The sequence below is a fragment of the Spea bombifrons genome, chromosome 9 (assembly GCF_027358695.1).
Source record: "Spea bombifrons isolate aSpeBom1 chromosome 9, aSpeBom1.2.pri, whole genome shotgun sequence".
NCBI classification, from domain to species: Eukaryota; Metazoa; Chordata; class Amphibia; order Anura; family Pelobatidae; genus Spea; species Spea bombifrons.
The window spans coordinates 38,870,898-39,015,076 of NC_071095.1; the positions used below are offsets into that span (position 1 = coordinate 38,870,898).

General features: G+C 41.3%; 5 protein-coding genes across 8 annotated transcripts; 2 read left to right on the top strand and 3 right to left on the bottom strand.

Annotated features, from left to right (window-relative positions):
* Window positions 1-4,479: 4,479 nt before the first annotated feature.
* Window positions 4,480-8,120, bottom strand: LOC128504683 (THAP domain-containing protein 1-like). 4 transcript variants are annotated; one of them, XM_053474833.1, is made up of 3 exons: window positions 7,999-8,120; window positions 6,870-6,955; window positions 4,480-5,554 (listed from the first exon to the last, which is right to left on the bottom strand). In XM_053474833.1, the coding sequence occupies exons 2-3, from the start codon at window positions 6,935-6,937 to the stop codon at window positions 5,002-5,004; spliced, it is 621 nt and encodes a 206-aa protein (XP_053330808.1). In that variant the 5' UTR covers window positions 6,938-6,955; window positions 7,999-8,120; the 3' UTR covers window positions 4,480-5,001. The 4 variants fall into 4 exon arrangements, with proteins under 4 accessions (XP_053330808.1, XP_053330807.1, XP_053330809.1 ...); XM_053474832.1 differs by having other exon boundaries at window positions 6,870-7,021; window positions 7,999-8,085; XM_053474834.1 differs by lacking the exon at window positions 7,999-8,120 and adding an exon at window positions 7,700-7,893.
* Window positions 8,121-8,519: 399 nt separating this feature from the next.
* Window positions 8,520-36,858, top strand: ARID4A (AT-rich interaction domain 4A). Its single transcript, XM_053474304.1, has 24 exons — window positions 8,520-8,580; window positions 9,671-9,728; window positions 11,878-11,988; window positions 12,247-12,312; window positions 13,553-13,643; window positions 14,101-14,180; window positions 14,268-14,362; window positions 16,272-16,401; window positions 18,423-18,502; window positions 19,783-19,856; window positions 22,186-22,346; window positions 26,064-26,136; window positions 27,544-27,638; window positions 27,729-27,826; window positions 28,016-28,244; window positions 28,377-28,633; window positions 28,777-28,974; window positions 29,605-29,689; window positions 29,794-29,995; window positions 31,187-32,329; window positions 33,115-33,219; window positions 33,723-33,932; window positions 34,013-34,159; window positions 34,814-36,858. Exons 2-24 carry the CDS (start codon window positions 9,723-9,725, stop codon window positions 34,915-34,917), a joined length of 3,840 nt encoding a protein of 1,279 aa, XP_053330279.1. The 5' UTR covers window positions 8,520-8,580; window positions 9,671-9,722; the 3' UTR covers window positions 34,918-36,858.
* Window positions 36,859-40,745: 3,887 nt separating this feature from the next.
* On the bottom strand, window positions 40,746-43,290 carry TIMM9 (translocase of inner mitochondrial membrane 9). Its single transcript, XM_053474477.1, has 4 exons — window positions 43,148-43,290; window positions 41,708-41,775; window positions 41,295-41,390; window positions 40,746-41,148 (listed from the first exon to the last, which is right to left on the bottom strand). Exons 2-4 carry the CDS (start codon window positions 41,744-41,746, stop codon window positions 41,014-41,016), a joined length of 270 nt encoding a protein of 89 aa, XP_053330452.1. The 5' UTR covers window positions 41,747-41,775; window positions 43,148-43,290; the 3' UTR covers window positions 40,746-41,013.
* Window positions 43,291-46,648: 3,358 nt separating this feature from the next.
* Window positions 46,649-107,615, top strand: KIAA0586 (KIAA0586 ortholog). The gene is made up of 31 exons (XM_053475267.1): window positions 46,649-47,234; window positions 47,562-47,620; window positions 47,992-48,073; window positions 49,412-49,481; window positions 49,625-49,799; window positions 50,264-50,500; window positions 51,882-52,029; window positions 52,328-52,501; window positions 54,053-54,164; window positions 55,402-55,549; window positions 57,194-57,420; window positions 57,523-57,595; window positions 58,654-58,926; window positions 59,810-59,978; window positions 60,268-60,459; window positions 61,631-61,818; window positions 62,440-62,547; window positions 66,553-66,633; window positions 69,022-69,206; window positions 70,540-70,658; window positions 71,916-72,091; window positions 72,362-72,521; window positions 72,824-73,043; window positions 73,134-73,501; window positions 74,340-74,410; window positions 76,607-76,741; window positions 76,888-77,065; window positions 77,410-77,534; window positions 78,376-78,463; window positions 96,599-96,664; window positions 106,918-107,615. The coding sequence occupies exons 1-31, from the start codon at window positions 46,712-46,714 to the stop codon at window positions 107,034-107,036; spliced, it is 5,049 nt and encodes a 1,682-aa protein (XP_053331242.1). The 5' UTR covers window positions 46,649-46,711; the 3' UTR covers window positions 107,037-107,615.
* A 23,946-nt stretch (window positions 107,616-131,561) lies between these two features.
* On the bottom strand, window positions 131,562-134,225 carry LOC128504424 (DC-STAMP domain-containing protein 2-like). The gene has a single exon (XM_053474452.1). It carries the CDS (start codon window positions 134,223-134,225, stop codon window positions 131,562-131,564), a length of 2,664 nt encoding a protein of 887 aa, XP_053330427.1.
* Window positions 134,226-144,179: the final 9,954 nt, after the last annotated feature.

A 144,179-nucleotide genomic window follows, 5' to 3' on the forward strand; every position in this document is an offset into this window, starting at 1 on the left:
TGCTAGAGCCAGCTCAGCCGAAAATAACATGAATATCATCTCTGAATTACTTTCCAAGCCATCGTGATTGCATAAAATCCACCAAGATATCACTTCTTTGTCTTTACCTGAACATCCTGCTTCTGTGCCGGCGGCAGCGCCCGACTCCTTGCCTCACGCCGGCTAGCCAGCAGTGCATGGAATTCTCATGTGATGAGCGACGGTGCGCCCCTCATTACACGAGAATTCCATGCACTGCGATCGCTGGTTTGGGGACACTGGTGCGCATGTCTTTCCTCCATTTATTACATTTTTCATACTAAAGAACAGTCTAATGCGTGAATGTAACCGCTGAAGAGACTCATTTCCATTTGGGGGTACGCTTTGTATGGGTGCGTTCCTTAAGAGAGGGGGTTTAACATATAGCAGAATTATTTTTATAAATGTGTCCCAATTCCTTGAATACTAAAGGGTTAAAAGCCATGTAAGATTATAAGGCACAATGAAATAGGCCAATATTCAGGCCAGCGACATATTTAACTGGCACTTAAGGAACTTTTAACCGCGGAAATAGAACTTAAAATCGGTTCTTTCCCGCACCTTGATGTCAAACACGCACAGTGATCACATGACCTAGAGAGCCCCGGGAACTGGGGGAGGGTAACCGGCAGCAATCACCAGGCCGGCAGCATTCCCTCCGCATAACAAAGGGGGCTATCAGGACCCCTGATTTACAATTACCCAATGGGCTGGTTACAGAGGTGATCGCTGACCTCTCCAACTGGGTTATGACATCATACCCTAGCAGCAGAGGTGGAGGCAAATTAAATGTCACCGGCTGCTTGGCCGATGTTTTCTGCTGTCACACGGGCGTGGGGATGTTAATTGCTTCCGACTCATCCTTGTTGGAGTCACACGACCCAGAGCGGTGTCCTCTTCAGCTTTAAGACAGAAGCGTCTGTTGCAGTTACTGCCGGCTATTCCACATACCGATGATAGCTGCGAGTGACGTCACATCTTAAAACAATTCCCAACAAAGGGCTTGGCCACGTGGCCCCTCCTGGAGAATTTGACTTTGGTATTGTAACTATTCAGGGATGTAAACACGTCTCGATGGTTATAGAACAACTTCCGACCCTGTCTTCCTCTGACGGCAGCCCTCGTTTGAGGCGCAGAGTTTGCATTCGATGTATTCTGCTTATTTTTTTATAAATGAAAACGACCTTTCATTGCTCTATAAAGATTACCGAGTCCAGGAAACGTTATCATGCTTCATTTATTATAATTCCATCTAGTTACAGGCAAAGCAGCAGGGCATATACACAAAAAATATGCATTTAATTCCTAAAAATGTATAATTGCTGATGGTATTTAAGGGTAGTATTTTTTATTTTAATGATGTTGACAAGTAGGGCAGAATTTAAGTGTTTTGTTTTTGGTTATTAGACCCCACAGCCTGTATTTTCAGGAAGTCCAATTTAAATGTCCATTCAGTAAAGTGTTTTGTTTGACTTCTCCATGCATCACTAAGGGCCAACCTCACTGAGCTTCTGCCCTGCATCATGTATAATTCATCCAGATCTCTATTATACCGGACCAGCCGACCCTCTGGCCTCTGTTGGCTTTTTATAATAAGTAGTGAAGTAATGGAGTTGAAGCCCCGACTGCCCTGTCAATTATCTTTTAGTGAATAGAAGCCCCTTTTATCCCAAGTAGAAAATAAGAAACCCCCCAGGGCCAGGATCGCGCATGCATTTCCTTCGTAGAACATACTTTGCCTTTAAAAAGGGACACTCTGGTGTCCAGGGGAACAATCAACAAATAGGAAAGTACTTTGTAAATACTATCAAATCCATTGTTCAGGTTTGAAAATAAGTGTATCTACCTTATGGAGAAGCTGCAGCTGACTGGGGGCAAGCATCACATTTACATAAGGGGGGGGACTTCAGCGATCACACGTGTTAAAATGCATAGGATGGCCGGAGTGTCCCTTTAATTTTGGGTCTGGAAATAAAGCAATAGCTTTAGCTTGTCTTTTTGCTCCAATTGTAATCGATCGTTATAAATATTTGAATTCATAAAACGTTTATTTTCGCTCAGCGAGGCGGAGTTCACAGGGAGATAAAGCTCCAGTTCCCTGGCCAGCCCTGTACCATGTATAGACATAAAAAAAAGCACATTACATTCCTCTGTCTTGCGACTCTGAAGCTGGAGAAAGTATATATTACAACAAATGTCTTCCATAACAAATATTTTCTATAATAGATCCTGAGCTTGCTAATCAGACCTTGTTTAACCTATAACCTTGAAGCTAAAAGTCACATGACCACTAGTAGCCACCTGACTTATAAACCGCTCAGAGCAGTAACCAACACCCTGCTGGAACGCTATCATCTAAGAGGGTTTGACCACAGACCATAACTGAACCGGCCAAGACGGTAATAAAGGAAGCAGGCAAACATATTACTGCTTAAAACCAGTAAGAGCCGCCACACACCGGCCATGTGGCACGCTGGGAGAGTGCCCGGTGAGCCTCAGGGGCAGACTGAGTGGTCCGGCGTGCAGTCACCGGGTGGATGTGCCCAGGAATAAAAACTTAATGCATGGCCACGCATGTACAGCCAGAGGCCTCACCTGGTGGCCCTGGACCAAGAGTGCCAGTGCTGGCTACCGATCCAGAGGCCGGGAAGGCTAAATACAAAGTGACAATTCAGGCGCTAACACAAACCATTTTCTCAAATTAACTTTGATTACTCAAATTCAATATAAAGTTGGTTTGTTTTTTTTTAGACCAAAATGTAGGAAATTATACGGTGTTACACAAAAAAAAGCCCAAGAAACCTCCACTAAACAAAAAAAGTTTTAATTGTGGATTGCCGCGATGATTTTCTCTGTAGTGATCTGCTTTATCCTGATCGGATAAAATACAGATTATTTATATCTACACAGATAATTCATCTACATGGCAGACAGTAAGTTTAGGGTCATTTTGTCTTGGCTGGGATGGAAAATAGTTTTTATTTTTAAGCAGGTTCTCCCCAGCTGCTCGAGGTCTTAGCTGAAGGAGAGTGCGTTCTCCACAACTCCGCCTTTTTAACCTGTTTATTTTATAGAAGACCTTTCTGAACGTTCCCCAGCCAGCACAGTGTTTGGTATTACGCCATCTACCTGCTTGCAGTTCAAATCCTTCACTACTATCACCACCATCCATGTATACGGTACGGGGGGGGGATGTGTGGCTATGGTTTCAATTAAATTGGAAATCTGGGCAGCACTCTTAATATGGGAGAATGTCAAACAAACCCTCACCTTGCAGCCTCTATACGTATCGGTGTAAGAATCACTGTGTGCTTGTAGAGAAGGGAGATGCTCTGTGTATGTCTGGCGTTACGATATTCGATATTTTTGAACGTATTATAAATCAGTGTTTCTTCAAAATGTAAGGTGGGCCGCTACACAGGAAGGGAGCGCGCAGGATGGCATCAACACCGCAAACCAGTTACAGATTCTACTCCTAGACAGACTATGGCCATGCGTTACTCACAGGCACGTTAATAGCGCGTCGATATTATTGACATCTACATAACGGGTTTATTTACAAAAGAAATTCTGATGCAGTTTCTAAAGTTGGGTTTTCACCATGAAGCTGCTCGTCCCTGAAACAGCGACTGGACCCTAAACAAGTCCGTAAATACCTCCCGTAATTCCCAACTGTTTGAATACCCCTTAAGCTGTATTATTTCGTACCAAGAATGGGGTTTATGCAGCAATGCAGTCAGCAACAAGTACGTGTACACACACACACAACTTTGGTAAACATTTCATATAACTGCCATTTCTAAGGCTCCTGTTGTGCAGAGAATATAGAATAAAATCAGCAGCAGATAAAAGAAAAACCCCACACAGTATTTGTAGCTTTTGAGATTTAATACATCGTAAAGCATTCCATAAACCGGAAAAAGAGGGCAAAGCCGAGAAAGCTGCCCTCCGACACCCTGCAGCCGGGCACAAAATCCACCTTTCTGCCCGGATCTCAGACGTCCATCTCTCGTAAGCCTTCCGGCCAAAGACAAGTTAATTACTTCCAATACTATGTAAGAGGCTTTGCAATTATCAAGGAAAGTTTCACAGATGCCAACATTTAATGGACATCTGAGAAAGAAATGGGGAAAAACCCAACTCGGGCTTTCCTTTCCAGCCTCACCCGCCACGCAGCCTGGATTCCAGGACCCGGGAACATCAACCCTCTAAGCCCGAGTCTCACAAGGTCAGCAAATCACAAATAACCGGTGACCACAAACTGAAACCAAACAGACAACCCGTACGTATTTTAGGATAACCTAATGGTTTGCACCTTCTCCTCTACAGTTGGTGAGTGTTCAGGGCAGCAAGTGGAATGCATTCTTCAGCCAAACTAGCCTTGTATAAATAACAAAACAAAATGTATTCCAAGCATCCGTCCTATCCCACAGCAGGAAAGAGATACAGAAAATCAAAGGCTTTTCCTGACTTGGAATGAATGGGATTTATCATTCTGGGTGATGTGTCCCAAACACTTGGGAAGCAAAGTGTTAAATATGCACAAGCTTGTTTACAGACGGCAGCTTCCTGCTTCGTTGAAGACAGTCAATGCTTTCTGGCCCTCCCCCAGCGAGACCTCTTGTAACTCCGTACGGCAAATCCATCCACCGCACGCCCATCAGATCCAAGCACTGGGTCACACGGCCCCAGCTACCGGGACACGTGCCAAGAATGGCCCTGAACACCAGGCAAGACTGTGCCGCTGCAGGTCACTGCGGAGCCTTAACGTGCCAGGAACCAGACTCCCGACTTCCCCCAGAGAAACGCTGCTGCTGCTCAAGGACACCCAACCCTGCGGTGTAAAGCCTTGGATTGTGTTAAAGTATAGAGCTTTTTACCCTCTACCGACATCAGCTAGAAAACAGAATGGCAAAGTTTACAAACCTCCCATTAGAATACCGGAGCCTGCGCTTCTAGAACCCGATCAGATGCCAAACAACCCTACTGAAAGTCAGCCGAAGGGATAAAATAATATATAGGATGCTCCGAATCGGCCAGATCTTTTCTCAATTGACTTAATAATAATTTCATGGTCTTTATTTTGTTTCTTTGCCGAAGTACTTGTTTCTGGAGTCTTTTTATTTTCTTGCGCATTTTGATGGTGGCGGGACTTACAGCAGGAGCAGGGACAGCGTTCTCTTTATCGTTCGATACAGCAGAGTAAGTGTGGTCGGTGGACGCGAGCGTCGGCTCCGCTGGCTTCGGCTCTCGGACCGGCGCTGGCGGTTCCGGTACGATAATGAAAGGCTCGGCTGCAAGGATTTTCTCGTTTCTCTTTTTCTTGGTTGAAGTCTTTAAAGAAGGCGGAAAGCCGGGGAAGATAGACGGCACGGCGTCCGTCCGGAGATAAGGACTCGATGCCCCCGGGCGAAGCATGTAATCGGCCTCCGTAAAGTGATCGCTACAGAGTCTACTGTAAATCGTAGGACTCCAACTCTGCCGGCGGACCGCAGCAATCCATTTGGAGAGCTTCTCGGGATTTTTAATGGGAAACCTATCAGAGATCCAGAATATAAGTTAAAGATATATAGTCTAAGGAAACGAAATACAAGCCGCAGCGTTTACTCAGCGGAAGATATTCTCTCAGATACGTTTTAGATTATAGCACTTTTACAAGCTACTCTGGCATGTCGTGCCCATCCTAACAGTTTTGTGAAGACGCCTGACAGGAAGAAAACGCGTGGAATTAAATATAAAAAGAACCGCAGTTTGTCCAGGAGCGACAGATTGCGTCACACCGTTCCCTGCAGAGCGATCAGGAGAGTTGTCAGCAGTTGGGACGCTTCTCATTACAACTGAAGGGACATCTTGAAAGCCTTTTTTTGGAGTCTCTCACTCAATGAACAAAAGGGGCCACTAAAAAAAAAAAGTTATCAAACTTAACCGGGCCAACTCCAAAACCGCAGTTATAGTTCATTGCACCCGCGTATAACCAGCAGCGGTTTCTGGTTTTGGCAAATGACCTTTGAGGGCAGTGAAGTTGCTGAATGGGCCAGGTGGTGTTCTAGCCAGCCCATTTATTGAAAGGTCTGTTCGGCTGGCACACCCCACCACGGCTCTTCCCTGCTTGGTTTAAGCAGGGGGGGGGGCAAAGTGTTGTCGTGTTAAGTGTTCTACAGCACCGTGGAGAGATGCACAACACAAGGCAGCAATGCCCTTAGGCAAGCCTCTGGCAGCCCCTCAAATAAATGAGTCGCGGCATGAAAGTCCTGTAGAGGTGGCTGCTGGGATGAAGAATAACACGTAGAACTATGTTTTCCCAAAATGCTGCAGTATTAGTTATCGCATTAAATGTTACAGATGAGTTAAACAAACTGAAAGCACAAGATAGCCACCACACCTGTGATAAAGTGGCATGTGGAGGTCATCTACAGAACATGGTGGCCCCTACTCTGAAGGCACTAGCCCAGGTTAATTCCTTTCCAAATGCAATGGGGCGATTCTGCAGCATTCTCCACATGCATTTACCCCCCGTCCCAGCTAAATGACAATACTTACTTTAAGCAGCCAAACAGAAGCAAGAATAGTCAACCCACTCAGGGAGGCAACTGCAGCTTTTGCATCTGGTTTGCTTAATAATGCGTGATAAGGTACACAGGGTACTTTAAGAAGCACTCTATGGCAGGGGTGTCAGGGGCATTACCCTCTCTGTTAAAGATCAGACCAAGCAACAGCGAGGCCTGATGTTCTTCGTAAGTCTGTTCTACTTTGTAAGCCGTACCCAGAAAGTCCTTATTTCTGCCGAGGGAGATCATAGGGGAAAAAAAAAACAAAACAAAAAAAAAAAACACAAACGCTCGTAACTTTACCTGAAGAAGTGCTTTCCACATCCTTTAGACAAACGATTCTTGCAGCCGTACGCAGCACACACGGTCATGCTTTTCTTCAGGCGAGTCTAAAAGGGCAATTATAGAGGAAATAAGCCACAGTCACTGCGCAGATCATCAACGCAAACCCCAGCCTGGAACAGAAAGCCACAAGGGGACGTTGGCTGACATTTATACGCTAAATGTGTATAATTATAATATATATTTTATACACACATACATCCACCAATATCCGAATAGCAAACTGTAAAGCTTAACTCATGAAACAATGTTTCCCAGCCCTGTCTCTGCACCATCTTCCCCCCAATCCATCGCACTCATACCTTATAACAAGCTGGGTGGGTGGGGGTTACACCTAAAAGGTGACTGCAGTGCAAAGTTTGAGAAGTGGCCTTATCGCTATAGCAACCAGCATTATGGAGCAGACTTTGAAATAGTAACCTTTGACCCCTAGGCTGTTCTTTATAAAGTACCGAGTATTCTGTATATGAAGCGACCCTAAAGTTAAGTGTCCACAGCAGCCAACAGGAAATGTGAAATAATCACTATGGAAACAAGCAGGGAGACACCGCTGAAACACCTCACGCTGCCTGTTCTAAAGCAGTTAATTAGCCTGCCAGCTTCACACTACAGAGGGGTGACTATTACAACAAACATCCAGCGACAGCTTCTCGCCTGCAGTAACTCTACTGTAAACATAGATGGCGCTGGACCCGGCCCCGCTGTCTGTCGTCGTTACAGCAGCGCCAGCAAATGGACTCCGCGGCCAGCAACGTCACAGCCTTCACATGACCTTTGAGGAACTATCTTACCGAATACTCGATTAGACCCCATTGACCAGTTCTTCCCACATGGTTATGTTGCGATGCTAAGCGCTAGAGCAACCGTCACCGACTGCACACGGAGAAAAATAAGAGCAAGACTCCGGCACCAAGCAAAAGCGTCACATACAAGCGGCCATTTGCCCGAAGACCGTGATTCATTAATGTCCACGCACTTGTCTACACCAAAATGGCTCCTATAACGGAGACGCTGTTTCAAAGAGGCATTTAGAATAAAACGAAAGCCCACAGTAGGCGAATATTGACACCGCGCGAAAATGCTCACGTACCGTTCACAGAACGATTCCAGATCACCCACGTCTCCTCTCTGTGTAATCATAAAATGGGAAATATCACCTACAAAATGGCGCTGGGCTCCTTGGCAGGCGCACGCGCATATAACAGAAGCGCGCATCAGACTCCGCCCCTTGCGCAGCCTTTCAGCTTGCTCTAAACTCGGCTTAGTTCCGTTTCCAGGAAACAGAAAAACCAATGGGAAAGCGAGGGTGGGTTGTTCGTTCAAGCATTTCGACCAATCACCTCTTTCTGTTTCCCATCCGGAGCGCTGAAACCCAATCATACACAGACAAGGGCTGTCTTCACCTTCTGCTGCCCAATTGACAATGACAGCTTAGATTAACCAATGGGACGACCCGGTAATATTACCTGCAACCAGAAAGGCCTATCAGAATTAAGCACTTAGACGCCAATAGACGCTCTCTAAACAATGGCCAATCCGATGCGGAGAATTCGCTCCATTGCATGACTATACACCAATGGGATTCCGAGAAGGATTGGTTCTGCTCAACAGCTTGTTATTTCGTTTATTGCTTGCAGTTCCGTGCAAGTGGGGAGTTGTAGGAGCCGAGTGTGTGAGTGGAACTTTTAACATATTCTTTACCTTTCTAGTCTGCTTTTTGCTCGTTGGGGGTGAATGGGAATGTCAGGGTGGTAGTGGGGGGTTGGAGGCGGGATTTTGGGCTCGGGGCATCCGGCCGAGCGCTGACTTCTCAGCCCAGAGTTTGAAGGTATGTGACGGGGATATGAATTGAATGTCAGGCGGCGGTGGCCAACCTAGCTTCGTTTAGGGTTTTAAAGAGATCAAGGAGGCCCTGTAGGTGTCCCTGAGCCACCCTTAGCCTGGGTATAGACTGTCTCTAAAGAGCCTCCTTGGCGTATTTGAACGTTGAGAAGGCTAATGGTAGGGAACGGGGGGGGTCTCGGTGATGAGATGGGGGGGCAGTTGTGAGGTAATGTTGTGGTGAGCGGGTAGAAGGGGTGGTTAGAAAGCTCCGGTGCCGTGTTAGATCCCTGTATGGGCACAGCTCGCCTGCATATCTGACTGGAGGAAGAGAGGAGTGGGGGCTGGAAATCAACTTCCACAAAAGAGCTAAGTGAGAAGGGGGTGTAGTCTTGGAACCCCTGAATGAGGATGGGGGAGCGGGAGGCAGCCGGACAGGGACGGGGCTTTGCCGAGTCTGCTATGGTGCGGGCGCCCGGAGAGGAGACACAGAGAGGACAGCAATGGCGACGTGACACACCGCCGCCTGGATGGGGCTGTCCAAGCGGGAACCTTGTCTCATCTTCTACCGCAGAGCTGCCCGGAGAAGCCGTCCTTCTGTCATGTCCAGCCGGGCCGATGCCTTTCCTACACGGCCTGCAGACAACGGGGACCCTCGCAGCGTGCCGGAAGTGACCCCCAGATGTCACGGGGAGCCGTTAGGCTGAGGCGCTCCTGGAGGGGCCACAAAAGCTGCTTCTCCCTGGGCTGCTCTGCATTAACCATTTCTCTGTCTAGAGGGGTTTGTTCTGCAGCCCCCCCAACCCTCCTAGCATGGACCCCCCAGTCCAGAATTGGCTGCAATGAGGAGCTTTTGCTGCTCCATCAGTGTGTTGTGTCTGTGTTGCTGCAGCTCACCGTCTCATGCTGTCCTTTTCTTTCTTTCTTTCTTCTCCATGCAGTTGTGGTAAAAGACAAATCTTCGAGCTGGAATCCCTCAAATAACCTTGGACGATGAAGGTAAGCAGTCCGGCTTTCCCCCTGTTCCTGCGATGGAAGCCACACGGTGCCAGCAGCCGGGGGAATGTCTGCCGTTGGCGCACAGATCCTCCATGTACATTTATTTATATATATATATATTGCACGACGCAGATACTTGGCGGCCACTTTTAACTCTTTCCGTTGAGTTTTTAAGCCTTTTATTTGCCGTTAGAAAAGTACTCCTCTGAGAAGGCTTTGTAGCGACAATTGGCTGTTAGTTTCCGTTGCGGTGGTTGTGTTTGTGAAGAGATGCGCTATATGTGCGTAAATATGTGTGTGCTATATGTGCGCGCGTGTATGTATGTATATATAACTGGTAGAATGTATTTAATAAGCGGTGTACTTTGTTTTAAGTTGTCGGACTGTTGTCATCTCTCTGTTTCTGCATCACTGCGGCCCGGGCCGTTTATTATTAGTTCTCGGGCTTCAATGTTTGTTTGATTTTTGCAGGTGGTGAAGGTAGATTATTTTATTTGCATTTAACACAAACAATTTTACAGCTTTTTACGATACGTATTGTATGCTATGGCAGCACTAGAGTAGATGTAGTAAGATGAGATGTGTATTGGCTGGGTGTCTTAAGCAGGGTTAAGAAGCAAGTTATGGAGCCGCTACCTAAAACCTAACTTATTGCATATGTGTTTCCGAGGGCCGTTAGATGGATCTGTCTGTAAATAGCGGCATTGTGTCTGTTGCTTACAATCGTTTAGTTCGTCTGTTTTTTATCAGATTGTCAGACGGTTAAGTCCGTAACTCCTGGCCTTTTTGCATCGTTGGTATGATGACAGTAAATGGGTTTAATACGGTGACATCTTTTCTCATATAGCTAGCTGTGCTTTCTTTAAGACTTCTTGCCCTTGGATTTGGGAAATAAACAGCCCCTTTGTTACACTTCTTAGTAAGTGCATGTGTTTGGAACATGACCTGAATGCCTTAATAAGGACATACGTACCGTTTGGGGAAATAGAGGCAAAAATAACCATTTCTGTACGGTAGCGTGCGTGTGACCGGCTTCATATCTCCTATTTCTGTGTTCACAAAAGCTCACTGCCGCATCGTCGTATTCATATATATATGTGTGTGTGTGTATATATATCTATAAATTGGTCACTTTGTGCTTGTTGGTATCTGGATGTTGTTATTTGTAATCATAAATAAGTTTTCGGCTACTGTTTTGCTTCCGTTGGGTACTTTGTATTCGTTTGTTTTTACCGCTTTCTGATGTTAAATACACAGCAACATTTACATGGCAAAGAATGGCGTGTAACGATTGTGCTGCGCACGTTTTGTTTTCGTCAAAGCCTTTCCTATATTTTTTGTATTGTATTAAAGCGGTAGAAGCATTTTATAAGTAAATGCGGATCTTGTGGAAATTATCATATCCAGCAGTAAGTGTCTGGTTTTTGTGTCCCCCTCACTGTGTTTACTTTTATTGGTTGGCATCGGTGTGATTCCTGTTTTGTGGATATATGTATAGAAAATGTTCTTTTAAGTTTCCTACCCTAAGAATGAATTGCTTCCCCCGGTATGTAGTTATAATCACTGAATATGAGCAAGATGCTGCTTGTGTGGCAGATTCCGCATGTGTTTCAGTAGGATTTCAGGCGCTGTTGGTAATTGCAGATACACATGAACCCGTCCAGCTAACAGGGGTTATTGTATTGTTTGGGAATAACTTGCTACCAGTATTTAGGTAAAAAAGTTCTATGACCCTTCAATACTGGGCGTATAAAGTTTTATACCATACAAAACTCGAATGAAGTGCCTGTCAGTATCAGAAATATCATTAAAGATCGAACTTCCAAAGAGGGTCATCGGTACCAGGATACTGAAAAGTAGTCAACCCTATAAATTGTGGACAGTGTGTCCAGATCACCTCATGGATTATAATATATATATATATATATATATATATACATATACATATACATATACATATACATATACATACATGTGTACGGCTTGGCAACATGCTGGCATCTTTGGGAAAGTACCTTGGTTTCTTCTGAATATGATTAATCTCCCCCTGTTAATAAGCCATTCTTATACTCTTGTCAGAAATGCGTTGAGAATGCTGTCACAGAATGAAGTTTTTCTCCCCGTATAACGCGTCTGTTTGTCTGTTTAGGCAGCAGATGAGCCTGCCTATCTTACAGTGGGAACCGATGTCAGTGCCAAGTACCGTGGTGCCTTTTGTGAGGCGAAGATCAAAACAGTGAAGCGCTTGGTGAAAGTTAAGGTACATTGCAGATGGTTCATAAATATTTTTAATCAAGCCCCCCAGTAACCCCCGGCTCTGCAGAAAACGGAAGTTTATTTAAGATTAAACCACGTTATTTGTCAAAGCTGACCGAAGTAACCCGCCACACTTTCTGTGCTGGCTTCTGTTGGATTTATGTTCATCAAACAGAAACGTGCTTCTTGTCTCCTAAAAGTTCCCGTGGACTTCTGGTTATTACCGCTGTTATAGACATGGTTCTCATTTGTCTTGTTTTAGGTTACCTTGAAGCAGGATAATTCTACACAACTGCTGCAGGATGACCAAGTAAAAGGTCCTTTACGGGTAAGTTATGCGCTGCTTCTCTTTACTGGAATTGACTGAAAACGGGGTGCGCTCGGTCTTTGTAAATATGGTGTGGTTATTTTGAACTTTAATTTCTTTCATATGATATTAATCACAGAATGAAACGCTTGACTTGACATCTTATATCTAAACTTGTAGCACAGTTGTTGGAACGATAGGCAGGATATTTGTTACCAGTCTATATAATATGACGGTATTTTTTGTCATACAGAATATTAAATGGATTTACTTTAAGAAAGATGTTTAAGTTTTATAAAAGCTTTGACCTCTGTTATAAACTACACACAAGTTACGTCGGGTTTTTTTGGAACTTTTACTCCCAAAAGTAAACGTGCTTACAGATTAACTTCCGACATTACAAAGTAGAGGAGGTATGGCGAAGGTGGCAGATGTAAGTACATGGGAGTCGTATATAAGTGAGTGTTAAAGTTGCTCTTCTCTGTATGCGTGGTCATTAGCCTTTATACATATTGTAGTTGCGGTTGAGATTTTTATATTTTTCAGTTATTTCCAGCACAAAGATCTGCAAAACTTTTTTTTTTTTTTTTTTGAGCAAATCTACTTTTTATAATTATTATGCTGTGGCCAAACTATTACATTGGTGCGATGAAAATTGAGTGTCTCCCTCTATAACATCGTGCCCGTACGGCTTTGTGTGGTTTGATAGATGTGTGAACTCTCTATGTATCTGCGTCTCAACATCACATATGTTACTGGACTTCTGTCTCATAGTAATGTTTCCTTTACTGGGTTGTTCGGAATCTTTTATAAAGGGTTAACGTTGCTCATTACATTTTGTGCCCGGCTGAGTCTTCTTGTAGTGACACTTAAGGTCATGTCATCTGGTTGTGTTATTTTTATAGTTCTTACAGTGTAACGTAATTGTGAAGGTTAATAATTTTGGGGAAAGTACACGGGTATTGTATTTTACAAATGTCACCGTGTTCTAGTAACAAAGCTGGGTTATTTAAATCAAACGTGCGCTACGGTCTGACCTTCTCGTAGTATTACAGCTTAAATTACTAAAAGATAGTGAATTCTGTTGCTCCTAGTGGGTTAACCTGTTGCAGTACCTGATGCATACAATGTTAACGTATAATAATGATAATTGTGCAAATATTGATAAAATACAGCGTGTATTGTTCATAAAAACGTTACATCCATTATTCACACCAAGGACTGCGTATTCTGACATTTTATGTGATGTTGCTATCTGTAGGTTGGCGCGACCGTTGAAATGAAAACCCCCGATGGGGCGTTTCAGGAGGCCGTTATAAGTAAACTGACCGATGCCAGCTGGTACACCGTGGGTGAGTAATGGCAAAACCTCACCAAATGATTGAATGATCCACTTCTTTATAGTAGAGTGGGAATAAAGTGTATTCACTTTACTATAATTTTGTTTAAATTTGCCCCATTTTGTGATGTAGACCTAGCATCTCATCAAAATACATTGCTGGAGCAAAAGCTCATGTCTTCTCCTCTAAAGGGACACTCCATGCACCTAGTGCACTTTGGTGCATATAATAGCGTTACTGTACACTTGGATCAGTCTGGTCATATTTAATATCCCTTCTAATAGATTAATGCGGTTAAATCCAGTTTTTTCGGATTGAGTAAACGATATTCCACATCTCGTTGGACAGTTTGTGGTTTTTTTTTCTCTTGAGGTGTAAAGTCTTAACACTTTATTTGAGGAATGAGTATTTATTTGGCTGCATGTTCTTGATATTTGTTTGTTACTAATGTAATCTATGCTTAATACAGTTTTTGATGATGGTGATGAAAGGACTTTAAGGCGTACATCATTGTGCTTAAAGGGCGAAAGGCATTTTGCTGAAAGCGAGGTAACTATATTTATACAGTTTGACTATTTAACATTGGTTATAATTTACTGTAGAGTAAATGATAATCTCTGATTTTCTCCCACATAGACCTTGGATCAACTCCCGCTAACAAACCCAGAGCATTTCGGCACTCCAGTCATTGGGAAAAAATCCAACAGGGGAAGAAGATCCTCCCTCCCGATGTAAGTAATGTGTTTTACAAGTCTTTTTAATTTGTTTTCGTTATATAAAAAAAAATTATGCTGCTCATTAAATATCTGTTTACTTTGCAAATGTTTGAAATGACCTTACCGAATGTTACAGTATGTTAATCTGACACGTTCATGACAATTGACGACAATTACAATAGGCACATTATATAGCCATACCTTTGGATCAGTCTGCCAGAATATAAATGCACAAATATGACTCCGGCAATGGAGAGAGAGGGCATCTATCAGTAAAGCAGAAAGACAAACAATAATAGGACAGACCTTAAGGCAGGAAAAAAAAAAAGGCTCCCGCTTGACCCTTTTCAAGCTAATAACTGTAATAACCATATACATGGTACAAAGCATTGTATGTTTAGATTAAAAAAGATTACAACTATGGATGTTAACCATACTAATGTACGTTTCAGCTAATAATGCAAAACAAAAGCCAGCCATGTGTTGTGTTTAGTACAATATCTTGCCGGTATTCTAGCCCCAGTTTAAAGCATCTTGGGGTAAGTTGAGTAACACACTGTTAAGAACTATCCCTTGATAAAGGTATCAGACATTGACACCTCTATTTACCCCAGGTAGTTGAGAGAAGGATTCTTTAGTACCTTGACCACCTATGTCTTTGTACAGCATTGTTTAAATAAGCTCTGATTTGTAATTCCTTGTTTTATCCCTTTTTTGCTGGTAGTGCACCTGATTTTATGTAGGAATATTAATTTGCTGATGTTTTTTTTATTTTTTAAACCTAAATAAATATTTACACTGAATGTAAACTTCACAGTCAACATTAAAAATGTCGTCCTCATACACGATTGTTTCCGAATAGGTTAAAGTATAAGTTTGCGTGTACCTGTGCTAGTAATGCTTTCGGCTGCACCCTCTTCCTTATTGAGAACAGCAAAACGGCACAGAAGAAAATATTTACCCGCGTGCCGGTGACTATTTAATTACAAAGTAGCCATGGTGATTACTCCCTTGTCTGCAGTAACCTATTATATCGGGTGTAATCATTGGAGCAATTTCTGATAATGTTATAATTGCTTCCCGTTAAATGGCGCTGTTTGTATGTTTTAGGTTTTTTTTTTTTAAGATGCTTCAATCATTATTAGCAGTTTAGCTCTGCCAGTCTATTACTTAGAAGTACGTTGAAATCTAAAAAGGAAGCCGATCGGGGTAGCGGGCAAAACCGGCCTTAAAGGTTACAAAGCCAGCTCTAAAAATCCTCCGAAGAAGCCCCTTGAGGGCGAAACGCGTCAGATCACTGGCATTTTTTTTTGCAAATTGTATATTATAGCAATTGTTTTTTATTTGTTGAATTAGGTATTTTAAATATTGACACAATACGCATCTATTAAATATAATTTTATACTCTGTCAGCTGTTTTTTGTCTTGGAGCTAGCGCATACACCATGATTTCTAGGTTAAAATCCTACCTTTAAGGTTCTGTACGCTACAACGCATGCATTGGTGCGGAGCGATGCCGTTGATGCAGCGATCATAACTTCTTGAATGTTCACACGATCTGTATCATTATTTCTTTCTCTTAGTCTTTTGCCTGCTGTTAATCAGTTGATTGATTTTGTGAGAGTAGAGGAAGGGAGAGAACTTCGGAACTGGTTTAGATATTTGATCTGCATCGTAGATCTTTGCTATTGAGGAGTCAAATATTATCACTGAAACAATTAGACTTATTGGCATATAATCATATTTATAGGGAATCGCCACGTATACATGAAATAGGGAAATGACAGAGCTAACTTAATACATACGAGGTTAAATGCGTTGAAGCATGACCTGCGATTGAGATGACTTCCACCAGCGAGGTGTGACGCGGTGCCGTACAAAGCAAAGACACAGATTTTCATTTTGTTTTCTTTCTTTCACATAGGACTGAAGACGAGAAAGAAGAGGAGAGCAGTGAAGAAGAAGATGAGGATACAAAACGCCTCAATGACGAGTTATTGGGCAAAGTGGTTGGCGTGAAATGTAGTTCGTCAAAAGAATGGTTTCCAGCGCTGGTGAGTGCCAGGCTTCGTAATATTCACAGTCTTTATATATAGGAGGAATGGACAAGATGTTAACTTAGATTAGCTCCGAAGGGCTCTCCTTGTATAGAATTTGTCTATGATAAGCTTATAACATGTGCTTCGTTTCTCTTTTCATACATAATTGTAGCACTTCTGGTACTAAAGAAAGGGTTAATGGCGCCATGGAGGGAGTTTTCTAAAGTAATACTATAAAGCATGATGATATATCCAGCTCTGGGTGTGCAGAAAAGGGTCTGTGCTCCGGGGTCTATCTGTAGAGTGTCTGCTCACCTTGCTGTTTCTATGTATTTGCTTTTATTCTCTCTAAGGCTGTTTCTGAAATCTTTGCCGTGTGTGTGTGTGTTTGCACCTAAACAGAAAGGGAAACCCCAAATTGTTAGTCCCTTTTGTAATCTCTTTGGTGTGCTGTGTGCGAGATCTGCCATCCTACTGCTTCTTCTTAAATTTCTGCCATTTCCTACAATGTTTATCAAAGCTTGAAACTTTCAAAAACGTTCTTCTTGTGCCGATTGCGTAATCCTTGCTGGCGAGTGAAGGGAATTTGACGTTCATGAAATATGCTGGTTTGTTCAATTCACTTTTTCTCTTATTGAGGGAGCCTGATGGCGGCATTCTCCCCGGCTTCCCATCGGAGCCGCCAGATTGAAAGAGAAGAAAAAAACCCTGTGAACCCGACTTGCTTCCATAAGAAGTAGATTTATTGAAAATCTGAGAATATCAATGTGAACGTCATTTTTTTTCACAAAGCAACATAAAAGTCTCAATGAGCTTCTCGTGATCTGGGACACTTTTACACGTTGGCCGTAACTTTCCATTACAAGTTACTCTAGAAATAGAAGCCGGTAGATGTCGATGGTCACCCTGTATTTGCATTGGATTAGTTCGCTAACTAGTTGTTGTGTTTGGTCGCTTGCACTCGTGTCATGGTGGTTTTTACGCGGAGATCTTTGGTATATCTGTTAGAGCTGCCAAGTCTTTTTCTTTTCTCATGAATCATCTGGAAAAAGCCCCGGTTCAGCAAAGCGGAATTTCTTTTTGTGTTTTAGCTGAGAGGTGAGAAAGCTGATGCCATTGTCACCGGACAAGCCAGTATAACGAAGGGTCACTGATGCCCTTTTCACATGCGGACGCTACGCTTGGGCAGATTTATTGCATAAAAACCATTCTCTTTTCATGAGGCATCTACGCCGGTTTGTGTTTTCATTATGTAGCCCATGGAAAGTCCACATCAATTGATGGATTGTAACTCCTATCACAACGAACTTGGCAATTGTAAATAATTCAACCAACCAGAAAGCAGCAGCACATGGGACTAAAATGATTAGTGAATATCTAGTAAACGGTGACATTTGAAGTAAGATCGTATGTAACAAGGTGCATCTCCGGGCTGCGCTCGTGCTTCTTTTTAACTTGATTCAGCAGTTTGCAGCCATTGCTTTGTTTCCCTCATTTCACAAACACGGCTCGTTCTCTTACGTGGTAACAGCTGTCATTAAACAGGAGCCGGGTATCTGCCGCCATGTGAAGTTGTGTTCCCCGCGCGGCCGCGTTCATCGGATAATAGGGACTGATCAGCCCAAAGTGTATTTCTGGAAAATACAAACAAATCTCCGTCTTCGTTTCGGTTGGGAATCCGCTTCTCTCGGTGTCCTGCAGCTCCACCTAATGTGGGAAATTTAAACTCCTGGAAAGGCGAACAAGAGATTAGAATTAGGGCATTTCTGTAATAACAAACCTGTTCTGTGTAGACTGGCATCGGCTTTGTTTGCACTGCGATGATCGCATGATCGGGGTAAATACTTTTTTAGTGTCTGTATTGAAAGTGCAGCAATAAGGGGGGGGATAAAATGCTGCAATTACGGAAAAATGCATTAGTGTGATGGTTGTATGAGAAATCAGTGCAATGGTCAAAATATAGGTAATGTTGATGTATTTAAGCCTAAGGTTCGGAGCCTTGCTTTCTATATAACAGACATGTTTCCTTATCTCAGGTCGTATCTCCCAGCTGCAGTGATGACACGGCCGTGAAAAAAGACCAGTGTTTGCTTCGATCGTTTGCAGATTCAAAATTGTAAGTTTTTTTGTTTTGTTTTTTTTTAAGTTAGAATAAATTTTTCACAAACCTGAGCGAGGAATTTGTATCATTCACAAGTGTTCTGGTTTCGTCATTTTCTGTGACATAACATTGCTTTAAGCCGATTTGTCATTTTTCTCAGGTCTCTCAGGGCACCGTAAGAGGTTATGTTTCCATATTCAAGATAGACCATATATGACTTAGAAACCATAGAAGCAGCCCTCTTAACTTTGGTTTATTACTCCTCTGCATTGTTATCTCTGGCACATTAAGGTGCTGCTTGTCGTCAATGGGGTTAATACACTACTAGGAGAGTTGTGGTTTTAAAGCTCGCGTTGCTATTCGTTATGAAGTGCCAGTCCTATTGCTTTCTCCAGGGTGAAGGGCTGAGCCGGTCCTGTAGAACGTAAAATTCCATGAGTGAGGAATCTCCCTGATATAGTTAATACATCATGCAGGCCAGCAAAACCTTTCTTGCAGCACAAGCTCATTGGGATCTGACCGTCGTAATGTATAGTGAATGCAGGGAGCTAAAGCAAAAGTATCCTGCCATCTCATTAACCCTTATTAGTTCAAGCAGCATTTCCTCTTTAACCCCTTTGTGACCAATGTCATACAAGGTACATCATGAAAAGTGTTCCTAGAGGACCAATGACGTACCTGGTATGGTAGAAACCCTTCCACATCGCCACTCAGGTTCATGTGTTCAGATATGCCCTTCTGAGCTCTACTTAACCTTAAAAGTGTAGCGTGTGGCCGCTGCGCTTCTGTGATCAGGCAGTTGCCGGCCTTAAATTGCCAGCACTGGCCCTGTCTACTGTTTGTTTGGCTAGCATAAAAACATTAGGTGAATTATTGCTTTTCCTTAAGGAGCCCCCAAATCTTTCACTTCTGATGAGCAGTAGTGAAGGAACCAGTTTTACCCTCCCAGCGGCATTTCGTATTTATATACTGCGTACTGTCACTGGGAACGTTTCTAAACTCCCTAATTACTGAAAATGTTATGTTTACTGCTTTATTTAATGCGTGTCATAGGTACTTTTTCGCCTTAAGTATGTTTTCTGTCACGTGAAATGGTCGAGCTTGTCTATTTTCATTGGTGGTAGGTGTCTTGGTGCAAGAAAATGTGTCCAAAAGGATAAGTTGGGAAGACAATCCTTTTCCAAACTTATTAAAATATAAAACATTGCGTTGTTTTAAGTAGTGTTTAGTTTACTTTTTGTGTGTATTTTTTAGTTAAATTTACTGATGTAAAGTTAATGTTATATCTTTTTAAGCCATTCAATTGCAAGAAAAGACATCACTGAACTTGACGTTGATGCACTGAAGTCAGAATATTTTGGCAAGCCGGGTAAGTGGATAATCATTCCTTTGTTGTGATGAAACGTGTTTGTCTTGCAGAACTCTACAAGTAGAATAGTGTGAACAAATGATTCAACGTTTACATTTTGTCACAAACACGCTGGTATAGCTTTTATTTTTCTCTCCAAAATATTAGGAAACTGTATGTAAGCATCAGATACTGGTTTTATCGTAACTCCTTTGCCCGCTTTCCATGGAGTCTGTCGTCCGTATGGGCAGAGCTTCTGGTAGTACGGGGGCCGCAAGAGTCCTGCGAGGATCTGACGGTGCAAATAAACCTTGTCAGTCCCTGTAGGGATGCATTCGGGGTCCTCTGAGCTTTTGCAGTTCTCCGCAGTCGAACGCTTGTTATTTACAAAGGAGACTCTACTCATCAGCTCAGTTGTAGTAAATCGTTTGGTTGCACAGCTGCTGCCCCCCCCCCCCGATAAACATCTTTGGGAAACCTAAAGGAATAGACATTTGCTTTTGGAAACACCGTCCCTTTAGTTTAAAGTGTTTGAAACACATTCTGGAGCGCCTAGGCTTTACCTGAGTTGCCTTGATGACCTTTTTTGATGGTCCTGATCAGCGCTATACACCAGTTACAGAAACATTGCACTGCGTAAGACGTTTAAATACAATTATACACCCCGAAGCAGCAGGTTATCGGGTTGTTTCATGGATTCATAAAAGAAACGTACGTTATTTACAAAGCATGAGCACAATATGGCTTGTGAAGAAAATGCTTATATAACTTCATGGCTCAGTTTTAAACTATCGCTTTGAATAATGCAGATTAATGCAACAAATTGTCCCCCCATCACCTGGTTGGTTTTCATGTCTTAACCAGCCTTGGTGGCACATGAGGAAATCCGTGCGACCTTAACATTGGTGACTAAAACGATCGATAAAAGCAAATGTGTCTGTCTCTCTCTCTCTCTCTCTCTCTCTCTCTCTCTCTCTCTCTCTCTCTCTCTCTCTCTCTCTCTCTCTCTCTCTCTCTCTCTCTCTCTCTCTCTCTCTCTCTCTCTCTCTCTCTCTCTCTCTCTCTCTCACACTCACTCACTCTCTCTCTCTCTCTCTCTCTCTCACACTCACTCTCTCTCTCTCTCTCACACTCACTCTCACTCACTCTCTCTCTCTCTCACACTCACTCTCTCTCTCTCTCTCACACACTCACTCTCTCTCTCTCTCTCTCTCTCACACACTCACTCTCTCACTCACACACTCACTCTCTCAGTCACTCACTCACTCACTACTTTGTCCGTTTTATATGTATACCATGAAGGCCTCCATGTGCTTCCTCTTGCTTGGTAAATCTGATCTCCTTCATGGTATTGCATTTTAGCCGGTTCTTCCTTATGGATGAAACACAAGATTTCTGTGGTCGTGCCGCAGTAGGAGCGACCTGCATGTTAACAGGTGACGTGTGTGTCAGACCCGGCTGTGCACCTGCTGTTCACTGAACAGGTGGAGGGCTCGTGGAGCGCTGCTCCTTCCATGGGGTACGAGTTTGCTTCACTGATCCCGGAAGAGGAAAAAAAACAAAACAATGGAGATTAATTAAATAAGGAGGATTAGGACCCCTGGGAGTCGGAAAGCTACTGTTCAGTCGTGTGGGAGATCCCAGCACCGGATGTGTCAGCAATGTGAAAAATAAGCTTTTTATTGCTGCATTCATATGGACCAAAACAAGAACGTTTTCTGATATCATGCCAGATAAAGATAGTTCGTGGGTTAGCAGATGAGGCCATTGAGATAAAGTATTGGATTCTATTCTAGGCAAACTACCCTTTAATTTATCTCTCCTATAGTACATTGTCAGTGTCACATTGATGTGGAAGTCTGTATATGCAACCCACTAAGTACATACATACATACATACATACATGAATACATACATACAGCCTGGAGAAAGTGCTGATCGAAGCGAGCCATACCCACGCTACCTGCAAACAATCAGTAAGAGGTCCTTGTTGAGATTAACCTGAAACTCCAGACTCATCATGTTTTATAGCGGCTTATATAAGACATTTGCGAGTATATCGGTTTCTGGGGTTATCGTAACGACCTGTTCTATACGGAAAAATGCAGACTATGTTTAGATTTTCTGGCGAGATGGTGGCAGACTATGCCATATGGAAATGTTAATTCTAAACACATTGGGTAAAATAAAGCACATCTTTACTTGTCGTGTATGTAACGTAATTACTTTGCTGTATTTATGGAAATATGTAAAAACGAAGTATTTTTTGACATGCCATTTTTTTTAATGGATGCTGGTCGTGGGGATGTGCGATGTATGTATTCACCCGTTCATACTTGTTCTGTTTTAGGTGTAACAGAAGCCGTTGCTTTCTTAAAGTCAAGAACTGTCCCAGACGCTTGGAAAATGGACATGAGCGAGATCCTCGAGTCCTCCAGCAGCGATGACGAAGATGGAGAGGCGGATGTCAGCGACGGCGAACAGAATAAAGATGCCGACGAAGAAGCTGAGGTCAGTTATTTTGGATTCTTATCCCTCAGCTTAAAGAGATCCGGCAATCGCCGTACGTACTTAATTCTATGTATTGCTTCTTTGTGAATAAAAGCAACAAAATACCTGATACACGCAAACTTGAGACTGCAGGATTCACCATCATCTGCCACTCGCAGGTTTTCATTGACTTAAAACATAAAGCAGAAACCCTGGGTATTTTAGGTAAATTTAAAGGGACAGTTGTGTTTATTACTCTCTTGACCCGGCTCTGCCTACATGTGAAGTTCCTGACCACCAACATATATTGTTCTGGTTGGTGGTTGTCGCCACCGATGGTTACCGAACCCTGACGCTCAGGAGTGTGGGGAGCACCAGGGCGATAGTGAATAAGCAAATGTCAGGCTTCAGTGAACACTGTAACACGTCGTACCCTGTAACACGTCGTACCCTGTAACACGTCGTACCCTGTAACACGTCGTACCCTGTAACACGTCGTACCCTGTAAGCGAAGCTGCCGTATGGAAGATACCCCTGTGCCCAATTGCAGTTTGATTTGTTTTAAAGATTGATGCGGCTTTTTCAATAAAATCTACAGATTTCTACACCTGATACAAGCCAAGGTTGCAGCTATTGTGTGTCATTGAAGCAAACAAAGTTACACATCCCTGCTTCTCTGAGCTTATATTCTATTTCGGTGCCTTATTGCTTCTTATGTGTGATTGCTCTGTAAAGATATCGTTTTAATTCCCGGGCGTTCTATTGTGGACCTTTTTAGAAACCAAAAACCTTTCTAAAAGGGCAAATAAGGTATTCTAGAATCAAGCGAATTCTGTTTTTGTGGGATAGGTCCGTTTAGAGATGTAACCGCGAGCCGAGTCTTGCCGGATGACACAATGTGACGTGATATTTCATGCCGTTAATGTTGTTCAGGCTTTGCGTGTATTTGACGCACTCTCTATTCTCTCTGACGTGATATAACGTGTGCACATTGATCAGGGCGACCGCAGAAAGAACCGCGGGTGTCCATGTACGCCATTTGTATCTTTACACCGGGGACATCGGATTATTTTCTGCTCTTCTCGTCATGTCTGAGTCAAATGTCTGCAGCGTTGGTGTTGCTTTCCCCTATGAAGTTTAACCAGCTGGGTGCCAGAAAGTGTGCGTCACATCATTCTGTTGCCCTCCTAACTAGGAACTTTTAATAATAAATAAAAGGTTAAACGGGCTACGGCTCGCCTCATCCAGGGGCCGGCACGGCTAAACTTCTGCTGACCTGAAGAAATAGGACTGCCGACCGGTGGAGCCGGGGGGTGTTTGGGTGTGTGAAGCGTTTGTTGAAGTTGGTATCATTTATTGGGCAGGCGTAGAAGACTATGTAAAGTCATGTAAGCTTTCGCCACCTCGGAGGTCTCGCTAATTCCGTCTGTTAGCCCCCAAAAAAGTATCGGCTTTGATGAAATATTCCAGGAGCGGAGGAATGAAGTTTCAATATCTTTTCACTCTGCGTATTCGGAGCTGTGAGGGGTAACAGGTGACTGTATTTTGTTGATAAGTACAAAACTTTCTGGGCTGTGAAACCTTTTAATTGATAATAAATGTAAGAAATGTTTGCGGATGTTCCGCGACGTCTCAACGTGTCTGCGGGACTCGGTCTGATGTCAGCTGACCGCACGATGCGTGTGAATGGCAGCGCTCGTCTCTCTTGTCGTCTCGAACATGTTTCTGCTACCTGCTGGTCTCCGGTTTGTGGTGTGCAGTCAAAGGTCATCAGTCCGTTTCCATTCGGCCCCAAAATTACCACCCGGCTTAACGTGATAGTTTTGTCTGTATGAGCAAAAACTATTAACTGTTTGAATGCTGGAGTGTTGCACTTGCCCTTTTTGGGCTGAGAAAGCGTGATATTCTCTCACAGCAGCCGGATATCATTGAAAGCAGGCTGCGTGTCGGTTGCACGCGTATGTGGTGTCGGTGGCCCACGTTACGCGTCGCTCTCATCCTTATTGTGTGTGACTCTAGCAGAGAAAGCTTTTTCTTACATGGCCACTGATAGGAATTTTTTTTGTCTATGGGAAAACACAACACCCCCCCCCCCCCCTCTACTCGGGGGCTGCCTAGAGTGTTGCTATGGAAACCTGGTGCTGGGTAGGAGCGCGCATGCTCTGCCTGGACAGGAAGGTTGAGCAGAGGCTTGGCGAGCTGCCAGGGGAGGTTCGCCAGATGCTTTGAAGCGGGGCTGTCTCTTTCTTTTCTTCGGGTAATGTCTGATTTCTCCCGTAAGGGAGGGAATGCGTGTAGATTCCCCGCACACGGCAGGCCTGTGTGAACGCCGCACACGCCAGCCTGCTTAGCTGGGACACGCATGATCAATTCCTCTCTGAAAGGGAACGCCGTTGGTAGGTAAGCATTGTGTGATGCTATTTGCGCCGGGCCCGTCGGATGCTGCAGGCAGCATGGCTTCAAGGCTGCTGCTTCGTCTGTGTTTTGTACCGGCTCCTAGGGACCGTGACATGGTCAGCGTGCAGTGCGATCTACGTATCGTTTAGGAGGAGTGATGGCGAGAGGGGCTCTCATTCTCTGGCCATGGATTCTTTTTGTTTGTTTTGAATGTAGAGATCCGGCTCTGAAAGATCGGCCAGGACAGAGCTGGGTGGGAGCCGGCTCGATATGTCTGTCTCCGCTCTGCAAATAATCAGACGGCGAGGAGCCTTTCGTGATTGTGCATTCGCGCAATACAGGGCCGGCTGAGAGAAGCAGAAAGCCCTTTATTTATTATTGTGTAGCCATGAGGCTCCACGGCTGTCAGACGATTTCTCCATTGTTTTCCGGCAGAGAAATCTTTTTGTAGCGCGCAGGCATTCGCGTTCAGCGTTCATGTTCTGTCTGTAATGTGCTACGTTGTAATGTGTCGCTTTTGGGCGACACGGTTCCTGATCGTTTTAACATCCTTTGCGGTTTCGCAGTCCTTCACCGAATTGCTTTGCTGAAGGTGTATGTAATTTACGTGTTCAGCACAGAGTTATACTGGAAAACTGCACTGAACCGAATAGCGTTTTCCAAACATATTTCAGTTTAAATGTCCGTCTGAAAGTTGTTGTTCTGAGCCGTAAGCAGCCGTTCTCCTGCGTCGCTCTTCTTATTCTGCTTGTCATTGTCAATGAACGTCTCCTCTTATTACTAATCGCTGATTTGGTCTCCCTGAGAAATCCCGTGCGAACGTTGTACACGGCCGGCCATCTTACACACGCGGCCAGCCTTCACGTCCACGAGTCATTCCGGTGCGCAAAGGCTAGAAGTTTCAATACTTTCAACAGTGTTTATAAAGCATCAAATCTCCGGGTTTTAGGAGGGATAATTGCCCACATAATACAACTGATCCAGATAAGAATTAAAGTACTAAAAAAATATCAGCTCAGAGTCTTTTGTCGGACTTTATGTTTCAGCTAACGGCTCACTGACTACTTGTAAACACCGAGAGGAAAGAAACCTAATTTACAGTCCGGGATCATCCAATAACCGCTCTCTCTCCCCAAATCATCCCCCCCATAATGGCTTGTATAAAAAAAATAAAAAGAAAAGGTTTCACTACCTGCAGTCTGTTTTTTTTAAATCTTTTATATATACCCCCTATATTTACCACTTCCACTGCGGGTATGTGTTTGCAAACTCTCGCTAACTCGTTATCGCTCCTCACAAGTTACGGACTGCAAAATCCAACTGAGATTCTTTTTATTCCAGCCTGAAGAAGAGGCCGACCCGGAGGAAAGGGACAACTTTCTTCAGCAGCTTTACAAGTTTATGGAAGACAGAGGTACAGTATAGTTTGTTTTAATGTTTAAATACTCTCCTTCATGTGTCAATGCAATCTAAAGGTACAATTTTAAAGTAATTGATGGAAATGTGTAACTGATTAGTGGAGACTAAACGGCTTTATTTCATATATTTAAAGTTCCAGTTTTCCCTTTTTATGCAAAGATTGAGCCCCCCCTTTTTACTCCCCTGCCGATGGTCCCCACTTTCTAGACGCCATTGCAGAGCAGGACTGTCATCACAGAGCGGGCCGCGTCTCTTCCTCTGGTGGCGATTCTATGGACCGCCGGCTTCTGTATGTCGGAGAGCGGCTTTGCATTGAAGGACCGGGAGGAGGCGGCAGCAGCACTTCTGGGAACAATTTTTTTAATGCTCTGTTTCTGTCTGATATTTTGTTTCCAAACCTTCTATAACAAACTTAAACCTGTTCATGTTTTTAAAATAGGTTATTCCGTGGTGTTGATGCAACGCTAAACGTATTTTCATTCTTTAAATGTGTTTTGATGATTTATCTTATTTGTAAGCTTATGAGTATTACACAGATTACCTTCGGCTGTTGACATGCTAAAATTTCGGTAGCCGTTTAGAGCAAAATTGAGGGGATTTCAGGTGACTCTGACCAAGCTGCCAATGGTTGTTTCATGAAGGTATGGATAAGGAGACCTATCATGAACCTGATTCCGGTTTTTCTACTTTTGCAGCGGCTGCCTCCAGGCATCAGACTGTAGGCTGTCCCTACCCACTGACTTGACCAATGGCCCATGCCACAGGGGTGCTCGCCTCCCCAAGGCAGTGACTCGTTCTGTAAGTTTGGTCGGTCTGTGTGGGGGCCCTAAAGTTTTCACCTACCCTCATCATTTTGGGGAGAAAGTCCCTGCGTAGTTCACACTTCCTATCTTCACAACTTTCTTAAGGCTGATCTCCTTTTGTAAGGGAGCCGTGCAGAACGGCTGGCTGCAAATCCTCATTGTGTCATCAACAGAAGCAAGAATACTTCCTACATCACTCTGTAGCCTGAAACGGCATCTTTTTTTGTTACTTTGGTTTTTCCTCCTCGAATAGTCGATTGAATGTGTCATGCGCAGACACGTTTAATATATCCGCTGCTTAGGTTTCAAGTTCACCTCGAAAACATCCTCTTTGTGACCAGCTCCTTATCCATCGAATTAAAATGGCAGTATTCTTTTGGTGATTAAAGGTTGCATGCCAGGGTCTCCGAATTACTGCTTTAACGAACGTGGCCGACTTTTACTTACTATTCAGTTATGCATTTCTGCTGCCCTGAAGATGTCCGATTCTGGTGCAATAACTAAATAATCCATAACCCGTCATTCCTTTCCTTTACACGCGTGTTTTATTGCACATGATCATAGCATTAACATGGCTTTCCCCCGAATATTTCTGCTAGGTACACCAATCAACAAGCCACCGGTGTTGGGTTACAAGGATCTAAACCTGTTCAAACTCTTTAGACTTGTGTATCTTCAGGGAGGTTGTGACAATGTAAGTGAAACTTCAATTATATTTATGTTTACTAATTTTGTTATAAAAACTTTCTATATGTTTTAACTTTTTTTATTTTCATTTCTGAAGATTGAAAGTGGCGCTGTCTGGAAGCAAATTTATATGGACCTTGGTATTCCCATATTGAATTCCGCAGCATCCTACAATGTAAAAACCGCATACAAAAAGTGAGTATTTTTTTCTTATACCTGCCAAGTCTCCCAATCTCCCTCCAGCTCGCTTTTGTCCTCTGCCACGCAATACATCGATCTGCTGCTTCTGTGGTCCCTGAAAGTTAGTTGGGTTCTAGACTTGCTTGCTTTTAAAACTTAAACCCGTATTAAAAAAACTAAATTCTTCTTCTTTTTAACAAAAAGGTACCTTTATGGATTTGAGGAGTATTGTCGTTCTGCGGATATTCAGTTTAGGACTATTCATCACAATGATCCTAAACCAGTAGAAGATAGCGAGCCCGAGGAAAAGCCAATGGAGAGCAGTGAAGGGAAGGAGGCCGCTGTACTTCCATCAGATGTGAGCGTTAAAGAGGAAGATGACTCCGATTCAAGCAGTGACCTTGGAAAGGAGGAAGCAGAAATTAAGTCTAGGGTATGGCAGGAATATACTGAATACATGTTTATTTACTAACACAAAGCCATGATGACACCTTTTCTGCCATCCATATTTATACGTTTTTATGCAGGCAAAATAAGAAATAACAATGTGTTCTTCCAAATCCAGGGGAGACGGAAACTCATGCCCGGTGTCATTCCCGTGACAAAGGATCCCGACGATGCCGATAAACGAAAGGACAGCAACAAGGAAAACAAAGACGACGAAGACCTAGAAGATGCAGAGAAAATTGAGGAGAAGAAGGAAGGTGAAACAACTCCTGGGTGTAGGATGTTGCCGTGCAAACTGAAAGGCGAGCGAAAAGCCAGGAAGCAAGATGAGTCCGAGCAGGAATCGGACGAAGATGATGAAAAGAGATCTGAAATGTGAGTCCGGCTATCACTATATTGTCATTAATTGAAAATAATTTACAGGTAATGGTAAGCTGGTCAGCATGCTAATCAGACATCGTTTTTTTAGCTGGTGATTTCTAGGGTATATAACCACCTTTTACTTTTACCGTGTACAGAAGAGAGGAGATGGAACATAAAGGAGATACAGAAGAAGAAGAGGACTCTGAAGAGAGAGATTGTCTAGCGGGCACCAAAGTAAAGGTGAAATATGGCCGTGGAAAAACCCAGAAAATCTATGAAGCTAATATTAAGAGCACTGAAACAGACGGAGGAGAGGTCTTGTACCTGGTGCATTATTACGGTTGGAATGTAAGGTAAATATGTAACGCGTCTTACTTTGTGTTCGGTTAGATTGGTTGCAGACTGGGTTTGGCTAAAACCTTTGAGGCGTAGCTTTAAGAAAAAAAATCATACATCAATTAAGTGTCACATCCCATTTATAAACCGTTACCGCTGTATTGAACCTCCGGCTAATAGAACTACTAGTGTGCTGTTTCCTTTTGGTGTCTTTCTTTTTCAACCTGGTATTTGAGTTATGTAATGTTTTCAGCCAGCTGTATATTGGCCATTTCTATGTGTTCTAGCTCAGTTATCTTAGCCCAATCTACTGGACAAACACCCCGACTCGTACTGCCTCTGGGTAACAATGCAATGGCTCATTGTTAGTCTGTTTCCTTAGAGACTTTCCCACAGGGTGGGCGATTATCTGATATCTCCAGGACAGCCCCCTGTGTATTACAACAGACTTTTTACATTCATAGACAGTAATAGACTGACATTAGGGAATGCTGGCTGTAAATTTATCACAAAATCGCATATTCTACCGTTGGGATGTTATGACGAGGAGTACGCAGGAAATAAAACCTTGGCTTACTTCTTATTACATGCCTTGAACAAATGCATCTTTTCCATAAATGAATTAATTGTGATGTACCTTTTTTTAGGTACGATGAATGGGTAAAAGCTGACAGAATCATCTGGCCTTCAGACAAAGGTGGGCCGAAGAGAAAGCAAAAGAAAAAAACAAAGGTATTTCAGTTTTTTTATTATTATTGATTTGAATATCTAAAAACTAATTGCAAAGGACGCAGTCTTGATACTTTGGTAAAACCCATTCTTGTTTCTGTCTGCAGAATAAAGACGAGAATGAAAAGGAAGAAAAAAAGGACGAAGAAAAACAGAAATCAAAACGAGGGCGTCCCCCTCTAAAGTCAACTCTTCAGTCTAACATGGCTTGTGCCGGATCAAAAACACCAAGCAGTGAGAGCAAGACCTCCACAAAGTCCTTGCGAAACAGTTTGCCTGATAACTCCTTCCTGTCAAATGGATTAGAAGGTACAGTATGTACGGGCTGACGGACCCTCACTTACTTGTGTGATGAATAGGAACCTCTCTTTGAGCTGATAGAGGACAGTAAGAGGACAGTTGGTTGATGACATGCTGGTTGACTAAGGTTGTTCCAGCAATGTTTTATTAGTTTTTGTGTTTTTAAATCTAAAATAGGAGCAGATCAAAAGTATTGGCTCATGAAAATCTATCTGGATTTCCTAAAGTTAGGAGTGCACCAAAGGCAGACAAATAGCAGTTCAGGACTATATGATTCTGATAGAGGCTCAAACGGTGCGCCCCCCCCATAGTTTTCAAACTGAAATGTTAGGGGGGTGGCTGGGTCATGGAGCCTAAAACCTAAATCTGTTGTGTAAATAGATTAAGAATGAGTTTGAGTATGTCTCTCATACAGTTTGACTTCGATTCTGATGAAAAGACAACCATATCATCTTTTTGCGATTTGGACAGAAACCCTAGAGAAGCCTCTTGGCTTGTGGAGGAAAAAGTGGCCGTTGGCCGACGTCTTAACTTGCTGTTTTGTTTTAGGAAACCTTGTATTTCTAAAGGTTACTTTTTTTTAATAAAGTATATTAGCTTTGGGATATCCATCATATTAAACCTAGGTTAGGAAACTAGTTCTGCCACCTAAGATCCAGCATTAGACCTGTCCGTCTAAGAGGGGACCTGGCTGTAGGAATGATGGGAGAGAAGTTGGCTGGACCAGCAGCTGCACAGCTCTTTGGTTTTGGCCTTTATTGTAGGAGCAGGGTTTCTTTTTAAATAGTTATTTAAGTGTCTAATTTCTGAAATTACTAAGCTGTTTAAAGCAAGTGTTACATTGTCATTTTACTGGTTCTTGTCCTGCACATCATGTGACGTAACTACAGTATGTGACGCTGCCATGTACGTCTTTTTTTTTTTTTTAACATGGCAAGTTGAGACTGAGGTACCAATAACTTATATATGATCAGCTTTTCTTATTAATGCTTCTTAAAATGATGGAACCTATATTTTTAATATTAGTTAACACATATGTTTTGAGGATTACTGCAAAATGAGTGGGGTTTAATAATTAACTTCTTCCTTGCCAGAAAGCGATCTCCTGAAATGATGACTGGCATTCATACACAAAGGTCATCTTTGGTCCTCAAAGTAATGATATCTTAATAACATTACGCATTTTTATTTAAATCATAGACTCAAGCACATCAGAGAGTGAATCAGAGGAGATATCTGAAAAATCACCCATGAAAGAGGAGATTTTGCCAAAGAGTGCAACAGAATCTGAGACAAATGACAGCATCATCGAGAAAAGCTCTGAGGAAGAGGTTATTTCTGTATCAAATGAACTGGAAACAAGCCCAGCAAAACCAGTAGAAACCTTGAAGCAAGAAGTCGAGGAAAGCGAGGAAATTGTTCAGATTTATGGGAAACAAACAGAACAAATAGAAGAAGTGAAAAAGGAGGGAGACAATCTGCCAAAGCCTAAGGGGAGGCGAAGTAAAACAAAAGAGTCTTCTCTTGAGAACACAAAGAGTTTGCCGGCCATGCAGGAAGACTTGTTTGCAGAACTCAACGTGGAGCCAGAAACAGTAGCCTTTCCTTCAATGGAGTTGTTACAAAATAAGGACATTTCCTTCACTACGAAGGAGGTGGACCTTCCCGTTGAACCACTGATAACCGAGAAAAAGGCTATGAAGAGGAAACCACTGGAACAAGCCTCTCCAGAGAAGAAGGTGCGTACTGAGTGTGAGCTAGATTTGCCAGTCATTGTGGCAGAAGAAAAACCTACTGAAAGTAACGAGACTCAGGAACCCTTTCATGCTGTTGTCGTCGAGGAGCAGCTCCAGAATGTCAATGAGGATATGCCCGCCTTAACGGCTGAGCTGGAACACGTGCACTGCCCTCGGACCGGGGAAACGGAACTGCCACCAACCGAAGTAACCAGTATCCCATACAAAGAAGAGCAGGATACCATGCCAATGATTGGCCCGGAAACGTTGGTTTGTCATGAAGTCGATTTGGACGATTTTGATGAAAAGGAAAAGGTAGAGGACATTGTAATAGAGAAAGCTGAGCCTGAACCACAAATGGTCCATCCGCCTGTACAGTCCGCGGCGGGCCAGCCAAACAATTACTCTGCGGCCTCCCCCTTTGCTCTTAGCCACGATGAATCTCACAGCGTAAAGAGTGAGAGTGATATAACTATTGAAGTGGACAGCGTGGCAGAGGAGTACCAGGAAGGTCTCTGTGAAAGTGAATCTGCGAACGGGTTTGAAGCTAGCACCACTTCCAGCAACTGCAGTGTAGCTGTGCCAGAAGCAGAACTGCGCGAGAAAGGTGAACTTTGTGTGTATGTTTGTTTTGGTGGCGGTGGTGTTATTCACTAGGATCAGTATGGTGCAGAAAGCGCTTTATTTCTCTATGAACTATTAAAACCAAACAAGTCGTTAGAATGATGGTTTCTAAGAATGATCTTATTTGTGAAAGGTAATGTTTCTTAAAATATTGCAAAGAATACGCTTCATTTTCACATTAATTCTAAATCACAATACGATGTTTCTTAAGGAGACACTCTGCCGGCCAATATCTGCCAGTAACAGCCATATTCTGATCAGGTTTCCCCATTCTACTGGAGAATGCCTTAACTTAATCTGTTTATCACATCTATTGATATGTATCTATCATTTATCTATTTAATGAACTGGGGCAAGTTCCCGTTTAGATCAGTTCTTGTTAATCCTACAGTACCTTCTAAATAGAGGCTTTAAGCACTCAAGATCCCCTATAGGAATTATGAGTATGTAACAAATCCAAGCTTTTTAAAAAAAACATTGCAATTAATACGAAGCAAAGCACTTATTACCTGGATATGGGATGATTGAGGTGTGCACCCGATAATTTGAGGGAGAGTACGCATTTCTCATGTCTGCATAGTATATGCTGTTATGGTCAACTACTGTTGAAGTTATGTCTTCCGTCACATATTAAATACTACTAACAAAACTAAAGTTTAAATGACACTCAGTCCTGCTTAAAAATTGTAATCATATATACAAAGGTTGTTTAGCATAATTAAATATATGGATGACATTAATATATAAATTTATTTTGTCTAACTTTAGGTATTAAAAGGGTGAGTGAAAGCAGTACCGGGTCACTTGCTAAGAAACAAAAACGGACTCCAAAGCGGCTTAGTGCGTCCTCGAAGGGTGACAAAAATGGAATAGGTGAGCTTTCTGTGATGATTGTGACAACATGTCCTTCCACCCAGGGATAATTTCTAAAAGTCACGACCTTAACCCTATTGAAATGCTGTGACTAGAACTGCGAATGTGCCGTGGTTAAAGCAGATCCGTGTGGAGAATTGGGAGGAAGGCGGTGATTGCGCTTTCACACGAAGGCCATTGGGTGTTGTATACATTTCTTTAACAAATACACAGTGATAAAAAAGTTTTGGTTGTGATCTGTCGAAACTTTCAATGCCAAAAATATGCAACAATCCAAAACATCATATAGAGGGCAAAAAACACTTCACACGGCTGTATTTCAATCGACGGTTTAATTTGACACAAATTAAGTTTTGTTTTGGTTTTTTTTTTTTTGTAACTTTATAAAGCTGTAATAATTCACAAAGCGGTTCCAAAAGTGCAATAAACATTAAGCTATACTACCTAACTTACATTGAAAGAGAGAGTGCTTGATTTGATTTTTTTTCTTTTTTTTTTCTTAGGACAAAGCAGTGACAGCGAAGACCTTTCTGCACTTGATAGTTCAAGTAAATGCACACCTGTAAAACACATAAATATTCCTAAACCACAGAAGATGGCAAGATCCCCGGCCAGGGTCGCCTCTCCGCATGTTAAAGAAACCGAAAAGGATAGACATAGAGAAAAACACCAGCATTCGTCATCCAGGACATACAAGTGGACTTTGCAGCTAAGTAAGGAACTTGTCAATTAGATCGTTCTTGTTTTCTGTGTATTTGCTGTCCCTGCTAACCTCGTTGTCCCCTTTTTATAGGTGAGCTGGATAATATGAGTGGCACGGAGAAAATTGTTTTCCTCCAAGAAAAACTGCAGGAAATAAGAAAGTACTATATGTCTCTGAAGTCTGAAGTAGCGACTATTGACAGGAGAAGGAAACGGTTAAAAAAGAAAGACCGAGAAAGTAAGACTTTGTCCCTCTCTTTGCTTCTTTCTCTGGGTGCATCCATAGCTTTTGATTTGTACAACTAGCAATTTATAGCATTTTACAGCAAGGGCATCCTGACATGATACAAGGAAAAAGTACTCATGGAAGTCTTAATGCAAGTCTGCTGCCCCTTCCAGTCAAAATGTAAAAATTGGTTTTTGGAATAGGAGCAAAAAAAATTACATTTATTTTGAAATACAGAAGCAAGTGGTTAAACATTATTGGATCTGTCAGTTTTCCCATTCTGCGGTTCTGCTTACTAAATACACCATTGTGGGTTTCCGTTAGAAACCCACCCATATGTATACCACCAGGAGTGACCGTATTAGCCTTTTCTCACTATTGAAGGACTTGAGGGCTGACCAACAAAACCAAACAGTTTTGAAATGTATAGATTGCAGATATTCCCTTTGGTCTCATTTCTGTATTTTAAACATTTATACAGTGCTATAAAACCAAATCTCCAAAGGAAGTATATTTCACCCAAAGGGATACATATTGCATTTGATTTTGGTAACATATCCATATAGTGTTTGTGCCGCAGTAGTGCTTTATGTCTTCAACTGAACTTGTGTTGCCGAAGACACGGTAACGTTCGGTGACTTACAACCTGTATCCCTTTTCATCCAGTGTCCAACACAGGAGCATCCATGTCTTCGGCCTCCTCGGAAACAGGAATGAGCCCGTCGTCCTCTTCTCCTCCACAGAGCACACTCGCTTTAGAGTGCAGGTGATACCCAACGTCTCTTCTTCCCAGCAGTCTGCTGCCACGGACACGAACACTTAACTCCCTCTCCTTGGAATACAACCACGTAAAGCACTCAACCGGTTTGACATTGCCAAGATTTTTGTTCTTTCCAAATTCCCTCTGCTTGATTTCAAAATATATATATATATATATATATATATATATATATATATATATTTACACATTTTACGTTTTATTTTATTTTTTTCTCTTGAATTAAATTAGAAACTAGGAGATTTAGCAGTGTGCCACAATAGTTTCTTGTTTTGTTCCAAAACTAAGTGACCATTTTTTTATTGAATTGACAAATGTCTGTCTGAGTACAGTATCGAGAGACCCATCAATTACCCACACAAGGAAAAAAAAAAATAAGCAAGTGCGTAATCCAAATGTCGGAGTGCTAGAAAAAAAACTTCATAGCAGCTGCACTTTTTTGTACAGGGCTGCTTTTTAGCCTCTGATCTCCATATATTATATTATTATTTTTTTGGAAGCACTTGCTATTAAGAGAACTGCCAAAGTCCAATGAGTTCAGCAGAGTGCCCAGTTTTAAAGCTGTAAGCAAGACAAAATAAATTGTTAAAGGGTCTGTAGTTGACTGAAAACTACATTTAAACGATGTCTTCCACTTTTTACAGGAATTTAGAGCACACAGTTATGCAAATATTTTAATGTTTATTAATGTTTACAGTGGAATTGTGAATACGTTTTCAGTTGACTATCTTATCCTTGACAAATATATTTTGTCTTTTTCTAATGTAATTTCAGAGTTTTTATTTTGTTACAAAAAAAAACAAAAAAAAAGAAAATTATATGACAACAGCGAAGTTATTTAACAAGATTTCTAAAGATGATTTTTTTTTTGTAAAATAAGGTATTATCTTGCAACTTGTTAAATATATTTATTCAGACATTGGATGTTGTATTTTTATGTATTTTTTAAAATATTAATAAAATTAAAAAAAAAGTAATAAATAAGTGAAGGGTCTAGATTAGTTCTCTATTCCAATACGACTGTAGCTCTTAAGATGATTTCTGCGCTCCACTTCACGACACCGAAAAGCTATTACCACATTTCTTTGGCAGTCTTCGTACCAAACTGTTTGTCTTTTCTTTCTCTTCGGTCGCAAAGCCCTTTTGAAGTAGAATTTCATTTTTGCTATACTGCCGAATGAATTTATCTCCAAGGTTGAGATGCAGCATTAGAGTAAAGCAACTATGTTTGCAAGGTCAATGGGATGTTCCATAGGCCAATACAATTGTAAATAGTCCTGAAACCTGTATTTAAAACCGTTTTTTGCATATACGTTGTGTACAAAAGTGATTTTTTTATCAATTTTTATTCATGTTTGTACATTAAAAGGGTTTTTTTACCCCTTTTCTTCTGTGTTTAATATGCTGTAGACTAATAGACCAATGTTTCTCAATCATCTCCTTGAGCTGCCCCACTCATGCCGTGTCTTGGGGGTAAACCGGCTTAATGACGCATTCACGTGTAAGATCCGTACAAATGTGTGTTTTTGTAAACCATCGTATAATATGAGTGTCTCCCCTTTGCTGCTAGGTGGGCCAGCGGTCTTGCAGGCGCATCTGGCAGCAAGGGGTTACACTGTTGGTTTGGATGGGGTGAGCAGAGAACGGGGCGAGAAACTTGCCCTATGGTGTATATCAGAATATTGTGTTCGCAGAGCTGAACGCTAGCTATGGGTAGTTACTAAAAATCTATGTATTTTTCTTTTTTTTGCTGCATTGTGAACTTGTGAGTCTGATTCCTTCCAGCACAGATTTAACTCCTTGGCTGCCATGGGAGTTAAAGAAAAAGTACTCCTGTAATATGCACTTTTTTCTGTCTTTCTTAAGCAACGCGGAGTTGTGTATGTAAACAGCGCTCGCTGAAGAGCTCAATAAAGGCCATGGTTTAAACTTAGCTATTTTTGCTACTTCAATTATTTTATTCATGTTGACAAAAGAATGCTTAATCATCAGAATGTATTAACTTTAGTGATGCGCAAACATTTTCTGTGATTCTGTGATTAACATGCACCGTAGCACGGAGTCTCCGGATTGTCAGGGCATTGGCACACATTTGATCTTGGGGGTTACAGTCCTCCAAAGTTACCCCAGGTGATGGGGCAAACAAAACAAAATCTTATTTAAGAAATACACCAATGTTAGTTCAATTAAGGAGTCCCAATCTCTAGCAAGAGAGAGAAGAGGGGGAACGTAATAGCAACAATTAAACAACGTACAGGTTGAAAGCATTCAAAGGAGGAGAACTGTTGGGGCAAAAGGTTTAATATACAACTACAGGGTCAGGGACTTGGATGGACCGTAATGAGGTTTTTACTTATCAGTAAAGTAAAACGTACTTATGTTACAGCTAAGCGTCTGACCTTGGTGGTTAATACAGTGGGGTGATGGTAGGCGGTAATACAGAGATTTGTTAGTGATTAAAACAGTAATGAAATTTAAGGTTAAAAGCCATTTTTTTAAATATTAGTATAATATTTTTTCAAAAACAGTCCTAGTATTTGCATAATTTTGTACAAGTTCCAGTTTTGCTATCTTCACCCGGTTTACTAGACAAGCCACCTGATTGCTTATTATATTGTTTTGTGGTAAACAATTGAATGACTCTTAGTAACCACGCAGGATAATCACGTAATAATGTAAGTCTATGAAGGAGTGGATTTCGTTCCCATGAAGAATTAGCGAAGCGTGGTGTTTGAGCGAGGACCTTCCTCGCGATTTGACACGGCTGATAACAATGGCCGCCTCCAGGTCTTGCACATCAATGAAGTTTATGGGCACAAAATGAAATAAAACCTACATTAATGCACGCATGCGTTTCCACATTTAAATATGCATGTGATGGGCATATAGCTATCCGGAATATCAGTAAAGGTTTGAGTCTTAACACCGGGTGGGCAGAGTGGATCTTTTCTGCCTTCAAAGTCTGTTTATTTAGGTGCTTTCAGTTAATGTGATCACCTCTCAATAGTTTCTATTGTTAAGTATAAAACCTAATATTTATGTAAACAATTGGGTCCATGATAACAGTTTATCGCAATAAACAAGAAAAGGATTATACCTAGGACTAGGTTTGCAGCTATCTTTTAGCTACCCTTAATATGTACATTTCGAGGTTAAAAACAATATCTAAAATGGTAATGCATAGAATTCTTCAGGTCATCTCATAATGTCTCCAATAAGTGACATTGTTGGAATTTATTCGCTAAACGGGTGAGTTGTGGTGGGCTGACAAACCTCACAGGAATCTAGTTGGTAATTTTTGGTAAAATTTCATGAAAAAAGTTAATTCTCGCCTGCTTTCCACGGTTGGGTGAATTCCTCCAGTGAAGTCAGATGGTTATTGGCTCGCAGTATTTGTGATGAGCTAGTAGAAGTAGCAGAAGACCATAATTGGATTCAGCAACTTAAAGAATGGCGAATGATTTAATGATCGGTTACGTCATTCAGGTCTGTAACATCTTTCACCAAATGCGGTTTCCCTACGTTTCCCGTGATCAGTCGGTGAAGGATGTATTGAAATTCTGCTGTTGGTCCAAGTAGATTGTTTGTTTCCTTGGTGTTTTCACATACTGCGATTGGATTGTGGCTTTTGGTATCTGAAAACGTCGGCTTCGCTGCTTCCATTTCTACCCTTAACTTTGATTAAAGTCTCGCTGCTGCAGGAATCCCTTTCTAAAACCCACCTCAGAGCTTCATTTTATTCCATAAAACATCAAGGAGGAAAGGATCCATATCCAATGAAGCCTCGTCTGCTGCCCCCTAGTGGAAGAAGTCAAACATACAATTCCTGTAAATGTAAAAAGAAGAAACCTAAAACCCTTTAACCCCTTCATGATAAAGCCGGTACATGTACAGGCTCACAATGCATTGTTATAATGCGTGAGGGAGTTGAAATCATAACTCTATTAATGATCCTTTTTGTGACCAAAATATCTCTACAGAAACGGGGTCTCTGGGACTGTGTGCAATACTCTAGGCGAGGTCTGACCAGAGATCTGTAAAGTGACAGACAGGGCCGGCCCTACAATGGAGCTGACTGGGGCAATTGCCCCAGGCGGCACTTTAGAAGGGGCGGCACTTTGCCGCCCCAAGCGCCTTTTTTTTGTTTTTTGAAGCGGAGGAGAGAGAGAGAGAGAGAGAGGGGCACCGAGTGGTTTTCGCTTACCCGCTCGGCGCCTCTCTCTCCTCTGTGGCGAGTCTCCCTGTTTGGTCTCTGTGCCGGCTTGTAATGCCGAGCACCGGAAGTGACGTCGATTTCCGGCGCTCAGCATTACAAGCCGGCACCGTGGCAGAGCAGGGAGACTCGCCGCAGGACTGTTTAAAGGTAAGTACCGGGGGGGGGGTAGATTATGGCGTCGGCGAAGTTTAAAATAAAAATGCCACGGGTGGCATTTTAAACTTCGCTCCAGGCGGCGTTAAGTCTTCGGCCGGCCCTGGTGACAGAACCCATTGTTCCTGCTACTAATGTCTCGCTATACAGCCCAGCACCCTGCTTGCTTATTCTGACACTTCTCTTCTTTTAGGTCCTCAAAAACAATTGTGCCCCCGCCCCAGTGAATTTTGCGTTTGGATCTTTACATCCCAAGTGCGTGGTTCTATGTTTATCAACGTAAAACAGCTGCCACGCTCTCAACTATTTATTTTAAATTATTGGCTTATTTATGAATGTTCTGAGGGACAGTGTTAAATATTAAGAGTTGAGATATAATGTACTGCTCTTCCCTAAATCATCATGACCAAGATGGGCATCGTTTGAGTAAGGATTGTGCGGCTGCTCCAAAGCATCAGGGTCCCCAACTTGCAGACTTTGTACCTACAGCGCAAAAAGGGGCGAAATTGGAACCTTTTGTGCAATCTAAAGGTGTTATTAGGATATATAAAGCTGTGTGTGCTGTGTCAATTAAGGAACGCAAATGCTCCTGTATTACTTTCAAACCACAAATTAAAATCTTATAGTTCATGGGATCCTGAAGCAATCGCCTAGTTCGTAAGAATTAATCATTACGGGTACAGTATTTCAATATTCAGCCTCTGCTGTTTACTGCATATAGACTGTCTGCTTTAGTCTTAGTGAATTTGTAGCAAAAGACTCCATCCTTAACATCAGGCAGTGTCTGTGTTTCTCTAGGATGGCATTATGATAAATGTGGCTCTTGTACAGTTGCTCTGGTTGATTTAGAGCAGCGGAATTACTCGCAAATGGAATCTATGGTGAGACGACAAAGAAAGAGTATTAAAGTTTGAGAGCTTGGGCTCTGATCAGAGACAATTGTATGGAGAATCCATCCGTCCAACAGCAATGAACAAACGGTGAAGTTTAACTTTGCTTCCTCTCCGATTAACCAAGCATTTAGTGCAGGGCTACACTAACCTCAAAAAACCATGGCCCAAACAATATAACAGACACCCATCCATCCTTTGTATTGCATGTAAAACTTCTACCGGGTTCATACATATCCCACAAAAAAACCTTCTGAAATTGTACCCCAAATATGAGTCTTATGTTATTTGTTTGGGTCTAGAATTCACTATAATTGGTTATATAAGCCTTCAATACCTTAAAGGTCCCTTCTTTAGATAAGACATTTGAAGAAGCTGATGTACTGAAAGCATTTCTAACTCTTTATCTTAATCAGGGAATGCTTGCCAAACTAACGAATCACAGGCTTTATGGTTGCTGGTTCATACTGTGCGGAATTGTGTGCGGGTCGCAGATATTTTACACAATGAAACACTACGTGTTAAATACGAAGGTCAGTAAGGAAGGAAAAAAAGAAGGGCTGAGGCATAATTGTCTTTTATTGCAACAGAGGTTGTAACCTCTTAAGGTGAATGTATATTTGTGATCCCCAATCCCGTTTGGTGTTGCCCAAAGCAAAGGGCTTAAAACAATCTGCGTCTCTGCTGTCTCGGCTCGGCTTGCATATTTGATCTTTCAGACGTTCTCTTCGCGTTGGAAGTAACATGGTGCCTCTCAGCGGTTCTCTTTTCTTTGCTGGGAAGCTCATGGCAGAGCTTGCAGAGCGTAATGGAGCACAGGCCACATTCATTACCGCGGCTGACCAATAAGTCCTGCTTTGGCAGCTAATGCTTCGTTCTGCTGTATATGGTACTCTTGGAATCTCATGGATATCCTCTGCGTCATTTTCAGGTATTTCTGTAGACAATGTTCTGAGCAGGTCATCTAGAAGTGAAAAAATTTGTTATGTGCGCATTTATTTCCTCACATACAATGACTTAAAATAGTCTACTATCTCCCGGAATTATCCTTCACAAGCCCTGGACAACATAATGTTCCCACAATGGGTTAACAGCATGGCTAAGCGGTACCTCCTCAGGTTTAACTTCTCGTGTTGTAAAATCTTTCACGCAGTCCAGAAAACAGTTTTCCGTTAGTTTATTGTATGTTCCAAGAAATTCTTTGAACTGTTGACAAAAAAAGACAGAAATTGGTTTCGGTGACTGCAAATACTAATAATCTCTATTTCCAACACCACCATATAAAGGGTAAAGAAGACAAATTATTCTGTGTGTACTTCACTACTGGTGTAACGTCAGAGTAACTTTGGGTAGCATGTGAGTAATATGAGCCACCTGACTCCATTGCTGTAAAGCAACTGCATACGTTATTTATTATGAAAAATAAAAGGAAAATACAGAACAAATCATTAAAAATAAACAATTTTTTTTAAAACAAATCTGAGATATATAGTTTTGTTTTTTTTGATGACAAGATTGCTTACCTGTTTGATCTGATCCGATTCGTTTATCTGAGCTGCCATATTTCTTACTGGTGTTAAAAGGCAGGATCCTGTTAACAAAAATGATTTATTTTTAAATGTCAACGGACAAGTAATAATTGTCTTGCTCACTAAACCACCAATCACACATGTGGCTTGATTACATTGCCTAAATGCGCAGAGTTGATTGGTCCTTTTCGAACGCCTATGCATCATTTGGCTAATGGCCCAATCAGAGATAAATCTGCATTTTGCTATAAAGTTATGCAAGGAAACGGCATGTGGAATACAGACAGTAACAGACGGAGATGAATTCATTACTAAGGACAAGTGCTAAATCTCACACAGGAGATGCTGTTGTCGGGGACAACGGTGTGGGACTCCATTCATTAATTCATTCATCGTAACAACGGGCAAAGAAGGACCTGCAAGTTCCAAATGTGTTTGTTTTGGACACTTCTGCAGCTTTCCAGGGGTTCCTGTGTTATCCCGGTTTGACACGTAAACCAGGCAGCTATATGAAAACGTTACACTAGAGAATGCTGTTCGCCTGTCTGCTGGGGTGAAAAATACACTAAAATGACTAGAGCATCATATGTATATATCTATGTTGTGTTAAAATGTGTGGTTATGTGATGGCTGCTGTTCCTAGGGAACGATGACACCCTGTCACTAATAGAGAAGATTGGGTAGACAGCAGGCAAGAGAGACTAGTACCACCCGATCCACAGATTACATGCTGGTCACTAGGCCACCAGGTTCAGGGGCACTGAATAAACTGAATATCAAAACAGGCCCTAAGTAGTAGGTTACTACTGTGTAAATACCAATGTGCATTTTAAGCAGAGATATATATATACACACACAATTTAATAATGGAAGATGATTATGAAGTAGATCTATTTAACATGTTAATGCCCAATGTGTAGTATAGCCACATATCTGTAAACATATTGTTATGACCTTGAGACACACACAATTAGTCATTTTGAGGTCAACCTTATGTGCCTTCCCAACACTGATGTGCACACTATATATATATATATATATATATACAAATCCATAGGAATAGAACGTGCAACATTGATGTAATAAAAGTAACAACACAAGCTTTTAAATACCTGAACATACATCATGGTATATGTCATGGTGTACATCAAGGTTTCTAATGATTCTTTGTTATTTCAAGTACCCCAATAACCAAGAATATATTAACTGGGGGGGGGCAGTGTGATATTTTATAAGACATGCATCAGAGGCTCCTCTCCTGTGTGCTGTGCCACAGTAAATGTGCCATTCATGTCCTGTTTAGTTGGTGTTCTTTGGCTTTTCGAAAACGCTTATTAATTTAAACTCCATTTAAACATATGACCTTTCCCTGCCCTTGCCTTCTAGCCCCTGTACGTTTAATAACAAAACCAGCGTCCTCCATTCAATACTCACAGGTCCGATCGTATTCCGGTCTCCTTGTCCGGCCGTAGAAACACGTGGGAGGGGCGAACACAGCACTGAATTCTCAGAAGCACTTTCGTCAGACTCCCATATTCTCATAAAGCAAAACAAGATAAAACGGGAAGAAAATAATAAATGCTGTTTCTCCCGCAACACATTAGTGACGCTGCCCCTACGTGGCATTAGGCATTTCTGTATCTATTGTTTTTTACATTAATATCACACGGTATTTTCTCTCTTACTCACTTATAAGGTTTACTTCAGGTTGCCAAGCGTCGCTTATGCAGTTCTGTCAACAGCCCCGCTGAAACAATACTGTAGGCGAAGGTTCCTTCCAGGCTGAGTTCCTCTGGAGTTGGGAAAAATGCAAATAGTAGTGATGTATAAAACGTACACAGGGCCGGACTGAGAATGAAAAGCAGCCCTGGAAACATCTGGAGGCCAGCCCTATACAGTTTATCTCGCAGTCGACCTCTTGTACCCACACGCACCCCTTATACATACCCGATTTACACTATTTGCCATACAAATAACTATGAAACATTATTTGTATTAAAATGCCAGAATGCAAAAGTGTTAAAAGGCCCTAATTAATGGGAGTTATACTGTACCACCCTCAGTGTCTGGCTTTTTACTTAATGATGGGAGTTATGTTGTCTCATCATCAGTGCCTGGCTTGCTATATACTGATGGAAGTTATGGCGTATCACTGTCATTATTTGGCTCAATATATAATGATGGGAGTTATGTGGTACAACCATCAGTATCTGGGTGGAGCTAAATTATGCTAATTATGTGGGTTGGGTTGATAGGGTGGAGCTTTGAAGAAGTGGGAGTGGTAAATTTTCAAGTACGTTATTGATAGCTGTGCTGGAAAGTAAAAAAAAAAAACTATGATATACACGCACAAATATTTGCAAAACATTTAGAAATGAACACAATTCTGATTTCTTTATTTCCAGCAACCTCTGTGAAATATGCAACCAAGTGTGTCTGCTTTAGACATCCTATTTCAACGAAATAATGCGTACTTATCTCTGAAGTAAAGACAGGGATTGAAATATATGGCTGAACCAATGTCCATTTTTTGCGTTAACAAAGACGTTCAACCTAAAAAGAAATGCATGTTGTGCTTTATCACTGCGGTGCTCTGCCCAGAACTAATGTTCCTGCCCAGGCGAAGCGCACCGAGTCTCTCATATGTGCCAGCGACGTCAGACGCAGCGTGAAAAAGAGTGCGGAAATCCTGCTGCATCTCCACAACGACCGTACGGCATAAAAGGTCGCGAGGTGAAAATCATAGGCGCCATTTAAGTTACATCCAGGGCTGGCTTTAGGTGTTTAGGCGCCTGGTGCGTCACACAAGACACACAACCCCCTTTAACAGAGGATATCGATGTTTCTAATCATTCCCATGAAGTATTCCTCACCAATCGTCAAAGAATGTGTGCAAAGATCGAAACCTTATATGAATTTAACCCCCGGAAGAAGTCGGACGTTCCTGGCGACACTCGCAGGGCATCGGCTCATGATTCTATGTTTGGCCACTGACCCAACGTCGAAAGTCTGTATATTGACTACATATGTGGAGTCCGGTTTAGATCTTTGCGCATGTTCTTTGACGATTAACGAGGAATACTTCATCCTTACCTGTAGGAAAGATCAGACACATCATTATCCTCTGTTAAAGGGGCAGTGTTAGGGTGACCACATGTCCAGGATTGCCCAGGACAGTCCTGCAATGGGACTTTAAGTCCCGGGCAGCCTCAATCCGGGACAATGCATTGCCCCAGAACGATGAGTGAAGGCGGTCTCAGCCAATCAGGAGCGACTTCTCAATTCTTCTGATTGCCTGAGAGTTCAGAAGCCCCTCCTTCACACCAACTCAATGTAAAGCTGTAGGCAGCGACAGTTTGTGTGACTGTGTTTGTCTGCTACTGTGTCTGTGTGACTGTGTTTGTCAGTTTGTCACAGTGTCTGTTTGTGTGACTGTGTTTGTTGTTTCTCACTGTGTTTGTCAGTTTGTCATAGATAGTGAAGAAAAAAAAACGGACTTTCAACACCATCCTGATTTGGTTGGGACCTTTTATGTCCAGGTGCATATGCATAACTCACTGGTTATGCCAACTTATTTGTAAGTTTTCTGGCTTTTACATTAAAGATATATAAGAAGATACTGCACCAGTTTGGGTTTAAAAGAAGAATTAAAGTCACTTTGCCACTTTTCACCTTGAGCCGTTTTTGATGAGTGCAACTTTTACACACACATACCATTTAAGTTAGAATTGAATTGCACTATTGTGTTTTATTATTATTATTTATTTAATTATTATTATTTTCCCACATGTTCATGCGCCCCATTGCTGATGTATCAGTTTGTCACAGTGTCAGTTTGTGTGACTGTGTTTGTCTGTTTGTGTGACTGTGTTTGTATGTTAATGTGTCTATGTGACTGTGTTTGTCTGTTTGTGTGATTGTGTTTGTCTGTAACTGTGTCTGTGTGACTGTGTTTGTCTGTTTGTGTGACTGTGTTTGTCTGGTACTCTGTCTGTGTGACTGTGTTTGTCTGTTACTGTGTCTGTGTTTGTCACAGTGTCTGTGTTTGTCTGTTACTGTGTTTGTCTGTTTGTGTGACTGTGTCTGTGTGACTGTGTTTGTCTGTTTGTGTGACTGTGTCTGTGTGACTGTGTTTGTCTGTTACTGTGTGACTGTTTGTCACAGTGTCTGTGTGACTGTGTTTGTCTGTTACTGTGTCTGTGTGACTGTTTGTCACAGTGTCTGTGTGACTGTGTTTGTCAGTTTGTCACAGTGTCTGTGTTTGTGTGACTGTGTATGCAATGCCTGGTAATAAAGGAGTCAATCCTCTGAATCTGCTCATGCCTGGTAGTAGAGGGGTTAACATGCTATATCTACTAATGTCTGTGCCGATTTATCAAGTCCCCCACAATTCAGATGAACCGGGGCACACGCCGCAAATATATATCGCACGCCACCCTCTAAAACTGCCAATGAATAATGCCACTGCGGCTGCAAAATGGACCCCTTCTAACACCTTCATACATTATTAACACCTTTTCACTTATACCCCTTTCACCAGGTGGGCCACTTATAACCTGACACCTATGAACTGCCCACTCAGCCCGGCAATATGTATAATTCAGACACTGCATTCAATGTGCGTGAAGGCTATGTGTTTTACATGCTGCAGCATGACCCGCACAGTGTACAATTCATAAGTGTTAAGTGTTTAAATGGCCGAGCTGACAACCTGCACCGCCAATAGCGTAATCACATATTTAACTTATACGGAGAGTAGCCAGCTCTTGTTTCCGCCCGGAACGCTGTACCAGAGGGACATGGTAACGGTTGTTGCTTGTCACACCGTTACAACAGGTCCGTCTGCATTTGTTTCCCCCTCCCTCTGCTGTAGTTGTTATCGCGCCGGCAGAGGCGGGAAACGAGAGTGTATTTGTTCTGTCAGAGGTTCGCGGAGCCCAGGATATAGTATTATTCGGGGATTCGGGTAAGGGACTCGGGGCAGCAACGGGGACTAGAATGGAAGAGGAATCCTCAGATAGGAGCCTGGACTCGCTGGCCAGCACCACAGCAAGCGACGTGCTCATCCGCTCCACCAGCGTCCACAGAGCGGGGGCGCAGTCCAGGGGAGCTGCGGGCAGCCCTGGCCAACTCTTCGGTTCAGGAGCTGATGGAGGGGGGCAGGATGCACCGACCCGACTCACGGACAGGGAGAGCCAGGGGACTGGTACGCTCGGTGGAGCGCTGATGGGTGGTGGACAGAAGGAGCACAGACAGACAGGTGTGCCTGTAGGAAGACACCTGCGAGGTGAGACTGCGCAGTCTAGCATGTCCACGGCGACGCGCAGACCCTCTGAGAATACCATACCCCGAGGATCGCAGGATTCTTGCCTCGGCGGTAACGTCGTCCAGATCTCGCTTAAGAGACTGCGTGAGGTGGCGGCTCCCTTCCAAGACTTTGCATTCAGGAGACAAGATGCTTCTTACGTTCCTCCGGCTTTACCGGCCATCAAGTATCCCGCCGTCACTTATAACATGGAAGGTATAGCCGTTAACGTTAACCGCTTGTTGAAATGTACACTTAGTTATGCTACGCAGACAGCTATATGTATGTCAGCGCTTTACAGCTATACGTATTCATATATCATTTTATTTTACTCACTCTGTCTAAAAATCAGACTGCACTTCGATCATTTTTATGGAATGAATATATAAAAAAAGCCCGTCTGAATATTGTAGAAACAATCCGTCTTGTGATACGTCCGTGAATAAGATGCGCTACGTACACCGTCCCTTGTTTGTCATTAAACAGCATGGATTGTCTTTTAGTTTCTTCAATTTTTTTTTTTTTTTACGCAAATATGTTTAGATGCTGAAAATGTTACTGTTACGAAGAGAAATTCCGTAAGAAAATCATCACCGCCAAAGGTATGAGACGTCTTAATATTATAACTTGTTCTGTTTTATGCATGATATATACAAGTAAAGTTTTAGTAACAGCCTTCATTGTCATAAAGCTAATATTTGTTTTTCATGTTTCCCTTATAAACGTCAGAATAAGTTCACAATTCTCATACAGGGATGAGAAATATACTCATATACTTGTTGTAGGTTAAGTATTGTACCAGTTAGTAGTAGTAGTAGTAGTATGTATGTGTATATATATATTATATATATATATATATATAATACATATATATATATGTATTGTAGTGTAACTTGATTACTGGTTATAGTGAGAATAATTGGTATGTAAACGGCTTGCATGTCAATAGGTTTCTCTTCTTCTCCCAAAAAAGGTTTGCGTCACAAAGCATGCTCAAAACGAGCCGCACGTTAACACCGCCGCGACGGAAGTGAAAGAGGGTAGCAAGTGGAAGAGTAAGTCCTCTGCCGTCCACGGGAATGAATACATTTTATGGTGCACCAGTTACTGTTGGAGTCAAAATATACTGGACGGCATCCTGTTGCGCATGGAGATGTGTTTACTCCTCATGGACAGCAGGCTAGAGTTTTGTACAAGTCTATCAGTCACGTTGGTTTTTTAACAGAATATTATGCCCATTTTAATTGTTAAAGAAAACAAATCTTAATAATTCTACATTGACACATATTCACAATAAAACCAAATGCTTCTATGCCACATTTAACCTCATAGTCATGTGAGTTCCTACAGAAATATCATGGAGGCCTGACTCCTGTTTGCAGCTTTGCGTTTGTTACAATGTCATACAAACATTTTATGACATTGTTAAGAGCAGACAACATATTTTCTACCCATGTTATCTTGTCTGGTGCAAAGACATTAATCGGTCTTTGATCTTGTCTTTGGGAGCCAAATACATGCCCCGCGCATGTTTCAATTCCCTCGCTGTATGAGCCTTTACCACTTATGATGCTCTATTTACCTACCGCTCTCTCAGCAAAGTACAACTGCCTGATATTACCTCTAATCTGATTTTAGATTATCAATGCTGCTTCTTACACTTCTCCTTCTCAGAAATAAACCTCCCTCCTACACTGTCCTAATCCATACAGACCCACATGGGCTCAGCAATAAATAATACAAATTACAATTAATATATTTTGTCAAGAATCCTTGCTAAATTCTGATTTCCCCCATTTTATTAAGAAATATATAAGTGATATAAAATATATAAATATATTTCCACAAAGCCTTGAATATAATGAGTTTCAAATTTCCCCGGACTTCTAGGGGGATTTAATCTGTAGGAGAATTTAGGAGCATCGCCTGTGCCTGAATTTGTGGCACGGTCATCCTGACTTAAAGGTGCAGTTCCATTGGAAATTAATACTTTTTCTCCTTAAGCATAATATCCCGTGCTGTATACAGTAATGAAACCTGGTTTAATCTCATTTTGTTCCTGCAGATCTGGAGGCTGCCGTTGCTGTCAGTTATTTTTGGATGACTGTTAACTGATAGACTTTCTTTAATCACAGATTCTGACTAGCTGACTAGTGCCGAGACATTCTATTTTTTTTATAGACGTGGTATGGCAAGGAGTCAGAGTGTTTTTGTAGTCGATCGAGCTAAGGTTGCACAACTAGATCACATACTAGTGGCTAATAAGCAGCTGCTGGAAAACATATTGGGCAAAAACTAGGACTGTTTTTAAAAGGAAAATGGCACAATATTTTTATTCTGATGCTAGTAAAATTAGGGTATATCACGCTCTCTCTGTCCTTCTTTCCTTCTAGGTAAAGATGTCCAAATCTTACAGTTTCCTTCGGGTCAAAAAGAAAATTTTCTGAATGCTTTAAACAAAAGGTACTTTTTTTTGCTTCCATTATCTTACCCAAGTTCCTAAGATAGATATATGCTTATTAACATGGAAAATGATGTATAAAGTGAGATACTTACTTTTCTTGATGTTGTAGTTTATAATATGAATTATATTTTGTTTTATGCAGAGCACAAAGTGCCCCTTCATGTAAAGAAGTCCGAGTAAAGTTGCTTGAAGATGTAGCCGCGCGTAAAGCGCCATGTGCTCGGGATACAAGACCAAACCGCTGTGAAGTAGATTGTGCCAAGACAATTGCAGCTGCTACTGCTGCCGCCATAGCTGCCACCGCGCCTGTGCTAAAGGTAATAGTCTAGCTGTTTACATGTGAGTGTAGACTATTCCACCATTTACTATGGTGATAAAACCATCTTTGCACCAGAACATGTCTTCATGACTATGATATTCTAGTATAATTAAGATGAACATACTCGATTTTCGTTTTTTTCACATATAGAGATCATATGTTTATTATGTTATATTTCTAAAATTACATGAAACCGGCTCAATTAACAACAAAGAAATGGGTGGCCTGCAGTGTGAATGGGAAGAAAGGTTGTGTGAAGAACTTGAGTGAATGACATGCAATGCAACTGAATTCTGAACAGTTTCAAACATACGATGGGTGATTACTTAACATTAAACGCTGATATAGTTTGGCAGACTGCATGTTCATATTATTATTTATTGTTTTATATAGCGCCATCAAATCCCATAGCGCTGTACAATGGGATGTCTGAAGTCATCTGTTTGCTCTCTTGGGTTTTAGGCTCAAAGCGATATGGAGACCCAAGCGAACTCTGTATCCCAGCTGCTCAACAAGCTCCAGGAGGCAGATAGGCAGCTGCAGAGGCTCACCGAGCAGCAAAGCACGATCCAAAGTCAACCGCTAGAACGGTTATATCATCATGACAGAGTGAGAGAGCTGGAAAGCCAGCTGACCAAACTCACAGAACAGCGGCTCCAGCATCTGGAAAAACTACAGCAACAACAAGTTGAAATGCAGGTATTGCTTTGCTGTGTGATCTCACGTTCTCCTCTCCCTCCCACGTTCTTAATGTGATGTTTTCCAAATTCTGCACTTTACATTTCTGTACACTTAATACAATTATGAAGGGGTATTAAAATAATCTTAATGTGTCTTTTTAGGATCTCTGTGATGATTTCTCTCCACAACTCTTCTCTAAAAGGCCAAGGGTTGCTACCTATAAAATGATCAAAACTAGTAGTTTGCTATCATTGAACACTTTCTCTCGTATTTCCCTTTTAAAGCCTTGTTTGATGCTAATGTCCTTTGCGTATTAGTGCTAAATTACGTTACTACAACACTATTTTAATACTCAAAGTATTTTTTCATTAGACATGCTCTTTAAAGCGCCAACACAAATTCCTGCTTCCAATTTCTTGTTACCTAAATGGAAGGCTTTATTAGGGTCATCTCGTGCCTGGAAGAAACATTACTGCTGCTTGCTAACATTCCTCTCACCGACTGCCAGCTACCTGTCAGGCTGTCAAGAGCTGGCAACCACATCACATTCTTCTTCTTTGTGTTTGACTATTGATTTGACTCCAGTGTTTGAACTGCCCGTTTATATACTTACTTTTCTAAACCTCACTTGTGCTAATATGCTTTGTCTGACACTTCTGTAAAAAAACTTAGATGCAACTGTCCCAATAATTATTTTTCATTACTTTTTTCTATATTGCTTGCTCATCAGCACCTTTTAAAGTGACCCAAAATAGTCTAACATCGTTCCTTCCTACACATTTGTTTTATGCCTTGGCACGGACATGGAAGCCCATTTGCAAAATAAGTTAAGGACTGCATCTTCCCTCATCCTTATTCAAATGCGGATAGTTGGAATTATAGTCTACACCTGCAAGTCTCAACTATTTTCAACAAAGTATCCCTAGTAAAAAAAAAAAAAAAAAAAAAAGTTATTATCCTTTAGTTCAACTAATATCCATCCTACCAACTCTTTCATACTAAATTAACATTTAAAATCATGCTGATAATAAAGTACCTAGGATCCCTTCAGAAGTCAGCAAGGGGTACAGATCTCATTGGTTGAAAAGCTTTGGTTTAGGACAGTTGTAGAAGTGATTAATGTTATTTGTATGATCAGTCATGGTTTTTCTTATTCATTAACATGAAACCTGTTTGATCTGCCTTTATATAATGTATTTTCTGATTGACTTTGGATTTCCTGATATTGAGTTTATGAATTATTTCAATCATCTGTTTGTATTAGATTTGCTCAGTGAGATGTAGCTGATCTCTAGTATGTTTAAGGTGCTGCCTGGCCATTGATTATAATGACATTTTACTTTCCACTGACTGATGGGTAGATTTCAGAACACCGCTAAACTATATTTCTATATTTCAGTCCCATTTTATGAGCTCTGCTTGGAAGGACTGCTTGTGCCAACACAAAACTACAAACCCCGGATCCAGCCATGTTTCCAGAGCCGCTCCAGAACATTTGCCTCTCCATCAACCCGCGAAGCCTGCTCCTCCAAGCCTCATCGAGCAAGGTTCGTTATTAGTATACGGCCTATTAGTTCAAGCACAGCTATTCTTTATTATTGTGAAGTTTCCTGTCTGGTGTCTTCTATCAAGCAGAACATCATGAATACACACAATTCAGACTGTATTTAAAAATTATTAGTTCTGTATGTAAATAAGAATTCACTAGAATTGTATCTTAGCCAGCTGATTAAGTCTGTATAGTATCTGCCTACTGTCTTTTTGTTGGTAATATAGCTTCTGAGTTCATGCTCATCAGATATTTTGGTTTTCAAAATCAATTAAAAATATTACTTATTTTGAAAGGTGTTAACTTGCCCCCGGCCAAAGATATTTGCAATCACAATGAGGTATCCCCATTAGAAACTCCAGCACCACGCAAGTGTGCTCCTGTGCCGATTGCCAAAGAAGCACTGGTTCCACAGAAGAAATCTCTTGAAAAAGAAAACGTGGAGAGTTCTAAAGAGCTGGCAAGTTTGGGTGAGTGAAGAACGTGAATAGACCTAAAATCACGTGTTGTGTATAAAATAAACAAGTAATATAAATTAATACTTCCCTAATAAGACTGCAGCAGCCCAAAAACGAACACTCCTCCTCAGGGTGTAGAAATTCAAACGAACCAAACAATAATGGGGCGCAGATACATATAAGGAAAAAAACAAATAAAACCAATAGTGTAGAGTGTAAAACCAATAGTATGTGCGAATTAAATGTTGCACTCACAAAGAAAATTGATGATTCAGTCCCATCTATGTTGAATGCAAAGTGTCTTTAATATTCTTCGTGGATTCTAAAAGATAAACTTAAAATAGTGTAGTATCCGAGAAAATGGTTAAAATTGCCAGTAGAAGATACACTCACATTTAGTTCGTGCACCAAAAGTGCTTGAAGAGTGTCAATAAAAAGTCCACCGGTTTTGAAATGTAGAATAGTCCAAGAAATATCCTTCTAAACGCGTTTCGCCGACTTGGCTTCTTCAATAGAAGTGTAATCGATCAGATAAGAGTGTCGCTACATAACAGTTGACGTGCTTGGTGCGCCCCACTTTAGCTACTACAGTAATGGAAGGGTTTACCTGGATCTCTGTAATATAATACAGGTTTGTGAAGCTTAACAAAACTGAGCAGAAGAACTCCAGTCCCCTTCCTGATCGCAGCGGATCACCAACTGTGTCTTGACTTCGAGTCTATCAAAATCGGATAGAACCTGATACCCCTCCTTTAACTTTGATTGAAATGAGGCAAAAATGGTTGACAGTTCAGCATAGTTCAGATGCACCAGCCCGGTGAACGTCTGCACGATGTGCTTAGACAGTCTCCCGTGCCGGCACCCAAACCCCCCCCACACGTGGAAAGTGCTGGCAGGGAAGGCTGTCTGAGTGTATCGGAGAGTAGATGTTGATGGTCGCGCCTTCTGATGTGACTGGAAATCTTACCCTGTGATTGCAAGGTTCCACCTGTGTCTAAGTCTTTTTGGTGTGGGTTCCCGTGGGCTTCCTCCACCCTACGTTTGTATTTTTAAGATTAATTTTGAAATTACCATGTAGATAAAACATAATTAGTGCGTCTCATTTTATGAGTTTCCTCTTGGAAAGCATACTGGTGTTTCTATACGGATACATATATATTTGTCATTGATTCTGAACACTTGAATTGAGTTCTGCTAGGTAGTGACGTGGTGTCTGTGCAGATATACCGTGGAGTTTCTTATCTTTGTGTATTTTGTCTTGAAAAAGGCTCCTCTTCGGAGACCGAAACATTGTCATTGGACATTTTTAATTATTGGAATAAAAGAATTGCGTTATAAAAGTCCCGTGGGTGCTCTGCTTTCTTGTACATATCCCTAATATTATCGTAGCCAATCCTACCTCATTACCTCATTGTGCATAAAAATAAAACCTCTAAGGGAACATTTACCTTCATGCTCCAGTTCTTTTAGTTAACACATATAAATTCTGTTCTTCAGTCCCAGCCTAACCTTGTACATTTATTCTATTCCATTTTTAACAATCCTATTTTTTTTTCCTTGCAGGACAAGTACATTTTCTACAGCAAATCCTCAATGATGGCCAATCATCCTCATTCTCCAAACCACCTAGTAATGGACATAACCCTGCAAGCCAGTGGCATCGTGGGAACGACAGGTAAACTGTTAGTTGCTGGTTCTGTCGTCAATTGTCACTAGTCCGTCAAATACAACATCTAACTAATTATTAGCAGGGAGTTTGGTGGATTTTGTTCTCTTCTTGCACAAAGCTTTATTAAAAAACATTGAATAGTATCGCCGAAAACAAATATTTCTTATAAATCTGTGCCGTACTAAAGTTAAGAGTCAGACACTAACGCTAGGAGCCAAAATGGTTGTACCCATAGAGTTCAATACAGGATAGAATGAAAAGTTAGGCACCTGTATCAACTATGGCTGTTTGGACCCTGTGATATGTCTTATCTTGTTATATCGCTTCTATTTGTTAACTGCCCCTGTGGACTAGCCAGACGTGATGGGGCACAAGCTGAGCTTGGGCCGTGCAAGACCTTGGCAAGGTTCCTTGTTCAAAAGCGAACTTGCCGTGTGTGTCTTCTGAGCCTCACACAGACCCAGTGACACTAGATGGTACATTTCCCTATTTTTTTGACCATTTCTACACCTCCCACTGCAATCCGATCTGTTCACTGCCGTTCCTCTACTATTACTTAATGCAGCTGCCCTGTAATAATGTGAAATGCGTCAGGTTGCTGATTTATATTTCGTAAGCACAATATTTTTAAGAGTTTAAGATTCTGTTGGTAATTATTGACCTCTGTGGTCAATTATTTCTTTCCGTGCTTTATATAGAAATATAATTTGATTAAATAAAGTCTGGATATGGAGTTTACGATTACGCAAGCATTGTATCTATGACGCCTGCTAGCACTGTCAATTTATTTTGAGTAAGCATATCCAAGATATGTACATCTGCCCCCCCCCGAAACACCTGTAATAAAAATGAAATCCTGAATTGTTGACACGTATTGATCGATGTCTGGGTTGCTTACTGTAAGTAGATTCTGCTATCAACAGTAAGACAATTATGTAAAATAAAGCAATGGTTAAGTAATTTCACAGGAACTATTGAGTCAGGGCAAAGGGTTGTGAGCCAGGAATATGAAGTAACGGAACATACTCATGACAAAGGTCCCATCGCCTTTTCATCTTCCTCAGCCGAATACATTTTATGCTTTGATCGTCATGTCACCTGCTTTTCATATCGTTGGGAACATGCCAGCTCTGAATAATCAAATATGATCTTAGGCCTTAAAATCCACAAGGCTTTGGTATTTCTCCCCAATTTTCCAGGCTATAATAGAAAGAGTCATCCATTTTTTACATTTCTCCTACAGTTACATCCAGGTCACACCTGACCCAGTCGCCTCCAATACAAGCGTCTGTCGTCACTCAGACCAACCCCGAGATGCTGCCGCGCAAAAAGCTAATGAGGTTTTACATGATTTGAGCGCATTGAAAAGGGAAATGCGTAGCGTGATGCAGGTGAGGAGCGTCCGCTGGACATATAGCGGAACATTATATGCAGGCTTTCTTGCAGTACGGTGTTTAGGTTAAAAGGACCCTTTTAAAGAACCTTTTTGGGGGTGGTATATATTGCCTTACAAGGGTCAGTAAATGATCATATCATTCCCATGTGAAATTATGCCTGGCTAGTTCCTAGAATATAGTCTCTACAACCAAATTTATCATTTTGTCTGCCAGGCAAACTGGAGTAACACCGGCCATTCCTGCGCAGACAGTCCCATAGACCAGGGTGGCAAACCCTTACCAAATGCCACCATTCTGCCATAACTTTAGTGTTTCTGTATACATTGTTGACTCCGTACCATTGTGGGCTGTAAAGCAAAGCTATTTAAATAATGTGTATGAGCCTCACTTCTGTAGAGGGGGCACAGCTTACTTGGACCCCCCTTGTGGCTGTACTTGGAACATACATATATCATACAACTGATTGCTTGTAGCCCTGCATAATTTGTCTTTGTACTGTGGTGCTGCGAAATGCGCTAAGTCTGTGCACTCTGTTTTATAGGAAGCAGAATTGTGGCGATCTCACAGGGATGACTTTAAGGTATGGCTGCAATCGCAGTGACGGAATGTGTTCTGCTTGTTCAGGCTGCACTTCAACTGAAATCTTCTGTATGGAAAAAATAAAAGAATTCAAGTGCAAACCCAGGCGTTTTGTGGGAAGGATCTCCCCTTTTATAAATGTCAGAAGGGCTGCACACATTGAGAACGGGGGATTCTGTCCCCCCGAAACGTCTGTGTTTGTGGATTTTGCAAACTATGAAATAAATAAATGAGAGCCTCACAATTTCACATTATCCTATTTGCGCTTGAATTATTATTTTTTTTTCTTTTCCTTATTGGATTTGATGAGTTGTTGTGGGAGCTGCGGCACTGTTTATCCTATAGCTGCACAGGACATTACACCTTTGTCAATTTATTTAGTAGGGTACATACTTACAATTAAGAAATCTTCAGTGACTTGAACGTTCTAAAAAAGTGCAATTTTATACATTTATTCTCTTGCCATTTCAAAACCACATTGCTTTCATTCATCAAAATAAAAATGTGTTTTACGGTTGTGCTCAATAAAAACATTTTTATAAAGAAAGAAACTTTCCCTTTAGATTAGAATAGACCCGTGAATATGCCTCCTTGACCTTCAACCTCTGTGAGGCAGGGGCCTGCTCATTCAGTAAAGAACATTAGGTGTGGTGTGTGTGTGTGTGTGGTGTGTGTGGGGGTGTGTGTGTTTGTCTGTGTCAATGTACACAACTTTTCCTGAATTGATAAATTAAATATGACTGTCCCACATGTAAGCTTGTGAAACAGACTAAAGTGTCAACATCAGGTAAAGGAGGAACTTTAAATAACATAATTTTACAGATTTCTGTGACGTCTTATGCATAGCAGCGACCCTTTTACATTGGGAAGCTCTTAACCTAATTGATATTTACACAAAAATTGCTGGCATCGGGTGGAGGGGAGAGAGAGTTTGTAAGTGGCTTTAGGTTGGTAGTCTCTGGGGTCTTTTTCCTTAAAAGTACAAACTTGAGCTGAACTATTTCATATATATTTGTGTGTGGTCACACTGTTTTTGTCTGCTTTGTCTTCTGGTTGTAGCCTAGACCAGTGTCTAGCTCTTCCTACCAATCCAGAGTCTCAGAGAAACCTCAGCCATCTTTGCCAAAGGCTGCCACACCTCCGAGATCAAGATTTAAAGAAGCAAAACGGATCTTACGGGAAGTGCAGAATAATGAGAAAGTCTTTGAAGAGAATTTGGAAGCGATTGCCCGAGCCAAAGATGGTACTGAGGTGTACTCCCTTATCAGTGCTATGACTACAGACAGGTAATCTCCCGGAGAAACAGAAGTCAGTATTCTTTTTTTTAGGTAATATTATGTTTGCTCTTGTTTAAGAATCATAACTGTACAGTTTTGTTTTGCCTTTAGCAATGTTGCAGAGCAGATGCGCATTCGGAAGGCTGTTGATGAGTGGATTGTACAAATCAGCTCAGAGATTCAGGCAAGTGAGGCTTTAGCCTACAAATGCATGAATAATTTCCAACACAAATGTCCTTCATACACTGTTCTTTTCAGGTTATCCTGCCTCGTACCGCTCATCACTGAATATAAAGTCATTCCAGACTCGCCAGTCTTGCGCCACTGTTTACCTTAAAGAGTAGCGGTCGCATCTACTATAAAACCAACCCTGAATCTAGCCCTGAAGACCATATCACTTGTAGGAAGTTCTATCACACTTTCTTAACCTGTTATAACGGGGGACCTTATCAAACCCATTGTATGTGATACCTCTGCCTTCATTGAATAGCTTTTTGTGTCATGTGTCGCTTCATTCTTTTGTTTGAATGGAATGTGTTTACATGTCATGGCTTTCAGTTGTGAATATGTCCAAATTCTTATATTTATTAACTAGAAAGATGTAACCTGAAAACTTGACATTGATTACAGATGAATGCCGCCTAGCCAGGTGACTGGATAGGGATTCCTGTAAATGATGACTTGTATATCAGAAGACACCCTGGCTGTGCGGATTAGTGAAATTTATAATAAAAACATCTGTAAAGGTTTAAGTTTCAGGCCATTATAAATTGCAACACTATCCTCATACTATGTAGAAATCAAGGTAGGAGTTCATCGCTGCTATTGTATAGATGTTCGTAGATCATCTCACTAAAATATGCATTTTGTAGATGGTGGCATCTCTTTTGGACCCCTATAGCTCGCTGCATATCGGTGCTTTCCAAAGTATATACCAAAGTCTTTTACCTAAAGATTCTTGATTGATAAGGCTCTGCTGCTAAGTATTATTGTAAACCACCATTTTTGCCAAGCGATTACATAATCCGCCAGCGCTTTATAAATAAATGTAATGTAATGTAACCGTGATATCAAACATCACAAATGCTTAACTCTCTTAAAGCCCGGTGGATTAGGATGGTTGAAAATCCAAACCCTGCGTAGTATTAGGCTGCAATTTATCCATAAAAAACACATTTATTGCCTTATTGCAGCGTTTTTTTTCCATTAATTTCCTCAACATATATCTCAATGTTTCTATAGGATGAACTGTCTGCCAAGGATTCCAGAAAAAAAATGTCGGATAAGAGAGAGAGTGTGTCGACACAGAAAAGAAAAGCGGTGGCAGATGAAATGAAGAATATTCGAGAGCGGAACATCAAAGCTCCAGGAAAGAATACATCAAAGTGTACGAAGCTTCCATCCAGGGCTCCAGCCAAGACTTACTCTAAGCAAAGCACGGACAGGATCTCAGGAGAGAGTCCGAGCAAAGAAGTGGTTTTCCAAACTTTGCAGAAGAAAGATGAAAGGTCAAAGGTCAGCCCTTCCAAGGTTTCACAAATGAACAGTTTCTGTGTGTGTAAATGGCTGGAGTCATCCGACCCATGTTTTCTTTCTCAGTGCCAAGGCCTACTTCATACAATACATCTTTGATAACAAACCTTTTTTTTTTTTTTTTTTAAGGAAAATAGCTATGTTTGTTGTTGCAGTAATATATCTGCAGTACTAGGATGAAACATTATGTGATATATCACATTTTCCTTTTAAATTCCAGGAATTCTATCTGTTTCAGTCTCTCATTGTTCAAAAGTAGTCCTATTATCCTAGAACTTATTTGACACTTGATGGACCTTTTTATTCTGTTTAGCTAGAAAAAAAAGGTTTACAAATTGAGGACATAACAGTCTGCCTGTTTTAATCATGAGCAAAATACTACCTAGAATGTAGCACACAGCCCTTACGGCTGTAACTGGGCTTTGTCATCAGATATATTGGTATACCAACTCTGTTTAAAGCAGACAATAGTACAATGATGACACAAGGGGGTGATCACGAAGAATAGCGACCCCCGGGACATCTTCCACTTGATTCCTGGATCCTTAATTTATTCAAGGCCTGCCAACCCTTCCCTTTCAATACACCCGCTGCCATGTCTTATTTTATTAAATATATTTTCTGGGAAAGATCGCATTTAGCAGATGCAGCAACAAAAACCATTTCAAGTGTACTGTCCTTTCTGCTTCCAAATGTCACTCTTTGCAAAGCATATAAGGAGATATAAACCACAGCAGCTTGTTCAAAACTAAAAAAAAAAATTAAATGCAAAACCGTTTATTTCAAACCATTTTGATATTCAAAGTAGATTATCATTTTTGAAGACTGATTAGCTCAGGTCATAATTTTCTATTGTGTTCTATAGGAGCCTGATGATTCTGCTCCACTGGATGAAGATACTATAAGCAGAATCTATGGGAGACCCATTTACCAAGGGCACCGCAGAACTTTGAAGAAAGCACCCTACCTTCGATTCAGCTCCCCTTCCCCCAAATCCAAACCCCAAAGGCCCAAAATCCTGGAGATTGTAAAGGGTCAGTGAAAATGTATTTAGTCTACTCTCTTCTTTTTTTTGTTTGTTTTTCTTCTATACCTCTCCTTCTTAGGGGATCATAGCAAAGTGTGAACAATGAAATGGTTGCCCCTTGGGATGAAATGGTTGACCCTTTTACACAAATATTATTATATTTTATCCAAAAACTACTATATGTATTATGTATCTGATGTTTTAAGGTCCTCTTTTAGAGTGCAACTTTATCCACCTTCACTCATATTCTTGGAGTAATTGATTTGATGTGTATTAATGGATTGTTTGTTCTCCAGGAGTGAAAGTGAAGTCCGCAAAAGTCCAGACAAGCAGAACTGAGTACAAGATGGATGTAACCAAGCCAAAAGCACGGGAATTGTTTGCACCAAAGCATATAGAGCCTCAATATGTGTTCATCCCCGCAAGTGAGACGACCAGGACGGCTGATCCACTTGAAGGACATCTCTTCCCCATGGCTATTCCTCTAGGTATGGGCAAACATGCACTATAGCAGAATAACGGGAATCCGTGGCTGTAAATTTCTCCTGATCCTCTAATGTAGACCAAGATGAGGCTTTATTCACTAATTTGGAAGAGATGTGGTTAAGTGACCTGGCTGAATGTAAGGCAATCCCAAAGAGCTTGTGGTTGGTTGATCCTACCTTAAGGTATCCATGTAGCATAAGCGGTTAGACTTACTATTTCTTTGCGTGCTTCAGCCATGTCGGTCCACTTTCTGCTAATGTAAATGAGTCTGCTGTGGTACACTGATTTGAGTACCTGCAGTTTTTCTCTTGGCCACTAGGTGTCAGAATAGCTGCTATCGCAGCATGTAATGTAAACGTTAATGTAAATATCACCTCTTATGACCCTGTTTGGGCAGTTGCTAAAATACAAAGAAGCATTCATGCAGCTAGCAGAGAACAATCTTAAATATATGTTATTGGGGTGTTTTTATATGCAGGCTAAGTATATAATGTGCTTCCATGTAGTTTAATATTATTCATCAAACTGGTTGATATATAAAACGGGTGATGAATGAGTTCTGCAAATTGTACAATAGAGTTGCCAGTCTAAGAATGGACTTAATACTAAATCCTTGTGGTATTTGCTAGAGGTCATGGGCTATATCAAAGTTTTATTAAATTATTCCAAATGCTTCACCCAGTCTGTTTGTATTGCTCAACAGCCCCTCGAGTCTATAATATTGTTTTGCTTCTGCACAATGCAGAAAGTGTTAGTGTTACTAGGCTCCCTCATTTGTGGCCATTTTAACCAAATATAATAGTAATTCAACAAATGTTGTTGTTCCATTCGACCTATCTAGTGTGCCCCTTTTCTGATGTAAGGGCTTAATAAGTCCTTAAACTTGTGTTAGATTCAAGCTTTAGATTAGCTTTATGCAAGAGACATGTTTCACACATCACCGACAGAAGCAAATCTACCTTCTTGGTCATCCTTCCAACTGTCCATATGCTGCATTCTCATTTGTTTGTCATATGCCCATAATGTGTAAAGCAGAATAATGGTGGGTATATTTAACTTCTTATCCACCTTAACTTCTATTTTATAAGACTAATTATTTGTGTATTTAGCTAAGACGGTGTAAAGAAAATGGGCATTGTGACCATTACTCAACGTAATTTATTCCTGATACAGGGAGAACACAATCAAGCGTGACCGTACCAATGCCCTTGTCTGTAATCATTACTGAGCCTCAACCAGTAACGGTAAATGTATCCGTTCCACCGTCCTCACCCAAACCACGGCCGAAATCGGTGAAACCAAACATAGCGGTGGTGGAGATTAGATCAGAAAAGAAGGATCCCCCACAGCTTACTGTTCAGGTATGAAGCAGACTTAACCAGCCCCCCGCTATTTTATATCTATATGTATTTGCAGTTATAATCTGCTTCCTTGCTGATTGTGCTTATTCTATAAACAGTGAGTTGTGTCAATATTATTAACCTGGAGAGTGCATTTGGCTCCTTATGTAGCAGCCAGTGGCCCACTCTTCATAAAGCATAGTTACTTTAGAAAAAAAACATGCTACCACAACCAACAACTCGCACTTGTAGGCTCCTAGTCTTGAGCCCTTGCTGTTGAACAGGGAGTTAAAGGTAAAATATCTGATCTCGCTGCAGTAAGTACACATTATGAAGAGTTTTACCCATCAGGATAATTGCACAGCCTTTTGTGTGCCATTTGTGATTTATTTGCCGTGTGAGTTCCGTGTTTCAGGTTATTCTCACCCAGCAAACCATTCCATACCTGTGCCAGATACATCTGTTTGTTATGTAGACTCTTAAAACTTCACCATGCAGTCAACTTCTGCCACCTTACTTACTGAAATCCTAACCTTCTTGTCAGTACTGCAGATTGTAATCTCCCTCCTACACAGTGACCTGATGTTTAACTCTCGTTAAAACCTGCTCACTGCTTTCTGTCCTGTCCGTTCTCTTTCATAGACGTTGCCCTGTGTTGATATAGACAGCGTAGTGAGTGAAAGCATGGACGCGAGCCAAAGCCTCCCAAGCGCAGAAGCAGCATCTATCCCTTCGAGTCCTGATATACAGGTACACACATAACAACCATTAAAAGCTTTTAAGGTTTTTATTTTATATGTATATAAACATCTCTTCCACCTCATTGCGTTCAGCAGCAGGTGTTACATTGGCAGGCATAGAAAGCAGGTTTCCATCTTGAACCGTGATGTTTTCTACGTACATGTGTACATCAGAAAGGGGGCGTAAGTGAAGCTCACAGCAAGTTTGCCTGACTCATGCCTAACAAAATGTGTGTTACTGCCCCTTTAATAGGATAAGGGCAAAACACACAGGTGTCCCCTATGTTAAAATGCAGCACACATCCACTGTCCAAGCGGCGTGTTGGGAGACCGGTCACTGTACACGGTTACCTGGTTAATCAAGAATCACAGTCAGTATATCACGGTACAAGCTAGCATTTTTTCCTGCTACATCGGAGGTGATTGCAGACTATTGCAGCTCAATAACGACCCATTTCAATCGGGGCTTATCTTCTGATAACACACCTTTTAACTCGCGGTATATAGACAGTTTTGAACTGATACTACATTAATCTGCAAACAGCCTAGAAATTTGCTCTCTTTCAGGGACTATTGCTGGCTTCTTTTTAGCTGAGGTTACTGTTCTTTGACTGCGTTCTTTTAGTACTGACTGCCACACATTCACCTCTGAAGAAGCCCCTTTGGGTGAAACACGTTAGGTGACTTAGGGGGGGGGAACCTAATTCTGCTTTTAAAACTATATTTTTAATAGTGTTTTTGTAAACTATTGAAGTGTATTTCTTAAAGCTATTTTTGTCTGTACCTTAAGATAAGTAACCCTTCTCTATCGTTACCGTGAACCAGCATTCACATCAGACATACATTGGAGGTTTGAGATTTGTCTGCTTGAGATTGTGCAGCAAATGTGTTATGTGGCCCCTGAGGGCTGAGCCCGGACACCACTGAAAAATACATTTAGTTCTTCCTGTGTTTTGTTAACACTTTAATTATCCATTTGGCAGAGTGATAATTGAAATCAAAGGACCTCATTATGTAGGTTCTACCCAGGAATGGGTTAATGTCACCGGGGTTCTTACTGCATTTATAAACCAATGAATTATTTATAACACAATCACTCGTACAACTTAACAAACAGCTCCCTGCTTCCAAAGGTAATGTATTCATTCTTCATTTTGGTTTTGGCAACTTCTCCATTATGTCATCAAACCTTATGGAAAACATCTGTGTGGCTTGTGATAAAACCGGCTGTCGCCATAACATTAGACAACAGATTAAATTGCAGAACGAGGGTTGAACTTGATTAAAACAAAGAGGCGGCCAGAAAATGTGTCCGTGCGCCCCAGCTTGGTGAGTAAAGTTGAATGTTCCCTATTAAAAGCAAGATCTAGAAAACGAACTTGATTTGCAGCAAGTTATTGCTTGACCTGGGTTGTCCTAAAAGTAAAAGATGTGTCTTTTGATTGAGTGGCAGATCTGAATGTGATAATCCAAAATGCCTGCGTTCTTTGAGAAGGTAGAAAATTATTTTTGTTGTAAGAAAACCCTATTATAAAATTCAGAAGCTTCATTTAGTGAGCTGGTTATGTAGCGATATATAATCTGGCAGCGGCCGGATATAGCGGTATATAATCTGGCAGCGGCCGGATATAGCGCTATATAGTGGGGCAGCGGCCAGATATAGCGCTATGTAGTCGGGGAGCGGCCGGATATAGCGCTATATAGCCTGGGAGCGGCCGGATATAGCGCTATATAGTCGGGCGGCGGCCGGATATAGCGCTATATAGTCGGGGAGCGGCCGGATATAGCGTTATATAGTCGGGCAGCGGCCGGATATAGGGTTATATAGTCGGGGAGAGGCCGGATATAGCGCTATATAGTCGGGCGGCGGCCGGATATAGGGTTATATAGTCGGGGAGAGGCCGGATATAGCGCTATATAGTCGGGGAGCGGCCGGATATAGCGTTATATAGTCGGGCAACGGCCGGATATAGGGTTATATAGTCGGGGAGAGGCCGGATATAGCGCTATATAGTCGGGCGGCGGCCGGATATAGGGTTATATAGTCGGGGAGAGGCCGGATATAGCGCTATATATAGTCGGGCGGCGGCCGGATATAGCGCTATATATAGTCGGGCGGCGGCCGGATATAGCGCTATATATAGTCGGGCGGCGGCCGGATATAGCGCTATATAGTCGGGCGGCGGCCGGATATAGCGCTATATAGTCGGGCGGCGGCCGGATATAGCGCTATATGGTCGGGCGGCGTCCGGATATAGCGCTATATAGTCGGGCGGCGGCCGGATATAGCGCTATATAGTCGGGCGGCGGCCGGATATAGCGCTATATAGTCGGGCGGCGGCCGGATATAGCGCTCTATAATGGGACGGCAGGCGGATATAGCGCTATATAGTCGGGCGGCGGCCGGATATAGCGCTATATAGTCGGGCGGCGGCCGGATATAGCGCTATATAGTCGGGCGGCGGCCGGATATAGCGCTATATAGTCGGGCGGCGGCCGGATATAGCGCTATATAGTCGGGCGGCGGCCGGATATAGCGCTATATAGTCGGGCGGCGGCCGGATATAGCGCTCTATAATGGGACGGCAGGCGGATATAGCGCTCTATAATGGGGCGGCGGCCGGATATAGCGCTCTATAATGGGGCGGCGGCCGGATATAGCGCTCTATAATGGGGCGGCGGCCGGATATAGCGCTCTATAATGGGGCGGCGGCCGGATATAGCGCTATATAGTCGGGCGGCGGCCGGATATAGCGCTCTATAATGGGGCGGCAGGTGGATATAGCGCTCTATAATGGGGCGGCAGGCGGATATAGCGCTCTATAGTGGGGCGGCAGGCGGATATAGCGCTCTATAATGGGGCGGCAGGCGGATATAGCGCTCTATAATGGGGCGGCGGCCGGATATAGCGCTCTATAATGGGGCGGCGGCCGGATATAGCGCTCTATAATGGGGCGGCGGCCGGATATAGCGCTCTATAATGGGGCGGCGGCCGGATATAGCGCTCTATAATGGGGCGGCGGCCGGATATAGCGCTCTATAATGGGGCGGCGGCCGGATATAGCGCTCTATAATGGGGCGGCGGCCGGATATAGCACTCTATAATGGGGCGGCGGCCGTAAATAGCCTGTAACCCATTTCTATAAATTGATGACTTTCGTATCGTAAGTCTGGATTGTAAAGTTGGCCGGTGTCCCAAACAGCTGTGTCAGGCCAACGGATCCTTCAGATTCATTTGTGGAGTTACCTTCAGGATTAAGGCAGACAAATTGTAATGCTTAGTGTTTGAAAGAAATCTGATCTCATTTAACCCCACAGGCCCCCCTAAAGCTTTAGCTTCGCCTCTCCCGCAGTACGACATGGAAATGGGAACTTGCTGATGTAAACGCTGCGTTTTGTAGGACATCTTGTGAAACCTTTCCTGAACCTTTAAAGGGACCCCAGCCATCCTATAAATTTTAATGCATGCAATCTTCATGTAGTACCTTTATGTTTTTTGCGTGTGGTCTGTTTTGCAATGGGGGATTCAACACAATCCTCCCCAAATCCATTCGCTGGTTTCCACACCCCAGCTAAATGCCGTGCAGCCGGACACTTCTGGACATGATATACTCGCCTCCAGTCTCCTCCAGCGCTAGCTCGGGAGAACGCTGCATGTGGGGGTCTGTTTACTATGACAATGACAAGAACAGTCATGGGGGGAAGAAAGCAGCCTCTTTAAAGAGATTTCACTTTTTTCATTCTGAAACAATGCACATTAAGGTTCTCGTTGAGTACTTTATTACGCATTCTTCTCTAGCGAGGGTGTCACGGACATTAGACTGTCCCTCTAAGAAGAGGGCAGGCTTGTCTGGAAACGTAGGGTGTCAGGTATGGTCCTTGTGATTTATATGGGATTATTGAAACATCTTCTAGATGTTTGCAGTTATTTGATCTTGTCTGGATAAAATATAATGACCCATAGTACAGTGCTGCACTAATCTGATCACAAGGTATACCTTTTCATTTATTCTAGCTACCTGCTCGTGTTGAATCTGAAGAAGAGGTCCTCGCATTTCCCGGAAGCTCATTTGTTGAGGTTACAGATATCATCCAGGTAACGGTCCTCCAACATAACCATGTGTGTAACGCCGCGGGCAGGCCCGGACTGGGACAAAAAATAGGCCCGGGCATTTAAGTCTGAGCAGCCCATATTTATATATTTATTTATTGTTAAAGCCCACCCTTCACACTACCCCCTCTCTTCATCTTATCTGCCCCTTCTCACTATGTTCCCCCTTTTTACTATGTAACCCCCTTCCCCACTTCTCAATATGTACCGCCTCTATCTACCCCCTCTCCCCCTTTCTCACTATCTAACCCCCTCTGCCCCTTCTCCCTCCCTCCCTCCCTCACCCTACTTACCTTGTTGCCGGAGCAAGCAGCAACTGCGACCGCACCTGTGGCAGGGCAGGATTGATTTAGGGGCTGTTGGAGCTGTGGCTCCAGGCCCCCACCTTAAAATAGGCCCAGTCAGGACCGGACTGACTGGTCCTATATGGCCGCATTAACGCAGAGCCCCTTAAGCCCGCCGCAACTACCCCCTCCTAACTATCTACCCTCTCCCTCTTTGAAGTTCACTTACCTTTCAGGAGTCCTGCGGTGGGGGTGCAAGGCCTCTGCCTCCCAGCTCTGCCACTGTATGGAACAGTATAGAGTGATGGGAGTTATGATGTACTTTTAGAGCATACTTAGATCATGAAAAAGACATTGGAAATGGTACAGCATAACACCCATCACTCTCACACACTTACCAATCCACACATATACTAATCCACACGCATACCAATCCACACATATACACTAATCCACACATATATACCAATCCACACACATACCAATCCACACATGTATATACCAATCCACACGCATACCAATCCACACGCATACCAATCCACACGCATACCAATCCACACGCATACCAATCCACACGCATACCAATCCACACGCATACCAATCCACACGCATACACCAATCCACACGCATACCAATCCACACGCATACACCAATCCACACACATATACCAATCCACACACATATACCAATCCACACACATATACCAATCCACACACATATACCAATCCACACATGTATACCAATCCACGCATACACCAATCCACACATGTATACCAATCCACGCATACACCAATCCACACATGTATACCAATCCACACATACATCAATCCACACATATATACCAATCCACACATATATACCAATCCACACATATATATACTAATCCACACATGTATACTAATCCACACATGTATACTAATCCACACATGTATACTAATCCACACATGTATACTAATCCACACATGTATACTAATCCACACATATATACCAATCCACACATATATACCAATCCACACATATATACCAATTCACTCTCACTTAATGCTTTCCTACCTTTCCTTTCTTCTTTCAGCTTCTTTTCCTCTTTCAGCTTCTTTTCCTCTTCTTCAGTTCTTCTGTCTTCTCTGTCTTCTTCCGGGTCAGAGGGCACGGACAGTGCTGCGCCGGGATCTGACAACAAACCCCGGCGCACAGCAGCTGTTGCCGCGTTTCACAAGGGAGCGGTTGAACCCGGCTTAAAATCACTCAAGGGAACCGGAGGTCTGTTAAAGACCTCCGATACCGCTCCCTTGCGAGCCTGCTCCTCCAGCGGCGGACATTACTGTCCGTCTCTGGAGGGGTGCCGGGTGCTGCAAGTTGGCACCCCCTGATGAGCGGCACCCGGTGCGGACCGCCCCCCGCCGCCACCCCCTGGAGTGTGGCGCCCTGCCCTAAGGGGCCGGGAAGCCCCCACCGGGGCCGGCCTTAGGGGTCTGCGGCCGCACAGGGTTTAAATTAAAACATCGGGGTTTTTTTTTCAACTTTATTTAACATCCTCCATGTTAAATAAAGTTAAAAAAACCCCCGATGTTTTAATTTAAACCCTGTGCGGCCGCAGACCCGTAAGGCCGGCCTTGGTGGGGACTTCCCGGCCCCTTAGAGTGGCGGACCCGGTCGCAGTTGCGGCGGGTTTAAGGGGCAGGTGCCCCTTATGCCCTGCGTTAATGCGGCCATAGGTAGGGTAGGGGCCTGGAGCTGCAGCTCCATCAGCCCCTAAGTCAATGCGGCCCTGCCGTGGCCCGGCCCACCGGGCAAATGCCCGGTGTGCCCGATGGCCAGTCCGGGCCTGGCCGCGGGGCAGAACCACTACGCACTAGATTTCTCCCTGTAACCCAAGTGATTCAACATAAGGACATGCATCCAATCTCAAGGTGTATTTTGTAAGAATTTGTAAGTTTCAGTAGAAAGTTGCTTGTGCTGTCTTTAATATGCCAAGGGATGGTATTTCTTTCCTAGAATATCCTTAAAGTATAATAAAATAGGGCAATTCAATAGCGAGTTATCTTATCTCTAGGAGTAGTGGGCTAAAGTTTTTGACAATTGTTTCTAGGAAGAAGAAGACGAGGCAGACAGATCTGCCGAGCCGCTGCTGGAGCTGAATGGTTGGACGAGACCCGTTTCTCAGTATAATGGAATACCTTTCCCACCTCCTGCCCCTGCACCGCAAGTCACTACGGATATTCTAGATGAGATTATCAGCAGGAGGGAGACCTTGGAAAACAGATTAGTCAACTGGTCAGTGGAGCTTCTCCTCTTCGTTCACTGTAATGGCTCTCAGTAGGCCCGTCTCCAGTCTGCTACTGCTGAGAGAAGAGCTTGGCTGGCTCTGTATAATATATAGTCGGGTCGGCCCTGCTCTCTCGCTAATGCCTGCTGGGGGGGGGCAGTAGCCAATGCGATCGGTGGGTCACATTAGGTGCGTTATGCAACCCTGAGCTAGTAGGGAGGCAGAAGTCCAACAGCTCGCACATAGAATACAAGCTGCTTTGGTATCAAGCAAAAGGGGGAGGGAGTTATGTGTGTCTGTGTGTGTATGTGTGTGTAGTATTAGTGTCAGTGTGTGTTAGCGTATGTTGTTGGATAGTGTGTGTATGTGCATAAGAGTGTGGTGTCAGCATTTATGAGCGTATGTCAGAGCGTATTTATGTATGTCATCTTGTTATATACTATATATATGTTTGTGTCTTTTTTTTTTTTTTTATTTATTTTTTTATATCAGCATTTATGGGTGGTTATCGATATGTTGTGTGTTTGTGTCGGGGTGAGTTTAGGGTTAGTTTTCTGGTGGATGGGACAGTAGAAAGAATGTTTGTGTGTAAGTGTAGGGTTAAGCCTGTACTGGACCCCAAGATTTCTGATGGCAGCCCTGTGTATAGTTAAATCAGTGAGATTCCTTCAGTCTCCTCACTCATTAATTGTGCATTATACAGGGCCAGCTCAGCATTCTTTTGCTGGAGAAACATGTCATGTTGGTCCTTTATAATAAATAGTGCAAGCGTCTCACTTTAGTCGATAAACCCTTTGGAGAGGTGTTCAGTACGCTGTGAAAAACATTTCTGTTTAAACATGTACTAAGATGGACTAATCCATATGTCGTTTTCTCCCCTTTCACAATAATTGTTACAAAGAAAATTAAATATTGAAGTCATTGAATACAGATGTAAAAATAGTGCAAGTTCATCCGGAGAAACAGCCTTTTTTATGTTTAGAGGGGAAAATGTTATTGCATACTCACACAACTGATTCTCAATGGAATCTGTTTAATTTGGTCTCACTAACCCGTTTCCAAACGTAGATATTTTTTTTCCCTTGAATTTGGGCTCTTGCTATAACCAGGTGAGCCAGCCTCGATCCTAACGCTCAGCTAAGTCTGAATAGTGAAGTGCAAACATGAAACGAGTCTGATCAAAGCCCTCCTGTCATTCAGGATTTTGGCCATCATGAGCTGCAGATGAGTCCTGCTCAGCTCTTTCAAAGCTTCACATGCCGAGTCTGGGGTCACCAGGAGCCAATTGTTTTGCATACATTTGCCGGGTTTATAATGAAACTCTATGCTTTTTCTTCTCAGGGTTGAACTAGAATTAATGGCTCGAATCATCAATGAAATGCACCCACTGAGAGCACAAGCTGTCCCTGATGTTGGCGTGTCCAGCAGTGAAGAGAGTGGAACTGTGGCTTCGGATATAGGTAAAAAACTATTTAGCAAAATAAACTTAAGTCGCGCTCTCTGGCCCTATCAATGTAAACGAGAAAACAACAGAACCATGACTTCGCAATCTTATTCTTGGTGTGATACGTTTTAACGGACCAGTGCTTGAGTACACTGCAAAGTCACATAGGCTTAAACCCCTTCAGGACAATTGACGTGCCAGGCATGTCACGGGAAAGCATCTTGTTAAGGACAATTGACGTGCCTGGCGGGGCGATCACGTACGCCATATTGAAAGGCAGCATGCTTCCCAACATGGCGTCGCCCTTCTGCTAGCCGGAAACAATCACAGTAGAAAGACCGTGTCCAGACCCTCCTGAGACCTCTTTGCTCCACCTGTAAGCTGATTACAGGTACTGTTAGCAGCAATTTTTTTTTTTAATTATAAGTTTAAAAATAGTTAAAGAATAAATAAAAATGTCATAAAATTTATAAATATTAAAGACTTCAGTGATGACACCATGATGTCATAATGGGACTATCCAGTTACAAGAAAATGTAAAAAAATTGAAATAGGTGCCCAAATCCTTGTGCCCATCCCACTAGAAATATACATTAAAAAACCTTTCTTGCCCCAAAGTACAATAATAAGGGAAAAACACCCTTATAAAATAGCAATACACTTCTTGTACTTATTGCATAAAAAATATTGGGTATTCCTAAACTTGAGACAAATATTAGTATCTATTTAGCAGTTTTTTCATTAACATTTTAGATGAGTAAAAGATTTTTCAAATAAGTCAGATTTTTTTTTTCACCGTATTTTATTTTTTTTTATAATACATTATATGATGTGATTAAAAAAAATGGTATCAAAAGAAAACTCTTCTTGTTCTGCAAAAAAAAAATATATAATTTGTGAGTACAGTATACAAGAAGAAAATTAATCGCTAAACACAACCACTGCAGAAATGCAAAATTTCAAAAACATTCTGGTCATTAAGTGGTTAAAGACCTCAGGTGCCTCTTCTTTACAGGGTAATACTAAACCGTTTGGCACATTCCAGTGTTAATCAAACCATTTTTGGCTTTTTTCCCTCTTTCTCCCTATTCTGTCCCATTTTCTCTGTTCATGTTTCTTGTATCGTTGGTTTCCCGGTGTCCGGGTTGCTTCACATAACATAGGCTGTTAAACGGCAGATTAAACATTGAGGTTATCTTTTGGCGCTCATGTCCGCCGGCTTGCTATCGATGCAGGCATTGCGTGGCGGTGATGCTTCATATTTGTCTTTTAGTTGAAACTGCTGGAGGGGAAGGCTTGCAGCTGTTTGTTGACGCTGGAGTGCCGGTGGATTCAAGCTTAATTCGCAACTTTGTGGAAGAAGCCCTGGCAGACATTATTGCTAATATTCTCAGGGAAAGAGAAGAGCGGCCTAAACCCATCCTTCCCCCAGAGGAACCTACTTTCAAGGTAAATTTTATCATCTATATGTAGGTTAAACTGCTTGTTTCCAAGAGACATTATAGCCGTGCAATTACAGTTTCCCCCTTTTTGTCACATACTGTGCCCCTGTTACATATGTAGAATACTTGGTATTTATGCTCGCTATAGAGTTTACAATGCAGAATTCCAGTGGTGTACATCTTTCTGCCGGGAAGAAGCCAAGCATGGATTTTGTGCATACGCACACACACATGTATCGTGTTTAAATGAATAGTGGGTTTTAATCCCTTGTTTCAGGTTCCCGCTGAGATCCCGTGTGTTCCTACTCCTCCGTGCGCACCTCCATCGTCTCCACCACCTCCTGCAGAAGATACGTCCATAGTGAAGACCCCAGACCCGTCTCCACAGACTTCGGTAGCAGAGCCCGAATCTCACCCCGAATCCCCTGTAGATGAAGGTGGGTGAGAGCAGTGGCAGCTTAGTGTGTGTGTGTGTACATGTGTCATGTGTGCAGACAAGAAGACACACACAACAGATACAAATGGACGCACTGAACAGACCGAACAGTCCTTATCTGATGTCAAATGTTATGTTTCTGCCATAAGCATTACTGTTTTGGATGTTTAGTACTATGTACACATATTAAATAGTGCAATCCCAAGGCGTAGAAGAAAAATAGTGCTTTAGTTTGACCAATTCGCACAATGCAATCCATCGCATTGGACTAAATTTGGGATTTTCTATAACCTAAATTCACAGGGCCGCAAGTCCCAACAAGTCCAGTCAGAGCACCCTCTATTACACCGGTGGCATCGCCCCCCAGGGTGGCAACTCCAAGCCCTCCTATATCTGAAGAAATTGAAAACCAAGCGGATGCACGCAGCACCATGCACCCCCATCCATGGAGCAGCTCCGAGCTGCCTTTGGAGGAGGAGAACCCACATTCTTTGAAGGAGGACACTCCGTTGAAGGATGCTGTGTAAGTATATTCCCACTGGCATTTTGCAGATGTCTTGGTTGTCAGAGTTACAGAATGTTTGAAGTAATATTACTTCTGCTTACTTGTTAGTGTGATGACGGTGGAGAGAGATGAAGAGTCACAGAGTTTGATTTCTCCAGCGTCTCCTGAACTAGACCGCTCTTCATTATCTCCCCCTCCTGGATCCCTCTCAAGAGTCCCTTCGCCTGTCCCTTCGCCTGTCCCTTCGCCTGTCCCTTCGCCTGTCCCTTCGCCTGTCCCTTCGCCTGTCCCTTCGCCTGTCCCTTCGCCTGTCCCTTCGCCTGTCCCTTCGCCTGTCCCTTCGCCTGTGTCTTCCCCAAGCTCGGCTCCATCATCAGAAGAAAGCAGCACCACCGTCACAGATGCCAACAACTCTGACAGACCCATCTCGGAAGGGGAGATTTTGTATAGTTACGGGCAGATAGTTGCTGCAAGAGGTACAGTACTTTTGTAAACATAATCGCATGGCATTATTCTGCGTATACTGAAGAGTAAGAGTCCCATTAGTTGTTGATCATACTTGCAGAAACATTGGATAATTATAGCTGAGATCTTGTTTATGCACGTGAGTCCCACAGCGGGGGGGGGGGGGCTTTGGTCAGACTCCATCTGCATGCGCAGAAAGAGCTCCCATTGATTTTAATGGGGGTGATTTCCTGTCATTGAATGGCTGCAGCTTCTACTTTTTTGATAATCGTGCTTCTTTTCCATTTTTGAAGAATGCTTATTAAACTACTCATACTTTCATACACTTTCTTCTAGTTTCAGGGAGACTAAACCGTCCAATTAATATGCTGAGCTTGCTTTGCTACCTGAAAAACATGTCTGGGACCAATTTAGCAATCATTTCTTAGTAAACATTTTCCAGTTAAAGGTCAAATCATTAGGTCACTAGCAGAAAGATCTTGTTAGCCTTGCTATGATCATTCTTCACCCGTATGGTTTTGGGTGTGTGTGGGGGTTCGTTTGGCTGCCGCATTCATTTTTCAGATTACATTCAGAGTTAACATCCAAAAAAAAAATACATAAACATATAAAATATTTTACAAAAAGTCATGAAAAAACTTTTTTGTGGTTTGGCTGACAATCCTTCGGCAGCTTTACGGGGAATATAGCTTTTCTGGTTATATTCCTGATCATCTATGTATCTAGATAATGAGGTAACCATTCAGTGAGACACATCAGCAACAACCAATCATATTTAATCTTGGTAAAGATCAGAGCTGATTTGGAAAGTAACCGTTCCTTTAAATCTTTGGTGCGTGTCTTTTTCAGCGCTGGCGGAGGGAGGTTGCCTTAACCTCGCAGAGAGCCTGTCAAGCACTCTTAAGGATGCCCAGGATATGGTGAGTGAATACATCCTAAAACCATTTCTGGATTTAAACTTTAATATGGTTTTTTTGTCTGTGTCCGTAATTAAAGGAAGAGGTTTGTCACTTGGAGATGGCATACTGGAGAAACATGCTGCTCCTTGGGGCAGCCGGCATCATTTGGTTTTCGATCCTCGTCATAAAAGGGATTGCTTTCACTTAGACCGTAGAGGTAATTGGGCAGGTATGGACTGCACATTTTTCTAAAACCATGATGAGCATGTTTGTCAAAAGGTTGTAATTGTGGAGCAATCAGTAGTAATACATTAAAAATAGGGATTCTGCCTACAGCAGCAGTGCCCTGCGGGGATGTTTAAAGTGGTAGCAGTGCCATTAAGGGCAACTGGTATTAAAATAAAGGGAGATGTTTTATGTTTTATTATTTGGGCTGGTTGGGACTAAATTAAATTGAATACGAAGGAAATTAAAACAGAATGGAAGGAAATAAGAAGTGTGGTGAAATAGAAGTGGGTTTCTCTCTTTATAATATAGATCTATATAATATAGATGGGCTTTGTAATATAGATCTATATATCCCGTTATATCGCACCGCACCGCTGCAGGGGACCTGGATCCTCCTGTCTCACCCGACCCCCCCCCCCATCATACACACACTTACCGGTGCTTCCTGTTGTGTTGCCGGGGCAGCGGGTTGACGGGTAGACCTTCCCCGACTGTCAGAGATCAGAGTTCCCCGCACCGGTGCGGGGAACTCTGATCTCTGACAGCCGGGGAAAGTATACGCGACGGACGCATACAACCCCCGCTACCAACTCCACCTCCTTCCGGCTGCAGCAGAAGTCGACGTCAACCCGCTGCCCCGGCTGGAAGCACCGGTAAGAGAGGGGAGAGAGGGGTGAGAGAGGGGGAAGGGGGGGGAGAGAGTGAGTGTGTGTGTGCGTGTTAGTTAAATGGGGGTATAGGGTGTGTGTGTGTGTGTGTGTGTTAAATGGGGGCATAGGGCATTTCTGGAGTGGCGTTAAGGGGGCATTTAATAGAGCACTCTGCCTCCTGAAATGCCTTATACCCCCCTATATGCCACTCTGCCCCATAATATGCCTTTTAACCCCCTAAATGCCAGAGTGGCATATAGGGGTATAAGGCATTTCTGGAGGCAGAGTGCTCTATACAATGCCTTTTAACTCCCTTAATGCCACTCTGCCTCCTGAAATGCCTTATACCTCCCTATATGCCACTCTGCCCCATAATATGCATTTTAACCCCCTAAATGCCAGAATGGGATATAGGGGTATAAGGCATTTCGGGAGGCAGAGTGGCACATAGGGGGTCAAAAGGCATACCATGGGGCACAGTGGCATATAGAGGGTTAAAAGGCATATCATGGGCCACAGTGCCATATTGGTGTGGCAAGCCTGGGGGAAGATGTGCGTAACTGGGGGGCAGGTTGGAAAATACAAGGAAATAAAAACAAAAAAAATATTTTTCTCAATCATAGCTTTTATTAAAAAAAATAGTTTACATGAATTAACATTTACTGGTAAAACTTTTTTCCTTTGGGGTCGTCTTATATTCAGGCTTTTTCTTTTTTTCCTAAGTTAATATTCAGATTTTGGGGGGTCGTCTTATAATCAGGGTCGTCTTTTATAATCGAGCAAATACGGTATAATGTGTGTGTGTTTGGAAACTTTCCCACACTGTCAGTCCTATTAGTTTTTTCGCTTGCACGGTATTAACACAGAACTCAAGTTTTAACCAATGTTTTGGGGAAGCAGACATTTTAGTGGAAGGCCCTCTTTTTTCCTCTAAAAAAAAAGTTAGTTCCATTGTGCCTTTTAAAGCTTTCTTTTTCATTTTGTAACATTCTCCTGCTTTACAGGTATGTACGAGGAGTTTGCTGTTGGAACGCCGTGTCCCCGGGACTTAGCGTCTTCCCCTGTAACAGCACATATAATAATTCTGTGTGTGTCAGTCCAGCGATAACTACAATGTTGCTTGGATGCTCAGTCCATCCACAAATTTCCCATTTTGGTTTGAATACTGTAGACAATGGCCTGTTTGCCCATATACCGTCAATTCCTTACTTAACCAAAGACATTTTTACTTTGTGCGGCGTCTCTAAATATACATACCACTTTAATTGAAGTCCTTGTCACACATGGTTTACCGGGAATGTATTCTCATTGTTCATTGAACGGTTGTGTTTTCTTTTAGGAATACGATCCCCCCAGCGAAGGGCAAGTAATCCGCGGGTCCACCAGAGGAGCTCACAGAGATCCTATGTTATCACTCTTAGCCCAGTTAAATCAAGACCCTGTTATACCACACGAAGCCTTTTACCGCCACGAGGTATACACTCTTCTGTCTGACGTAAAAAAAATAGTTTTTACCATAAATCCGAAAAAAAGGTAAAAGTTTTAGACGCTGACTGTGGTAGAATGCATTCGATTTCATTTCGATTTTTTCCCTTTTCTGTACTATGACCGATTTTCCAGAGCTCTGAAGAAGAAAACAGCATGGGGGAGATTAGTGAAGGTCAGAGACCCCGTTTAACCTCAGCAGCAGAGCAAGTCCTTGTTGGACATTCTGCGCTGATGAGAAGACAAACTAATGCTGGCCAGACTGCTGGTCTTGTTAACAAGCGTCCGTCAGGGCCGTACGAGACAGAAGCGGGTAAGTGACATGCTGCCCATGTGTGTTCAGTTTACCTTTGCAATGTTTCTTTTATGAAACCTATTTTTCTGAGAATGATACAGAAAGCTATGTATATCACACTAAAGTCCAATATGGCGGCTTACCCTTCAGTGGCAAAATCTTACTCACCGCTTAAAACATCCTTTGTGTCGCATACACAATTTGATGAGTAGCACTTAATTCGGGTTCATTTTCTGTTACTCCAACCTGCAGCGGTATAAGCAAGCATTCAGTGCATCAGTCCTAAGGCACTAACATTATTGTTGGAGAATGTTTATAATTTTATGATATTTATGTACCCCCCTTTTTTTTTCTTAATAAAGAGCCGACCAATGGAGGTTTTGATAATATTAGTTCTGGTCCAATGAGCATTGGGGAATTAGAGTCCCGTTTGGCGTCAGCGCAACGTCCGGTCCACAGGCCATCAGAGGAGAACGGTATCGTGCAGGTAAAATGCATCATTCCGGTTTAGAGCATTTTGTATACAGACGCACTTTCTAAGCTAATATATATATATATATATATATATATATTATTGTGTTTTTGAATGTTTGGGTTTTTTTCTTGTTCTCCATCAAGTGTTTGGAAAATACCATGTGTTTTACATTTCCACTTCTAGAACAAATATGAGAATTTCACTGACATTCTCTACATTTTTATAGGTTTAGCCAAATCTAAAAAAGAATCTTAGGTTACTATTCAACTTGTGTAATCTGAAAACAAACACACATAACATTCGGTGTGCTTATGAAAGTGGGATTGTTTTGTTCCTTTTTATGTGCGTTCAGAAAGCCGATTTTTATGAAGTGAACCAGGATTTAAAGCGGTGCAATCTTGCTTTTGTTGGGAAATGTAATAGCTTTTTCTTGGCTACCCCCTGTCAAGTACTACTTTTTCATGCCAAACAATATTATAGTTAGCCCCTGCTTTGGTTTAAACATATGATTATCTGCCTGAGTATCTGCCTGAAAAAGCAGATCCTTGAGTATTGGTTTATCCTTAATCCTACTTTATGATTGAGTACTACTACTTAAAGGGACCGTTAAATGTGAAACAGCTTCACCGAACGTGGATGCATATTAAAGTACTTATTAAGTACTCTTTACCTCTAGCCTCAAAACAAGAGGGAAGTATCTCAAGTGGCTAGCCGTTAAACACGGGAAAGCCCATGTTCATTGTAATTGCATTTGTCCAGGTATTGGTAAATTCCTGTGAGCCAAAGCTGATATTACCGGTTTCTAGTGTCTCCTAAAACGTGCGTTAGCTAAATTTACTGTTTATTGTTACAGGTTCCTTTGTTGCCTATTAAGGAGCATCAGCCAGCCCGTACCCGATTCATCCAAGTTGGGGTAAAGTCTGGAGATGATCCTCACCAAGGTAAGCACTTGCCTCCATGTCGTCTGTAAGTGGTGTGACTGATGTGCTGCAGACGTTTTAGATGTTCTGGAGCTGAGGTGCATCCTTCTAGTAGGTGTTGGACTCTTTGCGGCATAAGGACAGCTGCAAGCATCACATCCAGCCACCAGATGGCAGCACTGAGGCTTCGTTAATACTGGAGCCTTTTAAAGGGTGTTGGATGCTGAGATCATAGAAAGTGCTTTTCGCTGTTTGTTAGACGGAGGGATGCCTGTGGTTTGCAGAATCTTACCCAGAATTTCAGTTTGTGGCTTGAAGCTTCAGAAAACATTAAAGCTTGGCAAAGGTGGCATTTCCCATTAATCTTGGAGAAACACCTCTTTTATGTTTCCTTTTAAGATCCTAATGATAACTGCCGCTAATGTGTAGTATTCATTTAAAGGCAAACTATAATGGTGGCATGATTTTACTATCTGTGCGAAGTCAATAAGGTTCTGTGTGCTGCAAACAAAAGCCCTCTATCCTGGAGTGTTGCTTGTGACTTTGCATCTCACTAATATACAAACAGCCTTTACCAACCTCTCGAAATCCACAGCTCTGTGCAACCATTACAGTACATCCAGGAGGAAGCATATGAGTTACGTTAGGATATTTCTAGATTTTATGTGTGGACCAGGACTGTTTAGTGATGTCTTTCCAGCTGTTTTTGGATTATTCCTATAATAATTCCAATAATTGTGAGCTGGGGGGGGCGGCATCAGAGGTACTGATGTAGAAATGAACCCAGTTTCTGGCTGTTGCGCCCCAGGGAATGCCAATTGGTGTTGGAATATAACTGTGTGCTGCTCTTGGCTTCCCAATCACTGTGGTCAAACTGCAGGAGGGCCAGTCCTGGACACCTCATGGGTACTTACTGCATGGCAGGCTGTTGCTGTATGGTACATTAACGGAAGCATGACATATCCAGCCATTAAGGGGCCATACTTTCCTGCTTACTTTACTATTTATTAAATCCAACTATTTATATACAATTTTTCTAAAATTGCAAGTTTATTTAATGTTTCTTCTGCAGACAACGTGGAGACTTTGGTAAAATTTATGTCTAATTATGGACTTCATGGCACCCATGAATCTTTCCGCAGTTTATACAGCTGTTTTTGGTGATTTAATGTCCTATTATTTATGTAGCTGCAAACCCAGAGAGACTTATTTCCATTATGATTTTTTTTTCAAATTTTTTGGGAGCTAGTGGAATATTTTTCATTTATTTGAGCTCTTTATGCAGACATACTCTTTAACATTTTTTCATGTGATTGATGAGGTGGATATGATATAATGAATCCCAGTTTCCAAAGCCAGGCAGTCTAAAATGCAGACCTTTGCAGAACAATATCTACTGTGCAATTAACCTTAACATTATAACCTATAGTTGGTCTTTCATGAACACATATTTAATAACCAATTAATTTAAAATTACATTTCCTTTAAAAGAAAAAAAAATCCCCTTTTTTCCTTCCGTTTGTAAGTGGGATCTAAAAATCACTAAATATCTTTTACTATAATCTGATTAAAGGGATACATAGTACCCATTCTGCATGTTAGAGTACTTTGTGATATGCATTCTTTAAAAAAGGTACTTTTGGGGATAAGTCCCGTTTTTGCTCGATTATAAGACGAGGTTTTTTTCAGAGCAAATGCTCTGAAAAATACCCCTCGTCTTCTAATCGGGGTCGTCTTCTAATCTGAGGTCTGATTATGAGACTAAGATCCAGATCCCCCGCACTGCTGCAGGGGACCTGGATCCTCCTGTCCCCCCCCCCCATTTAACACCCCCCCACACACACTTACCAGTGCTTCCTGCTGTATTGCCGGGGCAGCGGGTTGACGTCTACACGATCTGCGTAGACAACGTCCGCTGCAGCCGGAAGGAGGTGTGGCTAGCAGCGGGGGTTGTCTGCGTCCGTCGCGCATACCTGCCCCGACTGTCAGAGATCAGAGTTCCCCGCACCGGTGCGGGGAACTCTGATCTCTGACAGCCGGGGAAGGTATGCGCAACGGACGCAGACAAACCCCCGCTGCCAACTCCACCTCCTTCCGGCTGCAGCGGAAGGAGACGTCAACCCGCTGCCCCGGCAATACAGCAGGAAATTGGAAGCACCGGTAAGTGTGTGTGTGTGTGTGTGTGTTAAATGGGGGCATAGGGCATTTCTGGAATGCCTTATACCCCTATATGCCACTCTGGCACTTAGGGGGTTAAAAGGCATATTATGGGGCAGAGTGGCATATAGGGAGATATAAGGCATTTCAGGAGGCAGAGTGGCGTTAAGGGGGCATTTAATAGAGCACTCTGCCGCCTGAAATGCCCTATACCTCCCTATATGCCACTCTGCCCCATAATATGCCTTTTAACCCCCTAAATGCCAGAGTGGCATATAGGGGTATAAGGCATTTCTGGAGGCAGAGTGCTCTATACAATGCCTTTTAACTCCCTTAATGCCACTCTGCCTCCTGGAATGCCTTATACCTCCCTATATGCCACTCTGCCCCATAATATGCATTTTAACCCCCTAAATGCCAGAATGGGATATAGGGGTATAAGGCATTTCCGGAGGCAGAGTGGCACATAGGGGATCAAAAGGCATACCATGGGGCACAGTGGCATATAGAGGGTTAAAAGGCATATCATGGGCCACAGTGCCATATTGGTGTGGCAAGCCTGGGGGCAGATGAGCGTAACTGGGTAACTGGGGGGCAGGTTGGAAAATACTAGGAAATAAAAACAAAAAAAATATTTTTCTCAATCATAGCTTTTATTTAAAAAAATAGTTTACATGAATTAACATTTACTGGTAAAACTTTTTTCCTTTAGGGTCGTCTTATATTCAGGCTTTTTCTTTTTTTTTTCCTAAGTTAATATTCAGAGTTTGGGGGGTCGTCTTATAATCGAGCAGATACGGTATATCCAATGGAGGTAAGTGTATAATGTGGAACACATCTCCAGAATGGGAAAATAGCTTTGGGTCAGGCAAAGGGGCGAATGCATATAGGGGACACTACATACATTTAATGATGGCTGGAGTTTATGTTTAATTATTGGTGTTATGGAAAACCTGGTTCATGTCCTTCCTGTTATCCTAGGGGCCCTGCCGTCTGCTGTACTCCGTAAGAAACACTGAGGGGTTATTATAAAAAGTGACTTTGGTCCTATCTCCAAAGTAAGCAATAATAAATAATCAGCGGGCGTAGGAGGACACTGAACCAGGAGAAACAGAGTGCTGCCGGCGGGTTAATATACATTAGGCCTTGGGGTTCTGTTTTTTGTTTAAAGGGCCAAATGCATACTCATTAAGTCGCCTGAAATAATGAACAATGTCTGTAGTTAGGGTGACTGTGCATTGGCAGAGCATTGAGTACACCTTTTAATTCCTCCCCTGCTGCCGGGAGAAAGCTCTGCATTATACGGTTTGTGTATTTTAACTGTGGGCAAAGAGGATGAAATAAGCCATTCTTCTCTTGGGCTGATGAGGCCAGGCGGCTCTGTGTGTCCACTTAGTAAATTCCTACGTGATATCATGTGGAGAAACCAACTGATTCTCTTCAGAAATATCACAATTCAACCTTGAACTGAGTCTCCATGGCTGCTGTGCCAGGTGCCCCTTTTACCTGTCTGCTGTGCCAGGTGCCCCTTTTACCTGCCTGCTGTGCCAGGTGCCCCTTTACCTGTCTGCTAGGCCAGGTGCCCCTTTTACCTGTCTGCTAGGCCAGGTAACTTTTCCATGTGGTTGTAAAAGCCGGTATTACTTCTGGTATTAGACGCACAAATGGCCAAACAAAAGCTGTTTTTGTCACATGGAACAGGAAGAGAAATGTAGACATAATTTAACCAACAAAACACTTTGTCTAAATAGTTTTGTTCTGTGCTTATCAGTAAATACCTAATGATGCACCATAGTTAACCTTGTTATCCCCAGGTGTGCGTATGGAGATTGAGTTCTTCTTGTTTGTGAATACTGCGTTATTTTCCACAAGCTGCTCAGCGTATTGGAGAAAATGTATGCTGTAAAGGCAACTTAGGCAGTGCTCGAGCGTGTGTGTGTGTGTGTGTATATATATATATATATATATATAGTGTGTGTGTTCTACAAAGTGTATGACTAGCTGCTGTTGATGTAGAACTTGTGTAACACTGAAGGTTGTTTGGGGCATCTCTATAATAAGATAGACTTGGGTAACTAAGTGAGTAACGCAAAATGTCATTGAATTGTTCTCAAACGTAACCACTAATTTACGTTTTCTTAAAGCTACCGTAGCTTAACAGCAAAAAATAGTTTGAAATGCAGTAAAGCTTGGGAGCGCTTCCAACAAATAAAATGAACTGAGAACTGGTGCAGAAAAGGCTTTAACAGCTTGGCTATAAAAACTAGGTATTGGGGAACTTTTTGAGATGCTGAGTCTTTCGGAGGGACTATTGAAATATTTGGCACCTCCTTTGGGACCGTGCAGTACTTTGCCCCAAAAAATAATGATTTGCTAACAGATAAACCTCTTAATAGGCTAGAAGGCTAGCATGGATGGTGTCTTGACTGATAAGCAGATTTATTATCTAGTATCTAGCTCAAAAAGAGCGGTTCCTGGTGTGTTTTTTTCTTTATACTAAGAACTAAGGCTTTACTATGCGATTTCTTTTCTAAGCCATACGCTGCTCACAGTGTGTACTGGGCTGAAACCATGTAAAAATCTTTCCAGTAAATACTTTGCATGTGAAGAAATGTATCCGCGGCCTGATTAGGATGTGTGTTCTTCTGGCTAATTTGCTTGTGGGAAGTATTAGAATGTGGGTTAAGCTGGCTCGGTTCCCATAGGAATCTGAATGGAAGCAGATGGCAACGACGCAATTTAGGGACTGATTTCCGTTATCATTTTGCATTCGTTCCAATTTAATTAAGTAAAATAACATGTTGCTGGCCCTCGTGGCAAGTCTCTCCCCATAAGGCTTCTTTTTACCTCATGACAGAGGAATCTTCAGCACAACTTCTGTTTTTTCTTTAAGATACAAAATATGGATTACTGAATGGCGGAAGTCTTTTTTTTTTTTTTTCTTCAGGAATACTCTGAGCGGCTTGTAGAAGTCTTGGTGTGGAGAGGAACCATGAATTTACTCCATGAGAAAGCCGAGCTGAAAACTCCTTTGACTATTATTGGTTCTAATAGATGATTAATGAATAGTCGCATTAAGCTGTATGGGCATTTCCCAATTTTTTTTCTTCTTCTTCTACGTTCCTTATTGAACGATGCATACGTTGCATTAAAAGAGGTCTCTGCTCTCCACACCTCTATCCTTATTCCCTTAAGCAAAATGTCCCCGTCTGACCATTTTAAATGTTTGCGGTTTATGGGCATCCTCTATATCCTAAGTAATCGCGTTCTTTTCATGCATTATTCTGGTACATTCTCAATGCTGAAGCCAATGGTATAATTTAAATTTTGCTTATAGCTCCAAGAATATATTCAAGCAGGTTTTGAGATGTAATATTTTGTTGCAGACCCCGTGTTACTAAGACGATTGTTTAGGATCTCTATTTTACAGAGTAATATTATTACTTTGAAAAAGAAATGGTTACTGCACAGTCCTCAGGACCCATTGGTTTATTGGTTTCAAAGTTAAGGCAATAAGTAAACAGTGAGGGATTTGCAGGAGTCAAAACTGGGATTAGTTTGGCAACAATGGGACATTTGAAGGACGCATCTTAGTAAAAGCAATGTTATTTATAAGAGGTTAATATATAACCTTTCATTATCTGTTTGTTTAGCTCTTTTACAGAGGTATTGCAATGCTTTTATCGTAATATATTTTATATATATAGCACCAACAATCTCATGCACCGCTTCTTATAACTCCATACATTCAAAGGGTATGTCAAAAATAGAATTGACTGACTAAGACAAACAGTCTGTTCATTCTTGAAAATAATTTAATCTAGAAGCAAAAGACACGTCTTTCAGGTAAAGGTTCCTCTTTATTTTCAGATGACATTTTTGAGCATACTCTGAGTCTCCTGTTTGAAGAGCTGCTTTCTTGTGGCTCTGGATTCATATCCTTAATCTTATCCTTAATATGGATTAATCTAACCCAGCCTACTGTCCCACCCAGGTTCCATCTAATCCAGCCTACTGTCCCACCCATTCTCCACCCAGGTTCTGTCTAATCCAGCCTACTGTCCCACCCATTCTCCACCCAGGTTCTGTCTAATCCAGCCTACTGTCCCACCCATTCTCCACCCAGGTTCTGTCTAATCCAGCCTACTGTCCCACCCATTCTCCACCCAGGTTCTGTCTAATCCAGCCTACTGTCCCACCCATTCTCCACCCAGGTTCTGTCTAATCCAGCCTACTGTCCCACCCATTCTCCACCCAGGTTCTGTCTAATCCAGCCTACTGTCCACCCATTCTCCACCCAGGTTCTGTCTAATCCAGCCTACTGTCCACCCATTTCCCAATCCTTAATTGTGTAACGACTGAGTGATTGCTGGCCCCACTAATTGCTCTGTTGATGTGCAATGGAGGAAGAGGAGGTGATACTGATTGTATTGTAATGGGGTGTAGTAAATAGTCAGGTTGAGAGGCATCAACGGACATGATGTGTGACCGTGATGTGTGGAGATGATGATCCAGAGCGGAAAGTGGAGAGGGCTCAAAAAAAGTGCGGGTCCTTTTAATAATGGGAGTTGTGTTTAATGTATTTCTTGTGAACCAACAAGAAGGTTTTAGGCATTCTGTGCCCAAAATGGCATTTATTACATTTACATACGGAACAACTAAACACTTTGAGGAGCTCCAAATATAAACACACTAAGGGTATGTAACTATAGCTCAGCCTGTTCCAGGCACCAGCCCTGTCTGCAGCCCTGTTGATGTGCAGCTGTGGAACATCAGAGACTTGAAAGCATATCCTGTCCACCCCCTTGTATGGTTTATCCCACGTTCCCCAACCTTCTGAACACAGAACACCAACTTTACTCTATTAATGCTGACCTTGTATTCTGGACTACAGTTCCTCTTTGCTTCCGAATACATAATAGAATATAATTATTTGTCGTTTATTGAGGAATGGTCAGATTCACACATTTTCCTGTACCAAAAGCAAAAAGAACCACAAAATATTTTTTCATTAACCGATAATGAATTAAAATGTCTATATGGTGTGTTAAAAACACATTAAACCTTTAAAAAATACATTTTAATTAGACATATGTGTGCACTTGAAGTTTCTAAACCTGTTTGCTTTTATAGATCTCTAAGGCATGATTTTCTATGTTTTTAAATTTGTTTTATTTTATAATATGATGGCTTTACATTGCAAAGAACAATAATACCTTTAACAGTAATAATCTTTAGCTCACCTCTGAACATGAAATACAAATTTAAAGTAATGCAGATTTTCTCTGTATCAAAAAAGCTGCCATATTTCTTCAGCACAAAAAGGCCAGGCAGAGGAAAGATGGCAACTTTGAGCCCACAGACCATACTTAGAGCTAAGTGTGTGTGCCCAGACGTTTGTTTTTTAGGGCTTTTTAATGCTAAATGCTCACCGCTGGCTGTATCTCTGGAGAAGCTCTGACCAAATATATGAACATTGGCTAACATCTGTGGCTACATGTGGCAAGAAAACCTCAAACAGAAAACTTCTGCTCAGATCAGAGCAGCCTTGCACCCTTTGCCCCAGGGATCTGATATCTCGACATAATTCAATTATTTTTGTTCTCATTTTACTTTTTCAGCCCAATTTCATTCCAAAGACTAAGTAATAACACTTAAAGCTGGAGCACAAAATTTAATTTATTCCAAAGCCTCTTGCTAAGTGACAGTTGTCTGTCTTTAATAAAGGAGATTTTCTCCGAGGCTACAGAGCGATATTAAATTAGCGTGCTTCTGGATTTGTTTTACTTTTTTTTTTTTTTTTTTTTTTTTTTAAACATTGCCGTAACACATCCAAATAATTTTCACTAACAATGACCAGTAGAGCTGGCTTAATCTAATTTTGGTGTCTGTGGATCTCAAAGGAAACTAATCTACACATTGAGCCAGCGCTGTGTCTTTAGCTGTGTCTTTGTTGAAATCTGCGATCTTCCTGTCCGGTGTTATTGCAATAACTCAACTTGTTCTAAATATTTTTCTCCGAAAACACAGAGCTCCCCTTGTCTGTAATACAGGGATATCATCTCGCTGTGCCCTGAAATATAAAGTCTAGAAGGAGTAGCAAAAGCATTACAGCTACTGTTACCGTTTTGGGGAGGTAAGTGCAGTCGATGGACAAATCTTCCTGAATGAGGTGCAGTAGATTATCAGAAACCGGGCAAATGATTGACGGACACGATCCAGTATCCCAGGGAGCCCCTAAACAGTGTAGGTACTTTCCTATACATTGTGCAAACTGGGGAAAAAACAGGAATAAATGTACTTAAGTACCTTAGGGATAAAGGGCAGCTGCAGCTCCTCACCCTCTCTGTGTCCCGACACTCCACACCGCTGATTGGCTGCTTGAATCATAATCAATGGAAGAACTTTCCAAGCATGCGCATGGGGGTCTGAATAAACCCCCCCGTTGGCAGCTTCTGCCAAGCCAGCGCTGGTTGTGACTTGCAATAAGTGTCTGCAGAATCCCCCCGTACATTTGCAAAGGGCATGCTATGTAAATTAAAAGGGCACTCTCTACTATGTATATTAAAGTACATATGATGGCTGATGTGTGCCCCTTTAAGCGAGCAAACAAAAAGAGATTGGATTTTATTAGTGTCAACAATTAAGATTTATTTATTATTTCTTAAGCCAGTGCGTCCGAGAATCGAACAGCCATAGTGGGCTTTGGAGAGCTTGAAAACAAAAATGTTAAACCGTCGTTTTTTCCACTCCTTTGATCTTTTTTTTTTTTTTTTTTTTTCTTCGATGGCGGCTATTGTTATATATAAAACAGTTCCTTTGCTACATTCTGTGCATAATTTATACTCCAGTTTTCGGCAATTATAATTGTACTCGCATCCTCTTTGCCGAAAGTGTTGATTTTATCTTTGGCAATTTGAGTTATCAAACCATGTGTACTTTAACAAGTGTTACGTGTGTTGCAGGCTCTGCGTAAACAAATCATAATTGTGCTGCTTTTGTTTTGAGAAGGAAGGGTATAATCTGATTCATTTCCTCCTTGAACGCGGTAGGATTTGCCTGGAGCATGTGGACTCGGACCAGAGCAAAGTTGTTTTCTTTTCTACGATTGCAGGGGGAAGTTAAATTACCATCTACATGTGAAATACACCTTGTTTTCCACTTTTCTCTTCTGTGTTTTCCTTAGAATACACAGTGGCTTCTATGTATTCTAAAGAGGCTTAAATGTAATGCAAGGATGCTTTACTTTATTAAGAGGGAGGTTGCTAAGCGCAACAGTCCCCCAGCAGATGTGGTAGTGAGGGAATTTATCATGCATTAGATCAGAATAGCCATGTTCCTAATATAAGGTGAGATCAATTAAAGTTTGAGTCTTTACGGCAGACTAGATGGGCTGAATAGTTCATATCTGCCATCAAATTCTATGTTTCTATGTTTATTTTCACTCTTAAAGCAGACTGGTTTTGTTGCATTTTTCCTTCATCTTTTTAATACACACCAACTCCTGCGTGTATAATTCACCTCCAACTCACAACATCCTCAGCCAGGGGGTCTCGCAGAGTTTGATGGGAGTAGCAGCTAAAAAAACATACAGTCCCAAAAGAAAGAAAAGTATATAAATTACGTCACGGCCATCCGCCGCCTACGTTATGGGACTTCCCTTTAAATGCATCATAGCCCCACAATACTTTAAAACAGTTTATAACCATTATTTCCCACAGGTTCTCTGGGAAAGGACTACTTTCTATAGATTCTGTCCACCTTGCTTATACTAATTCCCGTCAGCCTCCATTTGCTCTAAAGCGCTTGTATGTGTGCAGTTTAATTTAATTATCGCATGGATGTAAGACTAGACTAATGCTAAAAGCCTGGTTTGGTTGGAAACACCTGGTCTTTGGTTTTCTGTTACATTTGGAAGCGCTTGTATTGACTATGTATTATCTATACCATGGCAGAAGTAAATCGTCGTCAGTGTGTCGGACACATTATTTATGTTTTCCACCTATAGCCTCATCCAGGGGTTCTTTGTCAAGCTAACAAATGGTCGGCTTTGTTCTCTACGTTAGGCGTGAGCCATGGGGAGGTGTGATTCCCTTTTAAATGGAGTTACCCTCTGGGTTGTGATATCCTTGCGCGCTCCTAGATTGTAAGGCCTCTCACCTCTTCCTTATCCAAGATAATTACGGTAACGCCTTCTGTCTGGTTTAGGCTTCTTGATATCGAGAGAACGTAGCTGTGCAGAGGCTTGGAAGAGCATTTATACAATCAATATTATGAAATATTAGCAGCCCTTCGTAAATAAACACTATTAAACATATGTCATCGACACCAATCTTTACTTGGCATCCAGCCGCTTGCCGTATACAAAGGAGTTGTGATTAATCTCGATATTATACAGCCGTAGTGTATTGGTTGTCTCTTCTGGGAAGACGTTTATAATTTGGCCTCGTTTAAGGTAAAGATTGAGGGCTAGATTTCTCATAAGGTCCAACAGGATGTTCCCTATAGAGGTAGGACTGTTACACATAAACAAGCGCTAATGACAGACCCAAAAAATGCCTTTGTCAACTGACCATTAAAACTGATGTGAGAATGAGTAAGGAATTAAAGGGGGACTCCCAACGTTTTTGGGTTTTTAATACTAGTATCAGTTTACAAAACACATTTTCACAAATATCTTGCTATTTTCCTCCTTTAAACAATTCTATTTCTACCTAATAAAGGGTTTTCGGACAAATGCATATTAGCCATTTGTATGTTTTCTGTTCTCTTTTATTTATATAGCACAAAGTTACGCAGTGCATCTTACAATACATAGATTACAATGGGCCTAGCAGAACCAGAATTGACAGACTAAACTGATACATTAGGTCTCTCGAGCTTACAGCTCTGTTATCTTCACCCAATCTACTAGACCCAATTATACTGCCTGGGTTATAGAATATCTCAGACTTAATCACCCATCTAGACACTCTGATTAATTCAAATCTATGAAGGAATGAACGCATTGCCATAAAGAATCAGCACAGTTTTAAGTTCCCTCTTAAATCTTTTCCCCAAGCTATACATATTATGATCCCTTGATCTGATGATATTTATTCCTTGTTGTGTCAATGTCCTTCTGAAAAAGAGGTCTCCAGAACTGTACACAATACTCTAGGTGATGCCTGACCAGAGATCTGTAATGTGGCAAAACCCATTATTCCTGCTACTAATCCCTCTCCCTATACAGCCCAGCACCCTGCGATATTCTACCTTGGGATTGTTATGTCTCAAGTGCATTATTTTACCTTTATCAACATTAAACTGCAGCTGTTTCTCAACCATTCTTCTGATTTACTTAATACATTTGCCATTTGACTTTATCCGCCCAGAAGGTCCATCATGTATCATCTGTAAAAAGACACACCTTACCATTATGACCTTCTGTACCATTACTAATTAAAATATTATATATTATGGATCCTAATGATGATCCCTAAAGTACCCCATTAGTGTAACAAGTCCTTCCATTAACTCCAACCTTAACACCATTAACTACAACCTTCTGCCTCCTCTCACTCAATTGTTGCCTTATGCATTCAACTATATTAACATCCAAACCCAAAGACTACAACTTATTTATATGTTTTTTAAATAGGGGACAGTGTCAAATTCCTTACAGAAATCTCTGTACCCTATATCTACTACTCCTCTCTGGTCTATTATCTTAGTTTCCTATATTCGGGGATGTTAGGAAGGTCTTTTTAGTTCTCATGCAACCCCAACACCCAGTTGTATAAATGTTGGTGTGAAGAAGAAGCAAAGGGCTCCAATATATGCATCTCCATATCTACTCTAGAGGCTGCGACTGTAGACCACAAGCAGGCACATTGTTTAAACAATGTTCCCGAGCGTTAACATTTAGAGTGATTGTTGAGACGAAATTCCGTAATAAGAGTCACATTGAAAAACATTGTTTTAATACCTTAGTGCGAGGACACGTCCATTTTTCAGGCAGTGCCACATGGCTGTTTCTTGTTTGCATCGGCTCTGTCTGAATTATTGTCTTCTGTTAATTCTCTGGGGTAGTGGTCTGACTTTGTTGAATGAGCCAATTGTTTTCCTTTGCGTTGCCCGTCAAGTAAGTTCCCCCATCTGGTTTGTATCAGACTGTTTTCACAGCCAACAACTGCTGCCTTTTCTGTATCCTGACACTCGAGGGCCCCATGCTATCAAAGCATTACTGTGATAGCATGTGCGTCTGGCCTATACAGCTGCTTCGTACAGCTTGAAGCTATTACACGACAAATAATAACTTAGAACTTGAACTATATATATATATATATATATATATATATATATATATACACACACATATGATATGTGCGCATTTTTTATAGATTCAGTGTTTTCTTTTTTGATTGTTATTAATACTACTACTTCTACATGTTTTGTATGTAAACTTTATGTATGTTCTGTTATCTCCTGTTGAGAAATGGGCATTTGACTAGAATTCCTGTATTAAACATATAGCACAGGTAAGAATTTTTTTATTTATTATAACAAAAGAGGGAGTGGCTTAATATTTACTTTACCTGCCCCTTTCCAGTATTCCCCACCCACTTTTGAGCATGCTCAATACTAGTCTATGCTAATGCTACTCTTTTGTAGTATTGGAATGGTGGAAATCTAGTCCTCGTTGTACAGTGTCCTGTTGTGCTAATGAGTTTAGTGAAGAAACCTTTGTGTGTCTTATTGTAACTAGAAGAGAAAATATGCAATAAATATGATATTATGACATCATCGCGCTTCTCAACTGCCGGGGTGGGCTGCTGATAGGCTCAATTATGCTGCTTTATCACACACCCTGGGCTCGCCTTTTGATATCGTCAACATCTTGGTGTGTTTGTGTGCAAGTTATTTCACACTTCTCCTGTCTGGCCCTTTGCCTGTGTAATGTAAAAATAAAATTCTACAAGATGTCAACATTTAACTTGGCAGAGATTCCAGAATTAGTCATCGCATTCCATACCACCAAAGACCACATCATAGTCCACCATATTAAGTGCAAGATGCCATGCAATACTTATGTGAGCAACTATATCCCCCTTTAATGTACTTATTCAAAATATAAACTGCAGTACTCCAAGGGACCAGTAACTTACTGTGCTGTGTAAAAGTATTTGCCCTTTCCCGATTTCTTCTATTTTTTCATATTTGTCACACTCAAATTATTAAATAAATTTTATTAGACCAAGATAACCCTAGTTAACACTAAATCCAGCACTTAAATTATATCATGTACTGAAAAAATAAAGCTATCCAACTCTCCCTGTTTTTTGTAATAGCCCCCTTAGTTAATAAATCAACCAATTATTTATATGTAGTTGATAATTGGGTTGAAATTCACTAGACTCACCCAGGCATGATTACCTCCAGTCCTGTTGAATCTAAACATCAATTAAATAGACCCTGTCGTGCAACCAAAAGCAGCACATGATGGCGGGATCTAAAGACATTCCAGGACAGACCAGATGTCATTAACCTCTATCAGTCTTGAAAGGGTTAAAAAGCAATTAAGGCTCTGGACTCCAGCGAAACCATGATGAGCCGTTGTCTACAAATGGAGAAATACTGAAACAGCGGAGAACCTTCCCAGGTGTGTCCAGCTTACCAAGATTCCTCCAAGAGCGCATCAACAACTCACTCTTCAGTACACAAAAGAACATGTGAAGAACTGCTGGCCTCACTCGCCTCAGTTATGGTGTTTGTGATTCCTCAATAAGAAAGAGACTGAGCAACAATGGCATCCTTGGGATGCAAGACGGAAACCACTGCTGACCAAGAAGAACACAAAGGCTTGTCTCACGTTTTCCATAAAACATCTTGATGTCCCCCATGACTGGGATAATATTCTGTGGACTGATGAGTCAAAAGTGGAACTTTTTGGAACACATGGTGTAAAGCTAACACTGCATTCCACAATAAGAACATCATACCAACAGTCAAACATGGTGGTGGTAATGTGTTCTGGGGTTGCTTTGCTTCTTCAGGACCTGGGCGATTTGCCATAATTGATGGAACCGTGAATTCTCTCTACCACAAAATCCTGAGGGAGGAATATCCCGCCATTAGTTGGTGACCCAAAACTCAAGCCTAATTGGGTTAAGCAGCAGCAGTCCACCTCTGAATGGCTGAATAGAAACAAAAAAATGTCCCGAGTTGATGAGATGATGTGGCATGGCCTTAAAAGCGCGGTTTATGCATGAAATCCTATTTATGAGGCTGAATTGAAACAATTCTGCTAAGAAGGGTGGCCAAAATTCCTCCACAGCGATGTAAAAGACCCATTGCCATTTGTCGCAAACCTTTAACTGCAGTTGTTACACATAACAATGAGTTATTAGGATTTGGTGGGGCAATAATTTTTTCACATGGATGATATAGGCTTTGATTAACTCTTTACTTTCAATAAATGAAATGATCGTTTAAAAGCTGCGGTTTTTGCTTACTCACTGTATCTCTTATATCAAAATGAGTTGGTTGATCTGAAACACTTAAATGTGACAAATGCGTGAAAATAGAAGAAACACTGTAGGTTGTAATACCAGCACTTGTATATTCATCTCCTGGGACACTTGAGGATGGCATCATGATCAGGTCACCCATCCATGGGTGACACATACCTCCCAAGTGTCCCTCTTTGGGTCCAACATTTCTACTATTCCAGGAGCTCAGACTGTATGGTTGGTTTGTGTGTATCACAGTGTTCTGCAGCCTTGAAAGTCACTATAATGTGTGTACAAATTATAGGAATGTGATGTAAGATTTGCATGTTTTTCAATTCAGAGTAGGATTGTTTTCAGAAATGCCCATATTGCAGGGCCTGGCCCAAGAAATTGTGCTGCCTGGGTCCAAGAATGAAATTCCGCCTCCAACCCAACCACACCTATATCCATTATGTGACACCCACATGGACACTAATGCACACACACAGCCAGACAAGCACATTAACATGCACACACAAACATAAAAACAGACACAGCCACACACATTAATATACACTGACCTTCTCGGACACACCGACACTCACACAGCCACAACCAGACACATTAACACACAGAGACCAATACAACTGGACACTCACACACACTGGCACCCATGTAAGGGCTGGCTCTGCCATATTGACACAGGTATTTTTTTTTTTTTTTTTTTTTAAATATAATATCTGTGTCAATATGGCAGGCTGCAAGTAAATACCATGTGTCATACGGGAATTCTTGGTGCATTCCTCTCAATGGGAATGGCTGTAACCCCCCAAAACAAAATGGTCCCTCTTGTTGTGCAGGGCATGGGGCACATGCAGGGTTGTTTAAGCTGTTAGAAGCCATAAATATGTTGAAAGTTACGTTAGGAGCACATGCAGTTATTCCTAGAGCACTCTTTATTTAAAATTGTTGGGTATAGGAATAGCAATTTATCCCATCATACCCATCTTAGCCTTAAAAGCTATACTGAGTGTGGAAAGTGCAAGATTTTTGGCCCAGTCAGTGTCAGAATGCTGCCCCCCAGGTCCTGTTTTGGTTTCAAATTCCTTCTATTAATTAGATGTGTCTTTGATGGACATGACTCCAGTTGTTTAAAAGGTCTTTATTTTCGCTCGTCACCAGCAGGACATTCTTTTGGTAGGGTTCATAAATCCGTACCTCTATTCTGCGCACGCGGAGCAGCTGAACATCATCTATTTAACTCTATGTTATGGTCTTTAAGGAACATGCTTTGTTTTTTGGAAATTGAAGGCAAATGCTACTCGCCACAATAGGATAAACACACAAGTTCTGACAGCAAAATACAAATAGCAGCCTCTTTATAGCAGGATTAGTACAAGGCTGGGAACGCGTAATCTTTCCTGTCTAGTGCTTGGGACTCGAGGGTCCGGGCTTTTTGCAGGAGGTGTTAATCCTTCCTGCTGTCACTTTCTGTCTTCAACAAGATAAATTCAGCAATGGCAATCCCATGCCTTACCGGACCACAGCCTGTCCCGTATCTCTTGTGCTTCGGAGAGGGTCTTTATATCAGAGAGTACAGCTTTCATATCATGTTATTGGGCTAATAATTCCAGCTTGACGCTTGGGTCTAGTCAATGCGTTATCTCACACGTTGCTCTCGCCTATATATAGTGCATTGCGACGTGCCTTACGTTGACGGTTAAGCCTTTGATATATTTTTTTTATATATATAAAATTTTGCTATAGAAAAGCCGAAGAAAAGGAAATCTGACCTAGGTTTTTGATCCGTGCATTGTCCTAGTCATGTTACTAGATGATGTAAAGATACAGTTAAGGTACCCATAATAGAATCTGACAGCAGATAAGAATCATTCGTTTCAATGAATTCCCTCAATTAGTCTCTACCTCTTTTGCTAGACGGCAGTTCCACTAATCTACCACCCTCTCTGTGAAGTAAAACTCCCTTAAGTTCCTTCTAAACCTCTTTCACTCTTGTTTTAGATTATGTCCTCTTGTTCGAACATGTTTCCTCCTTTGTAATAAACTTCTTTACTACGTTAAATCCCTTTAAGTGTTTGAATGTCTCCTTCACAGCCCCTCTCTATTCTCTTCTTTAATGTATACATATTGAGATCATTTAGTCTTTCCTGATACTTCTTATTCTGCAGACCATTTGCAATTTTAGTAGCCCTCCTGTGAACTCTATCCGTAATGATCAATACCCGATCAATACCTGTGTCCATCCTCCTCATTGGCGCAGTGGTCATTTAAATGGAGACATAAAAAGACACTTAAAGTAAATTATTCATTGTTTTGTATTAATCTGCTAGTAGCTTATTGATCACGACCAAATCGTTGGTTGCTATAGTGATAGGAACATATTTCAAACTTAAGTAATTGTCTTATACATAACCCTGATTTGCTTTTAAAGTAAAGCTTATTGAGCAAACAGAAATATCTGTGCCTATTACCGTATTTGCTCGATTATAAGACGAGGTTTTTATCAGAGCAAATGCTCTGAAAAATACCCCTCGTCTTATAATCGGGGTCGTTTTATAATGATACCTCAAATAGGTCTGACTATTAGACTTAGATCCAGATCCCCTGCAGCGATGCAGGGGACCTGGATCCTCCTGTGTTATGCACCCCCCCCCCCAATTTACCGGTGCTTCTGAGTCCCCGGTGCTTAGTCCGGGCAGCGTGTAGAGCTCTGCGCGATTCGCGCAGAGCGGAAGTTGTCTACGCGAATCGCGTAGAGCTCTACACGCTGCCCGGACTAAGCACCAGGGAACTCAGAAGCACCGGTAAGTTTGGAGGAGGAGGGAGTGTTAAATGGGGGGCATAAGGCATTTCTGGAGGCAGAGTGCTCTGTGAAATGCCTTTTAACCCCCTTAATGCCACTCTGCCGCCAGAAATGCCTTTTAACCCTCTATACGCCACTCTGCCTCCTGAAATGCCCTATACCTCCCTATATGCCACTCTGCCCCATAATATGCCTTTTAACCCCCTAAATGCCAGAGTGGCATATAGGGGTATAAGGCATTTCTGGAGGCAGAGTGGCACATAGGGGGTCAAAAGGCATATCATGGGGCACAGTGGCATTTAGAGGGTTAAAAGGCATATCATGGGGCACAATGGCATATATGGGGAATAAGGCATTTCTGGGGGAGAGTGGTGAGCCTGGGGGCAGATGTGCATATCTGGGGGGGGGCAGGTTGAAAAAAAAGGAAATAAAAACAAAATATTTTTCTCAATTGTAGCTTTTATTAACAAACAATTGTTCACATAGTTTACATGAATTAACATTTACTGGTAAAACTTTTCCTATAGGGTCGTCTTATATTCAGGCTTTTTCTTTTTTTCATAAAATAATACGGTATTATTATATTTAAGAAATGCTCTTTTGTTCTTTAGGTTATCTGTTCTTGAAAAATGAAACACCCGCAGTTAAATGCATAACATTTCCTAATACAATTATCCCTTCCTGATTATTCCTGATTTATTGTAGACGCCCAGGAGGATTTGGACCGAACGCTAGTTGAACCCGGTGCGTATCTCGACTCGCAGCTCTCCGGTAAGAATCTCATTAGTTCGACGAGACGTTTCATGTAATAACCAATGAATTTCCAGCTTTTGGAGTGATAATACGGTAACAATGTCTGTCTGGCATTGTTCCTCTTCTAAGAAATAAACGTCGGCTCTGTAGGGTGAGGCTGGATGGAGTTTAACTCTTAAAGGGTCTTTACATGGTGTTGAGTGGCACAGTAATTACTGGATATTGATAGCATCGTCCTCGCCGTCATCTCACTCTGAACTAATAAGGATCTAGTATCATTTTTTATTCATCAGGTAAGTTAGTTTGTTTGTTGTGCTCATCAGACTTAAATACTGCTTTGTAAAGAAAACTACGCAGGATGTTACTATTCAGGCAGGCATATCCTCCCTGTAATAGGCCCCAGACGGGATATAATACATTTTATAAGGGACTGTCCTCTTCACACACCCCTGCCCTACGCTGTGTATTTCCCGTTAAATACATTTCTTATAACCAAATTTGGTTTAAAAGGCTTCAACACAAGTCAGCAACATCACGAGTGATAACTTTATTTGGGGGAGTTCTGATGGCTGCTTCCATGGTATAGACGTACGCTACTTTTTTTCTTTTTTGGCCAATTATAATAAGTACAAACACAATCGATACCAGGGAGGAAAACGGGCAAGAAATGTATTGAATAAATCCTAATAATGACTTGTTCCTGTATAGTGCCGTAAGCATCACTGGGCTTATTGGTGTTTAATAAATCAGGGCTTATTCATAAATGTAGTGCTTGTGGCTTTATAACGAAAGCTCCTTTTACTACGACTATGCCTTATTAAGTTTTATATGTAATTTATTTTAACACCTATATATTCTTCATAACATTTCTGGGCCTGGTGTAGACTCTGACGAAGAAAGGACTGTGTACCCCCACCTCTCTCTATTTTTCTGAATGGTGATAAATCATAACACCTTACCCCAGAGTGCATTTTACAAAGGGAACATTACATCTGGTTTTTGTTAAAAACAAAAAGTTGAGGCTTCGGGACTAAAAATCATAGAGCGCAACTCTGAATAAATGAAAGCGTGTGTTTCCTTTTGCGGAGGTTTATGGGGGAAAATAGTGAAATTAAGTCTGCAGGTGCCCTATGGAATGCAGAGAAAGATCTCCAGCTGTGGCATGCCAGGGGGTCTCTGAATGTGGCCCCCCTGACTTCTTCTTCTCAGTCCACCATGAGATACCATTGGGTACTTGGTGCTGGAAAAATATACATTTTCAATTATATAAATGGGTTTTAAGTTCATGACCTGAGATCTGATTCTAATTATGTATACAATCTTAAGTCAATACCATTTAACACGAGGGATATGTAGTATACTTTTTTGGAATAGCGTGCAGTTATCACAAGGCCTGGGCAAAAATGGAAGCAATGATGCATGTGTGAGTTACTGTACTTTTAGCTGATGTAAAACGAGGACAGCCTTACAAAGGTTGGAGAACAATCATTCATCCACTTGTAAAGTTGCGGCATATTGTTGGCAGATGAGATTGTTGAAAATCACAATTTGGAAAGCACTTTAAAGTGTGTGTGAGTGTGTGTATCACATGTATATCGCGCGTATCACGCGTTAGGCGGTCTACCACCTTCCAGCTGTCATGGTTGCCAACTGGCAGAGGATCATGGGAATGCTTTTTCCAAAAGCTCGTCCCCCTGTTGTGTGTTTGTATTTAATCATTATCACTGTTTGCATAATAGACTCATTTGTTTTGTTATTAAGTTACTCAAACATCATTATGTAGTCACTGTCACTGAATATACATTATACTGGGTTTATACTGGGCCAACAAAGAAAAAGATATTTGCTTTCATGACCTCAAAAGTCTCTTCTTCAGTTTGAATGCATTTCTATCAGCTGTGACTAAGAGTATTGAAATTGCAGAGTGGTATCTGCCTCCATCCTGCAGCTCAACCACAAATATTAGCTCTGCGTCGTAGAACATAGGAGGCCTGTTTGAGATGTTATTCTTTCTGTATATTCCAGTTAAGCTCAGTGAGTTTCACGACTTCTATGAATTCACCTACTTCACCTTTATTCCTTTTATAAATAGGTAGAGTAATTTAATGTAAAGTAATGAGGAGCAGTTGACTGCCCCTAACAGCCCCACCAAAGGAGAATGCATATTAAGGTACACCTGCCCACAATAGAAGCTGCAGCTGTGTAGCTGTATCTGTCGTCCTCTGTATACCAATGATTCTTGGCACTTATTGTAGCAGCGGCAGGAAGGAACTCGAGTTAATGGAAATAACCGGTCTGGAGGTAGGTTTATCATGGCTAAATATTTGTACGAACACCTCTCTGTGGGGGGATTCTGCATGAAGAAGTAACGGTACCCCTCGTCTATTATATGCATTAAAGTGCGTGTGATGGCTGGAGTGCACTAAAGGGTGAGTGCTCTCCTGCTTGCATCTTATCTTTTTTGTGGGTTAATTCCTGGGAGTTGCCTTGGGATATATAAAAGGGAATGTAATACAAGCCGGGTGTTAATTGTTATCGGCCCATTCAAGCCTGGCATCTGACACACCTAGAAAGCTATGTTACAGCCAATGTCTGGAACACAAGGCAGCTTCTACGGCTTGTGCTGGCTGAGCGCACTAACCTCTTAGGGGAGCTATGGCCATCCAGTACGTTTCATTCTACAAAGCCTGTTTGTTACATGACTGGGAAAGAAAATGTAGAATCTAGATGTGATCAGCGGTAACATCCCTAAGAAAAGACCCCAAGTAAAGACAACAAAGCATATTCTAACTTATTTTTGAGAACCTGAGAGAGGGTAGTAGATAAATGGAGCAGCTGCCCATCAAAAGTGGCAGAGGCTAAGACCGTAGGAATTTAAACATGCTTTGGAGAGGCATAAAGCTGATTAATGACTGTTTAAGGTCTGAGTCTTTACATCAGGAAAAGTGGGCAGACTAGATGGGCCGAATGGTTCTGTATTTCTATGTAAATCCTTTCTAGGGGTTATATTTTGGCAAGAAGATCAGCCCATTACATGTATAGGGAGACGTCGGCTACAGCTACCTCGATACTGAGAAGTATAATGGTCCCATATAACGCTTGCTCCTGTTAACAGCGGCCTGAGGTTATTTTCAATTTATGTAAATGTAATTCTATGTGACTATCAAGGAAGTCAGTAGTCTGTTGAAAATGTTAATCTAATTTCTATCCTTTTCTGTTGACGAGGCTTGTAGAATTACCCCAGCGCTCTCCACATACCCGTTTGGAGCATACTAGATAGCGCAGCCTGCGAAACACATTACTTCTCATGTTTGGGAGAGGCTAGCAGGAACACTTTTTGGCCCCAGAACTTCAAACGCTTGGCAACGAAACAAAGGTTATTGAAAACCCACAGGACGAATATATTCTTATCCAAGAAACCTAGAACCAGCTGTTGAAACAATGACATCATAGGCTAGATGAAGTGGTTATTAGCAAATTAAATTCCTGAATCAGGTTGGGGTTTATAGGAGGAGAACACACAAGACTTTAGCGGAGCGTTCATTTATTGCTTTCCCAAATGTTCACAAGCACTTAACAGCAGCCATTCCGCACGTGGCTATGAAATGTCTCTTAAACGTTTTCCAGTAAGTGGGTCTGTACTGTAGTCATGTGCGCAAGATCTGGGCATTTTTACTGTTTTTGGTACTGTTTTGTTGTTTTAGAGAACCGTGTGTTATTTTGAATACAGACCCAACGAGGTGCACACCCTCCAAGAGTTCTCAAGTCCCTGTCCGACCCGTTTGATGCCCCTCGTTTCTTGCAGGCTATGAATGTCTCGCAGCGTTCTATGGCCCTTAGTCACAACAGCTTGCATACAAACAGCAAGGATATACCGTAATTATATTTTTAAATTGCGTATTGGGACGTTCAAGGATATGCCACATACATATGTATCCACATGCCGTATAGGTTCAAACACATCAGTGTATTAATTATGATTTTTTCATAATGAATTTTTCAAATGAATTAAGATTACAATGATTATATCATACTATAACTTGGCATGCGGGTTGCCATGAAATCTCCTATGATGTATTTATCACTTTGTATTTCTATTAGCACCTTTTTCCATACTGTGTAGTGAAAGATCATTCACTCAGATACATTTGCTCAGTGATTGAGGAAAAGCTGGTGGGCACACAGAAGCATAAAGGGTGTCATACTTGGGTAAATATGTTTTTTCCTAGAGTGTGTTTCTTTTAGTGTAATTATGGAATTTAACTCATTGTTGTGTGTTCACTTTTCCATGGTTAATCTACCTTTTTATGTAGCTACAACTATAATGTATATGCAGTATACATTTACTACGGGAGGCAGGCTTCTTTGTTATAATGTAGATGGCATATACAGGTACATTTATGGGATTTTCCCCCTTTGTTTCTGTAATGTGACAAATTGCTTCAAACTATGACTAGCTTAATTTGCATATAGGCGTCAACCTCATAATATCTATATTATATTGTCAAAATCGAACCAACCCAATAGAAAGAATTCATGTGTCTGGACCCCCGGCACTCCAAGGATTAAGTCTTGGCAGATGACAGTTTATGTTTTGAGGACTGTCGATTCATTGTGTTTTGTGTTATTAACTCTTCTTATCACCATGCAAGGTGTGTCCTAAAAACCTGCCCTAACATCAGCCTTAGCGGACACTGGTTACCATTGAATTGCTCCAAGCCTTTCAACATCACTTGCCCTTGGGTATCTTTCAGTTGAGATTAATGGCAGCCAGGCGCACCCTTAGAATTGTGTTACTGGAAATGCAGGTTACAGTCCAGTAGTCTTTACTACTGTGCTGTTATAAGCCTCTGGGAGTTGTGGCTCCAAGTCTTATAATTGTTCCTTGATTGCTTTGTTGTCCTACAAATGTTCCTGAGTGCTGTTAGTTGGTAAGAGAAGCTCTAGCTTTGCTTTAAGCGTTATGATCCCGGTTGCCAGTCACTTACTGAAGCTATCACCTTGTCTCTTAGCATCAACACGTCCAGATTCTTTGTACCCACCGGTTCGTGTTCGTTCACTTGATCTCTGAGCCACTCTGAAGCGTAGCTGATAAACAAACAGTCCCTTTAATTACAGTTGTGTGTATCCATATCGCTTTATTGGGTTGTCAATACATAGTTATTGGGTTAGCTACGGCGCATGGCAGGATTGCCCAGTCCCCAGTCTGGTGGCAGCAGTTAGGCTTTCAGCATTTGTTGGCTTTCATTCCAGCTGCCTTTACATTAATGGGAGTTGTAGAATTTCAAGAGCTTCTAAGCCTTACATTTTTAAATACTGCTGATCAGCACACACATATATAATATATATATATATATATATATATATATATATATATATATATATATATATATATATATATATATATATACACACACACAAGCAGAGTTTTTTGTTATTTTGTAGCTGATCGCTTGCTGCCCACAGTCATCTGGCCGCTTATGTGCCAAGCCTCCCACTTTGTAAGCTCTTCAATTGGCTGCACAATGAATGGGACTTTGAAAATTAAATGATTTACACCATGTAAATATTCCATTAATGAGCCATCCTCCCTCTTCACTAATACTTTGTTTTATTCATCCGTCGATGTTCAATGAGATTTTCATTTTAATTGAGTTTTTTTCATTTTCGAAAAGCTCATATTTTGCATAATTATGGGCAAAACAACCACCAGCTCCAGTTGTTTCTCCGCTAAACTAATATGGGATCTTTGGGGTTATAAAATTATTATTAGTAAGTTAACAGTCCACCTGATTGTACCCAGCATGGTGCCATCACCATGGAACAGTCTTCCTGGGGAAACGTCACTGAGAGACAGGGAGGGAAACAGAAGTCGCCCCGGTTTTAGTGTACTTTTGTATATAGCTGTTTTTCACGGGCCGGATATTTTACACGTAAGTGGCCAATGTGTAACACCATACTATACTATGTTAAAAAAACTATACTGTTTAATAAATAGTTTACAAACCTGGTAGTCATAATTCTTACTTTTTATGTTTGTTTCTATGGGTTTAGCCCTTGCTTGTAAAACTGTCTGGCTCCTAAATTCTACTTAAATTTGTTATAACAGCAGCAATAATAATAGCCCAGAAAAAGAAACAAAAGTCAACAATGGATAATTAGTACCTACGCATTTTGTAGATTGGAGTAATCTAAGAAACAAAACAGCAAAGGCTCCCAGACCAAATAACTGCGTAAGCTGCCTTGGTGAATAATAATACAGACGAGCCCCGAAAACCCCTTCCTTTTATTTATTGCCTTACAGGCTTGACTCTGTTGCCACTTAACTCCTTTATTTTGCGACTAAACGCTTCGCACTAACGATATTATGGTAAATGGCAGACACCAGCTAAGATGTTTTTTATTGAATGCAGTCGGCTGTTAGAATTCTCCTTGTTTTATTAAATGGTATATATACAGGATAAAATATGCAGCAGCTTGCTTTCCAGCTGGTCTGCCTGCATATAAATAGATTAGTCTACAAATTAATTGATTAGGCGTTGGAAAAAATGTCTGCAAAGTGCAGTTGGATTACACTTGTCCAAGAGGGTTAATCACTTGGCACATATGTGAGTGCATATTGTATTACTCTGCGCATGTGTCAAAGGATTAGAATGGTTGGGGCAGACAAGCAAGCAATGTCAACTCATTGGACTCGAGTAGCTGGCAGTCTGTCCTTCGGTGGCCAACTTCTCGCATTTTAATATTGGAGGGTCTTGGTGGTTTTAGTTCTACTCACCTGTGGAGGAGCTAGGCGTTGGCTTCCCCCTTTATTACGCAGTACTATTATTATATAGTATAAGTATATATGTTATATGACCAATATTATGATTGTCAGATATTCTCTGCCGCTATGTACTATTTTAGATGAATTATATCTTATATGTGCACCGGGCACGATCTACAGCATGCAGTGTCCCGGACAAAATGTTCCAAAAGCTGCAAGTATTAAGTCGATTTCATTGTTACAGCGGCACCCGTGTGTCTACAGGTTTGGCTTAGAGGCTGATGCATATTTAATAAGCTGTCATTACCTCCAGACATCAGATCGCAATCGCATTATATTTATTATGTACCCAGAAATGTGTTAATGTGTTTGGCTCATTTTCCCTCTGTTTCCATTGCTATTTAATCACATTATTATTCATTAGATTGTAAGCTCACAAGAGGGTGGCTCCTCATCTCCAAATACCCCTCAAAGTTTAAAAAGTTCGTTTTATTTTTATTTATATATTTTTTAAAGTATTTCCACTGTCCCATGTTGTAACAGCACTGCAAAATCTGCTGGCTTTATATAAATAAATGGAATATAACTTTCTTCAGGAATATCTAGCGGGATCAGCGTTGCACACAACCAGCCCTTATTTGCCTGAGGTTGATGAGATTTTCCGTCTGTGGTCTGTTACAGAACCCTTAAATAACCATTTTCGATCCATTGGCAAAACAAAACAATTGTCAAACTAGCACTGGTTACCATCTTTCCCTTTGTAGATGTAGGTAGAGTTTGGTAGATGGTAGGTTAGAACTGTGTTTTTATTTTTTCTTTACTGCGACAGTTTAAAGCATCGGATAGCTGATTAGGGTGACATCGAAGAGGTCACCCCCATTCTGATGAGCCCTGAAATACGGTCTTACCATTTGCAATACAGATTTGCAATTACAGTCAGAACCGAGATGTGAAATTCTAGCTCCACGAGCTATGATTAGGAAGCGGCATTAGCGATTCTTACAGGGCGCGCAAGAATGCTTTTATATTTTGTTCTTACCATATACGGCTATGAAATTATTCATGGCATCATGTGGCTAAAGCAACCCTGCGTCGGATTGTTCTTTCTTCTTTTGAAAGAAAAGTAATCGTTAGAGCTGTAATAAAATGATTCTGGGGGAAGGTATTAATTTTAATAGACCCTCTGCGGTGCATAGACCAGCTAAAATTATACACATAATGCACAGAACGGGAAGTACAGTACATTTAAGAAGTTTCAGAGCTACTTGGCAGCACAAAGCGGTTGGTAATTAGACTGATCACACAAATGAATTACTCATTTTATTTTATTTTTCCAGCTGATAATAAGCGAGGGGGAGCTGCAGCCCCCAGACTTTGTCTGGTATTCGAGTCACAGGCTGTGATCCTTGCCAGACCCTTAAGGACACCTTATTCTGCAAACTGTCATTATCACCTCGAAAAAAAAAAAATCACTTCTTGTTTAGTTCCGAAAGAATTCTGTGTAATTTGAGCACTTAACTGACAAAGGACAAAAATTCCTCCATAAACTCCAAATCGGGGATTACATTTTTAATAGGAATGCTTGCATGTGGCGCTAGTCAAATTAGTTCTGGTTCTCGCGTCGTGCTTGGAAGCAGATTTCTACATATTTCAGATTTTCAGCAGTATTATTTTAATGGCACCGAACCTTGAACAAATGAAACTTTTTTGGATCTTACACTGGTTAATACGTTCTGCTGCTCGCCTAAATAGCGATCAGAGGTCAACACTTCCTTCTGTTAGGTAAATGGTGCTTATTCTTAACTGTGGGGAATGCAGATCTGTCATTGAAACTGTTTTCTGAGCTTTATGGGTTCTCATCCGATCCTTTGTCTGATGGTCTGTCCTGGCCATCAGCATCCTGCGTAAGGCAGAGAGATGTACCGGAAGCCTTGCTGGTCAGCCGACCCTGCTGGCCAGCCATGTTCCAGCTTCAACTTATAGCATGTGCTAGACTCAGGAATTCTATTCTGCTGCCAGGGTAGACTGACGAACTAGGAACGCTGAATCTGAGATGAGCGGATAGGTTTCTAGAAGATAGGAGAAGAATAACACTAAATGGAATTGGTAGCAAATTTGGGCCAGTAACCACCTTTATGAATTATCCTGGAGAATATCTGAATACTGGCTCCATGGCTGCTGACAACGTTGTCAGTGGTTGGCAGACCTTATAAGTCAATAGTTTTTGTCATTGGTTTCCTCTGACCTCAGAAATGTGTAACGCTGCATTTAGGTAGCATCGCACAAGGGCAAATATTTTAAAGTGGGTCTGTTCCTTCAAAAATAGTAAAAATACACATCTTTACTCCATATACACTAAAAAAGATATGGTTGCTGGCTGTGAAAGATCTATATTCTGGTTTATCTGCTGATTATAATCAAGAATGAATGAATAGGAAAGCTAAGTGGTCATTTAGTTGAGCTGCCAAGATATACTCCAGATAAACGAGTGATGGCAAGATGACCACCTCCCAGAATGTGTGCACTTTGTTTTAATTATTGGAAGTCAGCTCCTTGCTAGTAGAGCTTATCTGTTTGTCTTCACATCCGTGATAAGGTTCTCCTAATTTTCCAGTCAATGATTTGCTTTGGTTTCCTCCTGAAATCTTGTATTTGTTAGAATTATTGACATATTACCACATTTATCTTTATTGCTTTGAAGCAAACCCCTTCTTAAAACATTGTTACAACATAAAGGAGTGAAGGTCACACAGATAGGAGAGGAGGAGGCAGATTTCAGCAAGCTACAACAAACATTTATTCAAATAGATTTTCCCAAATCTTGGTACACCGAATAACAGATTATCTGACCTTAAGTCTTGGAGGGTTTTGCTCCAAACTCAGATCTCATGGTGAAGGGGCAAATTCTGCAGTCCGGAGCCAACTCATTCATAATGTATATCGATCTGATATCTTTTGTTGCCAGCATTTCATGCTGTTGTTTGAATGCATGCTCCTCAAGTGTTTAACACATTCAAAAAATCGCTACATAGAATCTGGTGATGGACCATTACAGGGTTAATATTTAAAGCGTCTCCAAACATGGAATTGATATGCTAGGTCTGCCATCTGTGGCCTCCGACCTTGGCTTCCATATGGTAATATTAGTCCCCTTTTTAAACCAAATATTTCTTAAACAATACCATAAATCATAGTATATTCTTTTGCTCCTTCAGGGAAAATATTAATTCTTGTTTTCTTGGAAGTGTTTTCTAGAGGTAAACAAGTACTTTTGGAAACACTATGGTGACTGGTATGAAACCAATGCACTTCTCTGTAAATATGTGTAACCTGGGTGAACCTCTCTAATACTTGAAATGTCATGACCTGGATCTTCCACGATCAGCCAGGATCACTGTAGTGGGAAAAGGAAATGTCTCATGTATGGATACAGGCCTGTAATGTCTCTTTAGAGACTTCCAAATGTCATGATCACATTTTGATCCAGCTTTATCATCTATTTTAGACACAGCGGAAGCTCCAAGGAAGATGTCTTTAACCGTACCCTCCATGAATGAAGCCGACTACAATGAGGACATAAAAACTGCCACCGAGTCAGATTCATCAGGAGCCGACACGTTCTGATAGAATCACCTACAGCAGTTTAATACTAGAATAAATTCCTAAAGTCTAATAGTCTTGTTTTTCATTGGTTGTATTGTTTGCAACTGTAAAATATTTTGTTACGTTTTGATATGTTTTTTAATTTCTCTTTTGTATTCACCAAAGGGATTGCCTTATGTTAACAGATGCTCTCGCAATCCATTGTATCTGGCTAATACAAAGTGAAAACATAGTTGAAAAGAAGAATAAAAACCCGAATTTACATGAGTTCCTCGCTCGTGGTGCTACCTTGTGATTAAGAAATTGTGTTTCTGGCACATCTATATTTTTCAGTTAGCAATTCTTATCTTTCCTGATCTCTTTAGCAAATGTTTCTACAGCCTTACCTTACTGTTTTGACAACCCATACCACCCTGTGATAGTTAAGGAAGCCTAAATCTATTGATTGCTGGGTGTCTGTTAATGACCCTTAGACTCCGAAATGAGACAGCTTTTTTTTTTTTTTTTTAGAGAGCCGATCAGGTGATGTATCTCATAGACAAAGGGAGTACCATTTACTGTTTCATTGTATTGTCATCTTTTCCATATAAAACACTAAAATAGACAGTTCTGAATATTGATAATATACAACTTGTATATATATATTTCCCGTAATCTTGGTTAACCCCTTAATGACAATGCCCGTACATGTACGGGCTCAAAATGCATTGTTTTCAATTGGTTTAGGGACCGCCCATTGTCCTTAAGGGGTTAAAAAGAAAAAGACATTTTGAAAAAGTTTGACAGAGCAAATAGTAAATTTACTAATTGAACTTGTGTAAACCATATATGCATTGATACGATAAGTGCAATCACAGAACCTTTTCTTATATTTTGTACAGTCTGATTTTATGATGTATATTTTTATATTCAAATTTCTAAATTAAAACAGTGTGCTTCATCCAAATGCCTTGGGGTGTTTTGTTTTTATTTCTCATGGGTACAATGGGCATTGGAAAAGTTTCTGCATATATATACACCATTATATAAGTTATGGTGGTTAAAGGTGATGGAAAACCCTTCCACTTAAAATTAAGGGGTAGTAGAAGCATTATTAGGCACTCATCTGCAGACACCAGACAACCTCATGCTGACGAGTCCCATTAAGGACGAAACCGCTGTCCATGAGCGGTGATCTGGCTATTGCACCTCTTCCCGAGTTTTGTCTAAAGGCTGTCCTGTACAGCGGGCAATTACTTTCAAGGGATCCATGTGTAAAGTGGATATAGAAGCAAAAGGTGATCGTTGTTGACCTTGTTTGCATGCGCCTACCCAGAATCCCTTGTGGTTGTGGCAGCACCATGAGATTTCTGAGGGAAAAACAAGCCTTCTGGCTTGTCTGGTGTCTGTAGATGAGTGTTTAACCCCTTAAGGACCGGGCTCATTTTTCATTTTGTACCCTGTGGGACCGGGGCTGTTTTGACACTTTTGTGGTGCTTGTGTTCAGCTGTAATTTTCTCCTCACCCATTTAGTGTACCCACATAAGTTATATATTGTTTTTTTCAGGACAAGATGGGCTTTCTTCAGATACCATTATTTTGATCGTATCATCTTATTTACTATAAAAAAATAAAAAAAACATGGTGAAAAATTGAAAAAAAAGACATTTTATGACTTTTATTTGAAAAATCTTTTACTCACCTAAAAAAGCAAGTAAAAAAACTAGCTAAATAGATTCTACTACTTGTCCTGAGTTTAGAAATACCCAATGTTTTTTATGTTTTTTTGCTGTTTTTTGTAAGTTATAGGGCAATAAGTACAAGCAGCGTTTTATGATTTCCAAATCTTTTTTAACAAATCTGCTCAGTCTGCCTCCATCTCCTCTTTGGAACATCTTTGAAGCCGGTTAACTCAATTTAACCCATTCAAACCATATATTTTTGAAAACTAGACACCCCAGGGTATTCCAAATGCTGTTATTTTAACCCTTTCCATGCACCAATTATACAACTACACTTTGTCAAACTTTGTAATAGTAATTTTTTTTATTTTTTTTTCCACACAAATTGTAATTTAGTTATAAATATACAGGTCCTGGTATATGTCACTGTCAAACAACCCCCCAATATGTGTTCAGGAACATCTCCTGAGTGCAGTGATACCCGACATGCATGGGTTTGTCGGGTTGTTTCAGATTTAAAATGCCACATTTGGGAAGTGCGCTTTTTTCTCCATTTTGGTCAGTCTGTACCTATGCCCTATGTTTGAGCTAGGCCACTCCAATTTACCCCATCAGCCATTTTTTTATATATTAGACACCCCTTGGGTATTTGAAGTGCTTTTATTTTAACTCTTTGTTGAGATTTTTGAGAAATTTTAGCACTTGCTCAAAATAATAAACTTTATTTTTTAATTTAATTATATTTTTTTAATACTTTTTTTATATTTTTTTTTACACATTTTGCTGGTACTGGATGGTTCATCTAGTGACATCACTGCATAATTATTTTTAAATGTTAGCACATTTTTTTTTTATTTTTTTTTTCCATTTTTTATTTTTTTTTATTTATTTTTTTGAATATTTTACTAATCACATAGTGATTAGAAAGCTGGGCTCCATTGACTTGCATGGTTGAATGCAGTACCTGTATTCAACCAGCAAGTGGAGCCAGTTCTCTAGAGGGTCTGGAGACCATCTAGCGAACTTTTTCGTCTTTATGGTTTTATTTCCCGGGCCGCCGCCATCTTGCTTGATGGCGAAGATCACCGGCAGCGGCGGCTGTGACCGCTCTCCGGAGCGGTCACAGCCCACCCAGAGGTAAGTGTTTGGTGTCGCTGGATGCCGCCTGATCGAGGCATTCCAGCGACACAATTTAAGTTTAGGAGCCGATCGTTGATCGCCTCCTAAACGCTTTTAAAACGGGCGTCCGCCGCCATACAATGTATGGCGGCTGTTGACGCCCCGGGGAGGGGCCAGACATGGCCCCCGATGCCGATCTTGGCCTTGCTGAATGCCTCGACATCGAGGCATTGCAGCAAGGCCGTTTAAGCGAAGAAAGTGATCCTTGATCACTTTCTAAGCTTATTTAATTTTTTGACGGTTCAGGACCGTCAAAGGTCATTTAGTGACCTTCTTGTTATGACGGTCCTGAACCGGCAAAGGTCGCGAAGGGGTTAATAATGCTTCTACTGCTATATATATGGCATGTATAATGTATGTATTTTCCTAGATTTGTACCCTATATTGCCCTTCAGAAGGAGACATGTATGTATATGTTAAGCAATTGAAATCAATATTTTGTCATTGTTTTTATTTTAGATTTAGCTAGTGGCTGTCTACTTCTTGAAATACCGTATTTGCTCGATTATAAGACAAGACAATGCTCTGAAAAATACCCCTCGTCTTATAATCGGGGTCGTATTATAATCAGACCTCAAATAGGTCTGACTATGAGACTAAGATCCAGATCCCCCGATGTAGGGGACCTGGATCCTCCTGTGTAATGCCCCCCAACTTACCGGTGCATCTGAGTCTCCGGTGCTTAGTCTGGGCAGCGTGTAGAGCTCTACAGGCTGCCCGGACTAAGCACCAGGGACTCAGATGCAGGGGACCTGGATCCTCCTGTGTTATGCCCCCCAACTTCCGGAAGTTGTGTACGCGAATTGCGTAGAGCTCTACACGCTGTCCAGACTAAGCACCGGGGATTCAGAAGCTCCGGTAAGTTTGGAGGAGGGAGGGGGAGGGAGTGTTAAACGGGGGGAATAAGGCATTTCTGGAGGCAGAGTGCTCTGTGAAATGCCTTTTAACCCCCTTAATGCCACTCTGCCTCCTGAAATGCCTTATACCTCCCTATATGCCACTCTGCCTCCTGAAATGCCTTTTAACCCCCTATATGCCACAATATTCAGATTTTGGGGGGTCGTCTTATAATCAGGGTCGTCTTATAATAGAGCACATACGGTACAAACACAAGGAAGAAAGCACTGCGCTCAAACTCCCATCACTCTTGGGCGGCAACACTATTTTTTGGTGTTTGTTCTATGTATTTTGGGCTGATGAATACTATAGCCGTTGCTGCCGCCCAAGAGCGATGGGAGTTTGAGCGCAGGGCTTTCTTCTGTGTGATTGAGTGAGCAGGGTTTATAAAGCCCTTACGGACTTCTTTTTCATGGGCAAAAGTCAAACGTGATTTGACATTTGAAATAAAACGTTTATTAGAGAAGTTGCATTTGCTATAATCTCCGAACACATACAATCTTACAGAGAAGTAGTCACATAGACCCTGCATGTTTAACTTATCAGGCAGCGGATAAACTGGCTTAACTTAGATTCTGATAATACCACAGCATACATAAGTGTGAAGTACTATCTGCTGACAATAAAATGATAACATTCAGGCAGATGGCCTCGGATTTGGGGGTTGAGAACTACAAATCTTAGTCTATGTAACCTGTGTGTGGGGCTTGACAGATCTGCATTACCTAAAGACAATTCTACAACCAAATACTTCATTTTTTACACCAATTGAGCTTAGTCAGCCCCAGGCAGAGCTTGGAATCTAAGGACATGTCTGGGTTTATATTACAAATGCGCATAATAATAATTTTACTTGCGCCTTTCTGCCCCCATGACTTAAGCGTTTTACGTTTGAAAGATTGGGTAGAAATATAATGCAAATTGTAGTCACTGTATCCAGGAGTTGGAGGAGTCGCCTTTAGGTCACCCTCTTGCCACTGATGAAATGGTGTTGGCACTAGACAGGCACGATACCCGTTACCAGTAATGTGCTGCTCTGCCATGCCAAGATTAGAGTGAACGTGGCACCTGACAATATGAGAACTAGCTAGCACCTGGTAGGTGGTGGCACATGCCGGAAACCAATGAACCAAAATGATTATCATGTCATACCTGGGAATTCTTAGGGTTTTTCAGGGTTTTTTTTCTCAGGGTAAAGGGGCAGATTCTCGGGGTCACACAGACTCCTTCCTATACTACCTAGCTGGGATAATAGATGACTCCCAATTAGTGCATTTGCCACCAATATGGTATGGTAAATATCTGTGCTTGAACTCAAGTGACTCAGTAATGCTTATCTTTAAATAATGACAAGCCAAGGTGTCCATGAAGACTGGTTTTAGAGTCATTTGGTAAACATATTAAGAACGTTCCCAGGTATTGTCATCTTTTCCAACTTGCTAATTTCACGTTTTTGGATCTGTAAACATATATGTACGCCTCCGTAAAGCACAAAGGATTTGTTATTTAAAATGGTTTTCTTGATGTTGCAAATATACAAAGAATACTTTAGAGTGCGTTCTTCTTTAGACGGCATGTGGGCGACATTAGACTGTCCTTTTAAATTCTTCAAGGTCTCATTACACTTTTTATTATGCATTACACAGGGTCAGCGAAGCCCTCCTTGCTGGAGAACCTTGATAATGTTGGCAATGAATGGAGAAGTTAGACCCCAATAGTACAGATTTCAGTACTTTTATTGGTTATATGTAACTACGAGACCCAGGATCCATTTCTAGCCACGTGAGCTTCAGACAGTAACATAATCATTTTGTGCTTTTTTGGGTTTTCGATTTGGGCCTCCGTTTCCGCTTGGAGTGAACTACTTTAGTTGCCGTTTGTCATTTTCCGACAAGAGTTACGTAGAGGCCAAAAAAACACAGACCTTGGAGTAAGTGTTAAGGGACGTATTATTTTTGCAGTCTTTCATTTTAAGTGATTAATGAAGGAAAAAGCACATCTCACATTTCAAGGCTTTTTTTCCCCCTTGCTTTTGGTAGGAAAGTGGAACCCGTGCAAAGCGCCCGAGGTTGTGTGTTTAGTGTGGAAAACATTACCTGGCAGCTATTAATGTCGATAAAGGGGATTGTTATTCTGAATGAGCAGGGTAGCCTTGACCTTTAACCCTGTACCCCACCTTGACTTTTATCCTTATCTTGCAATTATTTGATATTTGGTATACATATAAAACACCTGGCTATGATCCTCCATATCCGTCTGAAGAGGAACCACTGTGGTGGTATTATGTATTTTTTGATTACCTGGATACAGAACCAAGATTTACCTGTTAATTTGATCCTGTTTTATCATGTATCGCTGAAACCAATTAAAAAAGGTTTACTGCGTAGAGGCCAACAAGCAGTAACCGCTCCAAATTATATGACTAAAGGCTAAAATCAAGTAACTCCAGGAAATGATGAGCTTACAGAGTTTGATAAGGGAGAGATTTGCTTTGGAGCAAAATGCAAACGGTAAAAAAGTAATAGGGTGTTTATAATTCAGGAGCTACAAAGTGTTTTCTTCAATATAGAAAGAATGTTGAGAAAATGTAGTGTATTTACTAAGCTGGAGTAGCACAAATTGTGCTTCAGAGCTCTAGAAATAATAATGGAGCTCCATGCATGGCTGCTCAGCCTGTAGAATAAGCCAACCAACTGGAAATAGGGGTTCACCTCAATAAATGGCTGCAGTTCTGCCTTCTTCTTGTGTTCTAGAAGTGTATCAGGTCAATGGGGTTTCCTTAAAGGTCACATTCGGGAGATGACTTCTTCATTTTTGACTCTTTTTCCACTGCTTTATCACAGATGACACTCATACTTGAATATGGGTGACAAGCAGGTCCAAACTGACAGTGTGGCATATCAGGCATACGGGGTGCGTGAGAATATACGTAGCACGCTTCCGCTCATTTCCGGCCGTCAATTGCACTTATATCATCAGACGACTGCCCGGTCATCGCCAGTCCGACCTTATTGACAAGGTTACCCCCTGACATGTCATTGTATGCACATGGACCATTCTTAGGGCTGTTTGGGTTTAATTATTATATTTTAAGATCCTCAATCGCAGCAAATGCAGAGCTTCCCCAGGTGCATGCATACAATATAAGGATGTGAACTTTAATTACTCATCTAATGGAAAGATTAAAAAGTGGAGCTAATTTGTAGTTGCTTTGTGCATTTCAATATGAAAAAGTAAATTAAATGGCCCTTTCACTTAATACAGAAGTTGATTTTTAAAGCTTTTTTCGTGTAACCCAAATACCACAGATTCCATTATAAACATGCCAGACGGACACACTGAATGCCCCAAGAAAGGGCATTTATTGTGAAAAGCCCTGAAAAATGCCAGAATCAAACGTCTGTGACAATTTAGTGGTTCCATGCTGTGCTGTGTCCCGACAGGTTCTGACAGTGGAGAATTGTTCTTTCTTTGCCTTGGTAATCGTAAAATGCTATCACTTGGCGTCTGCAACCGCAAAAGCCAGAGCGCATTCACAATCGACCTCTGGTGAGGGAACTTCGTGCTACAATATGTCCAGTGTTCAGTGAAACAAGGCAGTACATGGACATGATTTCAATATGGCCATTGCTGGCATTTTATTATTCACTTATGATTACTTACTAAAGGCCTAGTGTTTGATACAGTGCCCTAGATCACGACAGAGCTTAAAGGGTTTTCATGGCTTCCATCTTGTCTGAAAAGCAAGCCCTTGTTGTATCATATGTCCCAGCAACCTGTTAGGTATGTGGCCCTAGAAAATGTAAGGCAGCTTGGCTCAAAGTGTTGGCTGGTTAATAATAATGCCTCGCACACGTTCGCTAATATTAAAAGACGTGTAACCATGATATGTGCTTATTGGTAGACTTGGGTATGTGTATAGTTTACCTACAGTATATATAACCTCCTCCTCTGTGGTCCGTTGATTCTTTCCACCAACTGGCTGCTTAAAGCAGCCAGTCGGTAGCAGGAAAGCATTCCCATTAAAATCAGAACTTTTCATGCATGCACGCAGAGGATCTTGTTAGATCCCCCTGAGACATTCACTTAAATGCCTAGGGGAGAACACCCCATGCAATTGCAAGGGGGCACCACAATTATTTCAAGGGACCTCTCAGCCATCTACATTGAGTCCCTTTGAGATGGAAGGTGAAGAAGTAAGTCGAAGTGGGCTATTGTATTGGACACAACCCTGATATACAATGTTACTCACAAGTGCATGTTAACTTTAAGGCGCTTTAAATTATATATATTAACCTCAAAGAATATGACATTTATTTATTAAATAGAGATTAGTGTTTTAAGCAAACAGAATATTGCCATAAAGACATCTTCAGCTCATGAAATGTGTCATATATTTTCCTTTCTATTGTTGGATATCAGTTTCTATTTTAGCTTTAAAAAAATAAAATCAAAGTATTTTAAGTTGCGTTGACCCTGGTCAGTGTGCTGCATTCTTCACAAACCAGCTGCAGCTTTCTTTATGGATTAAGAAACCTACATTCATTGGACCAGACTTTATACTTCATGGTTCTGTCCTTTTACAAATAAACATCTCTGACAGTTGCTGCAAGGGTTAAAAAGGTACCTTTAGTGTTCACATCTTGTATGTTTTACAATGGTCATAATGTCAAGGAATGTTCTGATGTGTTCTCTTCTTATTTAATGATCACATGTTAAAAAAAACTCAGTGAAACACGAAGATTGGGGCAATTTGCGGGGTCATGTAAAGGAAATACAGTATATATTCACAACTGCATTGAATTATTTCTTACTGTCAGAGGAAACTTTAAAGAGAAAGCATGACCATAAAATAAATGTGCCTATATTTGTTGTGTGGTTTTTGCTCCTTTTTCATTTTTTTTCAGTTGCAAATTCATGGAGTCTTTGGATCGGGAATGTTTTTTATTAATGATAATGAGCACTGGGAACTCTTGGGGTTTTTGCCCCAACTCAGGGTCACACAGTTTGGAACTGACTTCTTATTCTACACGGCTGTGACCATATACAGACTCCCAATTGGTGCTTTTGCTACCGTATGTTATGGTTGATTTTCTAGATTGTAAGCTTGTGAGCCGAGCCCTCTTTACCTACTGTACCGGTTTGTCTTAGTCTGTCCATTCTACTTATATGGACTGTAAGAAGTGCTGCGTAAATTGTTGATGCTATATAAATAAAAGATAATAATAATATCTGTTTGAATGCAGGTGACTCGATTAAGTGTATCTTTAAATAATGGCAAGTCGATTTTTTCACGAGGAGTACTTTATGTGCATACCTAGGATCCCATACTCATATGCTCAAAACAGGACACTTTTGTTGGGAGGTTTGGTGGGGCAAAATCCCAGGAACACAGATCTTGGTTGATTTCCCTAACCAACCCATGATCTCCAATTCCTACAAAAGTGAGAAAGTGGGACATCACGGCCAGACAACGGGACTTCCAGAAAATGGTCCGGTCTTGGTAGAAACTGTAGTATTTTGATGTTTGGAGTGAGGGATGTATCAGCACCTATGATGGAAGCTAATTATCTCTCCCTAATGAAAATCCAAATATTGTGGATAATTCAGATATTTAATCAGGGGTGGAAAACCATCTGCCATCTAACTGTATTGTTGTCATTTCCAACTGTTCCTGTAAAGTTTTAGTTACCTAAAAACAGACCTTTTTACTGACGTAAGGATTTTCTGCTGCATTTAATATACTCATACGTGGTATTCGTACATGGATATAATAATCTTGTTAACCTTTGTTTTCTGATATTACTTATTGTTATGCATTTCCTGTGAAATCTTCCAATTGGAAATATAAATGTGGATTCAGTTTCTTCTTTTATATTCTTCCCATTTTGGTGCCTGAGGCGAACGTGGATTTGGTTTCCTTTGGCTTTCTAGTGATTAATACAGATGATTCTGGATTCTTCCAGAATGAAGGTCTTTCTGCACATTCCTTCGAAGGCTTTTTTCTTTCCTTTCTTCAAAACTAATCCAATTTCCTGAATTAAGAAAAATGCCACGTGTAAAAAAATAGATTTTCCATGTGCATCAGACAAATTGTTTATATATCTCTTGAGCTATCAGTTGCCCACCCCAGGCGCTGTCTCACCCTAAAGAAGAGTTTTTACATCCAGGAGGTGCTGTGGTTTTGTTGAATTACCCAAATTACTTGCAGTGTCAAGAAGATCCGCAGACTCATAAGAAAGCAGTTAATCTCTGCACTTGAAGGTGAAAGGCTAATTTAAAGTGGTAATGAATACCATACATCAGTACGCACAATTAGCTGCACTTATATGTGCCAGAACATAATATACCGGTATTTGTATTATTTAGTTACAAGGAGAGTTCATTTGATGCTATTTTACCAAATACAGTGTGTTCCAATTATTCATTTCTGGACTTGGAGGCCACTGAGATTGCAGTGAACGCAACTACAAGGGAAGTTAGCTAATATTGTATAAACAGTATATAAATACAATAGCATGGAAGGTCTGCTGGGATAACAGGGGCCCCACACGCATACTGGAAGCAAAGAAGTATCAACAGTTGTAGTCATTCAGTGATCGGACTAGGTTCCTAGCGCTGAAACAAAAAGAGTCACATAAGGTACAGCTGAGGCCAAACCTGTAATAAGCCGACGGCTATGCTTCGTCATAGCTCCTGGCAGTTTATTATTGCATGGAAACAGTTACATCTGTTCCTCTGTATAGATTCTGCATTCTCTGGCCCCTTGTTGGTCCTCGGTTGAAGTTACTGATGGAGCTGAGGTATGACGTGCTATTCCAAAAAATGTAAATTTGTTCTTGAGCGAGAACTGCGCCTGTTTCCAAGTTTATATTGTAAATGTTACGCTGTGCAGAGGCACATCTCTCCTATTTTCAAAAGGCCAATGAGGGCCATCGATGATTTAAAAGAATCATGTATTTAGTTTATATCATTTATTATTTTCAACTGTTTTTGTGCTCATTATCACTTTTAAAGCGGTGATGTCCGGCAAGCATTATGAGCGTCTAGAAAAAAGGGACATCAAGAAGAGTCAGAAAGAGTCCAAAAGTGGGACTGTCTTTCCTTAATAGGGACATTAGGGAGCTGTAATAAGGGATGCGTTTGCACCTTGTTCTGTACAGGCTGTGTATCATGTGACATTTTATAACGTATTTACAATATGAGAAAAACATGAAGAATTAGTTTTTTTTTTTTCTCTTTTAACGATTAGACCCTCTTTAACCCCTGTCTGTATTTCTCTCCCAAGAATACCAGAATTCCTTGACTGCATTATCTTCTACAATATCAGCTGGGAGACTTTCTCCAATGTTCTTTGTGTAAAGCAGAACTTCCTCTCATTTCCCATGAGTCCTTTACCTCCCAGATTCAGAATATGACCTCTGCTCCTACGCTTTCTGTGAAAATATACTTCCCTCCTCTACTTCATTTTAATGTTTAATGCATTTGGTATTAATATCCCTTTTGCATAATTAGTTATCTGCACAGTACTTTATCTTTCTGAAACCTGGGAGTTATGACCGGAGCTGATCTTATAGGTCGGGGGGCCCATATACTGAGTGAAGAGATGATGGGATGATTATACCGACCGCTTTATAACTCAGCTGATGTGGAGACATATGCAATATTAACCCTTCAATTGCATCTTTGTGATGGGCTTTTATAATTCCTTGCCGACACTGGGAGTCTAATAAAGTTCCTTACAATAATCAAAACTTTTCAGAAGGTAAAATATTCTGAAGGGAAAATAATAATGTTCCAGTATTTAGCAAAATCATTTATTAAAACTACCTGTGGTTTGATTTCAACCCTAGCAAGCTGAGCTCTCGAAAAGAGTGACAAAATGCTTATAAGAAATATCCTATGCTTTCGTCCCCCCCTTCTCAAGGCTGGTCCACCTTAGACAAAACCTATTTTTGCTACCCCTTTGGTCTCGCCTCTGTGCACCACCCTTGCACAACGTTAGACCCTTCCCTATGTCCCCAGTCCTCCTCTGTTACAAATTGGAGGAGCTGGAGCCAGCCGAGCGCTGCATCGCTCATTTAGGGTGGCAGGAGGCTTTCTAGGTGCTCACTTATTCAGAGCGGCGCCTCTCCCCCTGTCTTGGGACACAGCAGCCACCGGCAGGGCAAGCCTTAGGTGTTCAGGCACCCTGTGAAGGCCACCCATGTGGTGCCCCCCCATAATCATCCCCAGAGTGCCTTTGTCCCCTGCTTCACTGTGCTATACCTCTAATCCCTCTAACACCCCCCTGACACTCACACTAACACACACAGGCACTCACACTAACAAACACACAGGCACCGACATGTACCAAGCACCCAGATTGTACCCACAGTGACCTCCTCATAGAGTCATGGCTCTCCTCTCAGTTTGACCCTTTATTCGCACCCTTTATTCATCCTATACACTTTAGGCCCACAACAGTAATGGATAGACTGTCAAAATACACACATATACTCCAGCCTTTCAAATGCCTGCCCATAAACACCCCCCCCCCGCCCATACACAAATACATGCACACGCAATACAGTTCTCCCCTATCTCATTATCTCTCCCCTTTCAGCCAATCTCTTCGCTTTGTTTAATGTACGACTACTTTGATTTTGCCAATGTAATGTATCTTCATTTAGGATTAGTTTCTGTCTCATTGACTGTCTTTGCATAAATATAACAAACATACCTAAATGCATCCTAAAAATCTAGTTTCTAAATGTATTCCTAGTAATGTACCATGTTTGTCATTGATCGTAATATCTGTATGACCACTGTGCTTACATATTATACCACTATACTTAATGTATCTAATAAAATAAATACATAGATACCGATCACAGGTACCTATGATACACACAGACGGAGGGGATATTACAAACTGTAATAAGAATTCAAAGGGCAGAAAAGAAACAGTGAAAGATTCATTTTAAATCTCCTGTATGTTTTGAATCACTGGAAATATCCTGTGTAAATGAAAGCCACTCGCTTGCATTTGCTTCCTGTATATATTTAAGAACAAACTTTATATTGCACCAGAATGTTGACAAGCTCATGAATATTCAACTGTCCTACATAATTAATTGAGTTTGTGACAAATACCCGCCAGCTAACTTAAGGACAGCAGCGTGATAATGGGTTGTATTTTAAATAGGGCTTTAGCACGTTTTGAATGACACAATAGGATGTGAACAAATGTCATTATCCATAATAGGGAAGTGCCCTTAATTGGTTTACTTTCTTTGTTACCTTTATTGACAGCTTTAACTTCAAAAAAGGGATTTATCTTGCCATGCAGTATGTCTGACAGTTGTATACCATCTTTGCTTAGTATTATTACCTCTCAGAGCTTGTTCTGCAAGGGCTTCATCCTCAGTACCTGAGATGTACAACTGAATGTTGGGGATTAATAAAGATCTGTACAATTGTATACACTAAACCTTTTATTTTACAATCACGGCAAACCTACACAATTAGGTAAACCACTGTCTGTTGGTTCCCATTTCCAAGATATCCCACCATAACATCCAAATTCAGTTTCTGGAAGGCCATGATGGCTATCTAGCACACCAGGTAAATGCCCAGTGGGCTGTTGGCTGACAAAGCCTGTCACTCACCAGATCTGCTGCTCCAGAAGCAAGTCGGGGGCTTTAGTGTGCGGCCAGTGGTTGGATATACCCAGCTGCATGCAATGTGAGTATATATAAATTTAGCCTTCCAGCAGCCGCACTTACATTATCAAATGGTCGCTGGCCTTAAAGTGCCAGGGACGCCTCGTGGTCCCCAGTCCGGCCCTGGTTGTTGGCAGTTCATGAGGGTCAAGGTTAAATATGAAAAACTGCCACCGACTGAGCGTTTCCTGTTTCCAATTACTGCTTAATTAACATAGGATGACACGTGTGGTCCAAACAATCAATGAGACTTGACTTCAATATGCTTTGTTGGGTTATCTGGATTATGCAAATGCATTTTTCTGTGTGATTAAACCAATTCATGGAGATGCCCTGCTTGTCTAATCCTTTCCTTTGGAACAGCAGAAATGCAATGAATTTGCCAATGTAGACATTTCTACTTAAACCATCTTCCTAGAATATGAATGGAAGGAAATGGGTTTGAATCATAATGTGATAATAAAACCATTAGTTGAATTTGCAGAGTTGATGCTTGGGTGTTTGGAATTTCACTAACTTCATGAAGTAGCTGAGCAAAATATATTAAAACATGGCAACTACTACTACCGAATTTAACCCCTTAATGACAAAGCCCGTACATGTACGGGCTCAAAATGCATTGTTCTCAATGGGTTTAGGGACCGCCCATTGTCCTTAAGGGGTTAAAGAGGGCTCTTAAACCGTGTAGAAGTCAGGGTGTTTGTCTAGTAGATTGAGCTAAAATAACAGAGCGAAAACTCATGCACATGACAAAGTGCAAAAGTCTGAAAGCACTCTATTACGCAAAAACGTAAACCCTATAACAAACAAAACAATATTTTTTAAAACGTAATGTTAATCAGATACCAGTAATAAAACATTTCATTGGGGCGTCTCCTTTAATTTGAATTAGTGAAATCGTATGTGCTTAGTAAAATAAGAGGTGTTGATTTAGTCAAGCTGATCTCAAGCTGTGCTAGCCAGGCTGTTTATAATGGCAGACGTCAGGAGCAGCACATGTCCACGTGGTACTGAGCTGTGCATCCTTAGAGAATTCTCCTGTTATCACAGAGAACAGGAATGGTATTATCTGATCAATAAGCACCGCAACGCTCTCGGGGCCGGATTTATTTACACTGCTTTAACTCACACAAAGAAGGTTTCAAACTGCTTTTCAATACAGTGGACTGGGATATCCAGTAAATAAAAGGAATGGATAGCTACAAATCTTTATAAATCATTTCTAAGTGCTGGACAGAAGGAATGTATATTTTTGCACAAAATCTAGCTTGTTCAATACATCAACACGTGTAATAAAGGCATTTATACCGCGTTTTCTACCTACGTTGATCCATCAATAGCAATGTTATTGCACTACCCCTTTCCATTTACTGCACCCACCATGCTTCTTCTGATAACATTTAAGCCCCAGCTTTAGCCACAAAGCTGGATAGCTTCATCAGATGCCAGCATCTCAATTTCCTAAGTACATGGCGTTCTGGTAATAAACCCATATGAGACACTTTAGTCCATATCTCATGCCTTGAGTTTAAATTGTTAAAAAAAAAACAGTAAATTGCTAGTAGACAAACCCTACCTGTCCCAGGTGAATTCGTTTGGAACAGCAGTATAACCATTCCCAGCCTTGCTGGATGTCCAGTCTTCTGGTCTCCGTACACCACTATAGCAATAATATCTCTACATATTATTTCACCCACCTTCTCTTCCCTTCTCATTCTTTGTTATAGGCTAGAGAGAATACAAATATTACAGTGTTCTGGGTTTTTGTCACATATTGCAAGCTCTATGTTCTCACTTGGAGTCCCTGGCAATTACAAATTAGAGTTTAAATCCCTGGCTTTTTACTTACAATGGTCATGCTTTGTCCCGCTTGTTGGGGCCTATAAACACAAGACTGAGCCATGAATTTTACCCACCTAAAAGTTCCCTAAATGCTTATGGTAAGAATTCTGTAGGATTTCCCTATTCTCCATTTTCCATACTTTTATTAATTCAGCTGTTTCTTTACTTTGTTTAATATTATCATTGTTCAACTATAAAAACCATTTGTTTTTAGTCCAAAATGTTAGTTGACACAGGCCATGTTACATGTATGGAGCCAATATCTATCCAGTTGTAACATTGATTTATCATAATTATCATCTAACTTTGTCCTCTAAGGGTTCACTGTCTAGTGTAGTTGGGATCATTTTTCTGAAAATCAGGGTAAGATGAACCCCAAAATTATATTTCCTTCCTTGTCAACGTCCTTGATGTTGGTAGTACTTTGGTTGGTTCTCTTTCTGGAGATCAGTATTATTTTAGGTGATTTATTTCAGAAGCAGCTAAATGCTTCCAGAAGTCCTGTTTCATACTCTATTAGCGAACCATCTTCATACGAATTTAAGATACTCCTCCCAAACTGCAGATTATATATTACATATTCTTTACAGCATAGTATTCATTTGACTGCTATTAACATCAATTCTGTGAATAAAATATGACAGTAAAAACACATTGCTAATTAGTTAACGTAAAGCTACCCTCTAGGCAAAGAAACGAAATAAAGGGAAATTATTACCTTATTAAACATGTTAATTAAATGGAGCATAATAGGAAATTACCCATTAACGCTCTTTAAAATGGGAATTACGATTAATTTGCATGGTGTTTGTACAGATTTCATACATAAGTGATTAAGTTCCAGCAGACAGGGTCACTTATGCTAATAGCCATTTGCGGCTGTAATGGAATTACCCAAAATTAAATGGTCTTCACTGCTACTGCAAAGTAGACAGAAGGCTGCAAAGCTCATAGATGTATACATGAAGCTCCTATATAAGTATATATATATATATATATATATATATATATATATATATATATATATATATATATATATATATATTCTAACACATGGTACCCTGCTCTACACTTGCTCATTAATGTCCCATATTTGCTACTTGGTAGAGATAATATATGAATAACTCCAGAAGAAGTACATGTCATTTTACTACAACCCCAGCCCATTTTTTCTTAAAAAGAAAAGTAATATTTGAATATAGTCCCAGTTATATGAAAATGTTTTTTTTATTTCTCCAAAGCTTTTTTTTTTTTTTTTAATTTTTTCTTAATTTAACTTTGTATTGTGGGCAACATCCCCAGCCTTCCCTCATCCATCCTCAAGTCATATCGCAGCTTTCCACGCGCCTTTTACTGCATTATACGGAGGCCGCCTTTATAGCGTAAAAGGGCTGGTTTGGGAGGTCAGAGATCGCCCTTCTAACCGGCCCATTGACCAGAGGTACACCGAGGGCCTGATCCCCCAACTTTGCAGTAGGGGGACTACATGGCTGTAATGTACACACGCACACACATGTATATATACATGTAAAGCTGGGTATGAAAAGACGTGTTATATCAATGCTATTATTTCATGTATGATCATTTCTAATTGATTTTGAGTTGGTGGTGACATAATTAATGTGACTGCTAAAAAAGGATCTGCAGTGACATGCAAAAGAATATTTTCCACACCCTTCAGGCACTTGGGGGGTGAAGTAATCTAGTGATGATGTGATTCGGGGAGTTGTCTGATCTCTTAGTTTATAATCAGCTTATACTAATAATGCTTATGCTAATAATGTCTTCACTGGGCGATGAGCTCTTTAATGGCAACATACACTATAAAATGAAAAATAAAAGCAGATTATGCTAGCAGTGTAATTAAATTATAAAAATGTACGTGTGATGATTTGGATAAGATCAAGTGGCAAATGCTTTCTTAATGAAACAGGCAAGAATGCTGCTCCTGAAACTTTGCTGAGAGTTCCTGGGTACTTTGTGGAACCCAGTGTCACGGTAGTCTCAAAGCAGAGCTGTCATTTTTTAATGCTACCTTTCCATTTTAAAAAGCTATACGCCTTTGTAATTTTATTTACTCATTAAAATAAACAATATATGTTTGGTAGAAACCTACCTTATGTGTACATCATAGGAACAGCGATCACAACTTCCTGTTCTCCGAATATGCATGTATGAAGAAGTGGGGATGATGCTACGGGAAAACAAGCAGACACAAACACACCACTGACCACTTACCCAAATAAGACACAGACAACTGTATATGGATGTAAATAGGCCACAGCTTTTATTGACCAAAACAAAAACCATACTGTGTTAGCCTATGTTAAGAAAAAACACACTTATAACATAACGTTAAACATAAATAATTTTACCAACAACCTCCAGAAAAAACTAACACAGTACCGATGATTAACTCCGTCCTTGCCGGCCAAACTTCCATTCTTGCAACCACCGAGGTACTCACCTCCCCCCTCGTCCAATACCATAAAACAGCCCATGTGCTGCCATCTACCAGTGCTTACCACCAGCCGACCATAAGCTCGGTGGGCACGACCAAGGTCATTGACCTTACCACAAGAGGTTAGGGGAGGATTGAGACCTGACTTCCGTCCTTAACACCACTTTTCATAACCACCATCAACAACTCCTGACCGGCAAGGACACGACACCCGCCTGCTGTGACAAAGGAAAGAAAGTTAGAACATGGTACGAACAGCAAAAAAACAAAGGGAGGGAGGGAGGCAAGTGACAGCTAGCCGGTTATCAAAATGGCAATGACCCAGGTCACCCAAAGGTCACCCTATATCACCTCTGACTACCCACCCCCTTGACATGAACCCACCAATCACTGCGCACCCACCCACGCTCATACATGTGCCCTGTACATTAAGCTAGCTAAATTCCCAGGGGCCTTAACTATTCCTCTCCGTTATGTTATCTCACCGCTATTCTAAAGGTGCTGATTGTTGTTGATTGGTTCAGGCAGTCTTTGTAAGGGTGGATGAAGAGAAGGGAGTGAATTTTATTAAATCATTAGATAATACATAGGAACACTGTGTAGCTAATGCTGGCCCTGCCATTCTGAGACACAGATCTCTGCTTCAAACCAATTCTCCGATCAGACGTCACCATAGTAACAACTAGAAGTTGTTATTTTATCAGCAGACAAACTATTGCCCTCTGTGAATATCAAAATGAGTCCCCATGTTCCCACAGAGTAGGTTAGGCTGCATGTCTTAGATGGGAATGCGGACATTGCTTTGAGAAAAGGGAGTTTGAAGGAATTCAGGGAAGGAAAACAGGCGAGATGGACGGGTCTTCTGGGCAGGGAGGAGAGGATGTAACATAATCTACAAAGGCTGGCACTGAGGGATGTTTGACAGCTGAAGCTGTTTACTCATGGACCTTGGAGATGGACACCATACATTTCACCAGTCTTATACAAAAAGCAAAGGGGGGGCTATGTATAAAAAGGGATTCTGGTGCAATGTGTACACCGTACCACAAAGGTTTGTTAGTTACACTGTATGGATGGGTTTTACACCACTGGACAGTGGCCAAACGTTCCCAACCGCCAGCTACTTAAATAATGTCTACAGAAAATTGTCTCTGCAAGACTCAATGAGGTTTATGTTTAAAACATCCCAATGGTTGGCTTGGTGACTACACCATGTTGAAACAGATTTCATATTTTTCATGTTGACAGTTTGTGGAAAGGGTGTAACGGTACAAAGACTAAAAGGGTATCAGTCTACGTAGAATATGTGCAAGCTCTCTAAACCCTAAGAATTAAACACTGGCTTGCGCTCTGGCTTTAATACCACCGTCTTGTTCTGGTGATGTGCATTTGCGTTACACTTTCCCTCAAACCTTCTCCAGAGCTTCACAGGTTAGCTTTAGTTCTGCATCTGGAGAATGTGCCATCTTACATGATTGATTTTGTTAGTGAATATAAGACTGACAAATGTGTTTGGAATGAATCATTCCAGTGTTTCACGGAATTAGCTGAAATCTCAATTGTTCAGTCATCTGTTGAAGGGCAGTGTCGTTTCCTCTGCAGAGAATTGGGAACATGTTGTTGTCCACCTGTTGGTCCAGCTCTGTGTGCTGTAGCTTATGTTTGAGGGATGAAACAATGAGTGTACCCTGTCCACACAATAAAAGGGAAGACCTAATTTAGTCCACAATGCAGGGATTTACATATTAAATGGGGGTGGGGTGGGGGTTACACAATGTAATGTGGGTGAAAAACCTTTTACACAGGTGAAGGGAGCCTGAACTTGACAGAATGGCACATGTAAAACTTTCCACTTCTGGCTAATAGGGTTAAACGGGCAGTTTAGCCTCCTCCATGGTCTGGAGATTCTTGTCTTGTTGGTGGCAGGAAAGCTCTCCCATTGTAATCAGTGGGATAGCTTTCCATACATGTGCATGATGACGTTCACCAAGCCCTGGGCTGGAGCTGATTGGCGATAAGTAGAACACACGTCAGGAGACATGTTTGGTCAAACACATCTTGCGCATGGAAAGGGGCAAATGCATTTGCAAGGGGCTCATCAAAGAGCATAATGGCTGTAGCGTCTCTTCAGATTGTAAATTATAGCTTTGTATGTTTTTACAATCAGTGAGGAGCCACTTTCAAAAAGCGTTACATTTAGCTGGGATAATGCCACCGAAATGCGATATGCTAAATCTATAAAATCTAAAGTGACCATTTCTGTAGTAGCTGTCTGAGCTTCATACATGTCATCTGTATAAGAAATAACATTGACGGAATCATTCAAAATTGACAAAAACATTACAATTAACAATATACAAAATTAATAATAACATTAAAACATGTACTGGTTTAGAGGATCTTGCTCTTAGTAACATAGTAATTTAGGATGACCAAAGACCTAAATAGATCAAGTTCATCCCTTCTACCTATCCTTTCCGCTTTTGATCTAAAAGAAGGCATCCCCCCAATTAAGCTATTTTGTTTTGGATTTTGCCACTTCCTTGACTTCAAAAGGCAATCAGATTTCTCCTTGGATCAAGAAGCTCTAAAAATATTAATGTTTATTCTATCATCTATAGTCATCTATGTGCTGCTTTTCAAAAAAAATATCCAGACCCTTTTTGAAGGCTTCTTGTGAGTTTATGCTCTGTTAGGAGTTCCTATTAGTCCCCCAAAATGGTAACAATCCCCATCAGCCAAATTACTTTTTTTAATAACATCCTTAAATAATATATAAGCGATGATAAAGGTGAGAAAAATACAGATTTCTTTATTGTGGATACACTTCTTTGTTCCGTCTATAGATATATATATATATATATATATATGTATGCAGAAATAATTTGAAAAAGCTGGTCAGTTCATTCTCTCAACCCCCCATCCTCCACTCCGAATTTTTACTGTGCAATATGTAACAATACAAAGCACCCCATCTAACGCAGCTCTAGCAATAAATGCCATTTTGCCGTCACCATATAATTGTCATTTTTCCACTGTGCTAAAAGCTTTTAATAACCGTAAATCAGCTTCTACCCGGTGTCCTCCTGTTAAGGCTGAACAGATGCAAATGTCTTTTTTTGTGTAGTTTAAAGCTAAACAATAGAACTCGAGACAAAAGACTTATTGCAGCTGATTTGCACAGAAATACAGTGTAGACCCTTCGTGCAGTGACACGTGTCACCATAATAAGAAATAATTGTTGATTTACTGCTATGGAATTAGCTGTATTACTTAGTATTTAACTCTGTGAATACTGAAGGCATTTTCAAACCATTGCTTCAGTTAACTCCTTTGCTCCTGAGAGTAATGTCTTACTTGGGACCCAGTATTGTCTGTAGGCTCTATTCAAGAGTATCGATCCCGTTGTTCCAAAAAAACTAGAAGCTCTGTATGGTAGTTGAGTGGATGAAGGGAAATATTTCTGCTGTATAGCTGACTTTTATGCTTTTGTAAAGCTTAAAACACAAATCCTCAATAATAATTGGATTAAATCTGTTCTAGCAGTTAGAAATATTATAATGGCTCACAAACTTTGTGGCTCTCAGGGCCAAGCAGCATATGCCACCATGAAAAAAAGGAAAGTTAGCAAATGTGTTGGTTCAATTTCTGCAGAGGTTTCTGCAGAGATGCCTGCAGAGGTAGTTTTATCGCAGTCTGTACAGACGTTTAAACTGCAACTGGATGGATACCTGGAAAAACATAATATTCGGGGATATAATCTTTAATTATGGGGAAACAGCTTATTGATCCAAGGAGAAATCTGACTGCCATTTTGGGGTCAAGAAGGAATTTTTTTCCCTGGTTAGTGCAAAATTGGAAAGAGCGAAACGGGGGGGGGGGGGGTTGCCTTCTTTTGGATCAACAGCAACAAATTAACAGATATAGGAAAGGCTGAACTTGATGGACGCATGTCTTTTTTCAGCTTATATAACTATGTATCTATGTAACTATGTAATTTGAGGTTTGATTTGAGTCGAACATGATTTAGCAGCAGATATCACTAGTGTCGGCTTCAGAGGACCCATTTGTGCCCAAAGAACCTTTGGTGGTCTCCCGAGAACCCCCCTGTGCCCCCAGTTTCTCTTGAGGCCTACATTACTCCTTTGGATCAAAAGGACCAAAGTTCCCCATTTCCAGAGTAGAACGTCAAATCAAATAAAAACAAATTAAATATTACATTATATTGACAGATTTCCCCCCGAATACAGCTAGTTCCAGCTACCCAGTAAGGTAGAATACCTTAGTGCAGGGGCGTCCAACGTGCGGCCCTCCAGCTGCTGCAGGACTACATCTCCCATAACGCTCTTTCAGCTAAGGGGCAGGCTGGGGAGTATGGGAAATGTAGTCCTGCAGCAGCTGGAGGGCCACACGTTGGACGCCCCTGTATTAATGTCTTAAATCTGTAATCTTAGACATCGTGGCATATGTTTTAGTGTATGGAACTGCAAAATCTAGGACTTGAAAGGAAATCTAGGAAAGTGAAAGATACAAAATGTATTTTAAGTAGATTCAAAGTAAACCTGTGTTTAAACTCTGTTTAAAGTTTGTTGGTTAAATTATTTTACACTACATTACAATGAGAGATGGACAGTGTGGAGAAAACCCAACTAAGGTCTAGATTGGTTAAAGTTAAACTCTAGCCACGATATGTCTTTTGATGTTTGTGATAGCCGAGGGTCACCTATTATTTTCCTGTTTTTTATGCAAAAGCATAGAGCGATTAATCAGAACTTGTTTGCGCTGTTTCTCCACCCTCAGCTTTTTGCCTTGCTGGAGATGCGTTCCATTGAACAGCTCTGGAGCCGCAGTGTCTCCAGCAGGTGTTTATTCCTTTTCTTTCACGTAAACAAAACCCCAAAATATTCAAGTAGGTCCTATGTACTTTAATATGCATGGTAAGGTATTTTGGGGCTGGATCCATTCTTCTTTGTATGCCAAAAGCTCTGATTCCCCCCCCCCCCCCACAAAATACTCTTTGATTTCATAGATAACAGGATGCCACACTCCTAGGCCTGATGGCAGAAAGGGTGGTGGTGTAGGCATCCTTCTCTCACCTGACTGCACCTTCCAGCATATACCAAGCCCTCCCTCCCTCTCATTCTGTTGCTTTGAAGTTCACACAATCCATCTTTTCTCTCCACTCTCTCTTCAAATTGCTGTCATATATCGCCCTCCAGGCCCTACCTCACAGTTCTTTGACTGCCTGGCTCCCTTTCTTCCTCTCTCCTAATATCCCCTGCCTTATTCTGGGTAACTTTAACATTCCTTTAGATATATCTAACAACTCTGCTAGCTCTAAACTCCTCTCCCCGACATCCTCCTCTGGTCTGAGGACACTCACTTGATCTGGTTTTCTCAAGACATCCTCCTCTGGTCTGAGGGACTTCCTTATCTTCCTTGCACGTCGCTCCTCTTCTGCTTCCCCACTCTGTGAAACCCTCCACTGGCTCCCAATTGCCTTTAGAATTACATTTAAAATCCTGGTACTGACATATAAGGCCATCCATAATACGGTTCCTCCATACATTTCTGACCTCATTAGCAAATACTCTCTTACTCGATCCCTACGTTCTTCCCATGGGCTAAGGCTCTCTCCTCCTCACTTATCACCTCTTCCTTTTCCCGTCTACAAGATTTCACTCGAGCTGCCCCATATCTCTGGAATCTACTCCCAAGGAACCTTCAGCATTCACCCTCCCTCCCGACATTCAAGAAACATCTCAAAACCCACTTCTTCAGAGAAGCCGCACCATCTTAGCTGCTAGAACCTCCTTGTCATTGATACAACCATCACACTACCTCTCACAGTTTCTCTGTGCCTTATGTTTGTCACCCCATTCCCTCAAGATTGTAAGCTTGCGAGCAGGGCTCTCTCTGTCAATTCTTGTCTTGTCATATCCCTTGAATTCATATACTGTAGTAAGCCCTGCGTAAACTATTGGCGCTATATAAGTAAAAGATAATAATAATAATAATAATGGGGAATGATCTATAGGCATGTTTGGCTTAATTTACTGAGTGGTAAAATGTGACTTGCACCCCATCTTCTTTTTTTATCCCTATGTTCATATCTACTACAATTTAAATAGAAGCAGTACACATTAGTACTCATAAACATCTGGGACTATGCTATGCAGCTTATACTACAACATGACCATTGAATCTGAATGCGGGAATTGACCATTCGGGTAACTTTCTTTTTAGTTTTCCCATTATATATTTTTCGGTAGCATTAAAATATAAGTATTACATTTAAAGAGATGCTGAAACCTGTGAATTTGGCGATTAAAGCCAGCAAAACTAAATACCTCCCAGATGCGAATGGCTTTGAAAATGATGCATCAGTCTAGTTCTGTATTCAGCAGGTATAGACGATCTACTGTCAGCAATACTGACCTAAAGTGCTAGCTTCTGTTGGATCTGCTTGTCATAAGAATGGATTGGGCATTCAGTTGGCAGTAATGACTCACATCTGGGGACATTAAATATTGAAAGGAATACGTACAGTAGACCTGAAATATTAATCCTTTTTTGTTCGTTTTCTAAAAAAATAATAAAAAAAGAACATTTAAAATGTCTTAAAAGAAACCTGCTATTTGTTTTCCCAAACCCAAAGTCAAAATTTATTTAAGAGTGAAAGGCGCAAAAAACTGTGGTCTAAACCAGCAGGAACAGGATGCAAGCCGATTCACTTGGTGGTGAAGGGATTACAAAGGAAATTTAGGTAGAAGAAGGGGTGGGTATAGTTCTGAATTCCATTCTAATTTCCACCTCCATTCTTCACCGCCCGCCGTCCTCTCCTCCTGGGTGGCCTCTGCCGCGCGGGGGTGACCAGATCCCTCTTCCTTCGTGCTTCTGTCCACTTTGTGAATGGGGGGGTCGTGTGGTCCTCAGAATCTGAAGAGTCAGTGTCCTCTGTTGAGTTCTGATATTCAAAATCTGTATCTTCAGAGTCCTCACTGGATTCAACCTCACTGATTCCTGAGCTCTCATCTTCCTCCCTGCCACGGACCTCCTCCTTATACTTCTCCAGGAGCTTCTCGCCTAACGCTGCTCTGCTACCCTGGCTACGGAGAACCTGTTTGAGGCGATCCTTCACAACCTCTTTCAGCTTCTTCCTCTTTCCTTTCTCTCCAGCCTTCATGGTTTTCATGGCATCGATCCAGAGGTGGACCTGTTCTTCGTCACTGGAGTCGACCTCCTCTTCGATAGCCTCAGAGTATGCCAGTGGAGCCATACAAATTGTGCAGATGTTATCAAGGATCTCAAAGCAGCCCCTGCAGTACATCCCTTTACAGCCTGGGGTGATGCAGGACACGCAGTCCTGCCCCTCGCTGCCAGTGATTATCTTGGCACATGCCATGCAGTACTGCTCATTGGTGCCCAACAGCTGGGCAAACCAGCGGCACCCGGGGAGTTTTGCCGCCAGGACCTGCAGGAAGCTAGAGTGCCCCCCGTCCTCTGCATTCATCCTCACGCTCCTGATCAAGGAGTCCTCAATGTTTGTGCGTTTGGTTATCAAGTTGTTGTAAAGAAAACAGATGCGCTCCTGCTCACGGGATGGGTAATAATAGGCACAGATTACGCGCTGCAGCCTCCGTATGTAGACGCCAAATATCGCAATGAGGAAGCACAGGCCATACATTGAACCTATGAGTATGTATCCTTTAAAGTCTGGGGCGGACGGAGCGACTAGGCATTTCTTTGACAAAACTGTCAAGTTCCCTCTCTGAAGGATGTCAAACGCAGACACCACATTGGAGAAGATTTCGCTGGCATAACCGGAGCCGTTGATCAGCACAGAGAACGTCACCGGAGCTCTGGCAACCACGTCCGCTTGCAGCAGGTAATACACCATGTCCAGCACCCAGTAGATGATGAAGTCCATCACCATCATAAATGCGACCACCAGAACATTTCGGAAGACGTTGATGATGTCAAAAGAATATCCCTTCCTCTCACGTTTGGTCAGGTAAAGCGAACCTGGCAGGATGAAGTTGTAGGCCTCTCTGGCGGAAAGGGGCAGGAGGGTTCTGCGCCCTTGCTTGGCTCTCATCACGTCCAGCTCTATGAAGGACCGCGTTATGTAGATATTGTCGTGGTTATCTTCATAGAGGTACTTGCGCTGGTACCGAGCGGCCATGATGTAGATGAAGAGGCAAACAAATGTCATTGAATAGCTGAACATGCTGAGCACATCCAGATAGGGGTTCAGTGTGCTCTGCACTTCGCTCATGATGCCGACTGCCACCTGCTTGATGCTCTTGCTGGAGTTCAGGTTTATGTCGAAGTCGTGAATAACCGTCACGTTAAACTCAAACTTGTCCTTGATGTTGCGGAGCATGTTGATGATGGGGTTTTTCACATGCTTTCGGACGTATTTCTGGAGATACTTTGGCAGGAGGCATAGGATTGTAACGGTTTTAGCCAGTCCACACAGCGGTTTGAAGGCATCCACAATGTAGCACAGGAATGACAAGAATGGCATCACCTGGAAGCACTGATTCCGTGCCGTGTCAAATATTTTCCTGCACTTTAGATAGGGAACTTCCAGTTCCTCGTTACAGACCTCCCCGATATTGGCGATAAAACGCCACACATTCCGCAGGACGCGTCCGATGTGCTTCACTCCGTCTGTCACCGTCTTGAAGAACTTTCTGGCCCGATCGGCCACTCCTTTCAGCCTCTGGCCGATGTTCCTCAGAATATCCAGCGCACTCACTAACGGCCTTTTAACTTTTTCCAGGAGCTCCTTGGTCTGGTTCATTGCCAGTTCCACGCCGCAGGACACGGACTCAGATGAGCGCCGGAAATTCTCCAAGGTGTTGGCTGCAGGTCCCTGTAAGGCCAGCGAGAAGGCGACCAGGAGCACGATGGTCTTGCCCTCAATTGAGAAGAGCTGGGGCAGCATAAGGAACACTGTGACCCGCATCTTCATGAAGAAGGCCATGCCGAGGGTGAGGAGGATGCAGATGACCACTGAGGACACGATGCAGTACTTCAGGCTATAGTTCTTCACAAAGAGGACGATGGCCGCATACACGGCGGTGAGAATCAACCCAAAGGTGAAGGCGCCACAGCTCCTCAGAGAAGATTTCACCGCGTTGTCCTCTCGGAGTTGGGCTCTCACCTCCTTTTTGTCCTCGTCAATGTAATCCTCGGCGCTCACTTCCTCGACCTTCACTTCTTCAGGGCACAGGTTTGACAAGCAATCGCGGGAGCAGTCACAGGGGCAGTCGCGAGGGCAGTCGCAGTCCCGCGGGCAGTCGCAGGGGCAGTCGCAGGGGCACTTGCACTTGCAGGGGCACTTGCAGGAGCAAGGACAGTTGCAGGAACAGGCGCAGGGGCAGGCACGCCGGCATAGGCCACATGTGGTTTTGCAGCAGGTACACATCCATTCCCAGGGGCCTAGTGTTGTCCCCATCTCGTCAGTTGTTTTTGCGACAATATCTGCCCTGACTTGCCTCACTCAGCGATCACAAAAGCAGGAGGAGAAATGGGTCAAAATGAAGAAATAAAAGTCAGTCTCTTTACTAATCTTTTGCACTACTGGAGGTTCAGTCACTACAAGTAGCTTGCTGTCTCCTCTAGTACTGAAGCTCCACGCCCAGTGTGAGGTTATTATGCTCTGATGATGTCACAATAGCACTGCTGTCATGACAGGGAGAGCAGGGCACATGCCAGCACCTACGGGGGAGGGGCACCTTGCTTTTTATTAAGATGAACTGACATAACGGTTATGAGAAGCTTATTAAACTATATATATATATATATATATATATATATTTATCTCTCTCTTTCTCTCTCTCTCTCTCTCTCTATATATATATACATTAAATTACATATCCTTTATGCCATAAAATCTGGTTGTAGTCAGAAAAATCTGTGCGGCACAATTCAGTCCTTGACTAAAAGATAATAAAGGGTATGAGCCAAAATGCATGTAAGGACCATATCACGTAATGAAACCACAAGGGTTTGCTTTGAGAGCAGCCAAACCTCTTTACCAGCAGTTAGACCAAAGGGACTGTAGAAAGAGACCTGAGGTATCTAAAGTGTAAAATGACAGACACATGTTTCTAATTTAAGTTGGTGGAGATCCCAGAACAGTACTGAATGCCCAATTATTGCTTTGGCAGAAATCCCTTAACAGTATGCAAGGATCTCAGCAACTCGGAAATTGGGCTCATTTGCCTCTTATAATTCTAAGTCTATTATTCACAGAACTTGACAAAGTCACTGGGTCAGCATTGAGAGGGTTAAACACCCTTGCTATAAGGTTTTGTTTTTGCTTTACTTGTCCAGTGTGTTTATTTGGTTTTACACCATTAAGATCAATTAAAGTTTAGTCAGGTCATTGAGTCAATTGTGGCTAACTCTGGTTTTGGAGCCTCCTCGTGTATACCGCCTTACTAATCCAACAGACATCCTGGCAGAGGTGCCCCTACCATCTAGGTGCCCTGCCCAGGGTTGCCTGTATGTTAATGCCGGTCTACCTTTTGGGGCTTACATCCTAATGACATTTTCACCACACCACAAGATTGCAGAGTAGAAAAAAATGTGTCACGCAGAAAGATTCATTTCAGCGGCTTATGTGTGTATGCAGGGTGGAAGCCACTAAAACTGGCTAGGAGAATGGCTTAGCTGTATAAGTAATAGATACATTGATACTGTTCAAACCTGACATTGATTTACCCTTGCAGCTGTTTCAAAATTCATATCAGTATATTGGAATCTTTGAACTCTCCTCAGTTGGCCATATACTAACAGTTTCATAAACTAATGAGATACATTGTTTTATTAGTGTAATTTTGTAGTGATTTAGTTTACTTCCGGGAAGCTGAGATCTATGTCTCACTGTGGAACAGGCAGCATTATCTAGTCATTTCCCTGCCCCCTGAAGTTTTTTGAAGAATATATTAATGCACGGGCGTCCAACGTGCGGCCCTCCAGCTGCTGCAGGACTACATCTCCCATAGCGCTCTTTCAGCTAAGGGGCAGGCTGAGGAGTATGGGAAATGTAGTCCTGCAGCAGCTGGAGGGCCGCACGTTGGACGCCCCTGCCTTAGTGAATAGATTTTGTATAGGCCATTTGATGTTCGTCCATTCAAACTTCTCTTCTGCATGTCTAACATCCAAATGAACATCATAATTAGATCAGTTTAAAATGTGCTAGAAACATATGTGAGTAGTTGGATAATATAAAAAATAATTGTCACCATCGTCATCTTCAAATTTGAATTATGAACATTTTGGGGTGTCTAGTTGAAATATGGTGGGAAGTGACATGATAGAAACCCTAGGGTCAGCCCTGTTTTTAAGGTGAAGATGGAAGGAGCCTCTTTTGCCGGTTATATATCTGGGACTGTGGCTTCATCATCCTCATTAACCGCCTTCCGTATTAAGAACTAATTACACTCTTATGGAGGCATCACACATGGCGTTACTGTACGAAACACTGGAACGTTTGCCCTGCAGTATTGCGACAAAAAGAGAATTTAAAAGGAATTATCTTATTGGATTACACCTTTTCAGCCAAAAAAGTTAAGTCTTTATCTAGTTTAAACATCCCTGTTATAGCTTGAAGAAACTAAATGAGATCTTAATCTCAGCAATTATTTTTCTCTTGAAGGATTTAAAGATTATCTCTGTGAATTGGAATGGATTATGAAAAATAAAATATCTCAGCATATTTTCGGCTTTGAGAGTATAATTTTGAACCTTATTGTTATTGTTGTTAATAATGTAAACAGCATTATGATGGGAAGCCTTCGTAGCAATGACGGACGTGACTAGTCTTCTTCTTTTGTGTTATGTGGCATGCTGACATCGCCACTCAGCACTTTACAATATGAGACAACGCTGTGTGCTGCACTAAAACAGGGATTAATACTGCAAACATTGCTGATAGGAGCACGAGCAAAGGGAACAAGTTATAGACAGGTCAGGTCAACAGCAACTAGACTCAAATGCAAATGTGTATTGATTCTGCATGTCTTCAGGTGGAAAGAGAGAGAGGAGGACTGCAGGGAAGCGCATTTAATATATGTAATATTACACTTTTAACTGTAACCTATACAACATACGCGTATTAGAATGTATTATACTCCATCAGTAGGTTTGACACTAAACCCAATTGTTACAGGACAACAACCCTAGCAGCTTTCAAATTACATATATATATATATATATATATATATATATAAATACATGTTGCCACTGACTGGATATATTGGGCCATGTTTTGGGTCCCATACCATCAAATTCGGCTCAAATTCAGCATAAAAATACTGCCTATGCACGGTGCATTACATTGTGCACAGGCAGCATTGCGTTTTAACGGTATATGTCTAAGACATACACAGCCTAAACACTCCAAACCACTCCGAATCTGTTATGGGTAGCGTAGAGCTCAACGCTGCAGGATCGCAACAGAGTGCATGGCCGGCCAACTTTAGGCCCCCTGTCCCGGGATCCAGGAAGGAAATGTTGGTGAGTATGGATTTTCATACCTTCCAACTTTGGAGAATTGGACACCAAGAGAGGAGCATGGGAGGTAGAGTGTCACCACGATGGGACAGCGGGATAGAGTGGTAAACTCTGTGATAGGAACACTTTAGCTGCCTCTGCGACTGCCCAAATAACCCTTTATTCCTAGCGTGGCAGCTCGGCATTACTTGTGGGCCTGCAGCTTGCATGGGAAAGTACAGACAAGGCACAAAGGTGAGGGTTTCACTCTACTGGTAGAAAGATACATGCCTGTGCAGGGACAAGGATAAGCGATCTGATCTGTGTGGTGGGAAGGATGACAGGCAGGAACCGTGGAAGATGAGTGGAGACATTATGTGGTTTAGTGGGATAGGAAGTAACACAACTTGGAATTTAAGTCACCTTTATGGAGCTTTAGATATGTAATTATTGCATGAACAGTAAAGGTAAAACCTGTGAGAGCAGTACGTTTTGGGATAGTCTGACAAAAGCTATGAATACTATGTATCATTCTGTGAAATGGCAATTTAATGTTTGGCCTCTTGCTGCAAAATGTTTATTAAAAATGTAAAAGGAGCTCACCGTCCAATTCACTGCGGTCAATAATCCTTACAATAACAACTTAAAAATGAATATATATATATAGATATATCTATATATATATATATAGATATATATATATATATATAAAATTAGATTTATTGGTCAGTACTGCACAAAGTGGTGAAGTTGTGTTCTGCTCCCTGGGTCAAATTAGTTAGCAGAACTTTGTGTTTTGTAGCACTGACACCATTTCATCAGACGAGGAGGGGCTATACGGTGATTGGCCCATTCAATGTATCTATCAATAATAACCAACCAATGCCAAGTAAGAAAGCACAATTAATCAGTAGCAGAGTAATTATGTTACAATTAAGTGGCTCCTGGCCTTAAAGTGCCAGGGACAATTTTTCACACCATTCTGGCCTCGACTCCTTGACCACTTGATATGTTGAGAAGTGTGAAAAATGCCAATAAATTGCAAATGTATGCTTTAAAAAGAGTCGGAGAACTATAAAAGAAGTTTTTCACAATACACATCATATTTTGTTTCTAAAAAAGTTGTATATCTAATGATTTAATGATATACTTCATGTACTTCATAAACCTTTTGGGTCCTGTGTGGCAGAAAGCTAGTGTGATAGTGGTAATGACCTGATATAAATGGTGATGCCAGAGATGGATCTGGTAGGAAGTTTATTAAGCATTTGGCTACAGTAACATATTTTAGGGGCACAGGAGACCAGTTAACGTGAGTAAATTATTGGGGTTTAATCATTTTTTTCTGCCAATGCATGCCTGGGATGCCTTTTTTGTATGCCCTGATGAAGACTCTGAGTAGGTTGCCAATACGTTTTTGAATTTATGATTATATCCATAGAGCATGTGCAGCAATCTATTTATTTCTAGGCTCAGTTGCCAACGTTATTTCAATCACCAGCATCCATCCCTAAAGGTGCTGTTTTAGTATGCCTTAGAAGCAGATACTTTGTGTCTTTTGTGTATTCTTTTGTATAATATAATGCATGTGTTCATCAGTACTTCTTCTTTATTCATATAATATGTTGCATACTTTACTTTTCTCGGCACTACTGTTAAAAGGAGTCTTCTCGTGGGAATTGATTTGTGAGTGAGATGCCCATAAAACCGATCCTATAAAGGCTGAGAGACTCTGTTTATAATTGGGTTTAACCCGTGCCAGATGTTTTATTGGTCCAGCCAATTTGTTATCTTAATATCATACAAGTTCCCAATTACATTCATAAGAACACTTTCCCAGTTAAACCTGGAGAGCTGGGGGGTCGTGGGTCAGGGGTAAGGCAGGTAGCTTGCTGAACATCATAGCAGCCGAGCCTAAAGGGTGCCTCTGTTGCCTACCACTGTCATAAAGAAAAATGTTTGAAAATATGTGGTTTGTGATTCAACTCCTTGACTACATCCTGGAAGTGATTTTGGAATCTAGACTAGGGAAGCTACGTTAAAATCAATAGAAGACAATCCTTCCAAGCCATTCAGTTGGGTGCATATAGTATTATCGCATCTCTAATAGACACATTTCTATAAGTAAGTTCTAGAAATGAAAAAAAAAACTTGTTTAGAATCCAGAAGGCACGTCTAAAAAGTATAACACACAATACAAAGCTAAAAAACACCCTGCACGTGGGTATACCGATGACATGACTTCAACACTTTCAATGTCAACACATGGGCTGTAGTATAAAAAGAAGCCACTATGCTACTCCTATGCTAAATTATATGCCAATGCTCCAATTTACGTGGACTTATTTATTATCACTCCACACCCACAACTGTCACTTTTTTGGAACATAACAATATTAGTTAATAAATATTTTAGCTGCCAGAGGAAAACAAATACAGTTCATTTAACACATTCATTTAACTGTTTGTACTGCATTGGTTGTAATGAGCTTCTGCTGTGGTAATAACCTGCCCTAACATTATTAACATTTTCCTTAATTCTTATTAGCACCTGCTAAGGTACCTGCTTTCCTTTAGAGATGCAAAACCATTACCACCACCCTTCATATACAACAAATCACATAACTAACGATTCAGCGGACAGATCTGAGCTGGGTCAATGAGCCTGTCTACAAACTGCCCTTTCAATTTGTTATGGAATCTCTACCATCAATATGTCGTAGTATCGAAATTACTAATGTACCAAAGCCACTATGCTTTGGCACATGAAGCCTTGGACAGCTCATCATTTTAATGGTGAGAGCTCTATGTAATTGAGCAGAAAATGATTTTGCTCCTGTTAAATCAGTTATGTCGCACAAAGTGTCATAGTGGTGGCACTATGTACCATTATCTACCCCCCAAAAAATATAAGCACAAAAATATGCTTTTGTAATAGATTTGCTTCAACCTGCATTACTTTAAGGCACCTTTAAGGCTGGCTTGCGATTTAAATTGAAAGTTGAATTTAACCTCTGGCATTTAATTAAATTAAGCAGATATTGCAATATATTTAATCTTTCTTTTATGTTATTTTTTGTTTTGCTTGAATATTAAATTATACAAGCTCGACAACTAAATGAGCCAGGGAATTAAATACTTAAATTAGAAACTCTGTCAAAATGCTCTTGCTGGTCTTTGTTTAATCCAGCTTTTTTTATCTGGCTGCAAATGCTCCATGCTTTATTCATCCAGTTCCAACCCAACACATGATGTGGAATGTTATTTTTTTTTTGCAGGGCCATCACGGGTACTCACAGAGACTTTTCCAGGTAGAGGCAAAGATAAAATAATAGAATAGGTCTAGGCAGCTGAGAAATCAAATAGTTGAACAAGGTAGACTGGGTGATGTAGTGGAGTAAACAGAGTGTATGTGAAGTAAACAAGGTGTATGTGTAAAATAGGAGAGAGGTAACACAAACAGATGGGAAAATTTAGCAGTAGCTACCTAATGCAATAATTAGGGATAAGTGGTTCCAGAATGTAAAACTGACCCTATAAATAAAATCAATTTAGGTGTGGATTGATTCTCCATGTTTGATTGCTTCATTATTGTGCCCTTTTTGAATATATAAATCCTTCCATAAGTATTTTATTATTTTCTATGTGTTCTGGAGGTATCTAAAATTAAACTACAGAAAACAATCATCGCTGAATACCATGAACTCCCCAACTCAACAAGCCCAAAACACATCACTAACTTTTTTAACCTTTTTTTAATTTTAACCTCAATTGAATGAAAATAAAATTTCCTTGGGAAAATGAAACATTTAATGTTAAAGGAAAAATGTACACTATTAAATATCAGACATCTCTTGATGATATACTATGGGGACTGAACATATTTGAATTTGCTGTGTGAATTGGGGATCACTTGAAACACCAATGACAAGTGCACAACTGTGCAGTTAAGAAATTTTGTATGATGTTTGCAAATAAATATTTATTTCAAATCCCTAAGAGACACAGAAATTCCCAATGTACAGCCTGGCAGAATGTATTTTACTGCATAATGTCACACATAGAATAATAATAATAATAATAATAATGATGATGAGCAGTGAGATTGTTTTCTTACTCTGAAACACCAGAAGTGAATTAATGGGACAACATTTACTGCAAAATTCCTATACATGAGAAATAAGAACAAAAACACCAAAACAAATATTTTATTCCTTTGATTTTTTTGTTTCACCATCCTGTATTTCATTAACCGTTTCAGTCTCTCTTTTCTCTGGGTTGCTGTAGAAACACGTATGGTTCTTAAAAGGTCAAATTAATCACATTTTAGCCTTTTTAGGTTTGCATAGAAATAAGCAGCTGTTACAGCAACATCATTTATGTGTTCCACGCATGGAATTTTGCTCTGCACAAGCTTATTGGCTGTTTTATCCATTTAGGGAAGTTAAAAAAATTTTTGGGATTCTGTTAACTTTCTGGTTAATTTGAAAAACAATAATGATGTCATCATTTAGAATAATTATGAAACTGTGCATATATATGATGAACAACAGCCTTTATTTTAGGTGCTTTATCTGCTCTACCACCTTATGTCTTAGGCATGGGTCACAATCTTATGATTTAAACAAGAGGCTTGCAGTAGTCATCTTGCTCTGTTTTCAAAAATTAGCCAAACAGCTTTTATCTTTAGCTTACTTTAAATAAAGGGTACCACATTTGAAGTTTATTACATAAAAAAAATTCTTGAAAAGGGAAAAGGTTAGAATTTTTTTTCCAAATTCCCAAAGTATGAAGATTGAGAAAATTGCTTTGTGAGCCATATTATGACAAATGTACTTGAAAGTGAGGAGAATGAAACTTCTAAAGGCAAAAACATCAAGGGCGAGGTAAGAGCTGTCATTCTAGTACGGAAGAGGCAACTTTACCTCATACTGTTTTGCTCTTTAACAAAACATCTGGTAATCTCAGGACCTGACAGGTTGGCCTCTGCAGTGGATGAAGACTGTTGATTTTGGACGTTGTGTCCAAGTCAATTGCCAGACTCGCTGCAGTAAAAGCACTTTGGACGATACTGAAGGATATTGTTGCATAGAATCTCCAGCGTCCCACATCTGGTCTTAATAAAAATGCAAAAGAAAATGGGAGGTGGTGGAAAGTCTCTATGGATCCGATTTCCTGATTCCAGCATCAAGCTCATGAGCTGTAGATTAGTTTGTAGCTGAACATTTTCAGCAATTTGCATGTCATCCCCAGGAAATGCAGTGTTTAGAGTATAGCAAGGTCAAAAAAAGGAAAAAAAATACTCTCTTATTAGCAATCGTGTTCTTTTAATCGTTGATGAAAAACCCAAACTGAGCTTGCCAGCAGGTGTCCACTGAAAAATTAGCGGTCATTAGCCTGTTCTCAGCTTGAGAGGCCTGCAGTGTGTTTGGGTATAGTATAAATTACAACTTAGAAGGATGCTTGACTTAATGCAAAGAAAGTAGCTGGGTGTCCATACCCAGTAAATATGGGAACCGGGGAACTGTGAAGGATTTCTTGAATTTTGTACCTATCTTTGGGTCTCAGAGCAACAGGTAAAATTTTCAGGACCGCTGGAACTGGGGCCTTCATATTCTGTTCTAATTTAATGAATCAGCTGGTGTTTTTCTATTGGCACATCATAGTAGAAATACCAGCTACAAAATAGGTAACTTAATTTAGTATATATTTACCCCCTAACAAGTAATGATTTTCATAAGGGCCATTAGGAACTTTGTAAAGGATTACAATTGGATGAATTTTGGCACATTTAGAAGGTACACAGTGAATGAGAAAAGTATTTTATGTACAGGCCCTGACTGGTCATTGGTCAAAACAAGCTAATGCCTGATAACTCCTGAGAATCCATCTTTTAGTGTGCTCACACACTGTAAAAGTGTAAGAGCACAGAGCTCGGACTAATACACATAATTTATTGGCTGCCGGCCTTAAAAAGCCAGGGCCAATTTTAATTTAAATGTTTACCTTGATTGTGTAAAAGACAGTACAATATAATGAGTGATCAGAATTAAATCTGATTATAATCCAAGATGGAATTGCCTATGCCACTCTCCACCCATGTTCTGCCTGATTTCTGCCCCGTTGTCATGCCCCATCCAGGCTGCGGAGCTGCATATCTCTGAATTTCCCAGTCTCACTAGAGTTCCCCTTTGCTGTAATCCATTCCTGGATTTCCTTGTGCTCTGTACTGTGCTTCTGATTCCTTGATTCCAGTTCTGCTCTTTGCTTCAGCACTGTTCCCTTTATAAGGTGTGCCCCACCTGGTATGTTTGTCTCAGTCTGCAGTCTACAGGTATGTCTCTCTGATATGTGTTTAGTTTCAATGTTCAGTTTATTAGTACTTCAGTAGGCAGGGTTTAGCGTTAGGACCCACAGGATATTGGAGTACTTTGGCGTAGTGGTGGGCTAAGCATATTATGGCCATAAGATGTGACTAAATCTCTAATTGTTATCATATAGTCCTAGGCTAGTCCTGTATTTATTTGGGTAGCCTGTCCCTGTAACCTGTATTCCTCTTTCTGCAACCTGATTCTACTCCTCTAGCTTTGTCCTGCCTTTTCTGTTCTTAGCTCCAGAAATCTCTATATCCTGTTATCTGTACTGCATACCTTCCGTTCATGATGGCATCAGAGTTGGGACTATTGGCAAGTTAAAGATAATTATAGTGTTTTAAACAAGGGATGACATTTTACTGGCCCTTTAAACAGTTATGCATTTGGCATGTTAATGACCATTAAAGTTGTTTGTGGAAGTCGCTCAAGCATTATTTCGGAAATCCCATACTTATACATCTGTTAAGTTTTACTAATATGGGTCGAATGTCATGCATTAAAAGCCTCAAGCTCTAAGCTTCAATGATTTTGAAACT

Coding starts and splice junctions, on each gene's coding strand:
- KIAA0586 (XM_053475267.1), top strand. CDS start 46,712: ATGGAAGAGGAATCCTCAGATAGGAGCCTGGACTCGCTGGCCAGCACC. Junction 52,502..54,052: donor TAAAGAGCTGGCAAGTTTGG/GTGAGTGAAGAA, acceptor TTTTCCTTGCAG/GACAAGTACATTTTCTACAG. Junction 58,927..59,809: donor AGAAAGATGAAAGGTCAAAG/GTCAGCCCTTCC, acceptor TGTGTTCTATAG/GAGCCTGATGATTCTGCTCC.
- TIMM9 (XM_053474477.1), bottom strand. CDS start 41,746: ATGGCAGCTCAGATAAACGAATCGGATCAGATCAAACAG. Junction 41,391..41,707: donor AATCGGATCAGATCAAACAG/GTAAGCAATCTT, acceptor TTTTGTCAACAG/TTCAAAGAATTTCTTGGAAC. Junction 41,149..41,294: donor GAGAAGTTAAACCTGAGGAG/GTACCGCTTAGC, acceptor TTTCACTTCTAG/ATGACCTGCTCAGAACATTG.
- LOC128504683 (XM_053474833.1), bottom strand. CDS start 6,937: ATGACCGTGTGTGCTGCGTACGGCTGCAAGAATCGTTTGTCTAAAGGA. Junction 5,555..6,869: donor TGTGGAAAGCACTTCTTCAG/GTAAAGTTACGA, acceptor GATCTCTGATAG/GTTTCCCATTAAAAATCCCG.
- LOC128504424 (XM_053474452.1), bottom strand. CDS start 134,225: ATGGGGACAACACTAGGCCCCTGGGAATGGATGTGTACCTGCTGCAAA.
- ARID4A (XM_053474304.1), top strand. Junction 16,402..18,422: donor AAGAATGGTTTCCAGCGCTG/GTGAGTGCCAGG, acceptor TCCTTATCTCAG/GTCGTATCTCCCAGCTGCAG. Junction 19,857..22,185: donor AGAATATTTTGGCAAGCCGG/GTAAGTGGATAA, acceptor GTTCTGTTTTAG/GTGTAACAGAAGCCGTTGCT.